The sequence below is a fragment of the Panulirus ornatus genome, chromosome 14 (genome assembly GCF_036320965.1).
Source record: "Panulirus ornatus isolate Po-2019 chromosome 14, ASM3632096v1, whole genome shotgun sequence".
Classification (NCBI taxonomy): domain Eukaryota; kingdom Metazoa; phylum Arthropoda; class Malacostraca; order Decapoda; family Palinuridae; genus Panulirus; species Panulirus ornatus.
The window spans coordinates 7,561,676-7,667,475 of record NC_092237.1 but is presented as its reverse complement, the minus strand read 5'-3'; the positions used below and the strand labels follow the sequence as shown (position 1 = coordinate 7,667,475).

The window sequence follows — 105,800 nt, the reverse complement described above, 5'->3', positions numbered from 1 at the left end:
TCTGTTTTACTCTAGACTTGGATGGCGTCCACATACAGAAAATGGGGTTTAGGAAGCAGGTATACGAAAGACTTTATAACATTTAGATTACTTGTTAAATTTGTATTGCTCTTCAACCCAAGCTCTAGGCTGCTTATTGTTACTTTATGTTTCGCTGTAGACTTGGATGGCGTCCACATACAGAAAATGTGGTTTATGAAACAGGTATACGAAAGACTTTATAACAGTTAGATTACTTGTTAGATTTGTATTACAAATCAATATGTTACTACGACGTACATAAAGAGGACATACATTGAGGACAGGGTTTAGGGATATTGGGCGTTTGCCATCAGGCAGCAAATCACCGGCCAAGGAAGCCCCCAGGACATGACTTATTTGCAATTTTGCCACCACAGGGAAGAACGTGGGTCTGGCGTGGTGGGGGGAATGTGTTTGACGGCATTTGTCGGTGGGGTGAGGGTGGAAGGGCTCAGGCAATCAGAAAGTGAATATTACCATCGGTCGTTTGTCCCACACCTTGTATTTGTTGAGCATCATTTATTTGCCATCGTTCTCTACCTAATGCCACTGGATAGTTTTTTTTCTTTTAGGTAATGGGTGTCTTAAATCATAGACAAAGATGAATGGAAGAGGTAAAAGAAAAATCTTTCCATTTTATTACGCTGTATATGGTTATTCATCAATACTTAATGTTTGATCATTTTTATACGAGTGCTGTCATTTCAGTAAATCTTGGGGCCATCTTCCATGAGCATACATAGGGTAGAACAAATTCATAACGCCACATTTCCATTAAAAGTCATATTAAATCAGTTTACCGAGGTTTCCAAGTACGTGTGCTTGCCTCAATAAAAATGCAGAGTAAAGATAATGACCCCTTTGTGAAGTGTTTCATAACTTTCACGAATATATATCATATACTTAATTTATCTGACTAGTTTCGTTGCATTACACATGACAGTCAGAGAATGGATATGAGTGAATGAAGCCTATGTTCTTCTGTTCCTGGTGCTACCTACCTAACATGGGGAATTATGAGCAAGTATGAAAAAAATTTCTTATTTCAATGTATCCACATTTCCATCCTTAGCATGCAGCATCATATACTGAGCCTTTGAGGAAAAAGCCTTCTTTAGCTTCGGTTCCTATGATTAGGGTGATAATACAGGAAGAGAAAATCTCCAATACCCTGCTCTCACTGCACTTTGTTGTCTTCTATGACATGCACAAAATACACTGATAGTAATTTTTCTCCCATAACCCCAGGGATAAGGGACTTGCATATTAACTCTAAATTCACTCTCTACTGAATGCCTGTTGGAAGAATGATGAATAATTAAAAAAATCTCTATAGCATGTGTAAGCATTTGTAGATAAATGGACCCACATTGTAGAGGCTCAACAAAATGCTGAAAATGTTTATTATATGTGTCATCCAGGGTGTCTTAATTAGTTCTTAAAATTTTCAGAAGCAGGTAAGATACAAAAGCTAGTCAGATAACACATGTGGTGCATGTAGGTATCAAAGACACTATAAAATTGTAAACTGGCATTATGCATTATCATAAAAACCAAGGACATTATTTTTGTTGAGAAAAAACACATCATCCCTTCAGTGAGTTTATCATGGCTATAGATTGTTAGTTTTTCTGATGCTATTGAGTTACAGGTTGCTAGTTCTAATGACATTGTTGAGCAATAGGATGTAATTTAATTTTATTGGTAATGAATTATTCCATCAAAACCTTGAATGAATAACTGTTTTATTTCAAGAAAACAGTTATTGTTTCCATATGAATCTTTGGATACTTAAGTTTTTCAGAAGTATGAACACTGATGCAATAAAATCCTCTTACCTGTAAGTACATTTGGTCAAAAAAAAAAAAAAAAAATAGAGGTATTGGTTCAGGCAGATATTGATAATCATTTATTCATTTGACCTTGACCTTAAAACCTGGGTTACACTGATCATATGCAACATATCTTCCCATGACAATGAAGATGACACATAGGAAATATATACTGGTCAGTCCTATGACCCTGATCATTAATGACAAGGATGTAATGACCCTAAGTGTAGCACATGACACACATAACTTGATCCTGATCATAGCTCCAATTCTCATGCTGGTGTCAATAAGGAAAGGGCAATCACTAACAGTTTAAGGTGACAATGTCATTATGGTATGCAACATATCTTTAAATGATAAAACACAAGTATATTTTGTTTTCTCTACTAGTAAAAAAAATAATTTTTTCTTGCTTGTTTGTAGCTTTCCTTCATTAGTGAGGTAGTGCCAGAAACAGATGGAGAATAGCCTTGTTAACTGAAATCCATTCTCTTACTGCCATCTAAAGTCTGCCAAACTGTAGCCCCCATCCACAGCCAAGCTCCACACTCCATTTTGTGGTTTACCTTTACTTTATTTGCCCAGGTTCAGCTCAGTGATACCAGAGTATATAAAGTAGTCTGGAGAAACCAAAGAATGGTCTGTGAAGCTTTGCTGTAGATGGGGCCTCTGGTATACATAACAGCCAGACAGTGAATATAAGCAAAGAAGGCCATTCTTCATCTATTTTTTTTTTTCAGTATTAGAGATAACAGTGTGAAACAAATGATGTCCAAACAACTTCTAAGGATCAGTCAGAACAGAAGCAGTACTTATTTATTAACAATGTGTTCCTTCAATGGAGGGTAAACATATCTCTACACTAGCAGTAGTAGTACAGCGAGAGAGAGTGAACCCTTTGTATACATATTTCAATTAATTCCACACTCACACAGACAGCAGTTGTGACCCTTCTGAAGGCACACATACATAGAAAGTGGGCTTGCCACCATACTTCTGCAGTGTGTGAGAGATGAGACTGTCTACACTCTCTTGTTTTACCTGAAGCAAAAATTTCTCATTTCAATTGATATAATATTCAGTGCTTAAGATATAAGACCATTTGTTATCAAGGAAAATGACCTTAAAAATCAATAGTACACACACAGTAGTCTCAAGAATTTAAGTGGAACTGTCTTGAGCTTTGAATACAAAAGAAAGGAAAAGGCTTAAAAGTGCTGGAAATGAAGTGTTTCATGATGGAGTGCAAGGAGAGCTGATAATGTAGGGAATTACAGAGTTAGAGAAATATGTGGAAGTAAGTACACTCTGATTGAGAAGGCCAATGAAAGCAGGCTAAAATAGTTTAAGAATATGGAAAGGATGAGCAAAGAAAGGATAACTTATGGGATCTCTGTTTCATAAATGGAGGAAGCATGGGTGAGAGGGAAACCTAAAAAGGGATGGGATGATGGTGGCTTAGAGGCATTGGGGCCAAACCATTCATGGGAGTAATGGGTGTGTTGCAGATAAAATGAATTATATCAATATTGCATATGTCACTAAGCTGAACAATGGAATATAAAGCAGTCAAGATTAACCACAGAGTAATCTGTGGGACTTGGTGGTGGGTGGTAGGCTCTGGTTTATGTAAATTCTGCATAGCAGCTAAGTATATGAAGTGTGCAAGCAAGGCTATGGTTCATTGTTTCCTGACACTTCCTTGCTAAGGTGGTGGATGCTTTTAGTTATGAAAAAGTATGTTGTATATATAAGCAAAGTACATGAATAGGAGGGTTTTGCATATACATGTGTGTGGGTTTTTTAGACTACAGTAGTGTCAGGCCCAGATGAAACAATACTTGTGATGTGAAACAAAGTCCAATGCCTTTCATGCATTTACCCATTTACTATTGTATTTCATATTGTATATTTGTGAACTTTCTTCTCTCATACTTGTTCCCTACTTTCATCGTGAGCAATACAGGAGAGGATTTATAGGCCCTCCACTCCCGCCTTTCTTAGTCACCTTTTTTAACATGTTCCCAAGGGAACATGTATGAAAAAATCATGTGCATTATTCATTACCCTAACAAAAATACCAAAAATTGCAGGTAATATTCTAACCCCAAAACCTTCTTGTTTTCAATTGAAATATAACAAATGAAATGTTCTATACTTAAAATAATCAAGGATAATATAGTTTCCACAAGCCAACAGATAGCCAATAAATATGAACCGCATAATCACAGAATCTTCTAAAGAAGTAACCATTAATTACTTGCTTACAGGCCTTAATATCCCCAAACATTTATTTCAACCCCAGATTCAATACAGCATGAAAAATAGTCCTTAAAATGAGATTTTCAAGCAAATCTATTACCCTCACAAAATTACTAAAAATTGCAGGGAATTTTTTTACTTTAAAAACCTTTTTGTTTTACAAGTGAAATATGACATACTGAAACAATCACAGAAAATATCTCGTATTGCTTTCCCAAGACAACAGGTAGCTAATAAATACAATCTGCATAATTAAAGAATCTTCTAAAATAGTAACCATTAACTACTTATTTACAGACATTAATGTCCTATAACATATATTTCAATCCTAGATTTGAATTCAGCATGAAAAATAGTCCTTATATTGAGGTTTTCAAGCAAAAATTCTGGGAATTCTATACCTGAAATAATCACAGATAATATCTCGCAATGCTTCCCCAAGCTGACAGATAGCCAATGAATGTGAACAGCATAGTCACAGAATCTTCTAAAAAAGTAATCATTAATTACTTGTTTACAGGCTTTAATTTCCCCCAAAGTATATTTCAACCCCAGATTTGAATTCAGCATGAAAAATAGTCCTCATTCTAAGGTTTTTAAGCAAATCTATTACCATCACAAAAATACCAAAAACTGCAGGTAAATAGTTCAGGGAAATTTTTAACCCAAAAACCTTCTTGTTTTAAAATTGAACTATGATATAATGAAATTCTTTTATACTTGAAATTATCACGGAAATTATCTTATAATGCTACCCTAAGCTGAGAGACACCCAATAAATACAAACTGCATAATCATAGAATCTTTTAAAGGAGTAACAATTAATTACTCATTTATAGGCCTTAATATCCCCTAACAAATATTTCAACTCCAGATTCAAATTCAGAATGAAAAATAGTTCTTAAGCTGGAACACTGCAAAAAGAACCAAGTCTCGGTTGTTGATCACTCTGTAAAGTTCCCTGCAATAATACACTTCAGGGGGGGTTACTGTGTGAATTTATATGTTCATTAGTATTTTCTGATGATAAATCATGTGAGGTCTATGAATTCTACTAAATGGCATATACAGGTATTCATGTTACGATTTCATGTACTGACGAAGAAAAGCATCCAAAAGAAAACATACAGTTACCTACCAGTGTTACAATGCAGCCACCAAAGCCTCCACCAGTCATCCTTGCCCCAAACACACCAGGAACCTCAAGAGCTGCTTCCACTAGCTCATCAAGCTCAGGACAAGACACTTCATAGTCATTCCTTTAAATGGGGAGATTCAGAATTTTATTCAAATACAAAGCTGGTTGTAGTTTCTACATGGACAAGTGCAATACAAAAATTAAAAATTTACCTTTAAGTTGCCCTCGTCCAATTCTGGGTGAGTGGATGAGAGGTCTGACATCTCCCAAAGAGAGAGAAGGATGCAAAGGTGTTGTTTCTTTCTTTGACTTGAATTTGGTTTACATCCTACCCTTTATCTAATACAAAGGCAGATCACTGGTGGTAAACAACATGGATGTATTTAGTGATATTTCACAGCATGATAAGAATGGGGTGTGTAAGTACGTGCATACATACACGGGAGTAAAGATGTGAATACAGGGTTAAGAGGTGGGCCAACACAGGTGTAAAGCCTCTCTTTCTGTAACTCACAAACAGTAATCACACAAGCAATGCCAGTACCATGGAAATGTGGACTCTAATAGATTGAGAATTTTTCTGATGAGACTGTAGTCCCAGTGATACAGCCTCAATAAAAGGTGAATTTTTCCTTGCAATGTAACCTCATGCAGGTAAAGCCCAGTAACCTCTCTCTCTCTCTCTCTCTCTCTATAATATTCATTTATTTCTTAACTCATACTTGATCACCTTTTCCCGTATTTGTGAGGTAGCACAAAGAAACATACAAAGAAAGACACTTGCACTTACAAGCACACATATATACATGGGGGAAAAAATAATACCGTCTACGTATTCCCTGCATGTTGTAGAAGTTTTGGAGAGAGGAGTGAGTATGCAGCCTGTTGGGGGTGAGAGGGCCTTGGAAATGAGTCAGTTGTTTGCTGATGATACAGCTGTAGTGGCTGATTCAAGTGAGAAATTGCAAAAGTTTGTGACAGTTTGGAAAAGTGTGTGAAAGGAGAAAGTTGAGAATAAATGTGAATAAGAGCAAGGTTATTAAGTTCAATAGGGTTGAGGGACAGGTTTACTGGGATGTAAGTCTGAATGGAGAAAAATTGGAAGAAGTAAAGTGTTTTAGATATCTGTGATTGGACTTAGCAGCAAATGGAGGTATGGAAGTGGAGGTGAGTTACAGGGTGGGGGAGGAGGCAAAGGTTCTGGGAGCGATGAAGAATGTGTGGAAGGCGAGAACGTTATCTTGGAGAGCAAAAATGGGTATGTATGATGGGACAGTAGTTCCAACAATGTTATATGGTTGCGAGGCATGGGCTATAGATAAGGTTGTACAGAGGATGGTGGATGTGTTGGAAAGGAAACGTCTGAGGACACTATGTGGTGTGAGATGGTTTAATCTAGTAAGTAATGAAAGGGTAAGAGAGATGTGTGGAAGAGTGTGGTTGACAGAGCAGAAGATGGTGTGTTGAAATGGTTTGGACATATGGAGAGAATGAGTGAGGAAAGATTGACAAAGAGGATATTTGTTAGAGATGGAGGGAACAAGGAGAAATGGGAGACCAACTGAAGGTGGAAGAATGGAGTGAAAGAGATTTTGAGTGATTGGGCTAATGCGTGAGACAGCGACAAAGTATAATAAATATATAATGTAAATATTATTAATTTTATTTATTTTGCTTTGTCACTGTCTCCCGTGTTAGCGAGCTTGTGCAAGGAAACAGATGAAAGAATGGCCCAACCCACCCACATACACATGTATATACATACACATCCACACACACAAATATACATACCTATACATCTCAATGTATACATATATATACACACACAGACATATACATATATGCACGTGTACATAAATCATACTGTCTGCCTTTATTCATTCCCATTGCCACCTCGCCACACATGGAATAACAACCCCCTCCCCCTCATGTGTGCGAGGTAGTGCTAGGAAAAGACAACAAAGGCCACATTCATTCACATTCAGTCTCTAGCAGTCATGTAATAATATTACCCTGATCCTGTCCTGTACTTCTATTCTACAATGTACTTACTTTAGGGAATGATGAGAATCAGTCATCAGCTTTCCAAAGGTAAGATAATCACCTTTCTCCAGCAAACACACAGCCTCTTTGGTGCGCTGGATCTCTGAGATGACATGCCGGGCTCTTCTGTACACTTCTTCTTTCATAGAAGTCTTATATCCTGAAATGAACATATACGATAGCCTTTTCCTATAATGATAATAATAATGATAATAATAATAATAATAATAATAATAATAATAATATGGTTTGTACAACCTTTGGATGATAGTGTGTACCAACAACCTAGCTCCGATCCTTGTTCACCTGATTCATTTGTCTAAAAATCCAGACTTTTCATTCCCCTTTGAAGCATATCTTAGTGCAGCCTGTCCTTAAGAAAGAAGACTGCTCTAACACACTTGCATTAAATGGTGAGAATGAGTGAGGAAAGGTTGATAAAGAGGGTATGTGTCAGAGGTGGATGGAACAAGGAGAAACAGGAGACCAAATTGGAGATGGAAGGATGGAGTGAAAAAGATTTTGAGCAATAGGTGCCTGAGCATGCAGGAGGATGAATGGAGTGCATGGAATAGATTAAATTGGAATGATGTGGGGTCAATGTGCCCTCAGAGGACTGAACCATGGCATGTGAAACATCTGGGGTAAAACATGGAAAGGGATGCATTGATATGGAAAGGGAGCAGTGATTTTGGTGCATTACACATGACAGTTCATTATGCATGTGAATGGATGTTCACATCTTCGTTTGGGCATTTATGTATGTATATGTGTATGTGAGTGGATGTGTCTTTCTTTGTCTGTTTCCTGGCGCTATCTTGCTAATGCGGGAAATGGCGATTGAGTATGAAAAAATATTGATTTTGGTACATGTAGCAACCAAATATATATAAAACATGACAGTCAGACCTACACATACATTTCCTCAGCCTACACTCTATCCACTACCACTAAGTCTTTTAAAGGTCAATATGAGGGTATGGCTTGTAACTTCAAAAACATTATATGTAAGCCACCACTGATTTGGTAGAAGATATAGAATGCACTAAAGGTAGAGATGGGTGTGAGATTCTGTCTCTAAATGTACAATTTTTGCAATCTTAAAACTATCTTTGCCCTTTATCAGGTAAGACCATGAATTTTCAGTACTTTAAACTATGTGAAATAAGTATTTCTTGAGAGATAGCCTCCTGCCATTGACATTTTTGGTACTAATCTTCTTAGAATGCCATATTACTGTACTAACCACTTCCTAGCACCATAAAAATAACATCAGTAGCAAATATTTGCATACTTTCTAGATCTTGAAGAGTAGCATCACGTAAACTCTTCTTGCCCATTATATCAGCAGCTGCAAAACACTGCTGACGGCGCACTGGATATTCTGTTCCAGAAAGATTATGACGCACATTTGAGTTGGTGATGACAAATGTGACTGAGGGATCAGCAAGAGGCACTAAGGTTGACTCAAGTGATCTGTTAATGGAATAAAAATATGTTAGAATGTCAAGTATAGTCTGATGCTGAATAACCAACTCTTACAAATCAGTGATTCCTTTGAAAGACAATATACTTAGCTTGAACAATCATGCAAATTTCAAGACACAAAGGTACTGAATAAATCAAATGCTACCAACATTCTAAACCCACCTCTCTTAATATGGAATTTCACAAGAAATATTTTCAGGCAAAAATGCACTTCCTTTCCTAATGAAGATTTATAAGAAAGTCTAAAAACAAGGCATTAAATATGCTACATTGCATTATTTGTATATATGAAGACTGAAAATCTTTGACAAACACTGAGTAAAAGGACAAGATGTAACTACACAGTCATTTCGTTTGGCCTTCAGAAAACAGTATTATAAAACTGATACTAGTACAGGTCATCAATATTCATTTGGAAAAATAGTTGAAAATTATGTTGATTTTGGAGCAATGTATGAAAAACCTATACTACAGGTAAAAAAGGTCAAAACATTGTTTTACTATCAATGGTGTATCTACCATGGACTCGCTCTATTCAACCACCAAAATATCTTAGAAGCACGCTAATATTTAGGGGAAAAAAAGCTCCCTGCTCATGCCTATGATTGGCAAGATGGTGCTGGTAGCATCAACTGGCTGCTAAACTAGATTGCTCACTATCCATTGGGATGTGAATCTTGATTCTTTTATGGTTAGAACTCAAAAGAGTAAAAAAAATCTGATCTTAGAATTGAAGGTAAAAAGAATGATTGAGAAGATATATGGTCTACAAAGGGTTCTGCTCACAAGAGAAACTATTTTCATGTGTTAAAACCAAGATATCCAGGTATAGAAACCTTTTAGTATTAAAAACAATATATCCATATAAAGGGGACTGATTCTTGAGAGAAACTAAATAAAAAGCCCTTACTTTCAACGACAATTTGATTTTTGATAAAGACTGCATCCTTCTGAAAGTGGTGTGCCCATGACAACAGAGAGGTTGACCAAATCTACACAGAGGTCTCATGTCCTGGACCTCTTTTAATAATCTCATTCAGAGATAGATTACTTTAAAAAGCCAAGGAAGAAGCCACTTCCCTTATAGCAAGACCACCTGTCAGCCCTGAATTTGAATGAATGGCTCATCATGTGAAGTTATCTGCTATCTCTAAATGTATATCAAATGACTTATATTTCTCTCTTGTGTCTCCCTTGATGATGTGATTATTACACGAAAGTGCACCTGGGAACTTATCATGTTTCATTTTCCCCGTGGACTCATAGGAATATATATATATATATATATATATATATATATAAAAAGAAAGAAAATATATATATATATATATTTTTTTTTTCATACTATTTGCCATTTCGCGCAATAGCGAGGTAGCGTTAAGAACAGAGGACTGGGCCTTTGAGGGAATACCCTCACCTGGCCCCCTTCTCTGTTCCTTCTTTTGGAAAATTAAAAAAAAAAAAAAACGAAAGGGGAGGATTTCCAGCCCCCCCGCTCCCTCCCCTTTTAGTCGCCTTCTACGACACGCAGGGAATACGTGGGAAGTATTCTTTCTCCCCCATCCCCAGGGATAATATATATATACATATATACATTTTTTTTTTTTTCTTTTTTATACTTTGTCGCTGTCTCCCGCGTTTGCGAGGTAGCGCAAGGAAACAGACGAAAGAAATGGCCCAACCCCCCCCCATACACATGTATATACATACGTCCACACACGCAAATATACATACCTCCACAGCTTTCCATGGTTTACCCCAGACGCTTCACATGCCTTGATTCAATCCACTGACAGCACGTCAACCCCGGTATACCACATCGCTCCAATTCACTCTATTCCTTGCCCTCCTTTCACCCTCCTGCATGTTCAGGCCCCGATCACACAAAATCTTTTTCACTCCATCTTTCCACCTCCAATTTGGTCTCCCTCTTCTCCTTGCTCCCTCCACCTCCGACACATATATCCTCTTGGTCAATCTTTCCTCACTCATCCTCTCCATGTGCCCAAACCACTTCAAAACACCCTCTTCTGCCCTCTCAACCACGCTCTTTTTATTTCCACACATCTCTCTTACCCTTACGTTACTCACTCGATCAAACCACCTCACACCACACATTGTCCTCAAACATCTCATTTCCAGCACATCCATCCTCCTGCGCACAACTCTATCCATAGCCCACGCCTCGCAACCATACAACATTGTTGGAACCACTATTCCTTCAAACATACCCATTTTTGCTTTCCGAGATAATGTTCTCGACTTCCACACATTCTTCAAGGCCCCCAGAATTTTCGCCCCCTCCCCCACCCTATGATCCACTTCCGCTTCCATGGTTCCATCCGCTGCCAGATCCACTCCCAGATATCTAAAACACTTCACTTCCTCCAGTTTTTCTCCATTCAAACTCGCCTTCCAATTGACTTGACCCTCAACCCTACTGTACCTAATAACCTTGCTCTTATTCACATTTACTCTTAACTCTATATATATATATATATATATTTTTTTTTATTATACTTTGTCGCTGTCTCCCGCGTTTGCGAGGTAGCGCAAGGAAACAGATGAAAGAAATGGCCCAACCCCCCCCCCATACACATGTATATACATACGTCCACACACGCAAATATACGTACCTACACAGCTTTCCATGGTTTACCCCAGACGCTTCACATGCCTTGATTCAATCCACTGACAGCACGTCAACCCCGGTATACCACATCGCTCCAATTCACTCTATTCCTTGCCCTCCTTTCACCCTCCTGCATGTTCTGGCCCCGATCACACAAAATCTTTTTCACTCCATCTTTCCACCTCCAATTTGGTCTCCCTCTTCTCCTTGTTCCCTCCACCTCCGACACATATATCCTCTTGGTCAATCTTTCCTCACTCATCCTCTCCATGTGCCCAAACCACTTCAAAACACCTTCTTCTGCTCTCTCAACCACGCTCTTTTTATTTCCACACATCTCTCTTACCCTTACGTTACTCACTCGATCAAACCACCTCACACCACACATTGTCCTCAAACATCTCATTTCCAGCACATCCATCCTCCTGCGCACAACTCTATCCATAGCCCACGCCTCGCAACCATACAACATTGTTGGAACCACTATTCCTTCAAACATACCCATTTTTGCTTTCCGAGATAATGTTCTCGACTTCCACACATTCTTCAAGGCCCCCAGGATTTTCGCCCCCTCCCCCACCCTATGATCCACTTCCGCTTCCATGGTTCCATCCGCTGCCAGATCCACTCCCAGATATCTAAAACACTTCACTTCCTCCAGTTTTTCTCCATTCAAACTCACCTCCCAATTGACTTGACCCTCAACCCTACTGTACCTAATAACCTTGCTCTTATTCACATTTACTCTTAACTTTCTTCTTCCACACACTTTTCCAAACTCAGTCACCAGCTTCTGCAGTTTCTCACATGAATCAGCCACCAGCGCTGTATCATCAGCGAACAACAACTGACTCACTTCCCAAGCTCTCTCATCCCCAACAGACTTCATACTTGCCCCTCTTTCCAAAACTCTTGCATTTACCTCCCTAACAACCCCATCCATAAACAAATTAAACAACCATGGAGACATCACACACCCCTGCCGCAAACCTACATTCACTGAGAACCAATCACTTTCCTCTCTTCCTACACGTACACATGCCTTACATCCTCGATAAAAACTTTTCACTGCTTCTAACAACTTTCCTCCCACACCATATATTCTTAATACCTTCCACAGAGCATCTCTATCAACTCTATCATATGCCTTCTCCAGATCCATAAATGCTACATACAAATCCATTTGCTTTTCTAAGTATTTCTCACATACATACAAAGCAAACACCTGATCCACACACCCTCTACCACTTCTGAAACCACACTGCTCTTCCCCAATCTGATGCTCTGTACATGCCTTCACCCTCTCAATCAATACCCTCCCATATAATTTACCAGGAATACTCAACAAACTTATACCTCTGTAATTTGAGCACTCACTCTTATCCCCTTTGCCTTTGTACAATGGCACTATGCACGCATTCCGCCAATCCTCAGGCACCTCACCATGAGTCATACATACATTAAATAACCTTACCAACCAGGCAACAATACAGTCACCCCCTTTTTTAATAAATTCCACTGCAATACCATCCAAACCTGCTGCCTTGCCGGCTTTCATCTTCCGCAAAGCTTTTTATATATATATATATATATATATATATATATAGCCTTGCATTTTTTTTTGCTCAAATTTTCAACTTCCTCACATTTTAATGAAAATCTATGTATAGATCTTATTTTATATGCTGATTAAGTATTTTGAGTCAAAAGACTATAATTCGAAATATTAACCGTTTAATTAACACATGGACTAATTATGTTAATATTCATACGCTAATTACTCGACTAAATTTACGAATTTTTAGATTTTGACCACAGATTCTTATGCACCATACACAAAAGTATCTATGCTGAAATTTTAAAGAAAATCTAAATTTTCAAAAAAAAAAAAGAAAAATCCAAGGCTATAGCCTTGCATTTTTTCCTCAAATTTTCAACTTCTTCACATTTTAATAAAAATCTGTGTATAGATGTTATTTTAAATGCTGATTAAGTATTTGGAGTCAAAAGACTATAACTCGCAATATCAACCGTTTAACACATGGAGTAATTATATTAATATTCATACGGTAATTACACGACTAAATTTACGAATTTTTAGATTTTGACCACAGATTCTTATTCAGCATACACAAAAGTATCTATGCTGAAATTTTCAAGAAAATCTATATTTTCAAAGAAAAAAATCCATCCTTGCATTTTTTTTGCTCAAATTTTCAACTTCCTCAGATTTTAATGAAAATCTGTGTATAGATGTTATTTTACATGATGATTAAGTATTTGGAGTCAAAAGACTATAATTCGCAATATTAACCGTTTAAATAACACATGGACTAATTATATTAATATACGCTAATTACTCGACTAAATTTACGAATTTTTAGATTTTGACCACAGATTCCTATTCAGCATACACAAAAGTATCCATGCTGAAAATTTCAAGAAAATCTATATTTCCAAAAAAATAAAAAAATCTATATACTCTTGCATTTTTTTTGCTCAAATTTTCAACTTCCTCACATTTTAATGAAAATCTGTGTATAGGTGTTATTTTATATGCTGATTAAGTATTTGGAGTCAAAAGACTATAATTCGCAATATCAACCGTTTAAAACATGGACTAATTATATTAATATTCATACGGTAATTACACGACTAAATTTACGAATTTTCAGATTTTGACCACAGATTTTTATTCAGTATACATAAAAGTATCTATGCTGAAATTTTTAAGAAAATATATTTTCAAAAAAATCAAGAAAAATCCAAGGCTATAGCCTTGCATTTTTTTTACTCAAATTTTCAACTTTCTCAGATTTTAATGAAAATCTATGTATAGATGTTATTTCATATGCTGCTTAAGTATTTTGAGTCAAAAGACTATAATTCGAAATATTAACCGTTTAATTAACACATGGACTAATTATATTAATATTCATACGCTAATTACTCGACTAAATTTACGAATTTTTAGATTTTGACCACAGATTCTTATTCAGCATACACAAAAGAATCTATGCTGAAATTTTTAAGAAAATCTAAATTTTCAAAAAATCAAGAAAAATCCAAGGCTATAGCCTTGCATTTTTTTTTGCTCAAATTTTCAACTTCCTCACATTTTAATGAAAATCTGTGTATAGATGTTATTTTATATGCTGATTAAGTATTTGGAGTCAAAAGACTATAATTCGCAATATCAACCGTTTAACACATGGACTAATTATATTAATATTCTTACGGTAATTACACGACTAAATTTACGAATTTTCAGATTTTGACCACAGATTCCTATTCAGCATACACAAAAGTATCTATGCTGAAATTTTTAAGAAAATCTATATTTTCAAAAAAATCAAGAAAAATCCATCCTTGCATTTTTTTTGCTCAAATTTTCAACTTTCTCAGATTTTAATGAAAATCTATGTATAGATGTTATTTCATATGCTGCTTAAGTATTTGGAGTCAAAAGACTATAATTCGAAATATTAACCGTTTAATTAACACATGGACTAAATATATTAATATTCATACGCTAATTACTCGACTAAATTTACGAATTTTCAGATTTTGACCACAGATTCTTATTCAGCATACATAAAAGTATCTATGCTGAAATTTTTAAGAAAATCTAAATTTTCAAAAAAATCAAGAAAAATCCAAGGCTATAGCCTTGCATTTTTTTTTGCTCAAATTTTCAACTTCCTCACATTTTAATGAAAATCTGTGTATAGATGTTATTTTATATGCTGATTAAGTATTTGGAGTCAAAAGACTATAATTCGCAATATCAACCATTCAACACATGAACTAATTATACTAAAATTCTTACGGTAATTACACGACTAAATTTACGAATCTTCAGATTTTGACCACAGATTCCTATTCAGCATACACAAAAGTATCTATGCTGAAATTTTTAAGAAAATCTATATTTTCAAAAAAATCAAGAAAAATCCAAGGCTATAGCCTTGCATTTTTTTTTACTCAAATTTTCAACTTTCTCAGATTTTAATGAAAATCTATGTATAGATGTTATTTCATATGCTGCTTAAGTATTTTGAGTCAAAAGACTATAATTCGCAATATTAACCGTTTAATAACACATGGACTAATTATATAATATTCATACGCTAATTACTCGACTAAATTTACGAATTTTTAGATTTTGACCACAGATTCCTATTCAGCATACACAAAAGTATCTATGCTGAAATTTTTAAGAAAATCTAAATTTTCAAAAAAATCAAGAAAAATCCAAGGCTATAGCCTTGCATTTTTTTTGCTCAAATTTTCAACTTTCTCAGATTTTAATGAAAATCTATGTATAGATGTTATTTCATATGCTGCTTAAGTATTTTGAGTCAAAAGACTATAATTCGAAATATTAACCGTTTAATTGACACATGGACTAATTATATTAATATTCATACGCTAATTACTCGACTAAATTTACGAATTTTTAGATTTTGACCATAGATTCTTATTCAGCATACACAAAAGTTTTTATGCTTAAATTTTCAAGAAAATCTATATTTTCAAAAAATAAAAAAAATCCAAGGTTATACTATAGCCTTGCATTTTTTGCTCAAATTTTGAACTTCCTCAGATTTTAATGAAAAATTGTGTATAGATGGTATTTCATATACTGCTTAAGTATTTTGAGTCAAAAGACTATAATTCGTAATATTAACCGTTTAAATAACACATGCACTAATTATATTAATATTCATACGCTAATTACTCGACTAAATTTACGAATTTTTAGATTTTGACCACAGATTCCTATTCAGCATACACAAAAGTATCTATGCTGAAATTTTTAAGAAAATCTATATTTTCAAAAAAATCAAGAAAAATCCAAGCCTTGCATTTTTTTTGCTCAAATTTTCAACTTTCTCAGATTTTAATGAAAATCTATGTATAGATGTTATTTCATATGCTGCTTAAGTATTTTGAGTCAAAAGACTATAATTCGAAATATTAACCGTTTAATTAACACATGGACTAATTATATTAATATTCATACGCTAATTACTCGACTAAATTTACGAATTTTTAGATTTTGACCACAGATTCTTATTCAGCATACACAAAAGTATCTATGCTGAAATTTTTAAGAAAATCTAAATTTTCAAAAAATCAAGAAAAATCCAAGGCTATAGCCTTGCATTTTTTTTTTTGCTCAAATTTTCAACTTCCTCACATTTTAATGAAAATCTGTGTATAGATGTTATTTTATATGCTGATTAAGTATTTGGAGTCAAAAGACTATAATTCGCAATATCAACCGTTTAACACATGGACTAATTATATTAATAGTCATACGTAATTACACGACTAAATTTACGAATTTTAGATTTTGACCACAGATTCTTATTCAGCATACACAAAAGTATCTATGCTGAAAATTTTAAGAAAATCTATATTTTCAAAAAATCAAGAAAAATCCAAGGCTATAGCCTTGCATTTTTTTTGCTCAAATTTTCAACTTTCTCAGATTCTAATGAAAATCTATGTATAGATGTTATTTCATATGCTGCTTAAGTATTTGGAGTCAAAAGACTATAATTCGCAATATTAACCGTTTAACACATGGACTAATTATATTAATATTCATACGTAATTACACGACTAAATTTACGAATTTTCAGATTTTGACCACAGATTTTATTCAGCTTGACATAAAGTATCTATGCTGAAATTTTAAGAAAATCTATATTTTCAAAAAAATCAAGAAAAATCCAAGGCTATAGCCTTGCATTTTTTTTTGCTCAAATTTTCAACTTTCTCAGATTTTAATGAAAATCTATGTATAGATGTTATTTCATATGCTGCTTAAGTATTTGGAGTCAAAAGACTATAATTCGAAATATTAACCGTTTATTAACACTTGGACTAATTATATTAATATTCATACGCTAATTACTCGACTAAATTTACGAATTTTTAGATTTTGACCACAGATTCTTATTCAGCATACACAAAAGAATCTATGCTGAAATTTTTAAGAAAATCTAAATTTTCAAAAAATCAAGAAAAATCCAAGGCTATAGCCTTGCATTTTTTTTTTTGCTCAAATTTTCAACTTCCTCACATTTTAATGAAAATCTGTGTATAGATGTTATTTTATATGCTGATTAAGTATTTGGAGTCAAAAGAATAAAATTCGCAATATCAACCGTTTAACACATGGACTAATTATATTAATATTCATACGGTAATTACACGACTAAATTTACGAATTTTCAGATTTTGACCACAGATTTTTATTCAGTAGACATAAAAGTATCTATGCTGAAATTTTCAAGAAAATCTATATTTTCAAAAAATCAAGAAAAATCCAAGGCATTTTTTTTGCTCAAATTTTCAACTTTCTCAGATTTTAATGAAAATCTATGTATAGATGTTATTTCATATGCTGCTTAAGTATTTTGAGTCAAAAGACTATAATTCGAAATATTAACCGTTTAATTAACACATGGACTAATTATAAATATTCATACGCTAATTACTCCACTAAATTTACGGATCTTCAGATTTTGACCACAGATTCCTATTCAGCATACACAAAAGTATCTATGCTGAAATTTTTAAGAAAATCTATATTTTCAAAAAAATCAAGAAAAATCCAAGGCTATAGCCTTGCATTTTTTTTTTACTCAAATTTTCAACTTTCTCAGATTTTAATGAAAATCTATGTATAGATGTTATTTCATATGCTGCTTAAGTATTTTGAGTCAAAAGACTATAATTCGCAATATCAACCATTCAACACATGAACTAATTATACTAAAATTCTTACGGTAATTACACGACTAAATTTAAGAATTTTCAGATTTTGAGCACAGATTCCTATTCAGCATACACAAAAGTATCTATGCTGAAATTTTGAAGAAAATCTATATTTTCAAAAAAATCAAGAAAAATCCAAGGCTATAGCCTTGCATTTTTTTTACTCAAATTTTCAACTTTCTCAGATTTTAATGAAAATCTATGTATAGATGTTATTTCATATGCTGCTTAAGTATTTTGAGTCAAAAGACTATAATTCGAAATATTAACCGTTTAATTAACACATGGACTAATTATAAATATTCATACGCTAATTACTCGACTAAATTTACGAATTTTTAGATTTTGACCACAGATTCTTATTCAGCATACACAAAAGAATCTATGCTGAAATTTTAAGAAAATCTAAATTTTCAAAAAAATCAAGAAAAATCCAAGGCTATAGCCTTGCATTTTTTTTTGCTCAAATTTTCAACTTCCTCACATTTTAATGAAAATCTGTGTATAGATGTTATTTTATATGCTGATTAAGTATTTGGAGTCAAAAGACTATAATTCGCAATATCAACCGCTTAACACATGGACTAATTACATTAATATTCATACGGTAATTACACGACTAAATTTACGAATTTTTCAGATTTTGACCACAGATTTTTATTCAGTAGACATAAAAGTATCTATGCTGAAAATTTCAAGAAAATCTATATTATCAAAAAATCAAGAAAAATCCAAGGCTATATATAGCCTGGCATTTTTTTTTTCCTCAAATTTTCAACTTTCTCAGATTTTAATGAAAATCTGTGTAGTCAAAAGGCTACAATTCGCAATATTAACCATTTAAATAACACATGGACTAATTATATTAGTATTCATACGCTAATTACTCGACTAACTTTACGAATTTTTAGATTTGGCCACAGATTCCTATTCAGCATACACAAAAGTATCTATGCTGAAATTTTTAAGAAAATCTATATTTTCAAAAAAAATCAAGAAATATCCAAGGTTATAGCCTTGCATTTTTTTTGCTCAAATTTTCAACTTTCTCAGATTTTAATGAAAATCTATGTATAGATGTTATTTCATATGCTCCTTAAGTATTTGGAGTCAAAAGACTATAATTCGAAATATTAACCGTTTAATTATCACATGGACTAATTATATTAATATTCATACGCTAATTACTCGACTAAATTTACGAATTTTTAGATTTTGACTACAGATTCTTATTCAGCATACACAAAAGAATCTACGCTGAAATTTTTAAGAAAATCTAAATTTTCAAAAAATCAAGAAAAATCCAAGGCTATAGCCTTGCATTTTTTTTTTGCTCAAATTTTCAACTTCCTCACATTTTAATGAAAATCTGTGTATAGATGTTATTTTATATGCTGATAAAGTATTTGGAGTCAAAAGAATAAAATTCGCAATATGAACCGTTTAACACTTGGACTAATTATATTAATAGTCATACCGTAATTACACGACTAAATTTACGAATTTTCAGATTTTGACCACAGATTTTTATTCAGTTGACATAAAAGTATCTATGTTGAAATTTTCAAGAAAATCTATATTTTCAAAAAAATCATGAAAAATCCAAGGCTATAGCCTGGCATTTTTTTTGCTCAAATTTTCAACTTTCTCAGATTTTAATGAAAATCTGTGTACAGATGTTATTTCATATGCTGCTTAAGTATTTGGAGTCAAAAGACTATAATTCGAAATATTAACCGTTTAATTAACACATGGACTAATTATAAATATTCATACGCTAATTACTCCACTAAATTTACGAATTTTTAGATTTTGACCACAGATTCTTATTCAGCATACACAAAAGAATCTATGCTGAAATTTTTAAGAAAATCTAAATTTTCAAAAAATCAAGAAAAATCCAAGGCTATAGCCTTGCATTTTTTTTTTGCTCAAATTTTCAACTTCCTCACATTTTAATGAAAATCTGTGTATAGATGTTATTTTATATGCTGATAAAGTATTTGGAGTCAAAAGAATAAAATTCGCAATATGAACCGTTTAACACTTGGACTAATTATATTAATAGTCATACCATAATTACACGACTAAATTTACGAATTTTCAGATTTTGACCACAGATTTTTATTCAGTTGACATAAAAGTATCTATGTTGAAATTTTCAAGAAAATCTATATTTTCAAAAAAATCATGAAAAATCCAAGGCTATAGCCTGGCATTTTTTTTGCTCAAATTTTCAACTTTCTCAGATTTTAATGAAAATCTGTGTACAGATGTTATTTCATATGCTGCTTAAGTATTTGGAGTCAAAAGACTATAATTCGAAATATTAACCGTTTAATTAACACGGACTAATTATATTAATATTCATACGCTAATTACTCCACTAAATTTAGGATTTTTTAGATTTTGACCACAGATTCTTATTCAGCATACACAAAAGTATCTATGCTGAAATTTTTAAGAAAATCTAAATTTTCAAAAAATCAAGAAAAATCCAAGGGAAATCAAGAAAAATCACAAGAAAAATCCTTGCATTTTTTTTGCTCAAATTTTCAACTTTCTCACATTTTAATGAAAATCTGTGTATAGATGTTATTTTATATGCTAATTAAGTATTTGGAGTCAAAAGACTATAATTCGCAATATCAACCATTCAACACATGAACTAATTATACTAAAATTCTTACGGTAATTACACGACTAAATTTACGAATCTTCAGATTTTGACCACAGATTCCTATTCAGCATACACAAAAGTATCTATGCTGAAATTTTTAAGAAAATCTATATTTTCAAAAAAATCAAGAAAAATCCAAGGCTATAGCCTTGCATTTTTTTTTACTCAAATTTTCAACTTTCTTAGATTTTAATGAAAATCTATGTATAGATGTTATTTCATATGCTGCTTAAGTATTTTGAGTCAAAAGACTATAATTCGCAATATCAACCATTCAACACATGAACTAATTATACTAAAATTCTTACGGTAATTACACGACTAAATTTAAGAATTTTCAGATTTTGAGCACAGATTCCTATTCAGCATACACAAAAGTATCTATGCTGAAATTTTGAAGAAAATCTATATTTTCAAAAAAATCAAGAAAAATCCAAGGCTATAGCCTTGCATTTTTTTTTACTCAAATTTTCAACTTTCTCAGATTTTAATGAAAATCTATGTATAGATGTTATTTCATATGCTGCTTAAGTATTTTGAGTCAAAAGACTATAATTCGAAATATTAACCGTTTAATTAACACATGGACTAATTATAAATATTCATACGCTAATTACTCCACTAAATTTACGAATTTTTAGATTTTGACCACAGATTCTTATTCAGCATACACAAAAGAATCTATGCTGAAATTTTTAAGAAAATCTAAATTTTCAAAAAATTTTCAACTTCCTCACATTTTAATGAAAATCTGTGTATATATGTTATTTTATATTCTGATTAAGTATTTGGAGTCAAAAGACTATAATTCGCAATATCAACCGCTTAACACATGGCCTAATTACATTAATATTCATACGGCAATTACACGACTAAATTTACGAATTTTTCAGATTTTGAAAAGATTTTTATTCAGTAAACATAAAAGTATCTATGCTGAAAATTTCAAGAAAATCTATATTATCAAAAAATCAAGAAAAATCCAAGGCTATATATAGCCTGGCATTTTTTTTTGCTCAAATTTTCAACTTTCTCAGATTTTAATGAATATCTGTGTAGTCAAAAGGCTACAATTCGCAATATTAACCATTTAAATAACTCATGGACTAATTATATTAGTATTCATACGCTAATTACTATAATTCGCAATATCAACCATTCAACACATGAACTAATTATACTAAAATTCTTACGGTAATTACACGACTAAATTTACGAATTTTCAGATTTTGACCACAGATTTCTATTCAGCATACACAAAAGTATCTATGCTGAAATTTTTAAGAAAATCTATATTTTCAAAAAAATCAAGAAAAATCCAAGGCTATAGCCTTGCATTTTTTTTACTCAAATTTTCAACTTTCTCAGATTTTAATGAAAATCTATGTATAGATGTTATTTCATATGCTGCTTAAGTATTTTGAGTCAAAAGACTATAATTCGAAATATTAACCGTTTAATTAACACATGGACTAATTATAAATATTCATACGCTAATTACTCCACTAAATTTACGAATTTTTAGATTTTGACCACAGATTCTTATTCAGCATACACAAAAGAATCTATGCTGAAATTTTTAAGAAAATCTAAATTTTCAAAAAAATCAAGAAAAATCCAAGGCTATAGCCTTGCATTTTTTTTTGCTCAAATTTTCAACTTCCTCACATTTTAATGAAAATCTGTGTATATATGTTATTTTATATTCTGATTAAGTATTTGGAGTCAAAAGACTATAATTCGCAATATCAACCGCTTAACACATGGCCTAATTACATTAATATTCATACGGTAATTACACGACTAAATTTACGAATTTTTCAGATTTTGAAAAGATTTTTATTCAGTAGACATAAAAGTATCTATGCTGAAAATTTCAAGAAAATCTATATTATCAAAAAATCAAGAAAAATCCAAGGCTATATATAGCCTGGCATTTTTTTTTGCTCAAATTTTCAACTTTCTCAGATTTTAATGAAAATCTGTGTAGTCAAAAGGCTACAATTCGCAATATTAACCATTTAAATAACACATGGACTAATTATATTAGTATTCATACGCTAATTACTCGACTAACTTTACGAATTTTTAGATTTTGACCACAGATTCCTATTCAGCATACACAAAAGTATCTATGCTGAAATTTTAAAGAAAATCTATATTTTCAAAAAAATCAAGAAATATCCAAGGTTATAGCCTTGCATTTTTTTTGCTCAAATTTTCAACTTTCTCAGATTTTAATGAAAATCTATGTATAGATGTTATTTCATATGCTGCTTAAGTATTTGGAGTCAAAAGACTATAATTCGAAATATTAACCGTTTAATTATCACATGGACTAATTATATTAATATTCATACGCTAATTACTCGACTAAATTTACGAATTTTTAGATTTTGACTACAGATTCTTATTCAGCATACACAAAAGAATCTACGCTGAAATTTTTAAGAAAATCTAAATTTTCAAAAAATCAAGAAAAATCCAAGGCTATAGCCTTGCATTTTTTTTTGCTCAAATTTTCAACTTCCTCACATTTTAATGAAAATCTGTGTATAGATGTTATTTTATATGCTGATAAAGTATTTGGAGTCAAAAGAATAAAATTCGCAATATGAACCGTTTAACACTTGGACTAATTATATTAATAGTCATACCGTAATTACACGACTAAATTTACGAATTTTCAGATTTTGACCACAGATTTTTATTCAGTTGACATAAAAGTATCTATGTTGAAATTTTCAAGAAAATCTATATTTTCAAAAAAATCATGAAAAATCCAAGGCTATAGCCTGGCATTTTTTTTGCTCAAATTTTCAACTTTCTCAGATTTTAATGAAAATCTGTGTACAGATGTTATTTCATATGCTGCTTAAGTATTTGGAGTCAAAAGACTATAATTCGAAATATTAACCGTTTAATTAACACGGACTAATTATATTAATATTCATACGCTAATTACTCCACTAAATTTACGAATTTTTAGATTTTGACCACAGATTCTTATTCAGCATACACAAAAGTATCTATGCTGAAATTTTTAAGAAAATCTAAATTTTCAAAAAATCAAGAAAAATCCAAGGGAAATCAAGAAAAATCACAAGAAAAATCCTTGCATTTTTTTTTTTGCTCAAATTTTCAACTTCCTCACATTTTAATGAAAATCTGTGTATAGATGTTATTTTATATGCTGATTGAGTATTTGGAGTCAAAAGACTATAATTCGCAATATCAACCATTCAACACATGAACTCATTATACTAAAATTCTTACGGTAATTACACGACTAAATTTACGAATTTTCATATTTTGACCACAGATTCCTATTCAGCATACACAAAAGTATCTATGCTGAAATTTTTAAGAAAATCTATATTTTTAAAAAAATCAAGAAAAATCCAAGGCTATAGCCTTACATTTTTTTTACTCAAATTTTCAACTTTCTCAGATTTTAATGAAAATCTATGTATAGATGTTATTTCATATGCTGCTTAAGTATTTTGAGTCAAAAGACTATAATTCGCAATATCAACCATTCAACACATGAACTAATTATACTAAAATTCTTACGGTCATTACACGACTAAATTTACGAATTTTCAGATTTTGACCACAGATTCCTATTCAGCATACACAAAAGTATCTATGCTGAAATTTTCAAGAAAATCTATATTTTCAAAAAAATCAAGAAAAATCCAAGGCTATAGCCTTGCATTTTTTTTTTACTCAAATTTTCAACTTTCTCAGATTTTAATGAAAATCTATGTATAGATGTTATTTCATATGCTGCTTAAGTACTTTGAGTCAAAAGACTATAATTCGAAATATTAACCGTTTAATTAACACATGGACTAATTATATTAATATTCATACACTAATTACTCGACTAAATTTACGAATTTTTAGATTTTGAACACAGATTCTTATTCAGCATACACAAAAGTATCTATGCTGAAAATTTTAAGAAAATCTAAATTTTCAAAAAAATCAAGAAAAATCCTTGCATTTTTTTTGCTCAAATTTTCAACTTCCTCACATTTTAATGAAAATCTGTGTATAGATGTTATTTTATATGCTGATAAAGTATTTGGAGTCAAAAGAATAAAATTCGCAATATGAACCGTGTAACACATGGACTAATTATATTAATAGTCATACGGTAATTACACGACTAAGTTTACGAATTTTCAGATTTTGACCACAGATTTTTATTCAGTTGACATTAAAGTATCTATGCTGAAATTTTCAAGAAAATCTATATTTTCAAAAAAATCATGAAAAATCCAAGGCATTTTTTTTGCTGAAATTTTCAACTTTCTCAGATTTTAATGAAAATCTGTGTATAGATGCTATTTTACATGATGATTAAGTATTTGGAGTCAAAAGACTATAATTCGCAATATTAACCGTTTAAATAACACATGGACTAATTATATTAATATTCATACGGTAATTACTCGACTAAATTTACGAATTTTCAGATTTTGACCACAGATTCTTATTCAGCATACACAAAAGTTTTTATCCTGAAATTTTTAAGAAAATCTAAATTTTCAAAAAAATGAAGAAAAATCCAAGGCCTTGCATTTTTTAGCTCAAATTTTCAACTTTCTCAGATTTTAATGAAAATCTATGTATAGATGTTATTTCATATGCTGCTTAAGTATTTTGAGTCAAAAGACTATAATTCGTAAGATTAACCGTTTAATTAACACCTGGACTGATTATATAAATATTTATATGCTAATTACTCGACTAATCATACGAATTTTTAGATTTTCAACAGATTCTTAATGTGGAAGAAATATGATCTTGATCCAACATGAAATGTCCCTTACAATTTCAAATATGTTCATATAAAAAAGTATATTAGAAGGTTGTAGCTGGTAGGCAGCCAATGAACAGGGATGTATAGTACTAGTGCCAAGAGCCTGGGTACTGGGAGAGTTAGTGAAGGCTGCATAGTGAGCCAGCACTTCAGTGGTTGTTGACTTGCACTCCTCTGACCCAGGTAGCTGTCTTTTCTTTTTGCCTAAACCACATGTGGATTACTGGCATTCTGCCCACAAACATATAATCACTCATTGTCATACAAAACACTAGACAACATTTAACTCGCTTAGCTCATTCTTTGTAACTAAATCTTCCTGTGGTGAGCACTATGTGATAGCCCTGCCTTTTGGCAAAATGGTAGGAGCAGTAGATAGAAGTAGTTGGTAGGAACATTTAGGCAGTAGCATTTAGGTAGAGGTTATAGGTAGGGAGAGAAGGTAGGAACATTAGGTACAAGTAGTCAGTACGAACATTAGGTTGGAGCCTCTGCAAACATTGTGCTAGAATTGCCCTCTACCAATGGCCTGTTGAAGGTGAGGTACTAAAGGCTAAGAAAAGGCACTGGAGTTCACTAGTTATGGAGACTCTACAGCCGTGGCCACCCCCTTAAGGGAGTTCCAGTTGGAAACAGGTGTCAAAGATGTAGATTTAGATAAAGGAATTATATTTCATCCACTACTTCCACACTAACAACCCACAGAATTTAGGTACATGTTTCAGCACATTTTATCATTCATTTTTCCAAAACTAATAAACTGATAACTGATTATTCTAATGCAAAAAATCTGGTTACAATCAGTGTAATTCAATCATATCGTAACAATAAGATTATACAAGTTTGTAAAATTACCAGCCACATAAGCCAGATACAGTGTTGTCAAGTTCAAGTAGGCACTAGCAAAACTGCTTCCATCGTGGTCAACTTTCAATGCTAGAAGAGCTGGTGTCCATTAAATCACTTTCCACATGATTTAAAGACGGAACAATCATCAAGAAATTCAGGATCCTCTTCCACTTGGATTTCCAAGTCTAGATAAAAGCTTTTCGATTTCCTTCCAAGAAAATTTAGGAAAACGCGCTATCACTGGCATGCCTGGATGATGACTGAACACTGGAAGAAATTATCGCACACCGCCACATTAGTCACCACTCTGCCTTGGCATGCTATGCTGCAAAACTCTATGCGTAAATTTCACACCTTGAGTTCTTTGGCTTGTGTAAATGTACGTCTGGAGTAGGTAAGGGGATGATGCTCACAGGACTCTGTCTAGCAATGAGAAATCATATATCACTGGATGATCAGTGACGTTAATGCCCTTAATGAAAGAAAGCACTTATGCATAGGGCAAAGCAACAAGAAGCAATTATAGGCAAGTTCTCATGCTGGTGCCTTTGGCATTCATCAGCTCCTCCTTATGACTGTTTTTCTTTACATACAATTATGAACACAAGGAAATGTTCAGTTGTATCTTTCCATGTGATGGGTGAAGCAGACAAAAATCTAACTCATAAACTGTGGTCAGATTCTAGTTTAAAATGTAGCCAAAATATAGTGGCCTTTTATGATTATGGTTTACTATTGTACAGTATTTATCAAAAAATCATTGATGCTTTTTTATTTTCAGCTGCATCCTTAAATAAATGTCACTTGTAACCACACAAAGTCCAGATATGCTGTTGCAACATACCTAATAATGGAGAATTTGTACAAAATATACATGTTTATTCTTCCTCAATGGAAAACAATCCTAAAATTAGTAGAATTTACAAAGGCGGTGAAATATTATTCTCAAATACTATACCTATGAGTTTTTTCTAAAACTTATCAACTGATTTGAGTAATACGTTACCCTGTTACCCAAAGATGACGGAATGGCTCATGCATGATAAGATGCAGTCCAAAATCTTACAGAAATTCTAAAGGAGTGAAAGTAATATATTCAGTTCTTAAAAAATCCTTCTTTACCTGCAATCAATAAGAAGTGCATTTCTCTGTTTGCCCATAGTAGATATAAACTGGTCCATGATCCCACAAGGCATGTTGGCAAAGTCATGTTCTGCTTTTTGACAAGCTAAAGCCTTTTCCTTCAAACTGAAATACAGTAAGCATCAATCAGTCATCATCCATTTCAAATAGCTCATTATGGAAAAAAAGAAAAAATCTGTAGGTAAATTCCAGAAAAGCAGTTTCCTGCACTGTAAATATGGTTACCCCCAAGCAACCCTGTTCCTATTTAGTCAATGTAATTTGTACCGTAATACTTGGAAACATGGAACTTGAAAAGGCAACTTTTCCGATTGAGGAAATTACCTCTCACAGAAGCCTCCCTCCTTCACTGCAATGAGTACTATTTACAAGCCTGTTTAGTCATGAGTGGGGAAAAAAAGAGAAAGAAATGAGCTATGATCATAGCATGGATTGAAAGTCCAAATCTACTTATCTTACAGGAGAAAGCACTGTGTAAAAGAAGAATTCTTTGGAATAAACAAGTTCCATATTACCAAGGGTGATAAAATAATTGATAAAAAGAAAAGTTGAAGGCAGGGAAACTGGCACACACATATGTGAACAATCACCTGTAATGGTACACACCTTTTGGCCTTAATTCCAGTGATGGCCTCCAGGAAAGTGTAAGTTGCTACCTCAAGTGAAGCACTACTAGACAGTCCACCTCCAAGTGGTACTGACGTTGTTATTACTACATCAAAACCACTAATAACACCTGCAGTAGGGGTTGTTAAAGAAGCATGAGGTTATACAATGCATACAAAAGAACTTACTTCTAAAATGAATAAAAAATACCCATATAAGGATGCTGTCAAGCATGGGGTGACTAACTAGTTATTCATCAGACTGATTAGAATATTTTGGATGATGCTGTACTTGATTCACTGCCCCCTTATTTGTATATGCATTAAGTATAATTCCTCCCTTAAGGCTTGCTATGTGTCATGAGTGATAATAATAAAATTCTCAAAGCACATCTTGTGAAGAATTATGGAACTGGGTATAATCAAGAAAACACTTTTAATCAATTTTGATGCATATATTCTCAGACTAAATCATACCCTGTGTAATAAATGAGGTATCATTATGATGCCACTCAGCTGGGTGGTTTGGTTGGTATGTAGGAAAATGCATACATGAACAGATGCTTTACAACACATTGATGACAGTGAACAGTTCAGTGGGGAGAAAGCAATCAGATGAGATAACATGAAATTGAGCAAGATACTTGTTAAAAAAGATGTGAAAAAGTACTTTCATAGTTTAAGAGTGGTAGATGAATGGAGTAGAATGAATGAAAATATAGTTGATGAAGACAGCATACAAAAATTTAAGAAGTTTATGGTAGTAGAGGATGTTCAAGATATGGGGCCCCACCCCTCATGTGTACAACTCCCTCCCCATATAGTACAAAGAGGTAACAAATAGGTAATTACTCGACTCTTTCAATGGTTGGCTGGCTCGAGTAAGCAGGAATATGCATGCATAAACATGCTTGTGCTGGGTCAGCAGTACTCAATTAGGCACTCCACTTCACTATCACCTTCAGCTGAAGTATACTGATATGCTGATAATCTTGACAATATAATGCACAGGCATTGGATCCTCAGTGATAACCAGCATAACAGTGAACCTAAGCTGTCTGGAGGTGGTAAGCGTAGATAGTTGATCCATCCTGGGCCAAAAACAAAAATGGCATGAGCTATGTTGATGCTTGATATCTCACTTGTAACTGACGGGAAAATCAGTTGAACTCATTCCAGAGTACTGTCGTTTCTGGTATCTCAAGTCACTGGCTATCATCTAATTCTGGCAGTGTGCTCTTGCTATGGTTGAGATAAAATACTTAACTAATGGGAGACAGGCTTCATCATGTCTCCTAAGGCTGGTTGCAAAATATTAACAGTTTTAAGGTTGCCTTAGAGTGTTGTTTGGAACTTCAGGCATTTGTATGATGAGACCTTCTCACTTGTCAAAGCCTCTAAAGTCACTATGGCTCTTTCTTGAGCCTATGCAAAGTTGGGGTATCACCCTGCCAAGGTGTATATTTCACTCATTTACTTAAGTACTTTTTTAGCGGAGTTATACACATGTTTAAGACTTGATCTCGGGTGTCACTGGGCATTACCAGTGAAATAAAATACAACTAACACATACACTTTCAGCACTTTGACATTATTTAATGCTGCCTAACAATGAATAGTTTCATAATTCATGATGTATGGCATAGATTTTTAAATGAAGCTCTTTGAAAAAATTATTTTCTAAAAAGCAGGAAATCTTATGTCTGCTTCAATTCGTTGAATGACTGAACACCCATGAAAAATCAGGCATTTCTGAAGTCACTGCTGCAAGTAATCTATAATCATAACTGAATGGCTGGAGGTTATCTGAATGCAAAGAAATGTAGTTTTTAAGGAAAGAATCATGGGTTAGCACATATATGTGCCCAATGTCCCCAGTGAGACAACAAAAGTGGTCACCAAAGTTTACATCACTTCTGCTTCTCTCCTCTTATCCAAGCTTTGTTCTTGACCCAGTGGTTATGACCCACTTTGCACAGTATCAATATTCTTCAAAGACATCTCATAGATAAGGTGCTCACTATCCTTGATGGCAAGCAGTCTTGAAAGGAGGTCAGCTCCCACATCAAGTGATTTCTTGATGAATCTGATATGGAACTGTAACCATTGCAGGTACAAACCCCATCTCATCAGTCCTTCCTTCTCCACGCACTGCTTCCCCACTCTCCCCAATCTCTGCTTCCCCATCCTCCTAAATCACTGCTCCCCACCTAACCCAGTCACTTTTCCTTCACCCTTCCTTCTCACTACTCCCCCATCCTTCCCACTCGCTGCTTTCCCACCCTTCCCACTTTCTGGTCTCCCATCCTTCTCACTCTCTGCACCTTCATCCTCAGTGCTCCACACTCTTCCACTTTACTGCTTACCCATCCTCCCCACTCACTGCTCCCTCATCCTCTCTACTTTCTGTTCTCTAACATCCACAATTTTCTATTTCCACTTGCTAATCTGTACTAAGCTAGCATAGAATGTGTTAGCTAATAATGAGCAATAGTCGAGCTATGTTTATCAGGGATATTACTTACAAGGTCCTATCAGAAGGGGAGGAGTGGTGAGTGGGCCAACAGCCCTCTAAATAATAGTATGGACTGTGATTATTATTCATGCGTTATGAGGAAAGAGTTTTACATTCTTGTTGGCCCTTCTTTTAACCTTGTATATATGTGCCATATCTCTACTCCTATGTATGTATACACACACACACACAACACCAGTCTAAGCCAAATATGTCTAGGTTCTGGATATGGAACATTGCATATGGTAACAATGTTATGACCACTTTAATTACTGATGAGATATTTCCATGAAATAAATAAGAGGATTTCAGGCTTACCATAAGGTGTACAACTATTTAATCAACTGAGAAAATCTTTTTGCTACACTCCAAAATCATGCGTTAGAGATGAAATGCATTTACAAATATAATCTGCTGACCATAATTTCTTTCTTGAGAAAACCAGCCAATCAAAATTATGCTTACCAGGAAAATTAGCAACCACTCCTTTGATGTAATTGGCCCAACTGGGTGTTGTAGGTTTAAGGGGAGTCGAAGGAGAAGGAGGCTTGAATTCCACTTGTAAAGGTCTATCTGCATGGTCAGTGAGCGTCTTCACTCGACACAAACCTGACTTTGTTTGTCGTCCAACTAAAACAGTTACTAATGGAAGGGCCTGCAAGAATAAAAAGTAAGAGGTGTCCATCCTTATGCCCAACTCGATTTTCATATCAAGCAGTTATAATCTGCAACGTAATCTCTTTTTACCAGCAAAAATTCCCTATAAAAATACTAATGATTTAAAAATCAATGATAAAATGAAACTAGTAACTTAACTAAATCTTTAACATAATTTCTGTAAGTTAACAGACAAAAACTTCTTTTAATTTTGAAAATTTAACACAACTACATTTTAAGTAAAACACACTGAAAATTTAACAGGATATCTTTAATATTTCATCATACACACACACACGTGTGTGTGTGTGTGTGTGTGTGTGTGTGTGTGTGTGTATGTGAGCAGTGGAGGGGACAAAGAGAAGGGGTAGACCAAATTGGAGACGGAGGGATGAGGTGAAATTTTTTTTGAGTGATTGGGGCCTGAACGTGCAGGAGTGTGAGAGGTGTGAACTGGATAGTGTGAATTGGAACGATGTGGTATACTGGGGCCTACATGCTGTTAGTGGATTGAACCAGGTCATGCGAAGTTGCGGGTAAATCAAGGAAAGGTCTGTGAGGTGTGAGCGTCAATAGATAGCTGTTTTATCGGGTCATTACACATGACAGCTAGAGAATGGATATAGGAAGATGCAGCCTCCCCTATAAATGTGGAAATATATAATTATCATATCATATTATATTATATTATATTATGTTATACTTAATTGCTGTTTCTGCATCAGCGAGGTAGCGCCAGGAAACAGATGAAAAATGGCCCATCCACTCATATACACATATATATACATAAATGCCTGTATATGCACATATACATGCATATACATATTCATATCTGCTTGCTTTCATCCATTCCTATTGCTACCCTGCCCTATGGGAAACAGCATCGCTACCCCCACTTCAGCAAGGAAGCGCTAGGAAAATGAACAAAACGGCCACATTCGTTTACACTCAGTATCCAAGTAGTGTGTGCACAGGATGTAAGTTATTACCTTCTTTAAAAGTTTAACCACTGTATCATCATAATATATTTACAAAAATGCAATAAACATGATTCACTGAGTTACCATAGGAAAGACAAATCCATCATTGTAATCAGTGTGCTCTCCAATAATATTAACTCTTCCAGGTGCTGATACTGCTACATTAGCTTCCTCTCCAAATGTTGCAAGAAAAGCTGACTTGGCTTCAGAAATCAATGATGACACTTCAGGTACCCTGGACGCCATTCCTGGTATGTAAATGCATAATTCAAATGAATCCTTCTGGATTAAAGAAAAAAGTACAATGTATGTGTCAGGTAAGTTTGCTCAGCAAAATATGCTTAAAAAGAGTGCTTTATAAGAGCTTAGTTCCCTTACACTTGCATGTGAAGGCTAAGATGGATCTCTTCATATTCACATCCCCAACATTTACAAATTACATCTGGGGTAATAATGTACACAAGAAAGATACTGTATATAGCACAGATGCAAAAGGAAATGTGAAATTTTTTGCAAAAGATGAGACAATTACACAAAATGCTAAACTATAACCAAAATAGCAATCTATATACATAATTTGAAAACATATGTTATCATACACATTTATCACTAAACCAAGAGGGGTAGATACTTCAGATTCTGGGCAAGGTTTTACGCTATTGCACTCTGGCCATGAAATATTTGTACATTTGTTTGTTACCATGGCAAGGCTGAACCATAGCACCACAGTGCCCCATATTTTGGGTGTACATGCTTCAGAAGCTAGACATGGTTTAATGCTACCAAAAGTTGGCATTGAAGTGTTTGTGCATTTACTTGTTACTATTTCATGGTTGAACCATTGCACCTAAAGGCCCCATATTTTGGGTGTAGGTAATGCAGAATCTGGGCATGGTCTTAAGCTATCATGTGTTAGCTTTGGAGGATGTTTTGAGGTCACCAAAGGCCGCTGCTCAAAAGCTTACAAATTATATGTAATTCACTGTACTTATTCTAGGTAACCTAGCACCCTCAAATAATTCATAATGAAGGTACCTCAGGATAAAAGGTAGGATCCAGGGACATCACTGCCTGGCTTTAAAGGCCAAGAAAGGCCATTTTTCAAAGTGACATAAAATCTTTTTCAAAATCCACTTTTTACCATGCAAGGCTGAACACCCTCAGCTAGTTATTTAACGATGAAGGATACAAGTTAGTTGCATTACGTTTGGTTGATAATGATTTACTGAAATTTTTTAATGAAACAAAGGCTTGATATATGAAGAGGTTTTCAAATTCCATTTTCTGGTCTAAGAATTTAAAATCCTGCATTAGATTCTTTCAGATTACCTCATAAAGCATCTTCCTAAAGTTTCCTATAAATAATCCAGTACACAGGATAAACTCTTATGATGTTGCTATCTTTCCACATTCAGCAAACCTGTCAAATTCTCTTGCTTATTTCATCTTTCCCTTTCTTATAATAATCTTTCTGAGTCAGGTCTACAAACAACTGAGGGAGCAATGATTACATTCTTCATTATCTCCATTTTACTCTACAAACACTTTCTTTTCAAATGTGATGGCAATCACTGAGGGTGGCCATGGCAAAAAAAAAGCCTCAATCTATCCTTGTCTTTATGTGCCTCCCTCACATACACTATTCCACGCATTCTTCCACCATATCTGTCCCTCCAGTACTCTAACAATCTGTTTTCCCATAAGTGGACTTCCTCTCACACCAACCTCTTTAATCATACTATTGCCTTGTCTCTTTGTAAACTCCCAGTCATACATTCTTCCCATGTGCCTAAACTAATTCAGAGTAATACATTTCTCCCATTCTACCACTCCACAGTTCAGTGCCTGCCATACCAAATCTCTCATACACATCCTCATTTCTTTTGTTTATTCCATCTCAAATAGCTCATTTCCATAACCTGGAATCCTGGCCTCTGTGACTCATTCCATGTCCATGCTTTGTCTGCAAAGATCAAGGTCGGGAGAACTATGTTGTCCCTTTATCCTTCTTCACTTCACTATTTATACCTCATTCCTTCATTAGTCTATTAAGGGACCCAATAACTCTTTTACCCCGTATTACTCTCACACTTATTTCTCCTTCTATATCACTAAACTTACCCAAGACAGCTCCAAATACTTAAATTCTGTCATCTCTTCCAGTCTTTCTCCACCCATACCTATACCACAATTCATAATACTTTCTTCTCTCATTCTGCAGGGCTTTGCAAAATGTATACTTTCACTATGTTTCCTTTCATACACCATTATTTTCGTTTTACAGGCATTTACCCTCAATTGCCTACATTTACATACATCATAAAACACATTTACAACATTCTGTAACTCCTCTCCACTCCCAGCAAACATCAGAGTATCATCTGCAAACAAGCTTGTTAGTAGCCACCATACCTCACCACCACACTCATTCTATTATCTTAAAATACCAATAATACCAATAAGTTGATGGTGGGAGTAGTAGGCAATGAATAAAAAAAAACATGGGTTTCACTTATGTCAATGAAGCCAAAACACTTTTTAAATTAAAAAAAAAATGGACACTTCACATAACTTTGCACCGAGGTCCAAGTCTACCTTAATTTGAATTTGTAATCAAAATACAACAATGTTCTTGTCTTCTATTGCCCCCTGCCTCAAGGCCCAGAATGTTTGCTGAAGTGCATTTATTGGTTATACTGTGTTTATGTGCACAAATAAACATGAGCAAAAACGATGTGACAAGCTCAGAAGAATCAACTACTTTTCAAATAACACTGAAAAAAGTTGACTTTTGTTGCTACAAGAAGTGAAGTGAAGTTTTTACCGGCATGCTGATTAATTTTTCACTTAATTTTCAGTTACTTAATCCCCTAATCTACATAGACCCTCCCCACCAACAATCTATCTGTTATCATGGGATGAAAGAGCAATAAATTCATCTTCAAAGCTTGGGGAATCTTGACCTTTGGAACCGTCAAACGTCACTTACTTATAGCCCTAGAGTAAGGCCCTACCCCTAACTAATTCAAACAATGAGAGTTTTAATTGCTCTCTGCAGTACCATTTTCACCGATAACAATTATCCACGGCATCAAGACAAGCAAAGAGCTCCTCTCCCTGATCAGCCATCCTATTAAAACAGTTTTAAATCGCTCCTGGCAAACTGAAACGTGGCATTTCTGCACCCTGTTCTGAATTGGTATGTACTTTATCTTGTGAACTGTCTGACTCTTAGGCACTGACAATTGTCGTAAACAAGCACATTGGTTTTGGGGACATAACCATACTTACTTCTGGGACATAACAGCCAAGATAACACTTGCTATCACGAAGACACACACGGATAAGGAGGAACTTATATTTATTTTGTTATCAGCCTTACGGTACGACATGTCGCTGCTGCCGACTCGCATCACATGATAATATCAACAATATACGACTGCCAAACGTACAAGAAAAATTTCCTATCACATTAATCAGCCCATGCATTATGCAAGTACCTATATATTGTTGAGTTTAATGGCTTCCTATAGTAATAATCAATGACAAGATGATATGTGCCTTGAACTTTATAACATGAGAAAAATTTGCTTCTCAGACATATCTGTTGTTTGCAAGTCTATTCTGTGTTGTTATTCTGAGGCTAATTCATCTCCAATGAAAGTTTAAACTTCAGTAATTATTTTCATTATATGGTTATTTGTATTTGACAGTCCTCTGTAAGTTGGGATATTGAAATATTTCATGCTTTGCTATTAAGCGTCTGTGACATCCGAAAGCATATGTATATATATCCACAGAACTCTTCATCGTGTATTTCCGAATCCTTGATCAACTCGTTCAGATTGAATGAGGCCCTTGGAGTCCAACTTAGTTCCAGATTTCTTAATAGGGACTGTGGCAGCCTAGGGCAAATGCAACGATACTCACTATCACCCTAGACTCTAGAGAAAGGTGAGGTAACAACACAGTTCAGAGACTCATTAAAGATCAAGAGATCTGCATAAATCTGTTATGAAATCTGGATTGTAAAGTCCGATACTGTCTTGTTTTCCAAGTATGGATTGAAATTTTGTTTGAAATTGGGTTGTATGTTCGAAGACTTGTTTCGTCTTTGTTGAAGGTCTATGATTATATACATTTGCGAGTGAAACTTTGTTGACAAATCCATAGAGATTTTGACAATGAAACTTGGGGTGCAAGTTAGTATTTTTTGTTAATGTGCTTTGTATGTCCGGATATCTTATGTGAAACGTAAGAATTAAGTTCATAAAGAGTTTGATTGGCAACATGGATTGAAAAGCCTTAGAGTTTTTCTTAACAAAGTGCTGATTGGCAATATGGATTGAAAGGCCTTAGAGTTTTTCTTAACAAAGTGCTGATTGGGAACATGGATTGAATGGGCTTATAATTGGTAACATGGATTGAATGGCCTTAGAGTTTTTCTTAACAAAGTGCTGATTGGCAACAAGGATTGAATGGCCTTAGAGTTTTTCTTAACAAAGTGCTGATTGGCAAGATGGATTGAAAGGCCTTAGTTTTTTTTTTTTCAAGAGAGTGTTCAAACTGTTTCTTTTTTTTTCTAAGTAAAGCAAAGGCTGGTTGTTTTTAAAGTAAGGGCTATAAGTCCATAGATTTTTGTATTATATTGGATTGAAGTTCCTAGATTTTTCTATTCTTGGCACGTGGTGGATTGCAATTATATGGGAACATTTTGCATTGGGAAAAAATGGGTTATAGATCCATTGAATTCTTTTCAAGGTGTAAGTTGCATGCTATCGATTGTTTCTAAAATTATTTCATAGCTAAATTCATACATCCCATATATTTCATCCATTCTGTACCCCCCTCCCTCCCCCATTAGAGATTTTTCTTATCTTTACAATTACATTTCTTCCCACAGTTATGGAATTTAAAAGTAATTACGCAACTGAAAATCTGATTGGTAAGGACCTTGTGTGGAATTCACTCGGTATTTTCTACGCTAGTCTCGATAAGGATATACATATATTCAATTCCATTTTACCATAGTCGATTCTCCAAACGACTGATAGATTCATACAGTTTACTTCTATCTAAAATTGGCAGTAAGTAAAGGTGTTGTATCAGCGATAGTTGAAAATTACTTTCCCTTATTTTTTCGCCCGCCATACTGTCTAGCCCAGTGTTAAATAAGCACATAATGCATAGAAATGTAGTTTGTATTTAGCGTCAGCTCAGTATTAGGGAGGTATGGACTAAATAGCTGTGTATCGCCCCCTTGCAGAATATGGACTCAGTAGTACAATTATTGTCGACAATGTTTGCCAAGTTTGGGGCAATCTCTGAATCGGCATAGTAGTATAAATAGAGGAGGAATAGTGAGTAAGACCACTTAGAAAAGTGGCAAAATGGCAGGCAACGTGAGCTTGTGTAACAATATATTCAGGCTAGGTTTCGGAATCATGGTGAAAGTTTGACCTTCCCAAATCTAGACAAGATCCATGGAAATATACTCCTCAAGGGGACAAAGGATGGGTCTTTTAGAGAGAAAATCACTATCAATTTTCTGTATCTAAAGCCATCAAGTTTTAATTCACATGAACTGTATAGCAATATAATAATGCTAGTGCAGTCTTTAGATTAAAGCCAGAAAATAGCGAAAGCATAAGTTAGTCACTGTACAATAGCAGACCAGTAGTTTGCCTTCTTCGGGAAAATATAGGGTGCGAGTTGCGTGTTTTCAAGCGTCATGAGATATTGCATGATTGTGAATTGAAAGCCAGCAGCCCACGTGCGGGATGAGGCAGAAAGAAAAGACAGCTACCTAGGCCATAGGAGGAGCTTAACAGCCACCGACACACCTTCTTCTCTAATGTTTTGTGCACGGTAATACCTGTATATATTTCATGATTGTAAGCTGCGTTCCCTGATTGAGAGAAAAACTGAATATTAATAGATGATTAGATAAATATTGTAATACATAATGAAAATGACCCAAACCACTTCCTACAAGAGAGAGAGAAAATATTCTTTTCTCTTTTCATGTTTGTTTCGATGTCGAGACAAGTGCCATGATAGTTTTAAAAAGATTCCAAGATATAGACAAGTTGTCCATAAAGTACTTTCGTTTTCTTTGATGGTATTCGTGAAATATTCAATGACCATATATGTAAATATTTTAAAGAGTGCACCATATGATATGATTATCCTTTTTAAAAAATCACAAAATTTTTTTGTTATCAAAATTTTGTTCAAATCTGACTAACTATGAGATGAAAATTATATGAATTTAGACATATCGAATTTTAGGATAACGGAAGATTTTTCACTTTATATGACTCAATTTGGTAATATAAATACTATAAGTGTAAATATTTGATTGATATCTATATTGATTTTATTTGTACAATACATGTGGTTGTTAAGGAAAACCGTCTGTATGTCAGTGTAAACAAATATTCATCATGGCTTCCAGCAAAGGACCGCAAGTAATTGATATTAACAAGTTAAATTTGGAACAGTTAACGACATTAAAAAACCAGCTCGATCAGGTAAGACACGCATGCTGATTTTTAGCGAAGTAGAATGTAGATTATAAGGGAGTCTTGTAGTATAAAAGGAGATGTGAGGTGTGACTCATTGGAGGGCGCGCCAGGCTTGGGGTCCACACTGATACTCTACACAAGAAATGATATATTTAAGGTCGAATGTCAGATATTTTGGCTATTATTTTACCCATACCTATACTAGTTCGTGATGACGGTAATGTTACTTAAACAAATCTTCAATTTACTTAAGATTTCTCTATACAGAAGAATCATTATCGTAGATTTGTGAAATTATTGAACTGTTTATATACCTGAGTACATAAGAGGTAGGAAGGTCAGGTCATCTAAGTTGAATGTTGCAAACTCTGACCTCTCTCCTTGCTGGTGGATTGAGTGTGGCTCTTCTAATGGAAAGGGTCAGGTCATTTATGATTACAGCAATTTTGTTTGAATTGCCACTGCTGGACATTTATCCGGGGGTTATTAGGTCAGATGAGGTCACTTGTCAGTAAGGTAACACTTTGTGTACAGACACTGGGTTGCTACAGTAATGATGTAGAACTTGATAGTGAGAATGGTTGTGAAGAAGAAAAATGGGTCAAGTAATAATATAGTGATGTAAAGGGTATTAAAAAGCTATCTAATCTCCCTTCCGAAGTACTAAAGATGAAATATGGGTCTTCTGTTGACTAATTTCCCTTGTTTTAGAGGATGCATGTTTGTTGGGGTATCTCATGGATGATGCCAATTATTTTAAGGTTCGAAATTTAGTTGAAGGTATGGATGCCTTGATTGGAGTTTTCCAAATGTGTAAAGGGAGTTAGCATGTTTATGAATATATTTTACTACCTTTCAAATAAATTCTGACAGTTTAGTTTGTGATGTTTTGTTTCTTCACGTAGATCGCAGGCCATAGATAATCAGTTTGTGCCAGCTGCAGGAAGAATTCCCAAAGGCATATATATATATATATATCTGGGAGTGGATCTGGCAGCGGATGGAACCATGGAAGCGGAAGTGGATCATAGGGTGGGGGAGGGGGCGAAAATTCTGGGGGCCTTGAAGAATGTGTGGAAGTCGAGAACATTATCTCGGAAAGCAAAAATGGGTATGTTTGAAGGAATAGTGGTTCCAACAATGTTGTATGGTTGCGAGGCGTGGGCTATGGATAGAGTTGTGCGCAGGAGGATGGATGTGCTGGAAATGAGATGTTTGAGGAAAATGTGTGGTGTGAGGTGGTTTGATCGAGTGAGTAACGTAAGGGTAAGAGAGATGTGTGGAAATAAAAAGAGCGTGGTTGAGAGAGCAGAAGAGGGTGTTTTGAAGTGGTTTGGGCACATGGAGAGGATGAGTGAGGAAAGATTGACCAAGAGGATATATGTGTCAGAGGTGGAGGGAACAAGGAGAAGAGGGAGACCAAATTGGAGCTGGAAAGATGGAGTGAAAAAGATTTTGTGTGATCGGGGCCTGAACATGCAGGAGGGTGAAAGGAGGGCAAGGAACAGAGTGAATTGGAGCGATGTGGTATACCGGGGCTGACGTGCTGTCAGTGGATTGAATCAAGGCATGTGAAGCGTCTGGGGTAAACCATGGAAAGCTGTGTAGGTATGTATATTTGCGTGTGTGGACGTATGTATATACATGTGTATGGGGGGGGTTGGGCCATTTCTTTCGTCTGTTTCCTTGCGCTACCTCGCAAACGCGGGAGACAGCGACAAAGTATAAAAAAAAAAAAAGAATAAAAAATAAAAAAAAAAAATAAAAAACAAAACAAGGAAGCAGCATTCATGTCAGCCAATCATCCTATCTGTTACAACCGAAAATGTGCTATTTTTGTCATTCATGAAAAAATTCTGTTTATTGGGGGGGTTCGTTGCATAATGATGGATTTACATTCTTGTTAATATGTCATTATAAAGGAATGTCTTTGTAACTGAACCCACATTACAATTGGAGAATACATTCCAAACAATAAATTTTCCCAGTCTAATTCAGTTATATGGACTGTATCTAAAACATTGTAGCAACTTTTCTTATAATGCAACAGTAGTAAATAATAACCCTTTATTATTGTACAGATTTCAGTTTTATGGTAATTCCATAGGATTGATAGAATTTTGTACATCTATTTACAGGAGCTACAGTTTTTCAATGAATCGCTACAACAGTTGAAAATTGCACAACTGAAGTTCAATGAATCTGGAGAATGTGTTGACAAGGTAAGTTCCTTGTAGATGTTTTGGCATACATGTGTTATAGATTATTTGTAGGACTTGATAATGGTTGCATTGTCTATATGGTATGATGCTCTGATATGTGTTCATAACTATAGTGTTACAAGTGAGAATACATGATAGTTTTATATGTAGAATGCTTTTGTGGTATGACTGTAAGTGAAGTGTGACATTCCTGCACAGAATGTTAGACTACATTGTGTATGTGCCCATGAAGTTTTGTTGGATTGTATTTAGATTTTCTCCTTAAATACAAGCAGATTTATTTGAATTACAGTGTCATATAAGTAAATGTAATGCAAAGTGATATGGTCTTTGAATATGGGAAAGGAAACGATTATGTTTGCGGAAAATTTTATGATGGGTACAGGCGAATTGCTACACAGTACAAAAGACATAGAATGTGTCATGTTTGAGAAGAGTATGCAGTAAGGATGGGAAGAAAAAATGGAAAGAATGTATTTGTATATTAAGTGGGCAAAAGGAGGTTAATGGGAAGAGGTTTGGAAGGATAGATTCAAATTGTATGTTTGAAAAGGGCATCTTTTGAGTTTTTTGTTGATTTATTATGATTGTATTTTGAAGAGATTTCACTCTTAGTTGGAAGCAATGGTACTGTTTTATGTTTAGACAGGTAAGATATATTTTGAAGAAAATGACTGGTAAGAAATGGTATAGAAGTGACATTAGTGGGGTATTACTGTGAAGAAAAAAGAAATGCATTAGATTATATAAGGGAAAAGAAAGAAAAGGCTTTCAGATTTGCTAAATTTGAAAAAAATCAAGTTTCTGTTTCTGTGATATTATATTAATTGTGTTTGATGTATGATGTGGAATAATATCCTAGCTAACATCAATTATTGGCCTTTTTCAGATAACACCAGAGACTAAAGGAAAAGGGATGCTGGTACCTCTTACTAGTTGCATGTATGTTCCTGGTACAATAGCAGATGCAGAGAAGTTGCTGATTGATGTAGGCACAGGCTATTATGTTGAAAGGGTATGTATATCTGTCATGAATAATTTATTGAAATCAAAGCTTTCCATCTGCTACCAAGTTCCACAGACTCTTCCATGGTTTACCTTGATTGCTGCATATACCTTGGTTTAGCATATTTTCCTTCTCCCACATATACCGGCATTGATCCAGTTTATTCTCACACTCCTGAAAGTTTAGGCCTTGGTACTCCAAAGCCTTCTTCATTGTATCCTTCCATCTTCATCTTGGTCAGTCCACTTCCCCTTCTTCCCTCTTAGTTTGTCTGTCTTCACTCAGCCTATCCTTGTGTTAGAACCCTTTTAATACATCTTGGTCAGTTTTCACAATTAGTCTTTACTTTTTAACTCATCTGAATCTTACACTGTCATTTCTTACATAATCCGTCTTGTCTCACATTACATACTGTCCCATAGCATTTCATTTCCATCATGTCCACCCTCTTCCTTTATTTTGCTTTTACGGCCCAAGACAGCCATGTAGCACTGTCTGGATAACTGTACCTTCAAACATATAAAAACATGTTTTTGTCTTAACAGATGCTGACCTATTTTTCTTTCTCTCCTTTGTGTGCCTGTCAGTCATCATGTGTTCTAATTTAGATAGAAATAATTTTTTCTATCTAAATGTATTTGAAGAATTAGCTAGAAATTGTTTTTATATGCATATTTATAAAAATGAATGTGTGTGTATGAAGTATGAAAAAATATACGTGTAGGAAGAGAGGAAAGTGATTGGTTCTCAGTAAATGTAGGTTTGCGGCAGGGGTGTGTGATGTCTCCATGGTTGTTTAATTTGTTTATGGATGGGGTTGTTAGGGAGGTAAATGCAAGAGTTTTGGAAAGAGGGGCAAGTATGAAGTCTGTTGGGGATGAGAGAGCTTGGGAAGTGAGTCAGTTGTTGTTCGCTGATGATACAGCGCTGGTGGCGGATTCATGTGAGAAACTGCAGAAGCTGGTGACGGAGTTTGGTAAAGTGTGTGGAAGAAGAAAGTTAAGAGTAAATGTCAATAAGAGCAAGGTTATTAGGTACAGTAGGGTTGAGGGTCAAGTCAATTGGGAGGTGAGTTTGAATGGTGAGAGGCTGGAGGAAGTGAAGTGTTTTAGATATCTGGGAGTGGATCTGTCAGCGGATGGAACCATGGAAGCGGAAGTGGATCATAGGGTGGGGGAGGGGGCGAAAATTTTGGGAGCCTTGAAAAATGTGTGGAAGTCGAGAACATTATCCCGGAAAGCAAAAATGGGTATGTTTGAAGGAATAGTAGTTCCAACAATGTTGTATGGTTGCGAGGCGTGGGCTATGGATAGAGTTGTGCGCAGGAGGATGGATGTGCTGGAAATGAGATGTTTGAGGACAATGTGTGGTGTGAGGTGGTTTGATCGAGTAAGTAACGTAAGGGTAAGGGAGATGTGTGGAAATAAAAAGAGCATGGTTGAGAGAGCAGAAGAGGGTGTTTTGAAATGGTTTGGGCACATGGAGAGAATGAGTGAGGAAAGATTGACCAAGAGGATATATGTGTCGGAGGTGAAGGGAACGAGGAGAAGAGGGAGACCAAATTGGAGGTGGAAAGATGGAGTGAAAAGGATTTTGTGTGATCGGGGCCTGAACATGCAGGAGGGTGAAAGGAGGGCAAGGAATAGAGTGAATTGGAGCGATGTGGTATACAGGGGTTGACGTGCTGTCAGTGGATTGTATCAAGGCATGTGAAGCGTCTGGGGTAAACCATGGAAAGCTGTGTAGGTATGTATATTTGCGTGTGTGGACGTGTGTATGTACATGTGTATGGGGGGGGTTGGGCCATTTCTTTCGTCTGTTTCCTTGCGCTACTGAATTTCTTTTGCATGCATGTGTAAAAATACGTTTTACCAGTGACACATACGTTTGAAAACTGGTTATATGCCATAAAGCCGACAATGAAAATTACATACTTCATACATGAAATCCATTTGAAAATATCAAGAGGTAAATTTTAGACATATACTAAATATTTATGAAAACCCCTAGAGTTGAGGTATGCATCCCAGTGTTTAGGGTGTTTTGCTTTCTGTCTTTTGGTAAGTTTTAATGCACTTATTTGTTATGTGTGCAGGCTGTTAGGGTCAAATCAAAGTTCAGTCATAGTTAGTTATGACTGTTCACTTTGAAAAGCTTACCCTTATTCTCCTCTTTAATAATAAGACTTTATTCTGAGCTGTTCCAGCCTTATGATTTTATGTTCAATAATATGCTTAGGTTACCATGTATACTATTCTCAAATTTTCTTGCCAGGATGTAAATGGTGCAAAGGACTACTTTACCAGAAAAGTCAAATTTGTGACTGAACAAATGGAGAAAATTCAAAAAATAGCTTCTGAGAAGAGCAAGCTGAGAGAAGGTAAATTATTCTGTCCTTTTGTGTGCAGGAAGAACATGCTGATTCTTTCTGTCTCCCTCTCTCTCTCTCTCTCTACATATATGCTCTGGTTCAATCCATTGACAGCACGTCAACCCTGGCATACCACATCGTTCCTTGCATGCCTTTCACCCTCCTGTATGTTCAGGCCCTGATTGCTCAAAATCTTTTTCACTCCATCCTTCCACTTCCAATTTGGTCTCCTGCTTCTCCTTGTTCTCTCTACCTCTGACACATATATCCTCTTTGTCAAGCTTTCCTCACTCATTCTCTTCATGTGACCATATCATTTCAACACACCCTCCTCTGCTCTCTCAAACACACTCTTTATATTACCACACATCTCTCTTACTGTTTCATTACTTACTCGATCAAACCACCTCACACCACATTTGTCCTTAAACATTTCATTTCCAACACTTCCATCCTCCTTCGCACAACCTTATCTATAGCCCATGCCTCACAACCATATAACATTGTTGGAACCAATTATTAATTTATTCCTGGGGATAGGGGAGAAAGAATACTTCCCACATGTCGTAGGAGACTAAAAGGGGAGGGAGCGGGTGGCTGGACCCCCCCAAAAAAAAAAGAACAGAGAAGGGGGCCAAGTGAGGATATTCCCTCTATGGTTCAGTCCTTTGTCCTTCACGCTACCTTGCTAATGTGGGAAATGGCAAATTAGTATAAAAGAAATTAATATACATGATCGCTGTTTCCTGCATCAGCGAGGGAGTACCAGGAAACAGACGAAGAATGGCCCATTCACTTATAGACATGTATATATACGTAAACGCCCACATACATACATATACATATCAACTTATATATACTTACATACACATATATATATATTCTTTCATACTATTCGCCATTTTCCGCATTAGCAAGGTAGCGTTAAGAACAGAGGACTGGACGTTTGAGGGAATATCCTCACTTGGCCCCCTTCTCTGTTCCTTCTTTTGGAAAATTAAAAAAAGAAAAAAATGAGAGGGGAGGGCTTGCTTTCATCTATTGCTGTGCTACCCTGCTGTACAGAAAACAGCATTGCTACCCTCTACCTAACGACTTATACTGACACACATATCCAACCTGCACCTTCCAGTCACCTATTCTGAATGGATCATCAATACCACTTAAAAATCTCCAGCCTCTGTGGACATTGACACACTCACATTATAGACATCATCAAAGTAGTGTACCAACCAAATGCCCTCAGAACACTAAACATACCAGATTTGGACAAGAAAAATTATTTCTTAGTATCCTCTACAAACAGTTTAGTTACATCATTTACATCTCACCGGCCTGGTTATTCAGCTTCTCAAAATTGAATAGAATGAAGCTGCAAATAACAAAATGGAGCACTAAGAACAGACACTGACTTCTTAGAAGCCACATACAAAACATATACACAGAAACAAAGTTCCTTCTAGTACAGTCCCTCTTCAACATGCTTGGCACTCAGTTGTTTAAAACAGGAGTAGATCTCAACCCTCCAAACCACTCCATCTTCAATCTTCTACCCCCAAAATAGAAGTAAAAACCCTTCCCCTGCCTCACACTGTGGCAGCCTGTAATCTCAGAAACCCCCAACCCAAATAAAGACAACACTGACTAATCATACATGCCTAAATGATGGAACAAGCTGTAAACAAATGCCTTTCTAACTTATACACCACCTCCAATGCTGGATACAAAACCATCTGAAACTATTTTCCTTACACATGCATGAGTTACACTTGTGAATGCTCTGGACCTCACCCATCCCTGCAAACACTAATGCAACAAATTTCAAGACCCCTGTATTCCTACACTGCAGCCCTCACAACGAAGACACTGAAAACTGACCTTTTCAATTAGCCTACATAGATGTACTCACAACATTACACTGACCTCTGGCTTTGTAAGAGTTGCAGGAGCTCAATTGAAGACAGAAGGGACTCTTAAGGCAGTAAGTAATATACATATACATTTTTTCAATACTTATGTGTCATTTCCTTCATTAATAAGGTAGGGCAAGGAAGACAAAGAAATGGCCTCCTTCACTCACATCCACTCTTTTGCCATCATGTGTAATTCATCAAAACAACAGCCCCTATCTGCTGCCAGGTCCCACAAACTTCTCCATGGTTTGTTCTATTGCATCACATGTCATGTGCTCTGTCCAGTGACAGCACATCACCACCTGTACACCACATCACTCTACTTCACTATCCCATGCACAGCTTACACCCCTTTGCATGTTCAGGCCCAAGCACTCTAAACATTTTTCATTCCATCTTTCCATCTCTAGACTGGTCTTCCCCTTCTCCTTATCCCCTCTGCTTCTGACATATATATCCTTTTTGTCATCCTTTCCTCACCCATCCTCTCCATTAGTCCAAACTATATCAGCACATCCACTTCAGCTCTCAACTATACTTTACTCATTACCACACCTCTGTCTTCCCTAATGATTGCTTACTCAACACTCCTCACATCACATATTGTCCTAAAGCATTTCATTTCCAACACTTTCACCCTTTTCCAATATTTTTTGATTTAGTGCCCATGCCTCACATCCATACAAAGGTCCAGGTTGTGGAAATGAGCTGTATGAGAAAAGCAAGTGGTGTGACTAGATGGAATGAAAAAAGAAATGAAAGGGCATATGAGAGATGTGATATGGCAAGGAATGCAAAGGGAATGAATTGTATTGTGGTAGAATGGGTGAAATGTAATACTTTGAGGTGGTTTGGGCATGTGGAAAGAATGCAAGACTGGGAGTTTACAAGGAGAGTGTATGATAGTACAATTAAAGGGGTTGGTGTGAGTGGAAGACCACCTGTGACATGGGCAAATAGGATGGAGGTATACGGAAGGGAGAGAAACAGAGGGAGAATGCATGGAATGATTAATGCGAGGTAGGCGTGCAAGAACAGGGATAAGTGGAGACTTTTGCAGTGGCCACACCTTGATGGGAGTTGTCAGAGGGAACAGGCATCAGAGATCAGATAGATAGATAGATAGATTTTAGAGGAAACTTTAAGTATGTGCCATGGATCAGTATTACAAGCTTAAAGGTTGTGATCAGATCACCCATTACTCTTCTCTTTCCCATGTTCGGCAAATATAAAGCTTCTAGCTTTTCTTATAACTTAGCTTTTTTAATTCTGGTACCATATTTGTTGCTTTCCTCTGTATGATTAGTATAAGCTCTTTATGCTTTGGTAAGTGCAGTGATCAAACTTGAGAGGCACATTCTATTTTTGGCTTTTTGTATGATGCGAACAGCTTCCTGAATAATTCCTTATCCATGAACTTAAATGTTATTCACGTTTGGTGGCGGACAGTTGGTCTCATGAATAATTCTTTTAAGATGGGACTTTGGTGTCAGTTTAGTGAAAATGTCAGCTTTTAAATCCCTTTTTTTACAGGTCTCTGTTGTTTATTTCTCACGAGATGATGTTCATGTTGATGCTTTCTTTCACTGTGTTCCATCCGTATTTCTTTACATTTAGTAACTGTGGTTGAACTGTGTCCATGCATGCTATGTTTTGTAGTCTCATGCATGTTTTTTTCGTCTTGACATTAGGTTATGTGTCTGTGGGAGAAGTAAAAACTACTCTTTTCAAAAACGTGTCTTTTATTTTGGTGCTCTAACTTCCAGACCATAAGGCAAGTCATTGGCAAGATTGTCCATAGCTCCCTGTACCCAGGTACAAGAAAGTCTCACACTCAAAGCTCTTAATATGGCAGATTTTGAATGATCTTCAAATGGAATTTTGGCGCACAGTCATTGTTAGACTACTCTGGGCATAATTTCAGTTTTGGAAATTTTACTTGTGGAAACCCTTGCTTGTATAAAATTTATGAGATTGTTGTAAGTTGTATCTCAGTGATGGTTAATAGCTTGTATGTGCATTATCCTCTTCTAGTTGTAATGGATATGATGGAGGTGAAACTTGACCAGCAGTTAGCAGTCATACAGCAGCAGCAAGCAGAAGCAGCAGCAACAAAGGCTGCAACAAAGGCAGCTGAGGAAGGAATGATGTGATAATGACTCAACCATGGATCTACTGTATGTCATTTGTTAAGAATGCAATATTTTATTAGGCTTATTTTTCTTTTTTTACACATTGTGTACTAATAAGCAGTATAAGGATCTGTGTGTGGAATTAGCCTTTGTCACACTGAAGTGCATTTTCACTTGCTGCTTACTGACATAGAGACATGTTCAGTTGAAGTTACATAAATTTTTCCTGCTTGGAAGCTATGCTTTCATAACAATGGATCTCAAGAGGGAGAAAATCTTTGTTCAGTGACTTTGGAAACAAATTTTGAATTATTTAGTCCTTTTTTCTTGTAATTGTTTAAAACCATCTTTTCTGTATGATTATGAGCATAAATTCATTTCCCCCCAAAAATTGGTTAGAATTTTACAATTTGCCACTCTTTTACTGTTATAATTAAACCTATGAAATAAGATTTATTCATTTAAAGTCATTTCACTGTGTAAATGTTTTTTCTTTAAAATTATTTCATGTTCCATAATGCTGTCGTACCCAAATTCTCTCCCAGTTGATATTAGTAAACTTTTAAAGATTTTTTCATGTATAAATTAACCTGATAACCTAGGATACTGAAATAATATTAACATCAAATAATTTATTCTATCCCGTAAGCCAACAGAAAATGATATTCTAGAACAGTTGATACTATAACTTTAAGGTTTTACATAAAAACTCTACAATATTTACAGTGATGCTTCCTGTCCCTCACTACCTGCATTACAAAGTCTTACCCAAAGCAGAGGAGCCACCTGCATGGGGTACTATTCAAAAGATGCCGCTTAATGACAGATATCCTTTACCTGTCGTAGCAGTCTTATGTTAAGACCTTGTAATTCTGCAATGCATGCCAAGCCATGCCTTTATAATTCTTCGTACCTAAGCAGCATTAACAAATAATACATGTAATAACATTAGCTACTGACATGGTCAGCTAATACTTAAATATTTACAACTGCTCCAAAACATGATCTCACTCTGTGGTTTACCACGGGCACGTTAAGCTTTCTAGACTTAAAATGCCATTATACAGTGAGCTGAGGGACAGTCATATGACTTCTGCAATAATATACCTTGGGGTATTACATCAATAAAGCTCATTATTTGCCTCCACAAACAGAATGTCCTCACTGAGGTAAAAAAACCTATGGAAATGATTGGCTACGGATGTCAGAAACCTAACATGAATATACTGCTGTTCCCACTGGGTGACAACAGTGGTGGGTAAATGAAGGTGATGAGCATGAAAACAAACAGTCCTGTGGCACTACCCTCTATGAAGGAGGCAAAATGTAATAAAGTGGCACCACAAAAGATGTGGAATAGCTTTTCCTCAACTCAATTCATAAGCTGACTTGTAAAATGTGTTGGTTACAATACTGTTATGCCATCTTCCACGTAAAAGTTGCTGTACGCTACTTTTCTCCACGTACTGATACGACATATTGGACAGCTGGTAACAGCATTACATGAGATACATATAATGCAAGCATTAAAATATATTACAATGAAGTATTTACTTGCCACAGCCCTGTTAAACAGTACATAATTCCTCAATAAAAAAAAATTACTTGATTGCTTTTGAAGAAAAAATATAGACTGCCACTAGCACAATCCTTTTTTATTACAAAAACCAAGGTATGGAAACAATACAGTAATTCATTCATTAGCTCATTAAAAATTAATTGAAATTGGACATTGGACATTATTACCTACTGAAGATTTTCTGGGTATGTGAAAGACAAAATGGGTTAAATCAGATTAATACATTTTTTAAAATCAATTTCTGATGTACTGATGTAATTATCTGACCTTACTTAGAGTCAAGAAATGTATCATAAGAAAATCCCTATGGTCATAGAAATTTTTGCATTTTGAACACGTTTCCCTGAAACAGTGGACAATGTACTGTCTATGCAACATTTTTGAGAAGGCTCAGAAACAAGCAGAAACAGAAGATTCTAAACTGAATTTATGAAATCTACAGTGCTACAAACCATTTTGATTAAGACAATTTTTTTGACATGCATCAATAAAAAATGTGAAATTTTTGACATGCTTTCAAGCCCAATCTCAAAGAAGTGACAGTGCAAATGAAATTCAAATTACCTAATATCTTTATGCAAATAGAGGCAGTTTTTATGTAATGGATTCCTTTTTAACTACTGAGCCCTGGATGAGATAGGCCATTAATATGAGACCATGGACCATCTCCTTAACAAACAGATCACAGAAAGAGCATCTTATACATTACAATAATGTACGTGGCATGTGTAAGTATGGGATTGCTGACTATGCAAAACCTCTAGATTACCATTACAGTATGTCATAAAAATATTGCAATAAAGCTGATATTTTCAATGATTTTGAACCTTCCCCTATAATCACATGGAAAAGGAATGCAGAAAATTTAAAGATAACTTTCATAAAGAATGAGGAATATTCATATTCCACTACAACTGACACAATGGACTATTGGCAGTCCAATGCCCTAAAATGCCTAATGAGTGGACTGTGGGTACTTCCCATAATGGGAATGAAAGACTTGATTCTTATAAAATGTTTTGATGTTCAGGAACAAAGATAGAGTCTTTTTACAATTGCAGATAGACATTGGAACATTTTAGAGAAAGCAACAGGGAATCACCTGATGCAATATGAAGTAAGAAGAGGATCACATGATAATAATAAAAATCTGATTCATAGAATATTCTGAAATGAGACTCACTTTTCTGTAGGCTCTCTTTCCTGTTTATAATACAGAAAAGAAAAGCTACATTAAGTATTATTTAGTTTACATTTGCTGGAACACAAATGAATCTTAACAAGTATATGTCATGATAAGATGAACTTGAGTATAAGCTGTATTGAAAATAAATTTTATAACATCTTCATACACTTTTATTTAGAAAATCATAATGCTTGAGAAAAATATAAAAAATCTAAAGCATGAATAAATAAATCTGACCTTACATGATGAATGAGCCAATCATGTTTAATGTGAGCAGTAATATACCTGTGATGACAGGTATTACTTGTGACTGGGTCAACATATACAAACCATAGCACAAGTATCTAGTGAGGCTCAATTTTCTTCAAAGAAACTCACCTCGGATGATTATGTAAGGCCTGAAGTGGCGAATCACATTTTTATATTCACATAATTACATTGTTTCCTGATGTCTACCTATTTATGTATATAAGTCTTATGCAAGGTAACTGTAGGTGTCTTTTTGACCATCTATTCTCTCCAGGTATTCTTTCTCTATCAGGATATCAATGCATCTCTGTAATTGAATAAATATCTATTAGAATGTGCTAAAATAAATATCAAACAAAATTTGTATATATATATCTCTGCTTTACTATGTAGGAAACAGGCAACAATATACATATATTTATTATACTTGATTGCAGTCTCCCATCTTGGAAAGGTAATGCCAAGAAACAACGAAGAAAGACCCATCCACTCGTATACACACATATATATACATACAAGCACACACAAGTACATTTATGTACATATAAACACATACATATATAATCATGCATATTCATATCTGGTCGCCTTCATCCCTTCCGGTGCGACCCCTCAACACAGGGAACAGAATCGCCACCCCTTGTGTCAGTGAGGTAGTGCCAGGAAACAGACGAAAAAAGGCTACATCCGCTCACAAAGGCTACATACGCTCATACTCATTCCCTAACTGTCACATGTAATGAACTGAAACCATAGCTCCCTATCCATATCCAGACCCCACAGACCTTTCCATGGTTTACTCCAAACGTTTCACATGTCCTGGTTCAGTCTACTGATAGCACATCGACCCAGTACATGACATCATTCCAATTCACTCTATTCTATACATTCCTTTCACCCTCCTGTATGTTCACTGAGGCCTCAATTGCTCATAATCTTTTTACTCCATCTTCCAACTCCAATTTGGTCTCTCGCTTCTCCTTGTCCCCCTCCATCTCTGACATGTATATCCTTTTTGTCAACTTTTCCTCACTCATTCTCTCCATATGTCCAAACCAATTCAATGCACACACTCTTTTATTACCACATACCTCTCTCATCCTTTCATTATTTATTCAATCAAACCACTTCACATCACATATTGTCCTTAAACATTTCATTTTTTTTTTTACTTAGTCGCTGTCTCCTGCGATAGTGAGGTAGAGCAAGGAAACTGACAAAAGAATGGCCCAACCCACCTACATAAACATGTATACACATAAACGCCCACACCAACTAAAAATTATGCCCCAAAATTATACACTCAAATGCCACATCAGGTCCCTAACCATCAAGATTCATTCTCTTGCATCAAAACTGCAAAATCAGAATTCTTGGAATTTGCAAGCAAGTGGTAAAACAGTACATAAGTTATTTTTGATATGGCCGTATCCTTGTCAGTGGACAGTAAGGGGTACAGCACAGTTGAGGTCCTTCCCACCCTGAAGGAACTTACCTTACCCTGCTCCCACAAGGAGTGCAGCCTTGAAGCTGAAGGAGCCTCATAAACATAGTCCTGAGCGTGCATAACTAATTAGGTTAATGACAGGGGACAGAGATGGAAATATTAATGACATATGAACACAAGCCTGGCAGGCATCAATGGCTAGAATGATTGGCAATAGGTCAGCACTTACCTTTATGGTTGGTACGCGAGGCTTGAATCTTGGTGTCAGCTGATTGAGGACTTCCATGAGAAGTTGCTGATGCTTACAAACTTTCCTCATTTTCATTATTCTAACAATGGCTGCCTGGATCAGTAATTTACGATCTTCCTCAATATGCTTATGGGTAAGCTCTTGTTCAATCTGCAGACAAAGAAAATTTAGTACCTTGATCATATCTCCAATATATAGTCTTAATTCTTACATATTTATGACAGTCATTCTCAAAACTTTATATGCACAAGCATAAGTACACCTTTTTACAAGTCATATTTTCTCATTCATTTGTGCACTAACTCTCTGTTATTCTATTTGTTGAATCAATCAATGTTTTCCTCGTGTATTCATGCAAAAGTGTCCTGAGCTATATATTTTTCTCAGAACAAACAGTATATATAAAAATATATATACATGAGAAGGTAGAGGTTGTGGTAGTAACATTCTCATTGGTATATTAATTATACAATTCAACGTTACAAGTTACCTTCATCTCTGTCTTCATTGGCACATTGATATTGACCCTGAGTTTCTTGTTTTTGTATCCAAGGAAAAGGTTGACCCGTGAGTCCAGAGATATATCCTCATCATCATCTGATATAAGGAGCTTACACTTGAGAAGGATCTGAACTACTTGAAGAAGAATATCTTGTGAAATGCCAGTCATCTCCTGCAAAGTAAAGATTAATTTTTGTCTAACATAAGAAATGGAATGATAAAGTTAATGGACAAATTAGGAAAAAGGTTGTTTATCTCTGGGAATTAACTTGTTATTTTTCCTAAATGTTCACCATTTCTATATTAGAAAAGCAGTTAGGAACAGATGAAACTATTTTTTTTATACATTAACTATTTCCCGCATTAGCGAGGAAGCATCAAGATGAAGAAATGGCCTCACATGCTCAAATTCACTATCTAACTATCGTATACAGTGAATGCATTTAAACAACTACAATAATACAATTTACTTCAATAAACATTCCAAGCTGAAAATTGAGGTTTTGGGTTTCAAATAAGTGTAATGATATGAACTAATGTTTTCCTCCTCCTCCTAAAAATAAAAGTAGCCTCCTATGCCACTCTGTATTCTTTCTCCCCTATCCCCAAAGATAACATACTAATAATAATAATAATACAAAGAATGTAAGTTACTGTAAACATGCATCCTTAGGACTGGTCAAGTCAGTAGATAATGTCCTTTTTCTAAACAAGGAACGTTTGAGTCTTAATTCTTAAATAAAAATTGTTTTTGCATTTAATGAGCACTTTTCTAAAAGAATAGTATAATTTGACTAGTTTTTGTATACTGATGGAGACTGAAAAAATCAACAGTGCAACAAAAGGGGCCTGGGATGATAGTAGGTCATTGTTTGCTGATGATAGTGAGAAACTACTGAATTTGGTTTCTGAGTTTGGGAGGCTGTGAAAGGAGAGAGTTGAGAGGAAATATGAATAAAAGCAAGGTTATTTGGTTTAGCAGGGGAGAGATGCTTGTTGGTTGAAGTGTGAGTACGAATGAAAAGAATCTGGAGGAAACAGGATCTTTTAGACACGTGGGAATTGACATGGCAGGAAATGACTATAGAAGCTGAAGTTACAAAGTAAGTGAAGGGGCTTGCTAAGTCCTGGGTGCACTGATGTGGGTGTGTCAAAAGAAAGGTCACTGTCAGAGAGGGCACAGATGGGTATATGTGATGGTAGATTAGTTCCCATGGTGCTGAATAAATGCGAGGCATGGGCACCAAGATAAATAGCACGGATGAGGGTGGATGTCTTGGAAGTGAAATATTTGAGGATAATATATGGTAAAGGGTGGATTGAATAAGAAATAAGGTACAATAGTGGTGTGGGAGTAAGAGAAGTATGTATGACACAGCCGAGGAGGTCTTGCTGAAATGGTTTGGACATGTGAAGCGTAAGAGCGAGAAGAAAATGACTATGAAGGTACATATGTCATTAGTGGACGGAACATGATAAAGGTAGAAACTGAGGAGCAGGAGGTGGAAGAATGAAGTGAAAGATGTTCTGAGTTTGGGGTCTGAACATGCATGAGGGTGCAATGTGTGCAATGGGATAGGGTGGAGTGGAGCAAATGTGGTAAAAAGGGGCGATGTGTACTGTGTAATCAATGGACTGATCCAAGGCCTGAGAAGCAGTCAAGGAAAGCCAAGGAAAGGTTGGGGTGAGTGTGTGTGTGTCTATTTTCAGCACAATATATATGACAGCTGAAGAAGCTTGTGAATAAATGAGGCCATTTCTTTGTTTGTGGTGCTACCTCGCTAACAGCAGAAACAGTGAACTGGTATGAAAGAAAAGGAAGAAAAATTTTGAGACAACTGCCGAAGGACCCCTTTCTTAAATACGTCCTAGGGTTATTCCAGGAGCTCTTGTAGCTTCAAGGTTGCACTACTTCCTGTAACAATGAAATGATGAAATTCTTTGGACTTATAAGTTCTTCTATGAGACTGTACTCCCTTTCATTAGCAATTGATGATACACCCTTATTGACCATGACTACTGACTTATGGCGTAATCACAGGCAGGGAGAGTCTAGTAACTACAAGGCTAGCAGTTTCTAATGGGACAAAGGTGGATCTCACAGGAGTAAGTTGCTGCTGCTTAGTAGGGATGATAGCAATGGGTGGTCATGCCAGAGTTTGCCACTTGAAAGATAAAGGTTAGAAGGTCCTAATCCCCATTTTCCCACATAATTTCCTAGAGAATCTCTCATACTTGCAAGACAGACTGCAGAGGAGCAAAATATATACATTAACAAAAATACCTCAAAATGATAATCATTATCATACCTGAAAAAAGTATACACATCAAAAATAAAAAAGATTTCTTCAAACCCAAATGAATACCTTACAAAATGTAAGACTTTATATTATCTGTTAAAAGATTAAAATCCACTTACCATGACAGTGGCAAAAAATCTTCAAGAAACAGAATTTGCATCACTGGAACAGTGGGTAAGTGTTCTGCTTGTTTTTACTGATGTTGAGAATGACTTTTGGACTTGTTAGATTTTCTTAAAGCTGTTTCTAACTTATAAAACAAATTCAAATTTGCCACTAATATACTCACTTTAGTGTGTGAAGTCAAACTAGAAGAAAAACTGTAATCAAAATTAAACATCAAATACCTACAGAATACAATATATGTACAAAATAAAGACTAGCCTACAAGAGTAACTCTAACATAAACAAGTTAATACAAGAGTAACTCAACATAAACAAGTTAACTTACTTGTAAATGGGCAACACTCCATGAAACTGCATTATTAAATTGAAGTAAAACAGCCATTTGAAATGTTGATGCTTGCAGGGTGTATCTGCAAGATGATTCCATTGTTAAGCAAAGTGAAAATAAAAATGAGCTATGCTCAGATATAATAACACTATAATTTTAATGAAAAAAAAAAAGAAAAAAATCCAGCATTTTGTAGAGCTGAAATGGTCCCCCCCCCCCTTTTTTTTTTATCAATTTCATATCCTATTTTAGCAAAGCGCTGTGAAAAACATAAGAACATCAGCCACAGTTCCATACATCCACTTAGTTGTCATGTAAAATGCAACAATACTAAAGCCCCACCAACACAGGTGATATACAAACAGCTTGAACATTTCCAAAGAAAAAATATCCAGTATCCTCACTAAACAAGCTACCCATTCAGTGTACTCATGCTTATCTACAGAGTGAAAGGTATCTTATTTCTAATTTTATTCATTTTATTTACTACCAATACTGTAATTGTGTATGAAAAAGAGTGCATGAAACAAAATAAACTGTTCAATGAAAATAAAGAAGCAAATCCCTTAATATACTTCCACACTTGCTAGCCAGTCTCCCTTATATTGAATTAGGAGGTTTTTCCAAACATATTTGTGTTATTTACCACCAACACTACATCTGAGTATGAAATAAAGAGTACATTTGAGGGCTTATATCCATGTATTCTTGCAATATCAGCAGCTGTCAAATAAGTAATTCCCATCCCTTCCAGCCACTTACACTAGACCATGCCAATACAGGAGTAATAATACGAGTTTCTGTGTATTTTGTTACCTATTAATGTTAGTCCATTATGTAGGATTTTCTTTTTTATGATGAAATTTCTGGGTCATGCCCAATACTTAGGGATTAACATCGTATACAAAGGCCAATCCTGCAATGGCCATCTCTGCTAGGATTGTGATAAACTGGCCATTAATACTTGTAGAGGCATCCTACACATTGTTTCCACACACTGCAGCCTAAATATTTTGAACATACAGTTAAGTATATGTGGAGATGCCATGAATGCCTGTATGAGATCTATACTTTCATGTTATGTGATAGCTTTTGTTGCATTATCTTTAAAGATAAAATAAACAATTCTCATGTAAAACCATTAGATTTTTTTCTTATTTTGCAAAACAGCCACTTGTAAAAAATACCAAACAAATCACTTGGTGTAACTGAAAGTATTTATGTAGTACCTCCTCAAGCCTAGTAACCACTGGTGCAGCACAGTAAATGTAAATGTGAGCAAAAGTAAAGTAATGGTGTTTGAAAGGAAAAAGAGTGAAACTCCAACTCCAGAGTAAGAGAAAACAATGTACTAAACTGTGTTAAACATATGTAGGAAAGACTGTAAGAAGTGTTAGAATTTAAGTATCTAGGAGCTATCTCAGGTAAGTCTGGTAACATGGACGGAGGGAGCACTACATGGCAGAAGAGTCATTGACTCACTAAATATAAAAAAGAAGAAATGAAGGGAAAAGGTGTATGAATGGAGGTGAAGAAAGGATTAAGGGATAGCATTGTAATGCTGACTTTGATGTATGCAGCTGTAACATGGACATGGAATGAGTCACAGAGGTCAAGAATCCAGGCTGTCGAAATGAGCTATTATAGAGGAACATGTGATATGCCTAGGTGGAATGACGAAAGAAATGGGAGGGTGCATCACAGATTTTATATGACAGGGAATACAAAGACAGGTAGACGGGAGTGGGAGAGTGAGTGAAGCTTAATACTTTGAGGTGGTTTAGGCATGTGGAGACAATGCAACATGGGAAGTTTACAAGGAGAGTATAATAGTATGATTAAAGAGGTTGATGAGAGGAGAACAACCTATGATATGGGGAAATAGAGAGAAAGGGCACTGGAAGGAGAGAAATACTTGAAAAATGTGTGAAGACTTGCTGTGGCCGTCACCTTGATGGGAGTCCCTGGAGGGTCATGTTAAACAGACAATACTTTGATGAAAAGAATAATTCATCATAACAGCAGTATCTAATAAAGATGTACATTGCACACCATCAAACTGAGAGGATTAAGATTAACCTAGTTTCTAAATACTTACCTGTTCTTGAAGCAATTCGTAACAATTTCACCTTTTGAAAGATGAAACAGCCAATTAAGCTTGCGACCACTATGTTGGCTTGAGTAGAATGTTGTGAATCTGGACACACTTCTTTCTAGCTGTTGGTAAATAAATGTTGTAAGCAAAATGCATGAAACATTCCAACAGATGATATTTCAGTATACAACCTTGTACATTTCCAACAAAGTAGCCTATAAAGTTTATTCATAAAGCACAACTATCATTAGAACTTCCAAAACATTTACCACCTAATTTTCTACATTAATCCTTCCTACTGCTTCTAGATCACAGGTGGTCCCAAACTTGGTCTTCTCAAAACCTGTGCCAAAAGTAACACCAAATTTACTTTTTAATCAAGTGTACGTTTCTCCTGAGGTCAACATCAATTCAAAATTCTGACTTTTACTTCACTAATCAATCACCTGATAATATTAGTAAACTTTCTTTATTTTTCCTTATTCATTCTCTCTTATCTCAAGTAGCTGGGAAAAAAAAAAAAGTCTAGGAGGGTCAGTGTGTGAGGGGAGAGTGGGTCTTCTGTTTTGCTGGTACACAAAATCACATTGCAGGGATTTTGGGGGATGGGCATATAGAAATATATACAAATTTTCTTGTCTGTCATGCTCAAGTAGTATATTCCAATATCTTCATTTTCACTTAGTTACCCTCATTATGATGTTTTCCAGTCTTCCTTCCACTTCCTAGTCTTTACCTACATTTGCTGACTGATAACCATCTTAACTTAATGAAGTGGGTAATCTTACCATTTTGAGATTCATTAGCTAAGAAGTTATACATCTATCTTCCCATTTTCATTTACTAAGTTGCTACCATTTCATGCCTTTTATGTGCTATGCCACAGGTCACATTCACATAAGGTTTCTACAAAATCGGCTTACATCGCACTATAATCTTGCTTATTCACCAGCGTATCTACAACTCTATCACAGTGAACAAATAACAAAGACAAGCATGACCTTCCTGCAATGAAACCAAGTTGCCCTATGATACATTGATTATCCGACTCCAAAGTCAGTAAACTTACATCTTGGGAAATTAAACATATAGTAAATATATAAATCTCACCTCGTGAGGAAGTGTGAAAGTCTGAGACTGTTGAAAGGGCCACGAACCAGAAGATAGCACCTGTATTGCAAAATCTAAGTCTAAAGGCTCATTGCTGCTTATGAGGTGTTTCCTAAACTGATCATTTAGGTCCTTAGACACACCTATGTCCTGTGAATGAAAGAATCAATTAAATGGATATGTTATAAAGAAAAGATAAACAAAATTTAATCTAAATTCACATTCAAATTACTTTCTTGACCATTGCACTGAACTGCCCTAAAAACAATATAACTGTACACTTACTTTCTCTCTGTTTATTAATTGTATGTTCTCAAGTTTAAATGAGGTGGATAAGGTGTAAATTGTGAGAGGTTTGGACATGTGGAGAGGATGCACACTAGAAATAAACAGGAATAAGGTAAAAGGAAACTGTGTGGGGAAGACACCCTACATCCTGGATGATGAAAATGAGGGATTAAGTTGAGACCCCAGAAGGTGTTATGCTAAAGAGTACATTTGTGTGTGTGTGTTTGGATGTGGTAAATGGAGACATGTTTTTGCCGCGGCCACCCTATAAAAAGGAAATTCTCCAAAAATATGGCATTATATATGTAAATAGAGGGATGATCAGATCTTTCCCATAATCTAAACCCAAACAACAGAGCCCCCCCTAAATCTAGGATGGTCTCTAGTACTTTGGGGGAAAAAAAAGAAAAAAAAAAAAACTAATTTGGTGCCAAGTGAACATTTGAAATTTGTTCACCAGCCAGTGGTGTGCTAGCTGGGTTATTGCTGCTGACTTGACAGACTGTCATCTCTTTGGGCAACTGCATACTAAAATGCTTGGTTACATAACTTACACATTCACAGTTTTCAGTTTACTCTTTTGAAGGCTTTGTAACATGATACATCATAAATAAAATAATGATTACATAAAAAGTTTAACTTCCCACAATGGGGTTTTTACATACAACTTATTTACAAAATTTTCATATATACACCATTTAGTATGCATTCTTTAAATTCTTTTCAGGCATATACAAAATTCACAGTTTTATAAGTAGTATCGTCAATGACTACCCAATGACCTGAGCCATGGTTTACCCTAAATGTTTCACAAGCCCTGGTTCAGTTCATTGACAGAATGTCGATCATGGTATACCACATCATTCCAATTCACTATTCCTTGCATGCCTCTCACCCTCCTGAATGTTCAGGCCCATATCGCCCAAAATCTTTTTCACTCCATTCTTCCACTTCCAATTTGGCCACTTGCTTCTCCTTGTCCCCTCCACCTCTGACATATATCTCCTTTCTGTCAATCTTTCCTCACTCATTCATACATACCTGCCATTTTCTCCTTCATACATATTCACCATTTCCTGCATTAGTGAGGTAGCCCCCATTTGTTTGAGAATATTCCACTCTTATTTCCTCTATATCATAAACAATATCAATTTCCTGTTACGATTAAAATCAGGTTCAATATCTAACATATCAACATTATCAGTGCCTTAAAGACAATCACTAATATGCAGGGTTGAACATGCACAGATAGCTGTAACATTAAGTTGTGGGATATATGCCCAAGAAAGATACGACCAAACATTTCACGTTAAGGTATCAAGATTTCTTCTCAATGTCATTTATAGTTGCTGCTGGCTTATGGCATCTCTGTACACCATAAAAGCATCTCTTTGAATTCAAATGAAGTGGGGAAAAGGTAGCCCATGAAAGTACAGCTGCAGTTGCCATGCTCAGCCTTTATAACTCTGGTTCCAGCAGATGAATGGTTAGACTATGCTTTATCCCAATCATGATGCAGAGAAATGCTTATACTAACTTATAATCTTAAAATTAAGAATACCTGGAAACAGTCAGGATAAAGGAACAGACCATACCTGGAACATGCGCTGCAGCTTGGATGTATATTCAAACCCACATGCCTGCTTGAGCTTTGAGATCATGGAAGCTTCAGCATCATCGCTGGCAGACATGTGTTGTACTAATCTCTTGGCTAGCATCTTACTGTAAAACTTTTGGAATACATCCTTATCTTCTATATATTTGAATACAATCATGACCTGAAATTTATTTATGAATATAAATATAAGCAAAAGGAATGAAAAAATTTCAGAAGTAACATGGAAAAATATACAAATGAAATATGGGTGTGAGCTTAAGATATAGAAGTGAAGATTATAATTCAAAATATAATGACCAGCAAGGTTTTGTAATTGTTAACAATATATTAGTTGATTACCTTACAATATAAATATCTTTAATCCAGCAAAAAGTAAGATTTATGTGGTACAGCGTATTTAGGTTTTCATACATATTCGCTATTTCCTGCGTTAGCGAGGTAGCATTACAAACAGAAATCCCCACTTGGCCCCCTTCTCTGCTCCCTCTTTTGAAAAAGGAAAAACTGGATGGGAGGATTTCCAGCCCCCTGCTTCCTCCCCTTTTAGTCACCTACGACACACAGGGAATACGTGGGAAGTATTCTTTCTCCCCTATCCCCAGTTTATGTGTAACATAAACTGTCTATCTTTATCAATTACTGACATGTCACTTTTGGCTACTGAGAATAATGACACAGAATAATAAGGAAGGGAGAGAGTGAAGGAAGGCCTCAATACCATTGATATCAAGCAAGAAATAAGTGCTAATAGCTGGTAGGCAGCCAATGACCTGGGATGTATATTACCAGTGGTTGTCAAGTTGCACTCCTTTGACTCAGGTAGCTATCTTTCCTTTCTGCCTCTCCCACAAGTGGACTACTGGCATTCTCTCCACAAACACAATATCTCTCCTTGTTGCATATAACACACGACTTATTCTTCACAATCCTAGATTTTCCTCTGGTGAGCGCTATGTGGTAGCCCTGCCTTTTGGCAAAATGGTTGGAGCAATTGAGAGTAGTAGTGGGTAGATAAGAACATTTTGGTATTAGCATTAGGTAGAAACAATAGGCAGTAGTAGGTAGGAACACATGACAGGAGCAGTGGGCAGATATAGTCAGTCGAAACACTGCGCTAGACATGCCCTCTGTCAGTGGCCTGTTAAGGATGAGGCACTGAAGGCTAAGAAGCAGCACTGGAGTTCGCTATTTACGGAGAGACTATTACAGTGGCCATCACCATGCGCGAGTTCCAGAAAGGGACAGGCATCAGAGATGTGGATTGATAGTTGGTGTATAAATCTGTTGGCATTAAAAAACTGTGCTAATTTCACTAGGCTTTCTGTGAAATACTTAAACCTTTAGTTTTGAAGAAATTTTTTTCTTATATAAAACAGATTCTCCTGCCTTGATGAGGTTGTATCAGCAACAATGAACAACCTTACTTGCACAAATCCAATCTAAGCACAGAAACAAAAGCCTACCATCCACAATCAATCACCACAAACTATTCAAATACCCTGACTCAGCCTAATAACACTGTTGCCACCATGTACCACACACATTCATTTCATTCTTTCCTATGCTAGCCTCTAACCATCTTGAAATGTGCAGGCTCTGATATCCCACTGTCTCCTTCACTCTAACCTTCCATCTCCTTTGTGGTCTCTCTCTCTCTCTCTCTCTCTCTCTCTCTCTCTCTCTCTCTCTCTCTCTCTCTCTCTCTCTCCCCCTCCATCACTTCTAACATGGATCCTTGTAGTCAGTCTTTCTTCTGTAATCTTTTCCATGCATCTTAATCATCTCAGCACACTCTAGTCACTTTCCCAATCGGACTGCTAACTATCACTTCTCTCTAACATTTTCATTCCTCACATAATCAACTCTCCTTAAACCACATATGATCCTATGGCATTTCATTTCCAACTAGTATAACCTGTGCTATTCTTAAGCATTCAACACTGTTAGGACTACCATGCCTTCAAACATACTCATCTGTGCCCTACCAGACAATGACCTCTTCTTCCTACTCATTTGGATGAATCCACAGATGCAGCCCCCTTTCTCACATTATGACCGACTTCAGCCCCCGTGGTTCCATCTGCTGCCACATCCATATCTAGATGCCTGAAACACTCCGCTTCCTCCCTGTCCAAATGTGCATCCAAACCCTCCAGTCTCATCTACCTGCTGCATCTCAGTAACTTACTTTTATTCATATTTCCTAAACTTTTTCCTTTCCCTTATCCTTCCAAAAGTCAGTCACCAAATTCTGAAATTTTTCTCTCCAGTCAAACACCACAGCCACATCATCTATAAACAGTAGGTGATTCACCTCCAATGTCCCCTGCCCCACCACCTAGCAAACTATAAGACTTGTCCCTTGTTCTATGACCCTTGCATTCAGATCCCTTAATACTCATTCCATACATACATTATCTAGATTGAACAGCCATGGTGACATCACATGTCCTTGATGGAGACCCCTCTTGATCAGAAGCAATTTATCTTCCCTCCTAACTCCACACACAGCTTTATTCTCTTTATAAAATTCCTTATTGTTTACTGAAACTTTCTATTTACCCCATATATCTGTAGTTCCTACAAGGAGGTAGCTCTACCAACCCCATCATATGCTTTCTCCAGATCCATAATTGCTGTGCAGAACTGATTCTTTCAGCAAGAACTCACTTCTAGCTAAAAAAAAATTTATGTGCTCCCTTTCTAATCTTAACAGAGGGGAGGAATTCCAGTTCCTAATTCAGCCCATCAAAGTGCATTTATATCACTCTTTCTTACACTTAAATTATATGTGATGCTGGGCGACCCAGTCTATACTGTTTCGGGGTTAGCTTAGATCCTCATTTGTGTACAAATGTTATATGTCATTTATGCACAGATGTACTTTTGTAGTATCAGAGTACCAGATGTATGAAATAGGCAAAGTGACAAAATTAAGCATGCTGACATCATACAAAAGTTCAAAATTTCTATGATAGTAAGAGAATGTTCAAAAGATGGGGCCCAATGGTTTTCAACTCTCATCGTACTGCATAAGTCAACACACACACAAACACACTAGAACCATTTCCAAATAAATCAAACTAAGGCAATTACCTGGTTAAGTGTGTCTTCTAATTCTGCCTCCTCTGGATTCTTGGAAGATTTCTTGAGGAGTAAGTCACAGTACTTGGCTAAGAGCTCTGGAGATTTTGATGACGAGTTAGGATGTTTTGTCACACTGTTGTTATTGATAAAGCGGCCACATGCCTTGTCTAAAGCAGCTACAAAGCCTGTGTCGTTATTGAATGCAGTTAGCACCAGTGAATTATATTTGCGATGAACTTCTAAGATGGTCTGCACGTAAATTTTGGGGTCCTGTGGAGGAGAGCATGGTGATTACCTCAAATGGTACCTTCAGGTTATTTAGTATAAAGTAAACTTCATATCCATGACACTTTAAACATATAGGTGATGAACCAAAAACTACATACATAATCCAAAATTAATACATGGAACAGAATGGACCTTACATTTAGCGCAGAGTCTCCACAGCGATCAATAGCTGCTAAGCCCTGGTTAGTAATGTGTTGCTCCAAAAGTGTCCGCAATTCACGAAGACCATCTGGTATTCTGCAATAATCATTTTAATACAATGAAAAAAATATAATCAGTTTTCATGTGTCAATTCTTTGCACTAAAAATTCTAATATGTATTTGTAAAATGTTCTATAACATTATACGGATCTGGTGCTCATGATCATGGTCAGGGTAGCGATAATTTCTTGAGTCATTTTTTAAACAAAACAATTGGTGTCAGCCTGAACGTCAAGCTTGCTCACATACACTTCAACAGTAAGTTTAGCCAGACTGAAGTCAGTCTGCATAAATAACAAAACGATTATTAACGCTGAACTTGTTCGATTAAGACCATCACATTAAAACTCAATTAGTTTTAGGTAAAGCATAATAGACTAGAATATTTCTCCATTCCTATTTCTTAACTGAAAGTTTTATTCCTTGTTAGTGACAAAGGTATCTGCAATCTAAAGTCACAAAGAACAGGTGATCTCTTGTACTTTACACATGCTATGAAACAAACAGCTCTGTCCAACAGCATGAAACAATCATAAGATTTTTTTCTTTTGGTCCTCTTGCTGGGGTACAATAGCAAAAGAGTTACTCATAATATCTATTTTTCATCACTACTCCATTCCCAATTCAATGAGGTAGATCAGCCTTATATAGCTTCCAAACCTTGATCACACACATTCTTAATCTCAGCCCAATTTCTTAAAAGCAAGACAGGAATTTCCACTTCATGTTGTCTGAGAAGGGAGGAAGATGTACTGTATCTACCTTCATAAAAAAAAAAAGATGATGAGATTTTGCCATTAACACAAAATGCTCACCACATCTCTAACTTGATTAGAAATATTTTTCTCTAAGTTATGTGCATTGTGCAATTATCAATCAAGCTCATTTGGAAGTTTTTAGGTCTCTCTCAAAGCTTTTTCTGAATGTGTCTGTGCTTACCCCATGCTGAATTCTTACTTCACTTAGTAGTGCATTGAATTACCTTTTCATATTTCTCGATGATGTAAGGATTTGGGGTAATGGGGCTTGAACATTCAGGAGGGTAAAACACGCATAGGACATGATGAAATGGGTTAATGAAGCATATTGGAAGTTATGCACTGAAAATGAGCCGAACTTATGTAAATGAAATAGTTTCAGTTAAACTATGGAATGGTCTGAGACCAGTGTGGAAGGTATGCTCTGGTTTCAGTACATTAAACAGAGATACAGAGTGGATGTATGAAAACAAGGCCATTGTTCATTTGTTCCTGACACTTCCTCACTAAGGTGGGAGAAGCAATCAAATTTTATTTCATATTTGTTTGCCGTTTCCTGCATTAGTGAGGTAGCACCAAGAACAGATGAAGAACTGGCCTCATTTGCTCACATCCACTCTTTAGCTGTCATGTGTTATGCACCAAAACCACAGCCCTCAATTCACAACCAGGATCCATGGATGTTTCCATGGTTTCCCCCAGCTGCTTCATATACCCTGGCTTAGTCCTGTATGTCTTTAGATGGCCTATAAGAACGGATTGATCATCAAGCCTAGCAATCTTAAGATCAATCCGGGCACTATCATAATTATCAAAAGGCTAATTAGCCAAGTTTATGGGCCCCCATGGCACACCTGAGGGACTGATTGGCTACAGTAACTACCAGTGACAGTTTTTTAACTTTGATACAGACACTTTCTATCATTTGGCAATATCACTGACCTCTATTGATCTTTATGGCAATCTTGACTTTTTGGGTACCTTTTTTTTTTTCCATCATCCCTTGAAGTGAAAAAATTTTGAGTGACCAGAGCCTGAACATGCAGGGTGGTGAAAGGCATGCAAGGAATAGAGTGAACTGGAACAATGTGGCACACCGGGGTTGATATGCTGTCAATGGACTGAACCAGGGCATGTGAAACGTCTGGTGTAAACCTTGGAAAGGTCTGTGGGACCTGGATGTGGATAGGGAGTTGTGGCTTCAGTGCATTACACATGACAGAGACTGAGCATGAATGAATGTGGCCTTTGTTGTCTTTTCCTAAAGTAAATGATAAACCATCATAATCAAATAGATCAATACAAAACATACGTCAATAAAAATATGGAACACAGAAACAAGTAAATAAATGAATACAAAATACAAATAACTGTTTAAGTAAATACATCTTCTCATGCATATTTGTACTGTATTCACCACAAACAGCAGCAAGTAATGTGTCAGGGCCTGAAAGGTGTAAATGAAGACTGGAGAGGTTACTGAAACAATGAAGCAAGACTTTCTGTCTCTTCAATCTGATGTCTGGCTCATTTCACACATGACTAGAAAGATTTTCTCTCCTTGCTGAAGGAATTTCCCGGGTTCTTCATTCTATAGTTGAAAACATTCACAGAGAAAGTGTAAATATGAAAACTAAGAAACACTAATTAAAAAGCGTCTAGCCTTTGCTAACAGTGTTGATGTGATAAAGTATGACAAGAATGAACATAAATCATGGAATAACACCTATTAAAGACTTTCATAGAGTAGGGTTTTAGGTTTAATAACAAACTATTATTGTCCACCAATTAATACAATATTCTTTCTTTCATACCATTCGCCATTTCCCGCATAAGCGAGGTAGCGTTAAGAACAGAGGACTGGGCCTTTGAGGGAATATCCTCACCTGACCCTCTTCTCTGTTCCTTCTTTTGGAGAAAAAGAAAGAAAAAAAAAAAAAAGAGAGAGGGGAGGATTTCCAGCCCCCCGCTCCCTTCCCTTTTAGTCGCCTTCTACGACACACAGGGAATACTTAAGTGATATGCTGTTTCCTGCAGACATAAAGGTGGCCAACTGAAAACTATCTTCACACAATAGTGCTAAAGCACTTTCTTAAGCTGTAACCATTCCTCAATTTCATTTTCATTTAAAACTATCCTGAGTTTTTTCTATACCTTTTTTCACACCTTACTCAATGACATATCTACAAGTATTCCATCTATCAATGTACATCTCAGATACCTGTTCACTCAGGGAACTACCTCAAGGGAGTGGCCAAGGCAAAAGAGTCTCCATAACTGGTTAATTCAAGTGATGCTTCAAAGCCTTTAATGCCTCACCCTTAATAGGCCACTGGTACACAGCAACTCTAGTGAAGTGTTCAAAACATTAACGATCAATTTCTACTAGTGATCTTATTAAGACAGATTACTTATCATACAAAAATGTATCCAACTGCCTACCTTGATACAAGTTGATACATTCTAGCAAGATCTTCATTTTTATCATCATTGAGGAGATGCTGGAACTCACTGTGAAATATCTCAAGGTGTTTCTCAATGAGGACTTTCTCACAAGTCTTACCCAGCTTTTCTAGAGTTGTCTCATGAAGGTACACTTGAACTCTTCGCTGCTCTTCTAATAATCTTGTTTCAGCCTGTTGAAAATTAATTTGCCTTTAAGGAGAGTCTTATTTGGTAGTTGACAAATTTGCCACAATCAAACTAGGGAAGGATTACCGGGAAAGAAGCAATGGGACTGTCACATCTAACTTCTCCCCTACCCATTTGCTACCTATTCACATTCACAATGCAGCTCCACAAGTATGTGTTTGCTATAGATTCTCCAAACCCAATATGTTCTTTAAAAGAGGATATATCATATTTCTTTTACTACTTCCACCTGCTTTGACTTTTTTCTAACCTCATGTTTCCCTATCTTATTTTAACAATTTATTCAAAGACAAAATATCAATTTTCCACCTTTTGAAATCACCTTTCGCACACTCAAGACGTTATAGTATATGCAAAAACTTCCTTGAATACTTTAACTACCATCTAATGGATCAAAATGTCAATGGGACAATACTTGAAATAAGTTGCCAAGGAAATCTGCATACTAGTTTGGCTACTGAAAAAGTGATGCAGTAACACTTTCTTTGAGCTTTGATATTGTGAACTGCCAAAGCAGTACTGTAAAATTTTTCTCAAATTAGACTCCCAACAAACTAGAAACTTCAAGATGTGGAACTGGACAATTTCAAAACTAAAAGGAAAACCTTGTGACATCCTCTTATATATTTTTTTTTTTTTTTTTTGGGGGGGGGGATTAAAAACATTAATAAAAGCTAAATGTGTTGGAAATGAAATGCTTGAGGGCAATATGTGATGTGAAGGTGTTTGATCAAGTAAGTGATGAAAGGGTAAGAGAGATGTATGGTGATAAAAAGTGTGGTTGAGAGAGCAGAAGAGGGTGTATTGAAATGGTTTGGTCACATGGAAACAATGAGTGAGGAAAGATTGACAGAGAGGATATAAGAGTCAGATGTGGAGGGAACAAGGAGAAGTGGGAGACCAAATTGGAGGTGGAAGGGTGGAGTGAAAAAGATTCTGAGCGATCGGGTCCTGAACATACAGGAGGGTGAAAGGCGTGCAAGGAATAAAGTGAATTAGAATGATGTGGTATACAAGGGTCGACGTGCTGTCAATGGATTGAACAAGGGCATGTGAAGTGTCTGGGGTAAACCATAGAAAGTTTTGTGGGGCCTGGAAGTGGAAAGAAAGCTGTGGTTTTGGTGCATTACACATGACAGTTAAAGACTCAGTGTGAACGAATGTGGCCTTTGTTGTCTTTTCCTAATGCTACCTCGCGCCCGTGCGCGGGGTGTGTGTGTGTGTGTGTGTGTGTGTGTGTGTGTGTGTGTGTGTGTGTGTGTGTGTATGTGTGTCATTTCATGTGTGGTGGATGGCAACGGGAATGGATGAAGGCAGCAAGCATGAATATGTACGTGTGTATATATGTATGTCTGTGTATGTATATGTCTGCATATGTTGAAATGTATGGGTATGTATATGTGTGCATGTGGGCATTTATGTATATACATGTGTATGTGGGTGGGTTGGGCCATCCTTTCTTGCGCTACCTCGCTATTTCAAAAAAAAAAAAAAAAAAAAAAAAAAAAAAAAAAAATAAAATAAAATAAAATAAAAATAGAAAGCTAAATGTCCGAGTGGCCTGCTGCATTACTAAAAAATCTTGAGGTTGTTTATGCACGTCATGTGGATGCCTAAACACTGAATCACACTACTACTGGCATAAATGTATTACATAAGGCTATAATAACTGCAGGTATACACCATCTGCATGATTTCTGTGTAATGTATGTTATCCCAACTTCTTTATCGTTTTATCTTTCATACATAATCGCCATTTCCCATGTTTTGAAGGTAGTGCCAGGGACACACGAAAAAATACTACATTCACTCACATCCATTCCCTAGCTTTCATGAGTAATTCACAGAAACCACAGCTTTCTATCCACAAGCAAGCCCCACAGATCTTTCCATGAATAAACCTAGCTACTTCACATGCCCTGGTTATCAATAATTTCTTAACATTCTGAAGTAATATTTCTACCTCAGGATAACCTATCTCAAAATAAATATTTCTTTTTACCCATGTATGAAAAACGTGTAGAGGAATGGCATTTGAACTGGTGAGCCCTACAACTACATACACCTGTAAATTGAAAAGAAAACTGGCCTATCACCTGACTCAATCTTTGTTAAGTAATCTAATTCACCTACATCACCTGACATATGTCTCACTTTGCTTATGCCTGATTCACTGGTAGAATTAAAAAAATGGTAAATGTCAGCTCACTGGGAGAGAGAGAAGATATCATGGCAGCTACCAGTCACTAAGAGATGTAGGTATGTTACATACTCTTCATGGGGAAAAGGGGGGAGTGCTGCAAAAAATTATGACAGCTTTAATCTCAAAAACAGAGGTTTTATTTAACAAGAGAAACGAATACTGGAAAAATCAATGCCTTTCTTTTCAGTATATAAGTTGGATGCAACCAAGTTCATTAAAAACAAAACACTTTCATGTGTACCCTAAGATTGCTGAAAAAATATTCATTACTACAGTGTACAAAAACAAGCATCCAAATAACAGACTTGAAGTCAGCTGGATACAGGATTCTTGGAAAGAAGAATAGGGAAAGATGACTCTTCATGAAACTACTTGCAAATACATCCTTAACAAATCTAATGTCAATTTGGCCAATAAATTTGGAGTTAACACCTGAAATATCATGATGACTGAACAGAAAATGACCATGACAAAACCATACCAGTTGAGGAAAAAGTGTTTATGGACCTAAAAATCTGAAATGTGTATGTGGGTGGGTTGAGCCATTCTTTCATCCGTTTCCTTGCACTACCTCGCTAATGCGGGAGACAGCGACAAAATAAATATATAAATAAAAGAAATACATTTATTGTAATAACTTCCTTACTTCTAACCTTACCTTTTTCATATATTCTGTGACTGGATTGTTTCTGAGGAACTCTGTACTTTCTCGGGTATAGAAGCGTTCTGTGTCCTCGAGGAAGGTGTTTTCAAAAGATTCTCGGTAAACAGACAAGTTCTGCCCTCTTGCACTGGGCTCATCTTCATTAAGACCTGAAATATGACGATGAATAAAGAAAATAATAAAAAAATGCTGAGCAGGAAAAGAGGAAGAGGCTAACATGCTTGATACTATGAGATAAGGTGGAAGGGCAGGGAGCCCTTGTTTCCCTGTTTATCTTGCTCTCTCTAAATTCTCATGTAAGAAGAGCACTGTTGGTGAATAAAATATGCACAAGTACTACACTAAGGACATTAATATTCTGTGGGAGAAGATGCCATATTTTTTACCTGAACAGGCTAATCTTCATGGCACCCTATTCATTATTTTTCATCATGCTAGTAGCTGCTGGATAATTACCTACAGGGCTTCCATGGTTACCTTCAACTCACACTGATTAAGCGAAGTCTTTCAAAATTGCTTTTAATATAACATATAACTGTAATTCTAGGGGGTGGAGTCATCTGTGAAGCTGAGTTTGATGTTCAACATGAAGCAATATTTTGTCTCCTTTCTCTGCCATATGTGAAAGTAAAACCAGATCTTTTTCCTTTCTGGTTGGTCTGAACTCTCAATCTGCTAAAGGTTTTCACACACAGTCCTCATATCAATGTCTTTACCCTCTTAAGGTTTTCATAAGCAACCAATGTATGATTGATTGCAGTTCATAAAAATGGGTATGTTTGAAGGAATAGTGGTTCCAACAATGTTGTATGGTTGCGAGGCGTGGGCTATAGATAGAGTTGTGCGCAGGAGGATGGATGTGCTGGAAATGAGATGTTTGAGGACAATGTGTGGTGTGAGGTGGTTTGATCGAGTAAGTAATGTAAGGGTAAGAGAGATGTGTGGAAATAAAAAGAGCGTGGTTGAGAGAGCAGAAGAGGGTGTTTTGAAATGGTTTGGGCACATGGAGAGAATGAGTGAGGAAAGATTGACCAAGAGGATATATGTGTCGGAGGTGGAGGGAACAAGGAGAAGTGGGAGACCAAATTGGAGGTGGAAAGATGGAGTGAAAAAGATTTTGTGTGATCGGGGCCTGAACATGCAGGAGGGTGAAAGGCGGGCAAGGAATAGAGTGAATTGGATCGATGTGGTATACTGGGGTTGACGTGCTGTCAGTGGATTGAATCAGGGCATGTGAAGCGTCTGGGGTAAACCATGGAAAGTTGTGTGGGGCCTAGATGTGGAAAGGGAGCTGTGGTTTCGGGCATTATTGCATGACAGCTAGAGACTGAGTGTGAACGAATGGGGCCTTTGTTGTCTTTTCCTAGTGCTACCTCGCACACATGAGGGGGGAGGGGGATGATATTCCATGTGTGGCAAGGTGGCGATGGGAATGAATAAAGGCAGACAGTGTGAATTGTGTGCATGGGTATATATGTATGAGTCTGTGTGTGTATATATATGTGTACATTGAGATGTATAGGTATGTATATTTGCGTGTGTGGACGTGTATGTATATACATTGTGTATGGGGGTGGGTTGGGCCATTTCTTTTGTCTGTTTCCTTGCGCTACCTCGCAAACGCGGGAGACAGTGACAAAGCAAAATAAAAAAAAACATAAAAATATGTGTATCACTCTTGTTAACAAGCATATACTCCCTGTACAGCTATCCCTACTAATTCCATTCTCCCATCTTCCCACAAGTCTGTTCATTACCATATTGTTTGGAAATGATTATTTGTACATATCATTTCTGCATTAGCTATCTTTGTATTTTTTCTAAATACAATGACAATAAATCTAATACTACATACGAAATTCTACAAAAATTATCTTGTTTCCTTTCAACTAACAATTTCATGGAGAATCATTACTCCTCTACGTATATTTATTGAAAACAAACTTAAGATAACCTATTTGGGATTACTTTAGTAAAACAATTGTACTTTATCTGTTGCAATGCAATCTTAATGCAAAAAGTGTAAATATTTTACACAATAGCAAACAGTGGGTGCGTGAGCACTGGACACTGAGCAGATGGGTAGTGTGTGTGACCTGACACAATAAGAGTTAAGTGACTGAATCTGTAAATTTTCAATCTAAAAACTTTTACTCTCCCCAATCATATCAATCTCAAGACACTTCTCCCTTAAAGTTGAAGCCCCCTTTAAGGATTATGTTTGGAACAAAGTTCATATGATTTCATATCTTACCCATCTTGTATTATCATGATTTCAGATAAGGTGATTTAATAAACTTATTCCTAAAAATCCACCTTATTTCAGTAATCAACATTTCAACCACACTTGTCATTAGTGCTCAACAGTTCCCAGCACAAGAATAAGTATCTTAATGAATTAAAGTATTCTAAACTGTGGTTTTCTCTGAATAATTATAAAGCATTCTCTACATAAGACATGTGGTAATGCATGTAGAGCTTGAACAGAAATGAGAGAGATGATAGAATATAAGTGAAAAGGAGTCATTATCTAATAAACGAAGAATGTTATCAAAATGTTCAGAAATTCTGCTAGCACTAAGTTGCAGTTCATCAGGATATGAAATAAGACACAAGAAAAAATACAAATACAGTATAAAAAGAGCCCTGTGGGTAAAATCTTGACCTCCTTTCAGAAAATTTAATCCTAAAACTCCACCCAAGGGGGTCTAATCCATCCCTCATAAAAATAAGGGTTTCAAAACAGAAATGTTGTGTATGCACCCATAAATTCAAGAAAGCATAATGTAAAACTCGTTCAAGGGGTAGCCACCATGAAGTTTACAGATCATACTCAAGGGGAATGTGGGTGACAGTTTACAAGTTATGAAGTCTTCTTTCCTGTTATATTGTATAATTTTCCTTGGTGCTTACTGATACAGCTACTTCAACACCACAAAGAGCAGATTTCATGACAATAACGATAGAACTGGACATCCTATCACAGAAGAGGATCGTATCCTGAGGTTCATTATTACATGGAAATTAACATTAGTCTTCTGTCAATGGACATCCTATCACAGAAGAGGATCGTATTCTGAGGTTCATTATTACACGGATATTAACATTAGTCTTCTGTCAATCAATGAATTCCTTTCTTTCTACACTAATACACTTACCTAGTTCAACATAGCAGTTCATCACTCCAGAAACGAGCCGTGTGTTGATCGTCTCACCATTTCTTTCACGTTCAATTAGTTTTAATACTGCATTTGTTACCTGTAATGTTGGTGACACATTTATTAATAAAGCCATAAAGTGCAAATGATTTCTTAAAAGCATCAAAAGATAGTAGTGGGGTCTTCACAGAACAACTGGATTTTGTTCTTGGAGATCTTATTGTTCTAGCTGACTGTCATTCTATGAGTGACTGGAACCCATGTTATAAAAGGGGTGGTGGCTACATTCCTGACGAAATATTTCCCCTACCTAATTCTCCTATATTGACTATCTACATATCTTAATTGACATTCAATATACCACGCTCCATCATGATGTAAATTAGATTCTGAATAAGCTCTTGCAAATTCAAAGTGATCCTTTCACACTTTTGTATCTAACTGGCAAAACTCAGCTTAAGCAAAAATTTTGCATATTTTGCTTCTACCCACAGGAACACATGTTTGTAATGTGTGCCTCATCTATAGGCATTAATAATTTCAAAAAAATTTTTTCATGTCAAAAGCCCTATATCCACAGTACTTTACAGTCCTTGTCTATTACTGATAAGGAAATCTCAGAGTTCTCATCTCAAAACCACAAACATTTGCTCTTTCCAAATGTAACATCCTGAGATGAAGCTTGTTAACCTTACACATGTCCCTTCTCATCAATTCTTAATAAATGTTGCCCCTAAATCAAAGGTTTGTTCATATCTTAGGTGATTTAGTCAAAAGTCATCTCCACATGACGAAGACTTCAGTCACTGTGCATTAAATTTATATGCACTACAAGAACAGCATATATTTGCCTTTAATCTTAGATGTTAGGGTTTAGAAACCTTAAAGCAACACAACTGCATCACTTGCCCTGAACTTAATTTTCACTACCTTAGTCGCAAGGACCATTTGCATCCATTAAACTAACTAGATGAACATAAAACTAATGAAGGTTTCATTGAATGATTTTCAGGCTTCCAGAGGTAATTGATACATACCTTCCGAGATAACTAAATTCATTAAAGACTTATGTTAGGTACCTGAAAATGTCTAGAGGAGGAAGTTAGTTTATATTTCCTGAGGAGGACAACTGTTGAAGCATTAGCAATTAAATCCAGATTAGCAGATCTTATCTCATTGCTACCTATTTGTGTGTACTTTCTCTAACCTGCTTTACCAGCTTAGACATCTTCAGAGCCTGGCTGGTTGTAAGCATAAATGCCTGTCAGTGAATATGCATGATGACAGAAGTACACTACTACAGTGATTCTTTCAACTATGGGATGTCTTACCTTTCCCAGTCACCTACACTTTTACATAATAAGACCTTAATCCTAACATGTATTGAGTAAAGAGAAACTGTACTTTATTCAATTCCCCTCAAGTCTAGTACTGTGCTGGTACAAAACTTTCTTATTCCGACTGGGGGTAAAACAAAAGCTTATAAGCCTGCAGTCCTTAAGAAAGTTATCAGTTTGGCACTACCTTAAACTCATTCAATCCTTTGGTCAAATTTATAAGGTACCCATTTATGGTTTGTTGCACTGGAAGTAAACATTCTTTAATATTATCATCTACAATGAACTTTATTTCTAGGAACAGACTGCATCCATCATTAAAGTGCATCAAACTGCCAAGCAAAGCCAAAACACTGTGTTTGGCTACTTGTGACATTCAAATGAGAGGAAATATATACATACAAAACATATACATGTACATGGTATGTTTCAGTATACCAAAATTCTAACTTACCTGCTTATTTAATGGCTGAAATAGATGGTCCCGCCAAGTTACTAAGGCTAGTTGATAAATTTCGTAGATACCCTTATGACCCTCATCACATTCGCGTTTTACCCAATGTCGATTCAAGTAGGCACATACACCATTCAAAACCTATAACAGAATAAAAGGTAATTCATCATAATCAGTTAACAGAAGAACATCTCAGATTTCTTATACCTAACAGTTTCTCCCATTTCAGTGGGGAAGCGTCAGGAGCCAATGTGTAACAGCCCCATTTACACCCATTCACTCGCTAACAGTCTTGTATAATGTTTGGACACAAGAGCCTATCAATGTTTGGACACAAGAGCCTATCATCTACAGCCAAGCTCTACACTCTACTCCATGGCTTACAATGACCATCTTATATACCATGGTCCAGCTCACTAACAGCATGTCACCCCTAAAGACAAAACTGATGCAATCTATTTCATCTCATGCACACAGCTCATCCTTTTAAAAGTTAAGGCTCTGATACTCTAAAGCTACCTTCATTCCACCATGGATCTTCTAAGTGAATCTCTCTTCACCCAGTCCCTCTATAAATCCAAGACATTTCAGCATAATCTGCCTAACCCTCCTCGTCTGCTGCACTTCTTACCAGTACTAAACTCCTCCCTTACACTATCAAACTATCTCAGGCATTAAATTTCCAACATGTTTCTGTATTCATGGTCGAAGAATTACAATCATACAATGTTAAGAATATTAAACATTAAAGCACACCCCTTTTTGCCCAGAGACACTGAACTCTCCCTCTATAAGTTCCTTAATGCATCCAGGACCTAAGCTCTCTCTTCCTTCCTAAAGGTCACTTCAGCTACCATGGTTCCATCCACTCCCACATATCTAAACCACTCTACTTCCTGCAGGTCTTACCAATTCATACTTACACTCACACTATTTTGTCTTACTTCCCCGCTGCATCTCATTTGCTCATTTTTGTTTATATTTACTTTCAACTTTCTCCTCTGAATGTGGCATGAATGAATCTGGATAAAGCATGTGATAGATGTAACATAAAGGCCTTGTGGAAGGTGCTACCATCTAAGATGTAGATATCATTTATGTAATCACAACTCAATATCAGTCATACTGTATAAAAAAAAAAAAAAAAATAAAATCTGAACGGAGGAAAATGGGCTTTAATCTCAAAACAATTCCACAGATCCTAAACAAGCCAAGAGGCAGAAATTTATGCTTAAATCCACAAGTCATCCATCTTCGATTCTGAACAACAGTGAAGGAAAACCCATCAATCCAAAACTATAACTTGTCCCCACTAATAATGCAAATGAGTGAACATCTTTAGTCAGCAAGACAGACTATATGAACAAAACTACCAGTGACTGCTAACAGATGGTAGCACTCTACTTAAGGCATTTCTCTGCCATAAGCAAATGACAGTACTTGTCAACAAAGTTAGCTATCAGGCAGATGGGTTGGCAAGAATGTCTTCAGCTATCACTGTTTAGGTTCAGTAAAACCCCTCTGACTCATAGCCCATTTTCTCAAGGTGAAGAAAAGCCATAAATAGATAAGCTTGTAATCCGATGGAAAATCAGTCTTCTTGAGAGGCTGATGTCACTTATTCATTGTCTGTTTGGACGAAAGGATATCAGATTTCAGGGGAGGTAAACATAAATTCAACTGCCAAAAGATATTCAGTCATAAGGCACCAAAGAAAAAAAATTAACAGCAGACTTTCAATTTCTTACATTAATAATAAAAAAAAGCACATGAAGACTCCTCTGTGATGCTAGGGTTCTTAGCTTTAGTTGTCATGACAAATGGCTAAAGAATAACTAAACATACTGACTCAATTAAAGCAAAATGTTCAGATTCACTACAAAAACTCTTGAAACGATTACCAGACAAAGCAGAATGCCACTAAATAAAGGAAAAACAAATGATCACCTGTTCAGCAGGTCATCATTTCCAGCTAAGCCAAACTAAGTAATAATGATACACTTCAACCAAACCTACAGTAAACACCAAACTACTATCATGTTCTGAGTAAATGAGATGCTTCAAATATGATCTATCCAAGCATCTGTTTCCTAGGCCAACAAGAACTAAAGTTTTGCTAACATGAGACAATCAAAATTCTGCTGTAAAAACTAAAGCTCCATCAAAAAAGCAGTCACAACAACTTACTAAAGGATTTGCTACAAACTGTCAACATGCAAATATGGTTCCCTGTATTCTACATAACCAAAGCTCTACACAATTTCCAAAAGGAATTGGCCCATAAGGATTCACAAGGATTCCCCTTACTTCCTGTAGAGAATCATCAATATACTCTTTGGAGCACAGAAATGGTAAGCTTTGGAGTCTGTCTCATATGAAAAATTCAAGTAGTTTACCAGCAACAGACAGAGATCTGTGTGCTGAAGACAAGTCAAAATCTTGATGAGATATTGCATAGACGCAATCCCCTGAAGGATCACAAAAATTCCCATGTAGACACCCTCCAACTTGATTCCCCAAGAGTACCATCAGTGAACTAATAAAGGCACAGGAACCTTAGACTTCTTTTACCAATGACACAAGGTTATGAAGAAGTTTTAAGACCAAGTTATGTTGAGTGGATGCACCTGAAAATGGCAAATGAAGCATAATGCCACTGAAAACAGTCAATAGGCATGAAATAAAAACCTGTTAGACAACAAAGAAGAGCGAATCAGCTCAAAGAGCATCAACATTAAAATTTGTATCATGAGGCATATAGATATGTATATTTAGATTTTTACAAAATTTTCTTAATCAATGAAGACATCAAGATTTCTCACCTTACTAGAAAACTGATACTCTTCCCACTGTCTAGTGTAGAATCGTAGAACTTCCTCATCCATCAGATCTACTCCATCCTTTTACAAAGAAATTAACTAGTTAATTACTTTATATATTATGGATATAAATGAAATAATTCTATATGAAGAATTAAATTCAGATGACAAAACACAGGTGAAATGGAAAGTAATGCTCATCCATTTTTGAACTTCCAATAATCAGTGTGCCTGTTTATACATATACAAACATTATATGTTATACAATTACTTTTCACCAACTTATAAGCTATAACAAATCTATGTTTTAAAAACTTACTTTCATAAGTGTAAGAAGGTATGTTTTAAGGAAGTCTTTAAGGCGCTTGTACAGCTCAAGGCCAACAAACTGTGCACCTCCACCTGCTGCAGTGCTCTTTTTTGCTCGAGGTCCACCACCACTACTCCCTGCCTTGGTTGACTGTTGGTGTACCTGTCATGTAAACAGTGTCAAATTACAGAAAAATGCAGCTCTATTTTCACAGAAAAAACACAATGCACAAGGACTGATACTTAAATCTATGAAGAGTCTGTATATTAGAATAAGAATGTGTTTATGATGATCCATGGAAATACTATACTGCCATACTATATGAGAAGCAAGAAATTGCAACTACCCCTCTCATTCAATCCATGACAATTCATAAACCACTAACATTCTTAAACACTTTTGACAATATGAACAACCATCAATTATATGATGAATGTACTTAAAATGCCATGAAGTGTTCAACATAATTCATGTGAACATCAAAGTATGAAAGAGAATACAAAGAGACTTTATGGGTCTTAGAGAATTTTTTTTTTGTCAGAAATCAATCAATATACAGAATATAGCAAGAATTAACACATACAATAAACAAACAGAAACACAATTATGTAGGTGAGACACGGACAGAGAAATGCATCTAATTGGTGCATTAAACCTGCACACCACCATGCATTTACTCCCTCATGAAAAACAAACAAACAATGCACACCTAAAACTTCAAACCATTCCTATGAGCTCTGTCATAGCTGGATAATTGTCTGTGTTGTTTTTCTTTGGGGAATGTGTCACCAATTTACCTTGTGTTAATGTACATTATTCATGTTCTCATGCGTTCCTGCTATTAGTTTAGGAAGACAAAAGAATTACCTATGCAGTGCCAAAAATTTGGCATTACCATGAAAACTCCCATAAATAGTACTATTTCAAATATCTGCTGTATACTCATGCAAGACTAAGCAAACAATGACAAACTTACCGAAGTACAGTAATTATACACATGTGTGTAGAGTTGCATGTAACGAGGTCTTGACATCTCTTGACTGTTGTATACCTGTCACATAAAAACTAATTTCAGAGCAAAATAATATCATAATTCTTTACTATTACTGTCCTTACAGGCTTGATATAAAAATCCTCTTCTTTAAAAAATCTGTACTTTATGTATACACCGCATGAACATCTCAGCAGATAAATAAGGAAAACAAAGTCTTTGATATAATTTCATTTCCAGTTTAGCATCTTCCCTTTTGACTGAACAAACAAATATAATTAAGTCCAGTTATCATCCTAAATCTAAGTCCAGTTATTATCCTAAATTGCATTTCTTTCTGAAAGATCTAAACTATCTTTCACAACATAAAAATACAATCAGTAAAAAAATTGACAGCTCTCCAAATTTCCCACTCAAATATTCTGTATTTCAAGAAAGTTGTGAAGTAGTACCTTCATTCTATACAAAATATTTCATGCGTAAATAATCTCAAAAATTACATGAAAATAAAGCTACAGGTAAAGAGGAGATTGTTAAATAGGAACACTAACAAATTTGCTTTCAAGAATTCAATAAAAGAAAAATATTCACAAAAAGTGTTAAGCTCTTAGATAACAAAATATTACTGTTTTGCACAACCACTACAAGGTAATAACTTTTTAATTTTCTCACCTGTTCAATGCCCTGTCTAAGATCACCCCATATTTGGTCAAGATCAATTTGTTTTAACCCATGTGGATTACTACTGGTGTTGGTACTACTGCTGCTGCTACCACTGCCACTGCCTCCACCACCACTACTGCTGCCTCCTCCTAAACCCCCACGCTGACCCGACATTTTGCCTGTAAAGAAGATTTGTAAAAGTTCAGAGCATTGTTCTTACATTTAGCAAATCATTATCTATTCATTCATTTTACTTTGGCATTAAGAACACAAGACTGAGCCATAGAGAGAATATCCTCACTTGGCCCCCTTCTCTGTTCCTTCTTTTGGAAAATTAAAAAAACGGGAGGGGAGGATTTCCAGTCCCCCGCTCCCTCCCCTTTTAGTCGCCTTCTATGACACACAGGGAATACATGGGAAATATTCTTTCTCCCCTAACCCAGGGATACAATCAAATACATACATATATATACACATATACTATTCGCCATTTCCCGCGATAACGAGGTAGCGTCAAAAACAGAGGACTGAGCCTTTGAGGGAACATCCTCACCTGGCCCCCTTCTCTGTTCTATCTTTTGGGGAAAAAAAAAAAAAAAAAAAAAAAAAAGGGGGAGGATTTCCAGCCCCCCCCCACTCCCTTCCCTTTTAGTTGCCTTCTACGACACGCAGGGAATATGTGGGAAGTATTCTTTCTCCCCTATCCCCAGGGATATATATTTTTTCTTTTCTTTTAAACTATTCGCCATTTCCCGCGTTAGCAAGGTAGCGTTAAGAACAGAGGACTGGGCCTTTGTGGAATATCCTCACCTGGCCCCCCTCTGTTCCTTCTTTTGGAAAATTAAAAAAAAACGAGAGGGGAGGATTTCCAGCCTCCCGCTCCCTTCCCTTTTAGTCGCCTTCTACGACACGCAGGGAATACGTGGGAAGTATTCTTAATCCCCTATCCCCAGGGATAAGGGATATATATATATATATATATATATATATATATATATATATATATATATATATATATATATATATATATTATCCCTGGGGATAGGGGAGAAAGAATACTTCCCACGTATTCCCTGCGTGTCGTAGAAGGCGACTAAAAGGGGAGGGAGCGGGTGGCTGGAACTCCTCCCCTCTCGTTTTTTTTTTTCTAATTTTCCAAAAGAAGGAACAGAGAAGGGGGCCAGGTGAGGATTTTCCCTCTAAGGCCCAGTCCTCTGTTCTTAACGCTACCTCGCAAATGCGGGAAATGGCGAATCGTATAAAAAAAAAAAAAAAAAAAAAATATATATATATATATATATATATATATATATATATATATATATGAACAGATGCCCATTCCCTCCAAGAACTCCCTCCACAGGGTGGCCACAGCAAAAGTCTCCATAATAACTGGTGAACTCTACTGCTGCTTCTTAGCCTTTACTGCCTCACCCTTAACAGGCCACTGGCAGAGGGAAACTTTAGCACAGTGTTTCCAGAGGCTCCTAACTAATGTTCCTACCAATTACTACTACTTAATGTGACTGTATAATCTTCCAACCTGCTACATGGACCTAATGGTCATGGTAAATGTCCCTACCTACTACTTGTATCTACTACTCCACCAGTTTTGCCAAAAGACAGGGTGAGCACATAGCACTCACCGCAGGAAAATCTAGGGTTATGAAGAATGAGTTTAAGAGTGAAGTGTTGTAAAGTGTTATATGAGACAAGGAGAGATTGTATCCTTGCAGACAAAGTGCCAGCAGCCCATGAGTGGGTGAGGCAGAAAGACAGCTACTAAGGTAATAGGAGTGCAACTTGACAAATGAAGTGCTAGCTCTCTACACAGTTGTCACTAACCCTGAAATTCTGCTTCTGTAAGATTTTCCCAAACAATCCAGAACATATTCCCTTTACTATGCTCTCTTATCTGGTATCAATATTTGCATAATTTCCTGTGATATGAAAATCCCAATATCATCCCTTAATTAAATGTTCCCATTACATGGACAGTACAACAATACAAAAAGCTAAAAGCACTGTTATATGTAATAATTTCAAGCAACTACAAAGAAATAAATTTTGTTGTATCTAAATTCTGTGTTCAAAGTTCCAGAAAGTTTCTGAAAGATAATTACCAACACAGTAAGCTCAAAACAATTCCCATATATCAAAAGGTATGTTTGACAATGTTCTTTAAAGAATTAAAGGAGCAACCTTAATATTCCTCAACATGTAAGAATGAAAAGAGCTGTTTGTAGTCCTAATTCTTAGAGTTAAATGGGTAAAAGGAAAGGAGGAAGAGATTTGCAATAAGAAAGAAAGGTCATTATGGTCAGCCCTTAAACTGGGCAGTCCCCACAATGAAACTGTGGAAAACAGTACCTAGATGTGTGCCTCAGGTCCAAGCCTTGGTGGTAGGGACACATGCAGACAGCTCAAGTGGCCTGTGGCCAAAACAATACCACCATCAAGGCACACAGAATGAGATGGTTGGAGAGATGTGACACCTGGAGAATCAAATGAGCCTCTGGCCTCTAAGTGTGAAACAGCTGCTCTTGAGAAAAGTACTCATGGTACCCTTGCAACACTTAGCCACAAACACTTAAAACAAGATATAGGGAGCTACCACATTTTAGCACTGTCGAATGTAAGCAGGCTACTGCTTCCTCGTTCAGAGATGGTGTGTTGTTACAAATACAGAGGAAACGGGATCAGTTTGAGAGAAAACATATTTGGAAGAGGGAAAGGAAAGTGGGATACAGCATGTAAAGTGGAATCATTTGAATAAAGGGGAACACAGTAAAAGAGAAGAGAGATAATCATTTACGTAAAGAACTGGAGTTGTGACAGGCCAGAACCTTGACAAAAAAACAAAAAACAAACAAACAAAAAACAGGTGACAAGAGGTAGAAGTCACTATCACTGACTACTGCAATGGAATGGCTAAAGAAGAAACAAGACTTTAGGGAACATAGAAAATCAGATAAACCTAAGGACGAAAGTACAGGAAGCAAAAGATATTAGCAAGGATCAGAAATCCTTAGGGCTCCCTTTGAACTCGAGGAGGTAAAGCATCTAGTCCATATACAATGTCCACTTGGAGCTGGGAAAGTACTTAGTAGACTTTGCGAAAAGCTAACTGAACAGAAGTTGGCACAGATGTGGGGGAGGATTAGATGCTAATTCATCCAAAAATAAGATGAGAAAATAAGGTACCAAAATGAGTGGCTTTATTAGTTGGGGAGCAAGCTATAGATCAATTAGGCTGTAAGACTGGAGGAATGATTGAATTACAAATGTCAGTTAAGATGATTTTGGCTTTGCTGCATCAGATCACTGTGGGAAGTAAACTAACCTTAGTTTTTCATGAAAACGGAAACTAAAACTGCTTCTGTATTCACTTGGTCTTGGGTTCAAATTCATTTACCAAAATGAAGAGCATAAATACACCAATACCTTTACAGTAAATGTATAAGATGCTACTTTGATAATGTCTAAAGTTTGTTAAACGGTGAACAACTATCTAAATCCTTTAAACCACTTACTTGATAATCAGCTGACTTCTCCTTTGAAATGAAAATTATTGCCATTCTTTGGAAACAAATTTGTCAATGGAGACAGAAGCATTTCCTTGCTCTATAATTCCATGATGCATATATATATATATATATATATATATGTTTATTTGGATATTTTGTTATGAATGACTTTCACCACTTATGTCTAGTTCTTAACCCATCTGGACAAAAAAGTAAAATGCAAGATCCTTGATTCTTAGTTGCTTTCCATGAATTTCACTTTTGAGGTTCGCATCTGCATTCTTCGTTTCAGGCATAAAAAATGGAGCTCCGTACTTGGTAATCCATGAACTATATATCATTGCCAACGATTGTTGCATATCATCAGTGCTGGGATGTTTCCAATCTGATACACTCATTCACTTATCAATAAAGTGTACAGTAAAAGTTTTACTTACTCTCACAACAAAAGCATCTTTAGATATTGAGTGAATCTGTTCTGCAATGCGAGTGTAGTGTTTAAAGAAAGCAATAAAAGTTGAAGATCATGATCTGAAGCATTAAAACTGATTAAATATCAAAACGGCAATAGTGGCATGGGTCATGCATATCAAGGGCAATGAGATCATTAGAAAAAGTATGCAAAACAAATGTGAACATAGCAACAGAAACAATGAAAAGCTCATACAGCCTCACCTAGTAGTAAAGTATAATAGAAATATGTCAATATTCAACTGGTTCGCAGCTGGGGATAACTTGGAATGGCTGCTGGTTGGGAGGTTGAGGGTTAACTGGCTAGTCTGCTGACTGCTTGGTGGCACTCATAAGCACTGTGCAATGCTCAAACATGGGTGTGACTGGTATATGTTGGCTAGAATATTGAACATTAGGATAAGTCTTGACTGCAAGGGAGGTTTTCACAAATTTTGTTCATTCATCCCAAGTGTATTAACTACTTTTGCATTAAACCATCAACAGATTCACTGTAAATGTGATATCTCACAGCAGATGGAAGTAACAAAAGTGTAATTTGACTATATGACTGAAATTCAAGGTTAATTTTGCCTACTTGGGAAAGTCTCTTGAGGTTTTCAAATGTTCTCTATTTCCTGACCAAACTAGCATCACATGCAAGTAAATGTCAGCTGTTTAAGAAACCTAGGTGAGCTTTTCATGTTTTGTTGATTGTAAATGAGCATTTTACACTATTTCACCCCACACTTTTCCTGTTCCCCACAGACCTGACAACCATCAACTTACCTATTATCATACAAGAGAATATAAGGTTTGCACTTCCCTAATCAATAAATCATACCATTCTGAGAACATCTTTGCAATTCAACGGTAAACAAGGCTGTGGGACTAAACTGAATCATTCCTAGCCTTTTAGCTTCATCAGAGTCCTATATCCACACCAATTACATAAGAAACGTTTGTTCACTTCAGGCCAAACTAAACCAAACCAAGGATAGGAATGTGTAACTTCATCCAACTAATCCAAGAATAAGCTAACTCTGACTGATAACCAAACCAATACAAAGATAAACTACATTTAACTAAACCATACCAAATCAATGTTAAGATAGGTTTGTTTAACTAAACCTAGAATAAGTTAGGTTTGTGTAAGTTATTCCTGCATGATATTCATTGTACTTAACCTTATGTTGCCTCTGGTTTTCCTAGTCTTCCCTACTTTGAAGGGTTAACTTAAAACTGCAGGGCAGGAGGATACGGAGCTGCACTTAAAAGACACGGAAATCACTCTTCCTCACATATTTGTCACCTCAAACATCTAGTTATTTGCCCTGTGAAGTTCACTCTTCCTCACAGATTTGTCACCTCAAACATTTAGTCATTTGCCCTGTGAAGTTATGTACAAATTAACTGAATCACAGTGACGCAATGTATGAAAATCTCACAACATATTTCCCTTAGAAATTTACATAGAAACATCTTTGGTGTATCTTCACTACTGCCGTCACTATTGCATCATTCATGTACAACAATCTGATATAAATGTTAGATACGATATCTCGTAGGAAGGATAATGTCGACCCTGTCACCAGTCACACCAACAACCTCCTCCACAACCAATCTTTACCATTCTACCACACCATAAATTCATCAATCTGCCTTGGATTCCCATACAAACAATAACCTCATATCAAATACTTAATGATTCAAACACGAGAATTTCCCAGGAGAAATTATAGTTTCAAGACAATGATATTTCCGTCCCTAACACCCACTGAGTCAGGGAGACAAACGATCCCTCTAAAACCCCTAAAGCAGCTCACCGTGTGTGGAGGTCCTGGTGCTGTGGGTTGTTAATGTGTGGTGAGGACAAGACAAAAATCACTTGTTGTTCGCCAGGAGAGCCGTAGCTCGGGTCACTTCCTTGATCCGCCACAGCTCGCCCGTCGGACCCACTCTCTCCTCTCACTGGCACTCTCCCATCACTCTCACTTCCCCAGCAGTGTTCTGCCACCTGCAAACTTCATTCCGCGTTATTCGCTACCTTCATTTCCAGATGATAAAACAATGACACTACCTTTCTTCACTATCAAGGTAAAACAATCTAATAGCTATGTGCGCATGGAGGACGGACACAGGTAGTGGGAACCATAGGGAAGTGGAATGGTAAACATTTACGTTTTGTGCTCTATGACAATAAAAAGAATACATGATAAAGTCACATAAATAAATATCACTATTCTGTCCATAGATATTCATTAATATACAGAATGCAAAGCAGTGCATTCTATTTATCTTTGGACCCCACTACCTGTCTTATCTTAGGAATGACAGGGACCCTCATGTTTATATGATGGAATATCCTCTTATAATGAGGTATGCCAGTAAAAGCAGAACAATTTTCACTCTATTTGAATAATGTAGACCTTTACATGTAATGAAATGAAAAATCATACATGTAATTACCTTTCCCTTGTTCAATTTATCCGCGCGCGCGCTTTTTAAAATGTCACCCCACATTGGATGTGGTTGCCAGCTGTGTAGCAAATATATGTCATGTTTTTGAGTATTTCTTCTTGTAGATGAGATTATATTGTAAGAAGCCAAAATGATTATAGCTTCATTTCAAGCAGTAATAATTTTACTGTTGACCTCTGTGACCCATTACTGAAAACCGTAGGTAGAGTGTAGACCATGATATATTCCGGCAAACTCCAGTCCGATATATATATATATATATATATATATATATATATATATATATATATATATATATATATATATATATATATATATATATATATATATATATATAAACTTTCTGCTCCATGAAGATATGCTGAACTTCAGTTGTTCTGCGAAGTGAAATTTTAGGCTGATGATGAATGTCTGGTGAGTTGATGCTTAAAGAACTCAAGGACTCCATTTATGGGGTTCCTACATCTACATGTTTAAGCTTTTTCTTCAGTCAAAGGTAAGAAAAGATGGACTCCTTTGGAGCAAGTAGTTCCTGAACGAGACTGTACTCCCTCTCATCGACTGTTGATGATATTACTTCGTAGAAGGTGACTCAGTCGCAGTGTATCCACTAGCGGGCGGACACAGGTCGCACACACACACACACACACACACACACACACATATATATATATATATATATATATATATATATATATATATATATATATATATATATATATATATATATATATTTATATATACATATATATATATTCATACTTGATCGTCGTTTCCAGCGTTAGAGAGGTAGCTTCAGTAGCAGACGAAGAAAAGCAGCATTCGCTCACATCCATTCTCTAGCTGTCATGAGCAATGCACCGAAACCACAGCTCCCTGTCCACAACCATGTTCCACAGACCTTTCTATTGCTTTTCCGGCAGCTTCACACGCCCTAGCTCAGTCCATATACAGCACGTCGACCAATGTATACCACATCGTTCCAACCCCGTGCACGCCTTTCACCTTCCTGCGTATTCAAGGCACGATCGCTCACAATATCATGCCATTTTATTCATGTATCCTTTGTGCATTTCAAGAGTTAATCAACTTGGGTTGCATTTAAGATAATTTGCAAACTGTGTATAAAAGGTAATTCATAGTAGTTTTGGAAAAAAAATATAATTTGCTTGTAAACAAATTCATGACAGTAAATTTTCTTTGTTTCAGATCCTTGTATGCCTCTGGCTGGCACAGTTGAAGTACATAACAGCGGGCAGATGACTCACTACACAGTACCTTGCCATTGGGCTCGCAATGTATGACTGTTCTTAAATGTTTTTTTTTATATGTTTTTCCAGAAAGATGCATTGGGAGAGGCGGGCCAATCCCCTGACCAGCAAGCTCGCTCGATTGATCAGCACTAGGCTTTTTTTTCTGAGGGGACACGTTGCAATTACAGTGTGCACCTCGAAACTTCATTCTGCTACAGGCAGAAACGTCTTAATCATATTTACCTCGATTAAAAGAGTACTATAACATGAAATAAATAAAATGCGATATCAACTCGAGCTGTCTATGGTTTGAAGACATGACAAAGGTAGAAAAGATATAGAACAGGGAATGATAAGAAGAGGAATATATTTTCTTGACTCGTTTTCCGAGTTAAGGAGGAAGCACCATAACGGTCATCTAGGATTGGTTGATCTCTACACAAACTATGGGAAGCAGCAACCGATTACCTACCATAGGTCCTAGCCTCAGTGACAGACACCACACGAAAACATTTATTCCAAGTCATGTGTCGTATTTTTTGCCGTGTTGATATACCTTGATAAGGGGTAGTACTGATGATGTATCATCCCTTTTAATTCTATTGCCTACTCGGGTACATAGCGACCAACATATAATCCCTGTAGGAAAGAGTATTTTTCAGGGACTCTTACAGTATCTCCCACTTCCCTCGTTATGCATAAACTTGATGTAGTCCGTCTGTTCTGCAATTTACAAGAGCAGGTGTTGTGTATTAATTACAGTAGGTGATGTGCATAGCTAGGTTTCCAGCACAGTCGGCCGAGGTCGTGGTATGTAAATCCTGGCTATGGCAATCTTAGGAGAGTGGGACATAAGCTATCAGGGGACCAGGCCCTTGTCAGACCTGAGAAGTGGTCCACATGGGAGAAAGAGTAGTGGTCACGGAATTACCAATGGTGACATGTGGTTTTAGTGATGTGTGTAGCAGGCCAGTTTAGTTGGTCAGTGGAAGCGAGATTTGAAATACGGTACAATGGAAAGACAAGGCATAGTCTTATGTGGCAGACCTGGGCTGATGGTAGTGTTGGTTTGTTTGGAAGATCCAAGCCTAATATATCTAGACCTGTGCGTTTAAGGACCTAAGTTGCTGGTTGTGCAGAGCAACTCTCGAAGACAAAACCTTAGCATGGACGGTCCTTAAGAAAGCAGATCCAATGGTGGACCCAGGTGATATACCAGGGTCAGTAGTGGACTAGACGATGTGTACCAGTGCCAGTTGTGGACCAGATGATGTATACCAGAGCCAGTGGTGAACCCAGGCGATGTATACCAGGGCCAGTGGTAGGAACTGACCCATGGTCTTTGAATAATACAAAAGATGAATAATCTTTATTCTTCACTTGATATAATGATACTAAGTGATACTTTATTGACAGTATTTATACATATTCATTTATATAATCATATTTGAGATTATACATTTGAAATGGTTGATATGGGAAGGATGATCCAATTCCTGAGTATAATGAGCTGTGCCGGGATGATGTTGACTGTGGAGGGCAATGTGTTGGTCCCCCGACGAGGTGCTACCTGTTATGGGCGAGAGTACATTAATCAATATCTTCCTCTTGACGATATGGACTCTTTGCATATATTCATGAAGCTATCTATCCGTTTTAGTACCTTAAACTCTCCTCCTGTTTACAATGGGCAAAATGCAGTAATTTCAAGTTTCGTTTTTCATCCTCACCGCTCATCATTTCACAGCACACCATCCTGAGCCTAACCTGGAACTCCCTTAGCCATAATAAACGACTGGCCTTCAAAAGTCCTCACATCAATCATGTACCTTACCCATCACCATGTTATAGCACTTCTACTCATTCTACTCGCATCCACACGTCTAACTTTATATGATGTCCACTTGACTTAACATTTGTACATTATGTATAGTCCATATCTTGCATTACACCCTCAAATTTTTTAATCTCTTTCACCAAATTTCCATACATCTGATCCATAATATTTCCAAACATGCGATCCATCATATTCTAAATACATCTTTGTATATTTACATCTAAATCGTTTACATGAATATGGATGAAATAGAATAAAACACTGTCGAATGTATGTAACGAAGACGGACATTTTAAAATAGTGGCGATTGCCAAAGTTAATGGTAAGATGTTCAGTGGTGTCATGCTACACTGTAGGGTGGTTAGGTTAGGAAGGGAAGTGTGAAGGTGAGAAGGCAGAGACCCAAGATATCGCTCAGGGAAACGGTAAAACACAGCCTTACGATGGAATTAGAAAGGAGATGGAAAATGTGAAGCAAAAGTCTTATTTCAAAACTTTAATAAATAAATAACAGGAAAAGCAAACGCAATAGACAATAGTTTCATGCTGCTTGCAAGTCAGTTCAGAAAGGAGAAATTCTCAAGGAATATATATATATATATCTGGTTGCAAAGATTACCTTATGTAACCTGAACTACCTAAATCTATCGAGACCTAATATATCCAAAGTTAGTTTACATTATGTTTAGTTAGCTACATAAAATATATAGTTTGAAGCAGAACATATATTCTCGTAAATTCGACCTGTTTGTCAATAACGTCATCAGTTGCATCACACAGAACAACTATGTTAAACAAATGAACAGTGAAATTGTAGAGGATGTGATGTAGCGAAGACAGGTCTGCTTTATGGCAGACAAGCCAGGGAAACTTAAAGCATTGGAAGTCCTAGTAACGCTAGAGGAGCTAGGGAAGCTAAATTAAAGACGTGGCTGTCTTACCTGACACCATATCAAAAACGTTCGCTGATAAAGCTAAGATAAAAGAGCGTATTTTACAAATACAAATAAATGAATAACAATAAGAAAAGGATGTATAATACACTGAAACTGTGTTACATGATAACCTAATGGAAGCAACAGATTATTTTTACAAAACATTGTTAGAAGTGGCTATTACTGGAAGGCATTCGCTAAACTATGAAGTCTAAGTGACAAGAGCAGGTACCGTTTATACATAACATCCAAGGCTGTCATGAATTATTATTTACAATCAAGCTATTAACATATACAATATTTACACTAGACTACATGACATGAGTAACACCGTTCATCTAAAATCTCTACATTCTCGCCGTACTACATGACTGTCTTTTTTATTACTTACAAAGCTTGGGGGAGAGAGCCTTCCATGCTGATGGTGATGAGGTAAGGTGAGGTTTGGTGTCGAAGGGGCAGCAGGTGATCAAGCATCACTGACAGACTTGGTGGTGTTCAGCGGGGCGTGGGGGCGAGGGGTGGCCTCGTCAAACACCTCCTCCTCGTCCACACTGGGTAGAGACACTATACCGAAGTTTGCCAGCGATACTTTGCGTCGTCCACCAGCGCCGACTTCAGCATCCAGTTCGAGTCCCTCCAGGTCGGACGACGCTGACGACTCTGAGCTGCGGCGCGTGTCCACCTGGCTGATGGAGTGCGCCACGCGAGGATGCGTCGTAGCCCGAGCATTGCCAGTATCTGGTCGAGAATCAGTGGATAGTGAGCTTCGGATAGAGGAGAGCTGTGTTATGGTGGTGGCATTAGAAACTTTGCGACGTCCTGGGTCCCGTACCTCTGTTCCACTCCCTGCGCTCATAGAGGACCGCGGGTTACGCACGGAGCTGCAGCCATCCACCGAGCGCGAGTTCCTGACAGGAAACTTATGCCTGACTTGGATCCCAGGTTGCCGATAGCGCGCGCCATCTTGACCCTGTTCTCGGGCGTCAGCACCAGGATGAAAAAGATGCCGACACCCCGCAGGGCGTTGACGCTAGAGGGCATGTACCACAGGTAGTCGTACCAGGACTCAGACGGGGTGACGATATAGCGCGTCACCACGAAGCCTATCACTTCCATTAGCCAAGTCGCCCCCGACCACACCACAAGCTTAACCGACTCTGTCCACCTGTAAGGATTGCGGAGGGAAAGGAGCGTAAGAGACGCTAAAGGCTGTGCCAAGGTGTAGATATGAAGCGATAAATACGCAAGAGATCCTAGCTTCCAATGCTTTTTACACATGTCTCAGGCTGGGACTTAACACTCTAAACATATAATCTGGGTTAAAGTGAGAAAACTTCAGACATATTAGAATGTGTTAGATGCCGAGTCAGAGATATTAGACAGCCTGCTCGAATTACAGTATAAACCACAAACGTATAATACTGTCTTTGTATACTTCCCTCAATTCGGAGTGAAGTTAGTGTCACACACACACAGTCCCTCTGTTTTGAGATCAACCAGGGGGAACTAGTTGTCCAATATTTATGATTGAAAAGAAAAAAAAAATAGAAGGACGTGCAATTCGTCTTAAAACTAGAACAAATATCCCTGAGGAGACATAGGCGAGATTCAAATGAGTTAAGCTAGTAAGCCAGTTATAAATTTCTCAAATGAAAGGAGTAAATAATATGTGTTACATAGTGAAATAAAGCATGCTGATCCATGCAAAGATAATACTAATTCTGTATGCTAACGTGGGAGTTAAAGATTTTCAAGCCTTCACAATGGTTAAACGTACCTGGGATCCATGTATGTTAGCGCAATTTACTGGCGGAAAAAAAATGCAGTGCTTTTTTGGATGGTCATACATAAACGTATACTTTTTGTCAAGAGCCAAAATATACCTAAGAGATCTGCTTTCCTATATATTACACGCCTTGCAAATTTTCTTTTCTTTTTTCTTTGAAACTAGCCAATCTGGTTATTCTGGATGGCACGAAAAGATGAAATTACTACTTTCATACATCCATGCATCATATTGCACGGCATAAACCTAAGCCAAATATGAAGTTGTCTAATTACTAGTGTGCTGGCTATTTGTGACCGAGTGCACCGAGTACAGTACCTTTCCCGTACCCTAGCCCTGTGAAGGTTAGCAAGGCGTCCGAGTCCATGAGTAGTACCCTGTCTATCTATAGAAAACGGATGCTCTCAGGGAAAACTAAATGTGCTAAGTAATTCATACCATACTTATCCTCAATAACCTACCGGCCTACAAGTATATCACTTATAGTAAATGACAAAGTGAATCCATTTTTATGTAACAATACAGTACATTACTTATAAATATTTCTTGTACATAGAGTACGTGAGCAGTAACAAATCATCCTAGATTACTTACAACTCAAATCACAATCGTTTACAGTCTGTGGAGTAGAAACGGCTATGGACAATCAATGAACCTGACCAAAACTCAGTGGGTTATTTATGATGTGGTCCACACACCCGTCGGTTTAGGTACAGTCCACCTGCTCTAACAAACTAAAAGCAGACATTCCTATACAAGCACTAAATTATATATTTTGAACACGACACAGAAGGCCACTTAAACTGTACACATACAAACATGAAAGAAAAGTAGAAAACACATCGTACCACGTACTCGGAAACTTACAAACTATATCTAACATGAGCTTACTGATAAGTTAGACACTAATCACCAAATTATTACGGAATTCTATGAAAAAAGAAAATGAAATGACTTATCCTACTCCACCTATATACACAAGTAGCATGACATAGGGAACACATGCCCTAATCAAAGGCATTCTCAGAATGAAGGGACGAAAGCAAAATAATGTTAAAATTAATCAGGTCTATGCATGTGTTTGTAAACGTGACCTTTAAACATACAAAGGTTATATCCAGTCAAAATGACCCTTAAAGATGACCAGCCCCAGTTCGTTTGATTGAAAGGGAAGCAATGGAAGATCACCCCTCCGGGTGCCAAACAACCGCTCATTCAAGACCACGTCAGCCATAACTGTGTGGTGTTTGACTCACAGATTGCGGGTCTGATGAGTGCGAAGTCCTGATTGCTGAGCGTTGGCGGCCTGGTGGGAGTCGTTCGGGTTCTTCCTGCTGCTGCCTTGGTCGCAACGCTGCATTTCTGTAGCGTTACCACCTGTCAATGAAAACAATTCATTGGCAACTTAGAATATTATCTAAATGGTCCTTACTGTTTACATGCGTATGCATATCACCAAGAGAACATCAGAAAGGTTAGCTGAGACAATCACCGTAAAACTAAAGAACTAAAATTATTTGACCTGCTCCATAATTTTGCTACAAGGAGCATTACCGTAAGAGAACTTTTCCTAGGAGACTCATGATGCACTCCTAGTTAACTCAAGTTCAGCTAAGGATCGGTATAGTCAGTTTGACTAATTAATTCTCTTGGCTTCTAAGGAATGCTTATTTGGGAAAGTTTTCACGGTCTAACTTTGCTGACTTTCTTGAATACCTATGGTTATGTGATTAGTGAGCCCAGTGACCCAGTTTCTTGTAAGAAAGGCTATCATAGTAAAGTGGCAGTGGAAAACTTGAGGCCTTTAATTGAGAGGAAAGTAAAACGGCAAAGGCTATTATCAAGCATCCATGTCATTATCTTTTATTATAGTCATTTCGTCCCCGACACACTTTTGCAAATAAAAAAAAAATACTAGCAATTCAAACCTGAAATTCGTTTGGTCCGCATCTGGCACGAATAAGTCAGTTGATAATCATGTTATATGTTAAATAAGATGATCGCAGTGATGTATGAACCATTAGGTGAGTAACGCGGTGACATACCTGAGCGAGGGGTGCGGGCAGGGCCATGCTCCAGTCTGCGTAGCTTGGCGGAGCGGATGTATCGTGCGGCCGCCAGCAGTGCAATATTGGCACACAGGCTGGCCAACATGGGCACGTACAGGTATACCATCATGGCATCTCGGTCTGCAGACAGGAAATGCAACGTAGGTTTAAATTCATACATGGAGTTCGTGTGTCATTATTATGCAATGAGTCACACATATGGACATTTGACCATAGGGAGTCGCGCACCAGCACGTGGCTCGGAGCATACAACTACGCTAAGTCGTAGTTCTCCGTTCTAACATTCTTTGAGAACTTACTCAAAAAAGGTCTTGCATTAGGAGAGTAAAGTAAAATTGGCAACAGCCGATTTTAGCATAGTATAAGTGTAAAATAGAAAAAAAAATATTAACAATGTCTATTAAATCTACATTAAAAAAATATACTCGTTATTACTCGAAAGATCGTTTCATTCATTCTTAGTGCATCAAGATCCTATGTGCCAAGACCAACAAAAACCTATGCAGGCAGGGGCAGCCTAACAGCATATGCTGAAATGTATTCAGTATACAGTATAATGAAAGGAGGAGGGAGTGAAGACCAGCGTTTTTCTCTTCAGATTTAAGAATTGGGTTAAATGTGTAAGAAAGCTCGAATCCAGGCACCGTTGAGACGACCCCCGTAAACTGCTAGGCTTTATGCTGCCGACAGTTACTCTTTGTCAACTAACACAGGGTGTAGATGGAGAGGAATGAGGACTTACCGGAGAAGAAGCACTTGTAGAGGCCAACCTTTGGGGTGATGACGCCGCAGGGGAGGCTGTGCCGGTGGTGGTCTAGGGTGAGGGCCAGGGCAGTGATGAAGCCGGGGACGCCCCACGCCCACAGTGAGTGGTACACATACCGGCGACACTCGGACGTACTCACCCTCCTGCTCCCCACACGACGAGAGTATCAGTACTGACCCACCGGTATATACTCATCTGCACCTCAACATGTGAAGTATTTATGGCTATGTATTCCCCCATATATGAAGACAGTAGATGAATGTATACACATAGACACACGACTGTGCAGATGTACAATGTACATGTCGGATGAATGTACTTACAGTGTGAGGAGGAGCGACTCCAAGCAGATGGATGTGTTCCACTGGAAGGCCGCAAGCAGGAAGAAAATGAGCAGGCCAGCTGGGGACGAGAAAGAAGAATGTGAGCAGGCCAGATGAGGACGAGAAAGAACATGAGCAGGCCAGCTGGGGATAAACAAGAACACGAGCAGGCTAGCTGGGAGACGAGAGAGAACATGAGCAGGTGGGCAAAATCCAGAAAAAAGATGGTTCAGGTGTAGTAACAGTAGCTTAACAGACCACTGTCGGTGATATGAGCTGTGTCATCAACCTGAACCTCCACTTACAAGACCCACTCTCAGGTGTACGTTACGGAGGGGAATGATCTTGGGTGCTGTGGAGCATTAACCTGGCTATATCTAGTAACTCCAGGAACACCTGGCTGTGGTACAGGTGTTCCAAACAGCAACGTCTGGCAAGTGGAACGAGAATTTCGAGAAAGTCGGAATCTATGAATTGAGCGAGTTGATGGACCGTTGAAGGCGGAGGTACGTGTTGACTGACTACGGCTGGAGATATATATATATATATATATATATATATATATATATATATATATATATATATATATATATATATAGAGAGAGAGAGAGAGAGAGAGAGAGAGAGAGAGAGAGACTTACCCATAACATGACACTCGGTGTTGTCCTGCGTCACCTCGACCTTCATGTTGACGGCCAACAGCAGGAAGCCCACCAGGTAAGCCATCACGTAGCTCAGCAGGATCCTGCCCGCCAGTGTGTTCACCTGTCGGACGACACGGGAGGTCAGAGAGAGGCGCTCCAGTTTACCGGGGGGCATGTGCCAACAGGTCCAGGCCCAGGTGACCGTATGTCAAGTACAGGTCAGTACAGGTAGCAGACATACGTCAGGGTTAGGGCAGAGTGAGAGATGTCAAGGGTCATTACAGAGGAGGTCATTAATCATTCTGTGTAAGGGGAAGTCAACAGAGGTCATGGGTAAAGTGTTGAGTGAGTCAGGGACTGTTAATTGTCTGTGCGTGAGGCAGGTCTGGAAGCTTGAGGTAGGGTCAGCGGGTCAGGTGCAAGGCAGCGTGGGGGGATGAGAGAGAGAGAGAGAGAGAGAGAGAGAGAGAGAGAGAGAGAGAGAGAGAGAGAGAGAGAGAGAGAGATCAGGATCACCTGTGAAGAGGTCATGACTGTGTACATGACTGTCAACAGTCACGGGAGGACTGGAGTGATGTGGATGGCTATAGTGACTGTGACTGACAGACGTAGCTGCCCTGTCAACACTCATAAGCGATCCCTCACGTTATCCTTACGTCCACAGACGTAATACACGTTCTCTGTATTCTACAGTGGATGTCGTGGTTACCTGTACGGTCAATGTAATAATTAAAGTCGTCGTCACTACCTGTGTTGCTAGGAGTATTCATGTGGCTGTTACTGTAACACCTACTTCTACTACTTATGTTACCTGATTCATTTTGGTGTTACAGATCTGAAGCAGAGTAAGAAAAGTCGAGGTTGTCTGTGCACCCAGCACATAAATCATCTTTACAGATGGATGATTTCATAATGAACACGACGACTCGTGTTGTCTCGGTTGGGACGGGAAGAGTGAATGAGACGTATCTCTTTATAATCATGGTAGCCCTTCTGTTCAGTAATTACTCTCAGTAAAGAAATAAGATGCAATATAACTATTTGAAAACAGTGTAATCTATATACACAAGGAAAGCAGGGCTACCAATGTGAGGCAAGATAATGGGGCATTTATCAAAATCTTTAGCACGTTGTTTCATGCTAGCAAAATCTATATTTCTAACTATGTCTCATTCTTATTTTCTAGTTATATATATATATATATATATATATATATATATATATATATATATATATATATATATATATATTTTTTTTTTTTTTTTTTTTTTTTTTTTTGAGGGAAGGGGTGTACTTCAGGCTCACTGTGGGTAGGGTTCCAGTTCTGAGATAAGAGGTGTGTGACGCCATACCTTTTTGACGGTGACGAGGCCCCTCCTGACGCGGGTGGACACCAGGGAGAAGGCGGTGGCGAGGAGGGCCGTGCAGGACATGCCCAGCAGCACCGCCGTCAGTCCGAACTTCTCCGAGTGCACGTCCACGCCTTCCCACGTGTCCGGACATACCAGGACAAGTGGCCGAACGTCCTCTCCGTCCACGCCATATTCCAGGCAGTAGTTGTCTCGCTGGAACGGCTGCTTGCTAAGGACGCACTTGCCCTCCAGACTGACGACCTCGATCACTTGGTTCTCCCCCAGTATGGCATGGTCCTCGAGAGAGTCCGGGTCCAAGTAATAGTAATGATACTCCCTCCCAGATTTACAGTGTGGGAAGGACGTGTACGTCAGCTTGGTGATGTTGGCAGCTTGGAGGAGCGGGTGGTTGAGTAGCGTCAGGTCCAGGTCGTCGGAGACACAGGAGTGGTCGTCCATGGACATGTACTGGTTGTGGGGGCAGCACTTACCGACGCTGCCTGCCTCGCTTGGCTTGGTAGACAGGTGTACGGGCACGATATCCTCAAGTTCGGTGTAGCACATGAGGGCCACCGTTTGCGTCTTATTGGTCGGGTCGAGGTAATCGTCCACGCAGTACTGCACCGTACTGTAGCTATCCAGCTTGGTGTCTATCGAGAGGTATCCAGATTTGCTGATCCACCAGCGGATCTCCAAGTCATCGGGAGTAATCCACTCCTGCACACATTGCTCGCCGCCGCTCCCGATGGGGAATCCAAACTGGGGGTCCATCACCTCCAGCAGCTGCATCATGCGTGCCGAGACGGCCCCATGGGAGGCCTTAGCGCAACCGGACTCGGTAAGGACGTGGTCATTGAGGCAGCATTTCTGGAAGAAGTCGCGGGGACACACGGAAGCCACAGCCGTCATGGTCGTGTCGCCTTCAGCCCATAAGTACTCAATGCAGTAATGTGAGGCTGGGTAACAGTGTCCCGTCTGACGCTCACAGAGCTCGTTTGAGGCGTCCAGGAAGGCTTCGTCAGCTATGACTATCCTGGGCGCCCCGCGATCACACATTAGTCTCCTGGCATTGACGTGGATGGACGTCACCATCGGGTTGCCCTTGAGGAATTCGTACACTAGATCTTCATGGTTACTCATGTTGGCTATCTTTGGCATACAGTTTCCCGTCTTGTGGTTAAAGTACTGGTCCAGTTCGCAGCATTTCCTGGTCAGCAGCTCTACCGGCCTTGGACAGAAAGCAGTGACCATCAGCGCAGATGTCAGCTGAGAAGCCTCGGCTGCCGCCAGCTCCAAGCAGTAATGCTCATGATCGTAATTAACTCCTGACAAGTGTTCCCTCAGGTGGCCCAAAGGCAGGAGAGAGTGAGAGTCAAAATTTGCTTCACTAATGATGGGGACGTCACCGGTGCCAGGGCAGGCCTGCAGACGTCCCGTGACGTACTGCAGGTCCCTACCACTATTCTCCGCAAGAATGCCGCGCACCTTCTCCGTAAAACCGGGGTCGCCCTCAACCTCCTCACAGTTCTGAGTCTGTAAGCTGAAGAACTCGTTGACTTCGCAACATTTCCTGACTGGGGTCCCCTTCAGAGGATCCAGCTGGTAGACGCCGACGGTATCATCTTCTTGAGAGTCTGGCTCTCTTTCGTGACTCTCCTCCACCTGCGACACAGACTGTGTCGACGGATCGCCCAGCACCTCCATCCTGCGTCCATTTCTGTCCGTTGTCATGTTGCTTGCTACGGACGCGGGCGAGGTGGAATTGCGGATGTCATGATCCGCAGAGTTTCCAGTCTCAGTGACCTTGACTGGGTTCTCGGCCGCCGCACCAACAGCGACCACACGCGTGACGTTCATTGGTGGGTTAGCTTCATCTTCTGTTATATTGTGTGTGGCCCCAGATGGCAGGGTGTGGTGGGTCTGAGGCTGATTCTCCCGCTGGCCTGGGGTGCCCCTCGGCCCACTTCCCCTCAGCAAGGCGTTGTCATCTGTTGTCTCATAGTTCACCTCAGCTTCGGCCACAACAGGTAAATCCTCTTCTTGTTCCAGTGCCTCTTTTGACTGACCGTCCTCCCGAAGCGCCTCGCTGTCGTTGTCAAGAGAGTCGTAAATAAGAGCTTCATCGTTCTTGAGTGATGTCTCAGAATCTCCAACAGGTTCCTGGGGGTGAGCGGATGCTTCTCGGGTCTCCAGGTCATTTCCCTCATCGGGACGGCTCCGGGCATCAAGCAACAGCGTCGGTGCTGCGTCATGATGGCTGTCACGACAGGAGTCCGGGTCGTCGGCGGAACATCGCAGCCCAGGAGAGGACCTGTCCATGGCTGCGGCGTTGCCCCGCGAGACAGATCCCAGGAGCAGTAGCGAGAGAGTCAGGAGAGTGGAGGCAGGAAGCATGGTGGCGGGTCCTACAGCAGGCAGCTCCTCGGCTGAATCACACGACGCACCGTCTGCAAGAGAACGTAACATTCGTTAACAGTGTCACTGGGACGTTTTTCATAGTCACGACTCAGAAACATAAATGGTTCATTCCTTCACCCTCAACAACTGGACCTGGTGCATTGAGCAGGTTGTTGCGGAAGACCAGCGTGGCCAGCCTGTGTCTACCTCTTTAATGGTTCCTGAGCACGTCAGCGAACTAACAAGAAAAAGTTTTCGTTGCGTGGAATGACGGGCCTCCCAGCGACAAAGATAATTTTCAACATTGTCATCATCCTGAAATGAATTTTATTTACTGCTTACGGTGCTGATATGTACCAAGATAAAGAAAATCATACTGCTAATAAGTTTCCATCTTTTGAGTAGAAAATATCAATACGGAAATACAAGGACCGGCAAGCAGATCGCGTCACAGAGAGGAGGGAACTATGAGCTCGAACGCTAGGGAGCGTGCGTGTCTCCGGCTAGGCGGCATGTGCAGCTAAGCGTGGTGGGTAAACAGATCTGGTCCTCTCACCTTTGAGGCGGGCTTCCCCGTACCGTCACTGGCCTCCACAACACTCACTCACACCAAACAGCATACCGGAAGGTTGGGATTTCCTCCGTCAAGGCGGATCTTTAGAATGTAGGGTAAAACTTCTGTACGGACTGTCAGAGAGTTTGAAGTTTGAAATATGAAATACCGTAATCATCCTGAGAATCTTAAACAAGATAAACCACAATTTTTTTTTCCACATATTGAGGTATAATAACAGATATCAGAAATCAGTGATCACAAGGAATTGGAAAGCGGGTAGGATTCGAATTACGAATAAAACGGTTAGCTTTCGTGTCCGTGACGCATTCACGGGCCGTCCTAGCTCTAGCGCATACGTTCGAATCCTAGTTGCGGCGGTCGGTACACAGTACACCTAGCTGTTCATCCACCCCTAGTGGTTGGTCGATGAAATGGGTATCTAGCTAAAAGAAAAAAAAAAAAAATTATGAACTCTCAAGTTACTGAAAGATGAACAATAAGCGGCGAGTGAAAGTCGTTCATATACGGTAAAATTAGCAGAGGCAGCGAACTGTAGCCATCATGCATGAGACCTTCTATACAACCTTGGAGATCTCTTTTGTATAAAGCTGAAAACTTATGGAGCAGAATGAGACACACATATTGGGACTCGAAAAAGACCTTTTACGCTAATAGGCCTGCTGCTCGGAGGTCAGACCTTAGGAAGCCAAATCCTGGAGCCAGGTCAAGGGAAGCTATGCAAGCTAAATCCTCGGAGGACTGATTCTATAAGACAAGATTCATGGAGGAAGCCAAGTCCTGGGAGGCCAGGATCTGGTAGAGACAAGTCTTCGAGATTAAACTCTGAGAGGCCAGACCTTGGGCGGCCCAAACCTGGACCACTACTAGGGCCTGATGACTCGTAAACACACAAAATATCTAACTTACACCTGCACACACACACACACACACACACACACACACCTACACAGGCTTCTGGTATATCTCCTTAACTTCTATTGAAGTGATCAGCCTCATCATGAGTGCAGCGAGAGAGAGAGAGAGCAGTTCCCTTGCTCCATAATAAGCATCACAACACACTCAAAAAAGCACTGGTCACATTCCCTCTCGGATCGTCGTTAACCTGTGTTATGGGTTCGACTTCTCCCTAGTGCCAATAACGGATGTGACGGAACGAACTGCAAACAGTGCGACTCAATGCCATAGCAAGTTCCCTGGAACTGGGTTGGGGGGAAAAGTTAATTAATGGAACGGCACCGAACGTCCGTAAGAAACGGCGGTTGGACAAGTCATCTTACGTCCTCGGTTTCTTTGTTGGGCAACAGTTTAAGAAGAATTCGGCTCTTTTTTCTTTCTATCGTTCTTTTTCTTTGTGCTGAACGTTTTGCTTCATCAACATCCACTTGCTCAACTTTGTGAGATTTTAAGTCTTTTTACAGTTCCGTCTCCACGTTCAGTGGATAACAATATGTTGCGCGACGTCCACATCTCTGTCCACAACCTGTGTCTTTTAGGCGACAAAAAGGCTTTCGCAGACTTCTAGCTCATGTCTCAGAGCCTTGGCCACAGGAAGGTGTGATCCCCAGATCCAAGGTTCGCTCGTTTGTGTGAAGTCTCTCTCGTATCGCTTTAATAGCGAGGATGGAACTGGGAAGTTCGAGGCAATGGCTGATCGTGACAACGCTCTTTTAAAGTTCTTATGTTAAGTTTAAACGTCAAGGCTTAAAGAAGAGGCGACTAAAAAGTTGTATAAAGTTGATTGCTTATATATTTCTTTTAGTGTGAGCCACGAGTGGCACGGTTGCTGGCCACCTGGTCGTCTTGTAAACTCTGTTCCCCTCTCCCGTTAACCCTTTAGTATGCTCCTACCCCTATGTATAGCACCCAGCCCTCACTGTCACTCATGTATTGTGCACCAGTCTCTAGTAAACGCTGGTATCTGTAATCAGGACTTCTCGATGTTAAAAGCCTAACCCCTCTACTCCACCCATGTCTGTATACATTAACCTTATTCTCTGCACGTCCCATAATCATTTGCCTTGTACCACAGCCGATGTCTGCCAATGTTGTCTCTAACCCCGTAAAGCTTTGCATGGTCATACCCCCCTCACCAACACCACATAACCACCACAAGAATCAAATACCAGTACACCCCAGCAACAACTGCATCTCTACAATGTGTGTTCGTTTGTTTTAGTTCCTAAATGACGGATTTTGAAGGAAAATTGACGAATGTGGTGACACTCAAGTACTTGTTTACGTATATAAGCACAAGTGTGTTTGTGCGTCAGACACACACACACAAGGCGTATAGGTATTCCTTTATGGCCATTTACAAGTGCGTCGGGAAAGGCTGTTCTATATGAAGGCCATATTGTATCAACCTGAATGACCTTCCCAAGTTGTTTACTAATGATGTGTGTTCCCGGGAGACTCTAAGCTCCCACCTGACGTCACAACCAAGGCCAGCTTCGCCCGGCAGTCCTTCACATGTTTTTAAAAGCTCTTGAAAGTGTTCCATGAAAGTTGCTGGGAATAACAGAACGGTCAACAGGGTACCATTAAGAGGTTGAAATTCTTCTATGTCATTTTGTTTACTGGAGTATGTATCACAGAAGCTCTTGTTAGAGGATGTCGTCCGGGAGGACGAAACCTGGATAGTACAGGGTCTCACCTGAAGATGTCCCCTCTTTACCCCTAGCGGCCCGCAACTAAAGTGCTTTGTAGCGCCACCTTACACCCTTCGCACCTGGGAAGTCGGACCAGGAGTGCTTGTGGTACAGACATGCCCTTGTGATCTATATCAAGCCATACTTGGTCTACCATGCCCCTAGGGCTCCTAATTCACCATATACATCTTACACTACACTAATCTCGCTGCCGGAGGACCACCATCCCCCTCCTACAGCGTGGCAAAGCCCCTGCAGTTCCCCGGGGCAGTAACGGACGCCATCCCCCAAGCGTAGTGCTACTAACCATGCAGGAGCTACCCGGGACAGTACCGGCAGTACCATCCAACTGTCGACCTCGCGCCCCAGCAAGGATCCTCACGACGCTCCGATAAAAACTCAAAGATCCTGATCCTCTCCTGCTTCCGGGTGATGCAGTGTGGGAGCTCAGTGCCTGTGATGTGACCAGGACCGCTCGCTACCTCTACGTCCTCCTTACATCTTCACTACCACAAAAATCCTTACATGTCCATGATTGCTGTCATCCTGTTCTTAAGTGGATGATGTGATTCACTTAACATGGGTCTCGGGCGAGCGACTGGGAAATATACCGCGATACCCAGTACATACATCAGGAAACGTACATCCTTACACCCGCTACACATACCCCGATATTCTCTGCAGTGAGTGTTATACAGGTGCATTTACCTGTAATGACTGAGGTCTTGGCTACGCATGAGACATTTTGTGTATTTCAGGAACTGTATCCCCAAGCCAATAGTCCAGTCCACTGTCTAGTTCAAACTACAGAAGCAGTCCGGTGCTCCAGTCCTGTGGCGTAGATCGTCCTTCCGAGCGAGTTGAGGTGCAGACTTTGACCCTAAACCATATGGCAGGGGGGTTGCCAGACCTTGGTTCCCACCCTCTCCTGACCCCAACCATCTTCACCCGGGAGACTCACACTAATGGCAGTAATTCCAGCGCGGCCTTGACTCCTGGGTCACGCCTGACACCAACGGGATGTAATCTGTTAAGGGGAAGAACAACCACGGGAACCTGTTCTACTCCAGCAACCTAGCGTCGGTATGGTCGCTCACTTCCCGGTTCACCAGGTCGTATCGCAAACATTCCCGGCGAACGGATGCACGGGGAAAAAAACACTCTGGTGGAGGATAGATAAGTTAGTCCTAGGATGTGTTGAGTTCCAGCAGGATATATGCGGTATATGGAATACTGTAAGCTATACTGAGCGCACTTAAACGCATCCTGGCCTTAGCTGCTATCAGTGTAGTGTGCGCTGGCTTTCGACGGTAGGTGAGCGCTAGAAGAACAACAAGGAGCCAACTATAATTTTCAAAGGTAACTGATGTACTATAGTTTCTTACTGTACGTCCCCTCTGACGGGCTGTACCCTCGCTAGCACGTGCCAGAGACACATCAGAATACGAACC

General features: G+C 37.5%; 4 protein-coding genes across 6 annotated transcripts in view; 1 reads left to right on the top strand and 3 right to left on the bottom strand.

Moving 5' to 3' along the window:
- Positions 1 to 1,917: 1,917 nt before the first annotated feature.
- On the bottom strand, positions 1,918 to 35,889 carry LOC139753259 (galactokinase-like). Of its 2 annotated transcripts, none has more exons than XM_071669517.1 (9): positions 35,760 to 35,889; positions 32,553 to 32,716; positions 31,297 to 31,486; positions 28,318 to 28,447; positions 27,691 to 27,816; positions 8,591 to 8,772; positions 7,306 to 7,456; positions 5,254 to 5,374; positions 1,918 to 2,894 (listed from the first exon to the last, which is right to left on the bottom strand). In XM_071669517.1, the coding sequence occupies exons 2-9, from the start codon at positions 32,712 to 32,714 to the stop codon at positions 2,781 to 2,783; spliced, it is 1,176 nt and encodes a 391-aa protein (XP_071525618.1). In that variant the 5' UTR covers positions 32,715 to 32,716; positions 35,760 to 35,889; the 3' UTR covers positions 1,918 to 2,780. The 2 variants fall into 2 exon arrangements, with proteins under 2 accessions (XP_071525618.1, XP_071525617.1); XM_071669516.1 differs by lacking the exon at positions 35,760 to 35,889 and adding an exon at positions 35,530 to 35,653.
- Positions 35,890 to 38,857: 2,968 nt separating this feature from the next.
- On the top strand, positions 38,858 to 54,403 carry Pfdn5 (prefoldin 5). Of its 2 annotated transcripts, XM_071669519.1 has the most exons (6): positions 38,858 to 39,001; positions 41,134 to 41,217; positions 42,107 to 42,232; positions 44,498 to 44,603; positions 48,542 to 48,684; positions 53,904 to 54,403. In XM_071669519.1, the coding sequence occupies exons 1-5, from the start codon at positions 38,915 to 38,917 to the stop codon at positions 48,658 to 48,660; spliced, it is 522 nt and encodes a 173-aa protein (XP_071525620.1). In that variant the 5' UTR covers positions 38,858 to 38,914; the 3' UTR covers positions 48,661 to 48,684; positions 53,904 to 54,403. The 2 variants fall into 2 exon arrangements, with proteins under 2 accessions (XP_071525620.1, XP_071525619.1); XM_071669518.1 differs by lacking the exon at positions 53,904 to 54,403 and having other exon boundaries at positions 48,542 to 49,211.
- Cul1 (cullin 1) lies at positions 49,257 to 87,396 on the bottom strand. Its single transcript, XM_071669515.1, has 18 exons — positions 87,105 to 87,396; positions 81,311 to 81,480; positions 80,624 to 80,698; positions 79,657 to 79,809; positions 79,341 to 79,418; positions 76,519 to 76,659; positions 74,728 to 74,827; positions 71,564 to 71,718; positions 68,493 to 68,686; positions 65,229 to 65,328; positions 64,813 to 65,073; positions 61,694 to 61,876; positions 59,811 to 59,960; positions 58,704 to 58,822; positions 56,603 to 56,687; positions 53,841 to 54,023; positions 53,330 to 53,500; positions 49,257 to 51,960 (listed from the first exon to the last, which is right to left on the bottom strand). Exons 2-18 carry the CDS (start codon positions 81,473 to 81,475, stop codon positions 51,880 to 51,882), a joined length of 2,394 nt encoding a protein of 797 aa, XP_071525616.1. The 5' UTR covers positions 81,476 to 81,480; positions 87,105 to 87,396; the 3' UTR covers positions 49,257 to 51,879.
- Positions 87,397 to 90,387: 2,991 nt separating this feature from the next.
- Positions 90,388 to 105,800, bottom strand: part of LOC139753257 (uncharacterized) — a 22,418-nt gene continuing 7,005 nt past the window's right edge. Inside the window, 9 exon segments of the mRNA XM_071669514.1 lie at positions 90,388 to 90,582; positions 92,176 to 92,696; positions 92,699 to 92,952; positions 94,830 to 94,950; positions 95,619 to 95,762; positions 96,385 to 96,551; positions 96,732 to 96,810; positions 97,373 to 97,496; positions 98,728 to 101,174. Of these exon segments, the coding sequence (XP_071525615.1) occupies positions 92,254 to 92,696; positions 92,699 to 92,952; positions 94,830 to 94,950; positions 95,619 to 95,762; positions 96,385 to 96,551; positions 96,732 to 96,810; positions 97,373 to 97,496; positions 98,728 to 101,121 (3,726 nt within the window). The 5' untranslated portion in view covers positions 101,122 to 101,174 and the 3' untranslated portion in view covers positions 90,388 to 90,582; positions 92,176 to 92,253.

What these genes read in the sequence shown, in the direction of transcription:
- Cul1 (XM_071669515.1), bottom strand. Translation starts at nt 81,475, where the DNA reads ATGTCGGGTCAGCGTGGGGGTTTAGGAGGAGGCAGCAGTAGTGGTGGT. An exon ending in TCACAGAATATATGAAAAAG is followed by an intron (nt 68,687 to 71,563) that starts GTAAGGTTAGAA and finishes AATTTTCAACAG; the next exon opens with GCTGAAACAAGATTATTAGA. An exon ending in ATGTATCAACTTGTATCAAG is followed by an intron (nt 65,329 to 68,492) that starts GTAGGCAGTTGG and finishes TGATTATTGCAG; the next exon opens with AATACCAGATGGTCTTCGTG.
- LOC139753259 (XM_071669516.1), bottom strand. Translation starts at nt 35,560, where the DNA reads ATGCCGTGGATAATTGTTATCGGTGAAAATG. An exon ending in ATGGATTTGTCTTTCCTATG is followed by an intron (nt 31,487 to 32,552) that starts GTAACTCAGTGA and finishes TTATTCTTGCAG; the next exon opens with GCCCTTCCATTAGTAACTGT. An exon ending in TACTCTTCAAGATCTAGAAA is followed by an intron (nt 7,457 to 8,590) that starts GTATGCAAATAT and finishes TGTTCATTTCAG; the next exon opens with GATATAAGACTTCTATGAAA.
- Pfdn5 (XM_071669519.1), top strand. Translation starts at nt 38,915, where the DNA reads ATGGCTTCCAGCAAAGGACCGCAAGTAATTGATATTAACAAGTTAAAT. An exon ending in CTGGAGAATGTGTTGACAAG is followed by an intron (nt 41,218 to 42,106) that starts GTAAGTTCCTTG and finishes GGCCTTTTTCAG; the next exon opens with ATAACACCAGAGACTAAAGG. An exon ending in CAGGCTATTATGTTGAAAGG is followed by an intron (nt 42,233 to 44,497) that starts GTATGTATATCT and finishes TTTTCTTGCCAG; the next exon opens with GATGTAAATGGTGCAAAGGA.